The sequence below is a fragment of the Lepeophtheirus salmonis genome, chromosome 3, assembly GCF_016086655.4.
Source record: "Lepeophtheirus salmonis chromosome 3, UVic_Lsal_1.4, whole genome shotgun sequence".
Classification (NCBI taxonomy): Eukaryota; Metazoa; Arthropoda; class Copepoda; order Siphonostomatoida; family Caligidae; genus Lepeophtheirus; species Lepeophtheirus salmonis.
This window is the reverse complement of record NC_052133.2, coordinates 6001881-6146059: the sequence shown is the minus strand read 5'-3', so window position 1 is coordinate 6146059 and position 144179 is coordinate 6001881. Positions and strand designations below refer to the sequence as shown.

Sequence of the window (144179 nt, the reverse complement as noted above, 5' to 3'; positions counted from 1 at the left end):
TGCCTTTCACTACTACCTATTTTATGTTATTCTGGGTTTTACATTGTGAATGTAAGGAATCAACTGAACGCAACTTTTAATAATACTCAACGTGTCAGCCTCTCACACCTCCCACAAAAACTCGATCTTATTATTTCCTAAGAGGGAAGGCCAATTGTATCAAAGGTGGTAAACAAAATATGTATTTCGATCATTACAAGTGACACTGGTGCAACATATATCTACAGCCAGTTTCTGGTCGCATCCAATACATTTTTTTCAGCCTAAGATGTCACTTATTATGATTCAACTTTATAACTTCCCCGAATGAACTATTTTCTCCTTCAACATCTTAGGTTTTCGCTGATTGTTTCACCTGTTGAGAACTCTTTCTATAGTGATTTTACTTGCCAATACGTTAAAATTAGTAAAATAGAAAGAAATTATTAAGAAGAGCACACCTATTTTGCTCTTACCAACATATACTTTTTTTTCATTTAAGGTCACCACAATTTAACTAATATTAGCATCCCTACTTATGAATTACTCAATAATTAACTATGTAAATAACATCCATTAATTCATTAGGTGAATTCTGCAAAAAATTTGCAGACATAACATGAGGAAGTAACGTCATTTGGAGTACTTCAAAATTTCCATTATTTTGTACCAACTTTATTTGGACAAAAAATTACCACGTGGCCCATTTTTTTTTTTTTTTTTTTTTTTTTTTTTATGAACAGGAATAAATCAGTAACTGGACATAAATGTTTCAGAAACGAACGGATGAATTAGGTAACTGTAAAATTGTAAACGAGTTTAAGCCTGTAATTTTATTATAAGGAGTATGGTTGTGTCATTACTTATTTATTCGGTACAGTCCTGTCTTAAGACCGGTCCCATCAGTCAGTGTATTTTTTCTACATATTTCTACGGTTTAGTAGTTTTATTTAGTTATATAATTTATTCCATTATATAACAGAATATTTTTTTAAAAACGCTGAATGGGATCACTGGGGATCGGTTTTACCTTCTTTAAGGACCAAAAATTGGTACTGGAAGGGACCGGACTGATCCACAGTTATCAGTCTTAACTAAAGACTGACACTACTCTAAAAGGATTTAAGGGGAAAAAATCATACCTCTTCACACAAATCAATTTTTTTTTCTAAATCTTCTTGCTCCGTGGATTCTCCATAAATGGTAATGATGTGTCTTTTAAGCAAAATCATTAGATAATGTGTAGCATGCAAATTGGCAGAATATTTATTCAACAACTTATAGAAGCTTTCTAAATCATTTTTTGTAATATTTTCTTTCATCTCCAAAGTGACCCTAAATATCATAACAACATTTTTTTAAATTAAAAGAATATAAAAACTATGTTTTTACTTGTGTTCGAAAGATAAAATCTCTTCACTGGATTTACTATGGCCAGAAGGACAGACGTAGTTTGAATCCATAATCAATGGATCACTAGGTAAAAGGATTTCTCCACAAAATTCACATAAATGACTCGAGAGATGAGATCCAAGCTCTGTTGCGTCCAAACATCGATCACAGATACAGTCGAAAAACCATTTACAGCGTAGCTTTGAACGTCTTTTCAGTCGCCCCTGGATTGTGAATATTAAAGTAATAAATTATTTTTATAAGTAGGGTATTTGTAGAAAAAAAACTGAAGACTTGAATGCGACTCAATTATGAGTTCTGAGTACAAGTCCCTAGCTCTGATCCAGTCATAGTTACAATTTTAAAACCAAAAATAGTCATGGTAAGCTTGAATAATGTTTCATAGGAGAGCAGTTTAGCTCTAATGACATTGCAATAGATCAAATAAAAGAGCTATGAATAGCCCCTCCCCCCCTATTCATAGCTCCTTGGACATAGGTTGGAATTACACCAATCATGATCCTCAATTTTACGCGGAGTCTATATGTAAGTTACTACATCTATCATGTGTGTAAACGTTAATTTATTAGTAAAAACTTTTGCAAGCTATAATTTTCAAACATCAACAACCATCCCTGCCAAAAAGAGGTTCCAGGATTTCAAACGTTTCTTGGTTAAGGTAGATAAAATTCCACGTTTTTAGTTATCTTGCTTCCAAAATCTAATTAATTTATGATAGGATTTTCACAAATACAAACAAGACACCTTTTAGATCACTGAGCCTCCTCACTTTGTTACCAAGAGTTGTTGAGTTTTGAAGATAATAATATGTAAAGTTCCTATAAATATATTGTCTGTACACCTACAATAAATGATGTAATCCAAATTAACAAGGACTTAAGGACCCCAGACGAGTCCTTAGTGTTATTTTCCATCATACATAAGACTATGCACTTAAGGTTAATTCATATGGTATACTTAGATTTTTTCTAACCAATAATTAAAAATAAAATCTTAGGAAAATAAAAAACACTTTTTAGGCTGCCATTTGCAAAAATACAACCCACAGGCTAAAAAATGCTTAGGATTTACAATTCTAGTCATCAATGAGTGAGGAATAATAAGCAATTATTTCACCCAACTATAAGACGATAAATATAATGAGATAGTTATTCGTTAATGTCATGGATTATCTTGTTTGTTTCTGGAAAGATTCAAGAGATTATTAGTGTTTCATCAGCTGGTAAATATGTCGTATGCCCATTAGTCTAGGATTATGATAAAGATCAAGTTATGAGGTATTAAATTCTACTCCGAGTCGCTGTTGGACTCGGAGTAGAATTGAAGATTAATATGTCTCCGAGTCCAACAGGGGCTTACACTTATAACCCCCCCAACAAATCTTCAGTGGCTTTTACACATTATTGATTACTTTATACACAGAGATTTTCTTTACACGACTGAAATTATAATGAGCAAAGCTTTGAAAATAAAAATAAAACTGCTCAAATGGTTAGTACAAAAAGTATCATACTAATCTAATTTCCTATATTTACAAGTCTATCAATTCATATAAAAATATATATTCTATTCAATTTTGCCAATAAAAATTTTATTTTTAATACAATGGGGTTTTTATTGTATTTCTGTACCTTTCCTCTAATAAGAAACAGAAGGGAAGGGTCTTAAATCCCAGTTTAAGGGCTAGATTGAAATAAAATCAGTGCATTTGACTTTTCCTTTTATAACTCTTCACATTCAAACATTATCAAATTTGCGCTTTAACAATTAAATGTAGACTATGCACCTATGTGCTATCAAACTTTATTATTTCATTAAATGGATTTACATGATTCTATGTCTGTGATGCAAAATATGCATTAAAAAGTATTGAGATATAAAATGAGCCAAATTACATTGACTGAAGCTCAAAGACAAAATCAAACATGCTTACATACTTTTCCGGAGGGGGGATTGATGATATTTATTATTCTCATTCATGTAATTCCAATTAAAAAAGATAAAATATTTAATTATTTGACACAAATTGCATTAAGTAAGTATTGATTGATTAATGATTGATTCATTTAATTATGAAAATACTTTAAAAGTTGGTTTAACCTGCAATTAAAACCATTGTAACTAAAATCATGACAACCACTTAATAAATACATTATAAAGAGAAAAATGTTTAAAAGAAGAGAAGGAATCAATTAGTCAATGATTTAGACTAAATTGATAATTCGAATTAATCAAATACTCGTGTCAAATGGGTTGGAGATTATGTGTACATGCTCAAGTTCTGATGGACACTTCTCTATCCCAAGATCCTTCTCTGATTCTTTAATTATAAAGATGTGTTTTTATATTGTAGCATGAATCATCACCAAAAAAATTTTTTTATTTTTTTTCGGGAGTGTCCTAGGACCAAATATTTCGTTTTTTTTTTTTTTTATTCAGACTCATTCAATGTAATAAACAAAATAGTTTCAGGGGATATAAGGATTTTTCCCTATTCAAAAAAATATTTTTTCCTAATCTGGGACTAAGTGGGTTTAATACAAATTAAATAAAATACATATTTATTCATATTAAAAATGTATTTTTTAGAATGAATACGTATCTAAAGTATGTAAATTTAAAGCCATTTTCTTAGTTTCCTTTTTTTACGCTATCTCTGAAGATATAAAAGAGATGGTTTTTTAATTTGTATATTTCCAAATGTTAGGGAAACTTTAAGGAAGCAGGTGACAAACATATCATTCAATAATAATTATCACCTGGTGCAAGAATAGATTTAAAATTGTATAAGTGCGCTTTCTACATCTACTGACTCCGTTCATTTTTAGAATGGAATTTTTGTAGATAAAAATTATATTATTATGATGTACGCGTTTTACAAAAGTCCCATACCCAATCATTTTTTGTTCAAGGGTGTGTGAATGAGTGAATATAATTTTAGATATATTTTATTTGTTTCACCCCATCTACGCTTTCCTTAATTTAGTCCCTTTAAGGAAGATTAGGTCCAAAAAATGCATATTGAGATTTAATAAAATGTTTTGATCTTATGTTCTACGAGGGTCGTTTGAACAGTACATGTACGGGAGATAGCACTACTGGCGCGCATCAAGGTTATGTTTAGTTAGTAGCATCTTTTGGAAGAACACATACCAACTTTCAGCCAGATCTGTCTATTTCTTTCTGTTTGGCGTTTGTTGGAATCGAGGAATCAGTTGGAAAGATTATGCCAACTGTCCTTAGGATTCACAAGTAATAATCCTGATCGACTATCTGGAAAAGGGTAAAACTATTACAAGTTTTATTTATCGTTATTGGACCGTTTGAAAACCGAGATGTAAGAAAAACGCCCACGATTGGCCCACAAAAAAGTTATTTTCCATCATGACAATGCACCAGCTCACGCCTCAGTGGTTGTAGTCTCTAAATTAATGAAAATAGGGTTCCAACTGGAGATGTCCATAGCACTAGCAATGTTACTTTTCAGTCATTTATTACCACGTCATGTATTTTATTAATGGTTTCTTGAGTAGTAACCTCAACAGGGCGTCCAGAACGTTCAACGTCACTTTGCAATATGACCGATCCAAAAAAATTGAAAATACTTATTAACTATTCTAATCGAAGGTGCAGAGTCCCCATAATGCTCCTCAAGCTTCTTTATAGTCTATTGAGGTGTTTTACTTTCATAAAGTAATGTTTAATCAACACACAAAATTCTTTTTTGTCCATTTTTAGAAAATCACTACACTTGTTCGATTCCAACGAATGCCAAACAGAAAGAAATAGACCGATCTGGCTGAAAGTTAGTGTTTATTCTTCCAAAAGATAGCTATTAAATAAACATAACCTCGATAGGCGCCAGTAGTACCATCTCTCGGACTTTCCGCTAACTTTTCAAACGACCCTTGTACATAGAGTGGACATTTTTGTAAGAAACATTTGTTGCATGCGGTCTATTTTATTTTTTGTTCATTCCTTAATAGATCATCGTAGTGTTTACATCTTCGTCTGAGAAAAGAATTCTCGCCTATCTTTGATGTCAATTGTTACAAAATACATATTAAAATAAATATATATCAATTTATGTATAGTGAAATTTTATTATCTAAATGTATAATTTTTTCTTCTGTATAGGAACTTAATTTATTTTCTCCTCACAAAATCATCTAATAGGCAGCTGTAATTAACAAGGGTCTTAATTTTGTAGTACTGTCTTCTCCTCTTTCCTGACATTAACGTAAGCTCAAGGTATACATGAAAAATAATAAAAAAATTCATTTTTTTTTCTCTCTTAAATATGTTAATTAAGGGAAAACTTTATTATGCTTTCTGAAATATTGTTTAGTATTTTAAAATAATATTTTTTTATGTTTGCTCTATTTTGGATTATATTGACTATTTCATTTCTTCATAAAATGGTGAAATTCAGAACTTTAAGGTCCTTATCCAAGCTCTAAACATTGTTAAATAACGTTCAAACTTTATATTTCTTCATTTTTTTATCATGCAGAATATTTTTGGAATATGTCTACCCAACATTTCGAAATATACCAATTTAAGCGCCAGTCTAAAGGGACATCTATATATCACGTGGTTCTTTTTCACATAACTATACCCTCCCCCCCTCAATATAGACGCACGTGGTTGTTTTCATCAACCCCTCCCAAGAATTTTAATTCATTTTTTGCTACTCACCTAAAAATATTTTCAAGTGGCCATATTTACAAATTTTATAGAATAATAATGATGTTTTTTATAGAAAACATTTTTTTCTACCATGTGCCTATGACGTCATTAATGCAATCTGGCAGGTTATTTAAGACTTTTTTGCTTTTAGTTAACTAGAATAGATGTAGTTTTAGGCTTTACCCTCCAACCTAAGTGACCACGTGGTTTGCGAATGTACCCCTAGTGTGCAATTACCTATTTGTCAAATAATAAATATCATTTCATCTCCAAAGATGTTATTTAATTTTATTACAAAACTTATAATTACTTTTACATAAAGCATGATGTGATAACCTAAAACTAAAATAAGACGTAGTACTTCATTTTTTGGTACTAGGTATTGACAGAATTATTGAATGTGCTTCAGTAAAAGTATAATTTGTCTATGTTGTATTTATGAATGGGTCATGAAATACGAGTATATTCAATATTTTGAGACAAACTACGTAGTTCATCAATCCAATCACCATTTCTAAGAATTTCGACCGAGTAATTTTAAAATATTTTTATATTAGATATAGAGGCTGTCAGGTCATTAACAATTAGAATGATTATTATAGATGGAAAAAGATATGATAATAGAAGAGGAATTGACGTTTTGTAGTTCCAACCTGAAAAGGTGTTGTTATTTTGTTCCATATCTGTTATCATTAGTATTTTACTCTTGAAAATAGAAAATAGAAATATAAAGTAATCCCTAGGTCGTAAAAGACGAAGAGTAACACTAAGGATTTGTTCCTCAGTTATAAGTGTAAGTCTTTGTTGGACTAGGAATAGAATTGAGGATCTACCTCTGAATAACTCCTGTTATATCACTACTAGATAGATACGGAGTAGGGTCTTCATTTATTTCCTTCATCTCATAGCTACTTACATCTAATTTAGTGCAACGTCATGACAGCTAAGCTGTTTTTCTCTCCAACATTCTTCAAATTGTCATAGTGACCACGTTATTTTTTAGTTTCTTTTTCTTAAATACACAGGTGGATAACAAAAAAATATAACAAAAAAAATGCACGCTTGAAATATTTAGAATTTACAATTATATTCATTATATGTCTAAAATGTTAATTTTCAGTTGGTTCATCCAAAGAGTTGTAGATAATATGACATAGAAACGTGTAAATTCTTTGCTTTTTTCTATATCTCATAACTACATGCAGCTAATTTAATGAAGCGTCACTACAGATAACTTGTTCTCCTTCCAAACATCCATCAAATTATTAGAGTGACCACGTTAATATCTGGTTCCTTTTTTAGCATATTTTCAACTATAGCGATTGCCCCCCAAAACCACTGTCTAAAGCTTTTTTAGCATACCGGTAGATGATATTTTTTTAAACTTTGAATTAATGACAATATTCGAAAAATCCTTGGAGAGGCATATTTTTTATATAGGTCTTTTTTTTCTTTTTATTGAATATTTTTCTATAATATAAAGCTATGATATTCCTCATCAATACGTATTATGAATAAGTTATAAGTGTCTAAAGATGAATGTCGTTTTTAAACATTTGTCAGCCTAAAAATGGAAATATATCGAGTTCCGAACAAGATACATAATCAATAAAAAGACAATACAATCATTAAATAGACTTTTTACATAAGTTTTCTTAACCTTAATTATAATTTTGGGATTGTTTTAAGAGAAAAAATGACTTGAAACGATAATAATCCCAAATTACTATAATTCCAGATATTTCAGAATTTAGATGACGGAGAGAAACATTGAGATTAGTTTTGGATTTAGCACTCAAGGATAAATACCTTATAGTATTAATATCCCTTAAAAATAAGTTGAAAAGCTGCATAACAACATGTAGTGTTAAAAAGTATAAGAACTTTTGACTTTTAGTTCTATATAATGCAAAAGAGTTCAGAATTAACTTTAATTTCATAATGTCTTAGCAACTCCAGACAAACCTACTCAATTATTGATTAAAAAAAGAGTTTTCATTGTTATATAACTTGCCTGCTTAGGCCACCAAAATAGAAGACATCAACATTGTGACGTCACGAGTAAAATATCTATAGAGCTTTCATGACTGGTATCATAAATTGCATCATAGTTGAAGGAGACTTTATCTTTGGGAGTTCATAAAATGAATAAATCTTGTTATAACTCCATCAAATGGCCTTAAGATTTTTAAAAAACTTCCCACCTGCATTGAATACTTCTTTATATCAATGATAAACAGTGATATTTAAATATAAACAAAGTTATATCTTCTGAAAATCCCTTAAAAATGAATAGATTTTTACAATTAGTTATATTTATAGATCGATTAGTGTCGAGAAAAGTAGGATAATATGAGAAAAGTATCTTGTTATTTTCATTGGTATAGTTAATTTTCATCTACACTATATGAGATTGTATTAACGATGTAATAACATATTTTAACAGATATTAGGAACCGATAATATAAAAAATAATACAACTGGATATATTTTTGATAGACAGCAAGGTATAAATATATTTATTTGTTGGTCACCTTTTGCCATCCAATAGTTCCCTAATTACTTTTATATTAATTAGGGTAAAACTTGGTTTTTTATGCTCCCAAAATGGCCGACATCAGCAATGCTGACGTCAAATGAAAATACAATATAAATCGATAAATAATATTTGATCTAAAATTTCCATACAAAAAGTTACATACCTGAATGGGTGATATATAATTGATGTTAAGCTCAGTTCCAGCAGCAATATGAACCTTTGATTGTAGAACAAGATGGCGCTGAGGGAAAACCGTATGATCGCAGTTACTTGTGCAGGAATGAGAAACAAAACTGAAGGTCGGAAAAACGGCTTGCCCTCCTCCATTGGAACAAGAAAAAGCGTTCGTCCAAAAGATCCCAGATGCTCGTTCAATCTCTTCCTCTTTGAAATCATCTCTTAGATTACAATCAAGTCTAGATTGAGGGAAAAGGAACCCAAAGTATAAGTAATTCAAAATAACAATAATAGGATTAATTATCCGTCAATACAAAATCAATTTACAAGCATTTTTCTTAAAATTAAGTGTAGGTCACATTTGTATTATTCTACAAATTATGTTTATTAACCCTTCAGAGTGCCTGCAAATTACACTTCAAATAGCCTAAATTTATGGTCACAATTAAATCACGAATAGATAGATTTTTATATCAGGCCCCGAGTATCTTAAATGTGTGTTGCAAAGTGTATTTAAAATAACTAAAATTGATTGTCACAATACAAAAATGAAAAATGGATATATATATATATCTTTTTTTTTTTTTCTTTTTTGAAAGGTCATATCAGCACCCAAAAAAACAGTTTTTAAGTCAAATAAGGCTTTAATCTTTAGTTAAAAGTCTTGTATATCTGAATTTGTTCTACAAATTTGAATATCTGGTTGCCAACTTTTTCCTTCTTAGACAAATTTTCTAGTTTTCAAATCCCCCCGTATAGATCTTGCTCTATTCAAAGGTTTCTCAAAATAATCTTTGAAGTCATGCTAAAAAGTAAATCGATATTTAAAACGAATGACGAAATTTTTGATAATCCGAAAATTGCATGTGATGAAATTGAAAGTTTTTATTCGAAACTGTATGATTGTTTTGATTGTGGAAAATTGTGTAAATGCTCTAGATGTGAAATTCACAATATAGAATTAGGTCATGACTATATAAGGAAATTCATAGCTCTCTCAATGTGTCTGTAGAAGACAACAATGTCATTGAATGTCAAATGGGTGTTGAACAAATAAAAACAGCTATTACCAATAACGCTAAGTTTTATAAGGTACCTGGCTCCTCTGGATTTACTTTTGAATTCTATAAAAAATATTCAAACCAATTTTCACCAATTCCTCTTTCTATAAATGAAGAAGTTACGTCAACTAGATATTTTCCTAGTTATGCATCTGAAATATATATTGTTTTAACTCCCAACCCCGAGAAAGATCCTAGATATTTAGATAACCTCTGTCCTTTAAAAATGTAAAATACAATATATAAAATCTTCTCCTACGTTCTTGCTAATAGGTTAAATATAGTTTTAAAAATGCTTGTTTTACAACGAAAGAGGTGTGAACTAGGGAGACCTTTCTTACTTCTTCAACTTTTATATAAAATACTTATGTTATACATATGACTTGACTTTAATTTTTACTGGTACTCCACTTCAAACTTTAAATTTTTTTCTAAAAGAGACGAAAATGTTGAAAACATACTCTCTATGCTCTAGCCTTGAAATTAATGCAAAAAAAAAAACCAGAAGTTCTATGTACATACAAAGGACTTTTTCATTAAGAATGGCCCCTTTGTAAGACCACTTAAAAAAAATACTGCTATGTCCATGGATAGGTGAAAACGACATTGAAATTAATCATTTCTAACATCATTTCTAGACTGATGAATGCTGTAAAGTTTTTTAATTCATTTACTTTAAATATGCGGGATATGGCAATAGCATGGAATACCTATACTGTACCAAAAGTTGTACATATTTTGCGTGTTAATCTTTTTCAAGCTGATATTTTAATAAAAAATTGTGATGTTGAAAGCAATTTTTTTCATAAAAGTAAAAAAATCAATTTCTCTACAAAAAGACTACACAACTCCAAAAAATTTTGTGGCCTATCAGTTGAGTGTCCAAAATTATAAAAACACTCTCCACTTACTTTTCAAGACTAGAGTGTTTTTTGAAAAGGCTTAAAAGAAATCGTCGAGTGTTATGAACTATCTTCGGAATGGGAGATGCTGATGAAGGAATTATTTATATCTAATAGAAGCAAGAACCCATGATATTTGTATTATTGTTGATGCTGCATCTTTTATAAACAAATAACTTTATGACACTATTATTCTATATTTCCCAAGAAAATTTCAGTCCAACGACCAATTGTGCCATTCAAATTAAGGTTAGCAAAGATTTCAGTATCATTGTTAAGAAAGCAAACTCAATCCATACAATGAACCCTTCCATTGAATATATAGAACGAAGAAAAATCAAAATAAACAATAATGTTTAAATATTTTAGTACTAAACTTCTAACTTAGACAGAAAAATGACTGATTAATCGTAATTTATCCAGTACCCTGGAAGTTGGAAGTAATTTTATCAAGACAAACGTGGAGAATGCTCTTTTTGCTGTATAATGGAGACTACCAATAATTTTTTGTGGGAATGCCTTCTTTTATATGTTATATAGAGAGAGGTTCTTTCGGTTTTAGATAACTCTTTCGGGTGCAACCTCGAAAGTGATAACTTTTTGACCTATTTTAGCAGGATAGACCGTCAAAAAATAAATGTTATCATTACAAAAGCACAGCTTTCCCACATAGTTGTTATTAATACAAGTAGATAATGTATCTGTTTATTATTCTATTTGCATGTTTCAATTTGTATGTTTCTTTAATATTGTTTTTTGTTTTGTTTTGTTTAAAATCTGAAAATATATGAATGCCAAGTAATGTCCAAGACAAAAAATATTCATTGATGTCTATATTTAACAACTTTGAGAAAGTCAAAAAAAATTATCAGGCTGTTTTTGAGGAAATTGATATTTCTTGTCCAATTTTACATAATTTGAGGAATGTTTACATATTTTAAAAGTATGGAGCTGCATTATCAATAAATATTCTTTAAAGTTGAATAATACATATTTAGAAATACAAATTTTATTAAGGCTTTTTGTTTTGTATTTTCAACGTGAAATTAACTATTTATTTATAAAGTGATTTTGTAATAAAATACAATGAAGTCAAATGAACTTTTTCAAAAATAAGTTTTGTTGAACAGCGAATAATCTGTTTATCTAACCAATATTAGTAATGTTCTCCCACGAAAATTGTTCCAGTGTATTCAAAAAAGGATAATAAGTATATAGACTCTGTTACGCTTATAGCGCGATGTGATTTGAAAACTCCCTTTTTATAAAAGCACAATTCTCGAAAAATTTGTCTAATATAGAATTAAAACTTATTTATGTATAAAATAATGTCACTTTTATTTACTTTTTGTTCGGAATTGGATATTTAGGTAATATTTTTTTTTATCTTTCGATATATCGTTTTGATCTTAACATATTGTGTGGTTTTTATTCTTAATGTTCTGTTAGTTGTTGAATTTGCATTTATATATAGGGTTGATCTTATCCAGTGATACAAAATATATCATTTTCAATTTTTCAAGAGTAAAATTTAAAGAAGAGCTTTTGTGAGAATATTTATTTTACAAAATCATCTGAAAATACTGCTCGACACAACTTTTATTCTCTATGTGAGCTCTCAGATCTAATTATTGCCTCAATAAAAGGCCTAAACCCATGCAGACCTAAACTATGTAGTAAGAATTGAGCTTGGCTTGATGGAAGCCTCTAAAAACTGGACACTCCTGTGAGAAGTAAACACACCTTGAGGTCTCAAAAGTTAGTAAAATTGTCATTCAGGAAGGGCTGGTTCTTAGCAATGCGATGACATGGAGCTCCGTTTTGAGTGAAATCAAAGTTGTCGCCAAAATTTTCACTAGCCCAAGGTAGAACTTTCTTATCCAAAAGTTCAATTTAAGCATCTGGATTGAGCCGCTCCTTCCTCTACACAAAAATGGGAGGGAAGACTTTGCCTGTGCTAGCCACTGGATTTTTTGTTCTGAAGACATGTATCACTGAAGCTGAGACATTGTCTGGATTTTCAGTTGTGATCTAGCGGCTGTTCTGCTTATTCACAGTGACATCCAAGGTGATTTTTTTTACATCAGAACAAAAAACCCAAACTATACCCGAATTGTTTGGTGGTCTAAAGAAAATATAGAATCTTCTTTGCTCTTTCCAATCATTTCAGCTTGTTCTGTTGAGAGGTTGGATTTCTTGTTGTCCTCCTTCGTGATATTGCAACAATACCTTTCAGAATTGAAAATAATAAAATTTGTACCACTGAATATATAGTTTTTTTCTTCCTTTGGAACTGGAGTTGTATTGTTTAAAAAATGTAAAAAAAAGTACAAAAATATCTCAGGATAGGTTGTTTTAGAAGTACCTGTTGTAATGTGTATTACTATAAAACGCATGAAAAGGTTTCTTCTCTTTGATGAAAGATTGAATTAAGCCCCTAAATTTCAATAAATACCCCCAAAAATATATTACTACGTAATGAATTCAAACCAGAGAAAAAGTAGGTATTAAAATCAGAAAAAATAGTAAAAACGAAAATAAATAAACAGGGCAACGAATCGAATAGAAGAATTTCTAATCGCTTCTATGTTAGTAATTACCATTAGACATGATGGATTATGAATGCTAGAAAATACTCATGGATTGAAGAATAATCATAATATGAGGGAAGAACATCATTATTTCATTATTCCAACAGAAAACAAACAATAAACATTTATACTAATAAATATTATATATTTTGATTAACAAAATTCAAAAGGAACATCCATTATAACCAAAAATAAACACTAACGACGTATAAATCTTATTTGTTTATATACAATTCCTTGACCCAAAATGTTCTGAGGCAAAATTACTTAGTGCTGTTGTTTTACACTCACCGGGATCCCAGCTATTTTTGATATCTCTAACAATACCCTCCCATTTAAGAATTGTTTCCAACACCCTTAGTCATATGCAAGGAAGACACTCTCAAAAATTGTTCATATGTACCTTAAAAAATCTGTGATGTATTTTTTGTATCCATTCCAAATATCATCATCTTTTCTTCGCTCTTCATTATGGTCCATTAAATATTGAAACCTTTCAAATTCGTCAGGATTTGTGTCTCTAAGTAAAAGAAGTCTCAAAGGAGCAATGGCGCAAACATAGTCCACCAGTTTGGATGGATTTTCTAATACCTCCTTCATAAATTGAGAAATTTTAAAGTAAAATATCACTGAAATTTTTTAGTTCTTACCTTATTTTTGGAGGTTTGAAGGATTTCACATTCTCTCAATGAGTGTAGTAGATGTTTGCCTTGACATTTTGAGTTTTCATCACATATAGGCCATTTACAAGACTTACAATTACCCTTTGGATCAATTTTGAGACACTCAATACAAACTATGGATGAATTCTTCGGTCCGAAAGCTTGAGTTGTATCGTATAAAATGAGTTCTGTTTTGATAGATGTTTTTTTTATTGTAAAATGTAAACTTTATCATGATAAATAAATGGGTTTTGCATTATTCTATCGACTTCAGAATAGTTAACAAAGATACAAGGTAGGGTAGCAAAACGTGGACTCGACAGACGTACTTACAAATACATTAATAATTTTATATTTTCAATAATTGGCAACGAAATAATGTTAATAAATCATGTAGAGAAGGTTTTTGTATAACTTTTTTCACTCAATATGGCCACCTCCATTATCAATCATAGGCTTTGCACGTCGCCTGAAGGGCATAAAGGAGTTGAAGACAAACTCCTCTGACAAGTTGTCCCATGCAACCACTATAGATGACTCCAGACAGTCCACATTTGGGTGTGAGGTGCTGTTGGTTTCCCTCATCAAAGTGTCCCATACGAAAAAGTCCAGTGGGTTCAAATCTGGTGAGAAAGGGGGCATATCTCTTTGGACCAGAATCAACCCAAAGTAATCTGCATTGAGCTTTTGGCGCTTAGCGGGGTGAGAGGAGGCACCATCCTGAGTCCACGCATAGTTACCCTCCGGGTAGTTGGTCTTCAGCTATGGCAGGATGGTGTACAAAAGCAATTAATAGTAGGCCTACTTTTAGATTTTCATTCCAGTCTTGAAAAAGAACGGAGGTATATTCTTTCCATCAGAGGCCACAACGCTGAAGAATATTGTTTGGGCCGGATATTTAGTGTGGTAAACCCCTTGTACCTCTTCTTTTGTTTACGAATGTCAGCAGTCGTTCCGGCTGTCGAGGAATTGATCAACTGTAAAAATGTTCCAATCCTTGATCCAAGTGAGTATTTTCTTACACCTCTTGAGTCTCCTGGCTTTCATTCCCTCTATCAGAAGATGGTGTGGGATCCTTGTGTAAGAAACTAATACCAAGTTGTGCTTTATATCCCTCCTGTTGGTTCTAGGAGCTACAGAGAAGGTGTTGGCGAGGCGAGTCATCCACTTAGTTGGATCCTCTTGGTATTGTTCTCCAAACTTAACAAGAACTTTATATCCCTCTTCAAATTATCATCCACTTCCTGACATCCTGGATAACATTGTCCGTAATTTTCATCCCATAAACTCAAGCATGTAGGAGATCTAAGATGTGCTGCCTTTTTGCTTATTGATCGCTTATAATGATGAAATGACTAAATGATTAGTATAGTTTGTGTATGTAAAAAGAACGGCTGGAACAGAATAAACCTTTTCATATTAATGAGAAAATAAACATTACTTAACAGTCCGCACTTTTGCTGCCCTACCCTGTACATTGAAGGAAAAGTTCAAAAATAGATTTAGATTCATGAAGTATTACTTTTAATCAAACTTGGACGCCATATCATTAATACGCTAAATCGTAGAATTGGGGGAAAATCCTAATATTGCAAATCCGATTCGAGTATCAAGTATTTGTTTAGAAGTCAGTTTCCTTGAATATTTTTGAATTTGTAAGTACCTACAACGAGTCCATAAATCTGACTCGTATAGAGTTGTTTTTTGAATCATATATGAAAAATACTTTAGGGCAGTGATTCCCAACCGAAGCTTTGCGATATTACCAACTAATATGTTTTATAATAAAAAAAGATGATCAAGTATTTTTTTTCCTAAGAAAAAAGTCATCAAAAATTATAGTGTAATTGATTTTTTTTATCAATCAATATATTCTACCAAACTAGATGTTCCCTAGAAAGTTTAAATACAACGAGGGACTCCACAGTAATGAAAAGGTTGGTAATCACTACTTCAGAAAGTTAGGGTGGCATGGGCCCTGTGTAATATGAAACCTACCTATACACTTTACTATTCATTCTATAGATACTTTGTTTTGACATTTGAGAGTAAATGACATTATTTTTCAGCCATACAAAGATAAAATTATAAACATACTCGTAGCAGGTAGTCAATTAAAATCTGAACAATTACTAATTCAATAATTAATTAAGGATTGAAATTAATTCAGATTTGATATAATAAAGCATAATCAATTAGTTACAAATCAAAATAAATCTGAGCTCTCCAGCTTACTTACAAGTCGAGAAAATGCCACTGAAAGTGATTAACAAATTTCTTTTGACGCACTGTATGCAGTTAAGCGTGCCCAGGACCACTGTCTACGCCGTCAACAAGTCCGAAATGTTGGAAAGGAAGAATGTCGCTATCAAAAAGGCGAAACTAGACCAAGAGGAATTAAATAAAACAGCCAGGGGCAATCCTCTCAAGTCCAAGAGGGTCAATTTAAGAGATATAAGGGTTTCACAGCATATTGTCACGAGAGCTATCAAAATGCGGGAAGAAAAAGTCTTGCGAGGGTGGAGATGTCACTTTTGACATCAGCAATAAAAGAACTCCATCTCCACTACAACAAGACTCCTTTGAATGAGTCTTTTGATCTCTTTTTTGACATTTTTGGCCACCATACAGCCCTGATGACAACTCTCTCAACTACACCTTTTGGGTGCATATTGAGGGGAGGAGCTCAAATGGCCGTCCCCCGAACACTGAGGCCCTCAAAGTTACATTCAGCCAACAGGGGACGCTAAGAGAAATACATCTGGAGCATTTTTCAGGCCTTCCGCCACCACCTGGAAGCTATCATTGCCTCTAATTACGGCTACATTTATAATTCAGAGAGCTCAGACACACATATATATATGCATAATTCTATAAGTATTAAGTTTGTTGAAATTATATGGTTAATTAATAAATGATATCTTTTTGAAGTTTAATTTTCAAAGTGTTCAGATTTTAAGTAACCACTCGGTAGAATATAATGTAGAGAATTATGTGGTAATAAGCAATAGTTTCTAGAAGAATAGTTTTTTTTAGTATTATAAAAAATTTATCAAATGGCTCTATAGGGTAATATGGGACACACTATTTCGAGTAATTTTGGCCGTGGCTTTTTTGTTATTTTCATGAGGCTTCAATTTGTAGGGGTGCATCCAGAGCAGGTAAAGCTTTCAATTTTTGCATGGATTTGTTAAACTTTCCAAAGGAAGAGATGTTGTCAATATTAAGCCTAACAAACACTTGCTCTCCACATTATAACTGCTGTCTAAGTAATTTTATAAATACAAAGTGATGCTTTATGAATAATCTTATTTCTTTGCTTTCGGCAAATTGTCGTAAGTAAACCCCATTTATCAAGATAAAGTCAATACGTTCCTAAGGGCTCAATGTCCCTTGTAGCAACCATCACTCGGCCAACATTTTTTCGTTGAGATATTTTAAATGGAAAGCATAGCTATGAAAAAATTGTCTATTATTGATGTATTTTTGTAAAAATAATATTTTAAATTTGGTAACGGAACGTAACAACAATTTTGAACAAAAATCAAGAGAAAAAAATTGTACATAAACAAATTTTCATCATATTCTGCTCAATTTAGGTTGGATATTCAAATTAGTTGAATGAATTAAGTTACCCAAGAATATTAATTATAGTTAAACACTTTTTTTGATTAATGAGACTTCATTTCTACTTCATCATATAATCTTTAAAATGAAGTATATCTATTTATCATTATTTCATCGTAATGATAATTAGTTGCTGTTTTAAGTGAAATTTGCATCAACACCAAAATGAGTTAATTTGAAATCCGTAAACCCTCTGTTAATGAACATCCTTTTTTTGACGTAGTTAATGAACTTTGGTTAAACGTTTACTCGAATATTTAGGGAATTAAGTTTATTGATACACAGTTGACATATATTCAAAATGACGCTTATTAATCTTAGCAAAATTTAATTTGGGCATCAACAGGTTTTTTTTTTTTTTTTTTTAGACTATTACAATTGAAATATTATAAGTTCCTTTTCGATTAAAACTCAAATAAAATATTAATTACTTTTGACGAAATTTTGTTAATAAAAATGTAGTCATGAACTTTGATGAGATTGGGTGTGGTATATGGGATAACAGATGATATTACGCTATTAGAAACTTGAATACCTTAGATTGAAAAAGGGAAATTGAAAAATCAAAAGAACGGCTAAAAAGTGAACAAATTACTTAAATTCTACAAACCTTGATTAACAATTAAAAATAGTCTCAAGAAAATAAATTTTTACAACAACAAAAGCTGATTTCATTCTGAAAGATATTTCAGGAGCATATTAATGCTGTTTCTAGCATTAAAATCTATGTTAAACACATTTAAAACAGTTTCATCGAGTTTGGGCTGCAAAAAAATCTCAGTTCACTAACAAAGGCTTAACCGCAATACTAGCCTACAAAATTTCTACCATTTTATCCTTTTGATTCAAATGGTGTATTTCTGATTATTTATACACGGAAACATAAGAAAATGAACTTTAAACCCCAAAATTTATATTTTAGAGTGTTTTTTTAGATATCCTTTTCTTTTTTTTCAACATCTAAATAACTTATTTTTTGTCTCCAAAGATCTAAATAAAAGAAAAATGCATAAAATATAGTTAGTAGGTACATGTTTCCAGATTCAAAAATGTAATTATTATTTCTGTATTGGAGAAAATGCCTTGTAGGTAGTTTTGTGTCGGTCCGTACTTAGGACTGAAGACTGTCATTTCAGTCTCTTTTCGGTGCAGTTTAGTCCTGTATATCAGTCCTAAAACTTTTAAAATTCGGCTCTTGATGATATGACTCAAATTTATTCACAATTTTTTTTAATCCGTTCCAGTTCCGAAGGACTGGACCTAAGACCGGACACGACCGAATAAATAAGGTCGGACATAACTGAGAAAATCTAGTCAATTTCTCATTTTTAGTCAAAATAACTAGTTATATCCAAATAAATAAGAATGTAGCTAAATATCCAAATAAATATCGAGTAAAGCCAAGTGTTTTCCAGTAGATAATATATTTTGGTAATGAAAAGAAAAGTGGATGCACTTAATATTTATAGAAGAACTTAACAGACGTAGTTCTCTTTTTTTAAGGGGGGAACTTAGAGAGTGTGTAATCAGGGATATTACAATGGAACGATTGCACTAATACATATTTTCTGTCTAAAATTGCAAATAAAGGTCGAAAATGTAAAAAAAAATGCAATTAAATCTTATTTACATAATTTGGACATCACTTAATTAATAATGACAATTATAATTTGTCGAAAAGTGAAGAAATACGACTTTATAATAAATAATAATGTTTTGTATATTTATTAATGTATTAGCATAATATAAAAATTTTATCTCTGTAGACCACAAAACATAAGGTAAGTGGTTTAAACACACACTTTAATGTCTATGGAGGTAAAGGAAATCAGAAACACATCATCTCAATCCAAGAGAAAAAAAATTTTGACTCTAGTTATTCGTTGAAGAATACAAATATAATCCCAAATCAATTTTGATAATCATTATTCTTGCTTTTTTTTTTTGTGTTGAGGGGGGGTTAAAAATAGAGTCTTAAATTACCTCCTCCGGTCTATGAAGTTTGAAATGAGGATCCCCACAATAATAAACGAGATCACAATAAGAACATTTATTTTTTGATGGAGTTCCGCACAAAAAACAAAGCTGATCCTCATTGGCATCCGGTTTTTCCAGGATTTCTAGACGCATAGTGCTGCCTAATTAGTAATCTACTCCCCATAGATAAACTAAACGTGTTTATAACATGAGGTACTTGCACTGAGTAGTGTGTGGAGGGTGAAGGAAAGCTTGGGCTGCAAACTATGTTTTTAAACATACACACACGAGGATTTAAGTAAGCAGAGTATGAGTGAAATGGGTAAAAAGGGATGGAGCAAATGTACTAGGTGCGTACATAAAAATTTTCAATTTAATAACCTATCTTTTTTTTTATTACTGACCTTATTCATTTAGCGAAATTACCTACAAAATATATCTATATAAATAAGAAATTCTAGTTTAAAATGAAGTCTCTAAACAAAAGTCAAACATTTTGAAATAGCCTACTGTTATTTATCAATTAATTCTCAGCAAAATGTTCCATCTACAAAAAATGTACAGTAAATGAATAAACAAACAAAGGCAAAAAATAGCTAAAAAATTTATAGAAAAGAATAAGCAGTAGTTTCATAGCATTTAAAATTACAGGATAAATGTACGACAATAATTATTTTGTAGATCCGGAATAGCTTTTAAATTTCTTATAACTGTGTATTAGTTAGGTGCAAGAATTTTAAGATTTTATTCGAAAAGGAGGGTAGGATTGTAACGTAGAATGCAGAATGTTGGAGAGCCGCTTTGATCAGAATAGCTCTGATTTGTTCGACTCTGATAGTCTCCACTACACCCAACTTCTCTGCAATCATGGTTTTGCAGGTTGTTAAGGCAAACTCAATAGTTTTTACTTTATTAAGAGGACTTTGAATTTATATTATTTTAATTCAACTCGTGTTTTGTCAACTCGAACAATTATCGACTTTGTTTGACTCCACCCGACTCAAATGGTGAGTGAATTTTCAAATTAAAAAACAAACGTATTTTAAGAAAATTTAATTAGAGTCAATAATCCTAGTTTTGCTGCGCTCTCCTTAGGTGACTTTCTAATCAATCCAAATTTAACCAATTTAATTCAAATTATATTGTATTGATATTTCTCAAGGTGTAATAAGACATTTTTAACTACTTAAAAAGAAAAATAGATCGTCTTCAAAATAAAAGAAAGGCAGCCTAATATCTCCCCCTCGTCCCTTGGCATTTAAAATTTAATTTCGTGCCACTTAGAATCTTTTGATGCTAGAACGATTTACGACTATTATATTTCAAAAATAGGAGTATCACAAAAATGGAAAATAAGGATATTATTACGTGGTATCTAGGATGGAAGGAAGTGTACCTCACAATTCCATATTTCAACTAGAACAATCAAATTTTTTCATCCCTGTAAAGATTGAGGCAAATTATTTAACGGCAAGGTACATGCTTTTGTAGAGTATTTTGGAAATTTTGAAGATTGATCATTTGTAGCGTTGGATTCAGGAAGATTTTTTTATATGCTGCATCGAGATACACTGCATTCTCGTTGAAGAGACCACGACTGCAGGTCTCGGGAGAGGAATATGCCGAGGATCTAATCAAATATTTTCCTTCTGCCTCAAAAAGACACTATAAAACCGTTGCATTCATTATCAGGCAATACAAAAAACATCATAGTAAGGTTATGAAGTAATCACTTTTCTTTGTGTTACTTTTTAGAATGACTGCAATAAGACTTGTAAATGAAAATTTTGTCTCTAAAGCAACATCTTTTTCTTTCATGTCATTTCTATATGTTTACTTTTAAATCATTTTTTTACAATACGTTCGTTTAGTGCAGTGCTCCTATTTTGTTTTCGTTTCTACATAATTAAATGTACTGTATGTCTTCGAGATTTTGATTTCATATCATTGATGAGCTGTTTATATTAGAGGGTTTGAAAAACGAAATTAACTGTAAGCTATAATGCTTGCTTATGTTGTATATAAATGCAAATTTATTTTTTGTTATATTTATTTATGTGCATATCTATTTATGTGTATATTTACATATTTTTGTATGTATGTATATGTTTAATGTGGATGAATAAAGACCTTAAAAATATTTATTTAAATCAAATTTTCACAAAGGAAAGAAGAAAAAAGAACCACTTACAATAGACTCCCGGACCTGTTCATGCTAAAACCAGACCTTTCTTCAGTTATTTTTTATACCTGGTCACGTCAGGAGTTGAGCCCTACGCAATCTATTTTGTATAGAACATCGTAATGGCTAAAGCTGGATCTGTTTTCCTTGGTTCCTGTCAGTTCCTCATCTAGCATTTTTGGTATGTTGTAATCTCCAAATCCCCAAACAGAGTGGATATCAACTCCAATAACAGTACTGGCAATATCCTTTAAACCCGTTTGCGTGTCAAGAAGATCAAAGGTGTGTTTTTCTACACTATTCTCCTTTTCAATTAACAAATTTTGCTCAAATTTTCGCAAAGGAACCTTTACTGTTTGTAAATTAGTATTTTATATACAGATTTACGATACATAATTTATTATTATTGTTACCAAATATCCAACAATTTAATGGACACTTTTCAGTACGCACTCTGTATGAGTTAAATTTAGTCAATACTCATACAGTAACATACTATTAAGTCTGAACTTGTCTTTACGAGTAGTTTTCATATACCTTAATAACTCAAGGAAAATGCGAAAAAAACTATTAATTTGAAAGACTTTAATATTTATTATCTATATCATATTAATTTAATATTTTGTGACAATGTAATGAATATTGGAATGGGTCCAAAATACAAACGCATTATCTACTTATTACTTAAAATGTACATCATTTGTAGAGTCAGTAAATTCCATTTGCTTGCTCAAATTTCATATAATTGCAGTTTTAATTTCGTCATCTATGACTAAAGGAAATGTTTTTGTCAAGAAATATATTTTGCTTGATAATTCTGAGACAAAAACGAAACGACACGCCTTTTTTTAATGTTACGTCTTACTAAAATAAATATTTCATTTTGTTGACTAAATAAGAACGAAACTAGACCCCGCCACCTGGACAAGTTTTCTGAGGTCAATACTAAATATTCATTTCTTATCGGAGGTGGGTTGTATAAAATATGACCTAGAAAGTGGGAGACACTTTTTGTAGTTGCAAAAGTGTATAAAACATGTCCTAGAAAGTGGACGCGGCTGTTTCTAATTAGCAATCGGAACAGGCTTTTTTGTTTTCCAAATTGGCCTATCAATATAATTTAATTTTTGAACTCAGAACATACGAGTATAAACTAATAACTTGTGCATGGCTCCTGAAAGACGAACAATCAGGGTTTTCTCCAGAGTTTTTGGACTTTGAGTAGAAATAATGATCGATATCGGAGTAATTTCTACATAATCGTTGCCAAAAACAGATTATGATAAGTGTGAGCCCTTGTTAGACTCAAATAAGAATTGAGGACCAGCATCAGGTTAATTTCAGCCTATATTTCCTTGCTATGTAACAAGTGGGGTTTGTGTTTATTTTCTTCCTCTCACAGATGCTTGCAGTTGAACTAATAAAACGTAATGACAGCTAAGCTGTTATTCTCCCAAACATTATTAAATTTGTCAGAACTATCACGTTTATTTACAGGATTTTTTGACATACCAGTAAGACATATTTTATACAACTCTGGTTATGAACTTGTAGAGTACAAGAATCTAAGAATGTCGTTACCTTTTAAAATAATTTGTGCAACCTGTTAATAACTTATATAAGCAAATTGTAGAAATTAAGACGATTATTTAATTTATGCACTCATTTCTCATTAGCTAATAATAAAATACTATTGAGTCGTTTGAGTATAGAGACTATAAATATAAACTTAATTTATTGCTGAAGGTAGTAATTACTTCTAAATATATATAGTAAATAATTGTGCCAGGTATAAATAAAATATTTGACATAATGAACAACAAATTTAATGTATTAAATTAATTTGACATTATAGGTATATATTGCTAGTTCATTTACAAGTTTCTAAGTATAATTTATGCATTCGTAACCGAGCAATGACAATACACACAACCTCTCATTGCAACGTTACATTTTACATTGACTATTCACAAGACTAACTAATGGATTACCATAGCTAGAGGGCCACAGTAGAGTGGTTACAGCCCATCACTTCAGAAATCTCTGATTGTGATTTTCCACGCGTGGATAGCTCCAGATTGCAGCTCTGCGTTGCTTATGATACTCTTATTTCTCGATTGGATTTCCCTTGTTTTTTTATTTACGGTTTCCTTTGACAATTTTAACGGTTAATTTGACACATAGAAATTCACAAATATTCTTAATTAAGGAATATATATTGGTTCCTCTCTTTTTCGGGACTTCGTAAAACATTACTTAAGGACAACATAAAGTTCATAAATATATCCATAAAATGATTCAAACATACTCTTTAAAAAAATAGATATTTCAAATAAATTTTTAAAATTCAAATGATTAAAAGCTGTTGTTGCCGAAAATATTTTAAAAACCTGATAACCCAACTATTAGCTGTTTAATAATAGACTTTAATACGATTCTGTACATTGTAGTTGGCTTGTGAAAACCATGCATCTTACTTATCGTCCGTAGTTGAACTCCGACTTAAAATGTGTCTAAATCCCTCATCCATTGATCAGCCGCATCTCTGAACCAGAAATACTAGTAACCTGTAAGGAAGGCTCAAATGCACCAGCTACAAATGGTGTAGAAGAACTAAGAAATTACCTCAATGAAATAAAATAAGTTTATAAGTTCATTAGTCATACTTGTCCTCTTTCTCTCTGGTCTAAGAGAAAGTATTTTTCTTCTTACAATGCAGAAGTAGAAATCATAATGAATACCTCGTCAAGGAAGGAAAAACAAAAATGTATGCGAGTGATATATATATATTTTTTGTAGATATCAACTTTGGCTAAGATGACTTGGATTTTTAATACTGATTTTTTTTTTTTTAAATTGAATTAAAAAGGTCACTTTCTGTGAAAGTGTTATAAACATTAACGTGGTCAAAATTACAACTTGAAAACAATGTGAGAGGAGAGTAGCTTAGCTGTCATGACGTTTCATGAAATAGCTGCTAGTAGGTTTAAGATGAAGGAAATAAACACTAACGCTAAGTTTCTATCTAACAATGATACGGGGAGATTAATTCCTGTTGGGATTAGTAATGGAAGGTACCATTAGTCTAACAGCTCCCAAAAAAAATCTTCAGTGTTACTCACTGTTTTTCAGGCACTAAGCACTAATGATTACTTTATATTTGTATATTCTCTCTTGAAGAATAAAAAAATAATGATAACAGGTTAAGACAATATATATCCTCTTCAGATAAATATTTCATCCACGTATTCACGGTTTTTTTTTTGGTTTTTTTTTTCAGACTGCCTACAGCATCAAGAAGTCCATTAAGGATGTGAATATTGCTGAAATATGTATTCTGAATCTAATTATCTAAATAAAATTTCTGTAAGTAACAATATGGGTAACTTTTGTACGACATCTATGTGGCCCTCCTCTAATTCCTAGATGAAGGGCTCCGCATGGAGAGCTAGAGGGGCTGTAGACCCCCCCCCCCTCGCAAGTAGAGAAATTTTAAAAATTCACTTATATCCCCAAAAAATTAGACCCCCCTCAAAAAAAATACATACATATACTCATATTTAATGATTTGTTTTCTTAAAAAAGGTTATTAAGAAAAAAAAATCAATTTTCCTTTATAAAAAGGTAATTTGTTGTGGAAAAAACCCAAGCCACCCCCCACCCAAAAAAAAAAAAAAAAAATCCTGCGGACGTCCTTGTTGAGGTATATGGGAGAATGTCTGCAGCCTAGGACATATTAAGATCTCTACTTGGAGAATTAATAATTATACTAGCATCGTCCATGAAAGTTCACATGCATTTCTAACTATGATTCAATATTAAATATTTCATTAACTTATGACAATCATAGAGTGTGCTGTACTCACTTCGACCCTTCACTTGTGCTTCTCTCACTGTGCCTCGGGAAACAACCCGGTTCTTTGTAGCAATAAACCATCTTCATTTTAGTGAGAGGATTTGGAATCCTAACGAATGGATGTAAAAACATGGTTTCTAGACCCTTCCGAAATAATTCAGTCTTCAAAAACTGCTTCTGTCACCTATCTAGCCTTTTGAATATGAAATTAGTCAAATTGAGTTTACTATTAGTTAAGGAAGTTGTACAACAGAACATAATCCTCAATTTCCAATTTGAAGGAAATACAAATTGTTGCACAAAGAACTATTTCGGATACATAAACGATCACAAGCACTGTACTGGCTACAAATCGAATCAAATAAGTATTTGTGTAAGTGTATTATATACATGGATAGGCTGTCAGAAACTCCCTTGTATTTTAGAATATAGTAAATTGTGATATATTTAACCTTTACTTCTATTCAAAGAAGCTGTATTAAATCATTGGAAGTAAATCGTTCAATATAAATAATCTTATAAAATATATTACTTGGGGTATGATTCAGAATCATTTATTGGTTCTTCTTGATTTTTTATTCAACCTTCAAAAAAAGAATGATTCAAACTGATATTTAAAAAGCCTGTATTGAATTTATTAAAGATTAAATTGTAAAATATTGGATATAAATTTATTTAATAGATATAAAATATACGTTTAAAAAAGATGGTGCATCATTGATTACTACATTACGGTATTCATTAAGATCAAACTGCATTTAATCCAAATTCGTATTAACAAATACAAGCTGACTTTAGTTGGGCTCAGTTCAACATTTCTTATACCATAAAACTTCCAAAACGGATAAATTATGATATAACATCTTTAACTTTTCCTCGAGTTAATCCAATATTAATGTAAGCGTTCATTTTATTTAATAAATGATTTTTAGTTAAGAAAACTTGCACAACCGGTCGGTCGAGATGTGTTTTTGGATAATATATGGGATATATGATGCTCAGGGAAGTGGCTGTGGAAGAATATTTTTATTCAATAGTTAGAGTAGACTCAAGTGCACTGCTACCTGAATGTACGAAATACGAAAAATCTGTAAAGGATTCAGTTCTTTTAAAGATTCAGTTGTTGTAGTGAATCAATTATTCTGTCAAAACAGTTCAGTTGGTGGGTTGGTTACTTTGCAGTTGTTCGTGTGTGCAAAATTAGAGTGCACTCACAGTAGCAAGCTAAAGAACTGCCGTGTGATACACAAACATATGTTTCTCCACTTCAAGATATTAATATTTCATAATAACTTAACAAAAAAGTCAAAGTGTATAGAAATATTTAATTGAGGTTGAGTGATGTATTCTATACATGGGAAATTTAAGGTATAAATGAAAGAATCATTCATGCAACTGAGTCGGTTCAGTACGCTCACTAAAAAGAGTCGTTCGAAAGTACAAATTGTTCCTGAACGACACAGCACTGGTCAAGGACTGCTAAAAGAGATGTACTAGTACACAAACTCAAAGAAATTAAATCATTAACTATTACTAGCACGAACACGCTATCTTAAAGATGAAAAATAATTGAGATTTAATTTATATTTAGCTTATTTCTGTTAAAATTCTAGACCTAAACGATTTTCTATTTTTAAAATTATATAATAGGAAAATAAGAAGGTATGACAAGGCGTCATATTTTCGAAAACACGCAACCTCTTAAAATATTCAATGCTCCTATCTCCCTCAGTAAAATTATAATTTGCCCTATGAGAGAATAGGATTGTAATCTCTACTACGAGAATCAACGATTGTACTGGATTTCAATCTCTACTGTGACATATATATATACTCCTATGGACAACCCCTGAATTGATAGGGTTATCAAGTTGATTTTTGGTTTCTTTTATTTTCACAAGCACAAAATACTACTAATTAGCATCAATCTCTAGTACCTTGCAGGAACGTATCCTTAACTTGACTCCATTATCACGATCAAGAAATAATAATAGAGAAATAATTAAATTAATTAAATTTATTTATATGAAATGTGAGTATTCCTTGATTTGACATATCAAAATGCATTAATCTCGAAAATTATACATACTTTTTAACATAATATTTTAATTTATTCATTAATAAAAATATCTAGATAATAAATATATTTAATTCAAAGATATCTAAGTATTGTCCTGAGCAAAAGCTTAAGTACACATTATTAACAACTATAGACTTCATCATCTTCTTTAACTGTTTCTAATTCGTTGAGCAAGGCATTTTCCTCTCCCTTTTTGCTGTTAGAACTAACAGCGACTTCACTCATGTCGCAAACGCTGGTATCCAGCTCAACAGCATCCGTTGATTTTAATATTAATGAAGTATGAGTGAGTCTTTTCTCTGGGTTATCATAACCTCCCCATGAATCACTCATTCCACCATTATTTGAGAGGTGTCTCTCTAAATTTCCTTTTTTGCCACTCTTTTTGCAGCGGCAAAATTCAAAATACTTACGTAATTGTTTAAATGTAGATGGCTGTGTAAAAAAAATAATTTATAGTTCATTAATATTAGATATGAAATTGTTCCTTCATGAACTTTATTCGTAGATATTTATAGAGATGTGAAAATTGCGATGGGTGTAAAAACCACGCCTGAGAGAATGTTATAAAAAATGGTTAATATAAAATATATCTTAGAAGAAATCACAATAAACTATATTGCCCTATTCTAATAAAAAATAATAACCCTGCAAAAAAAAGGAGGTAGGTGGTAAGGCCTAAAGAAAGTATATCCTCGTTAAGGAGGGGGAGGGAATGTCAACTTAAAACCTTGTAGACCTCAATAATACGCCAAGATTGTAGAAAATTACTTCATACAGGATAGGGGTCGACCTTTTTCCCTTTTTTTTTAAATTGACATTTTAGAAACAGAATGAAATATTCGTTTTCTAAAAAAACTATATGAATTTTTTTTTTAAAAGCCAAGAATCCCTTTTTAAAGATTCAGTTTAAAAATAAAATAAACCATTTTTTTCTAAATAAATAACGTCATTTGATAAATATTGTAAAAAGTTTTTGTTTGTTTTTTGTCTTCTAAAACAAGGTCAAACATGATATTGCTACTTATTAAACATTTTCTTAGTTTTTGGAGAAATGATATGTTTTATCAGAAAGGCAAGTATAGTTTTCCTTGCTTGCTGGTGCAGGTTACAAACATATAATTTACGCCTACAGGGATTTCAACCATTTCCACATCCCTAGATATTACTTACCTTGAATACAAAGACAAAGAACATGACAAGGCCTTGTAGCATGTTGAGAAAGTTAAGTAAATACTGAATCCAGCCCAAAGAATCCTCTGAGGATGTGAAAAACCAGGCCATGACTTCCAATGTCCAATTTTGACCCATGGCACAAAACAATTTCAAATATGTAAGAAATCTAAGGAATGATAGTGTAATAAGTAATAATAAAAATTGCAACCTGAATTTCCACCTCTCACATACTTGATGTGCACCTTTTCTCGAAGTTAATCTCTCTTAGTCAGGGGTCCCCCAAATAATACTCTACAATACATTCAATTATTTGACGTGAAAAAATATTATATTTCGAATTTCTGGACAAGGAAATTATGTCTTATTTCACTTTTTAGAATTTAAAAGGAAAACAATGACATCACCTAGGTGAGTGGTCTCCAACCTTTTTCTAACTGGGCACCGGTCAAAGTTTGACAAATGTACTATGGACTGGGGAAAGGGGTTGATGTGACGTGAATCGATTGTGTACTCATATTGAAATTTATTAGCAGATTACTCAAACATTACAACACTATTTTGACATGAAGAAATAAAAACTTTATTAGAACATTGCTCGAACAATGTAACGCTACTATAACATCCAAGACTGTCTGTAACGCTAAATCAATAGGAGCCCTGTGTATGTTTCTTTGCAACTAGATGGTACCATCTGGGGCCTGTTTCTTACTAATTTCACAAGTTGGGTTAAATTTTGTCGGGCAAGTGAGGAGAATACTGTCATTTCCAAATAAAAGACCCTTCGACTTAGACTGGGACTTTAATAGAGGGAATACAAATAACAAAAGAGCGCGGTGAGCAAATGTAGCTGATTGCCCGTGAAATCCGATGATTCAATTAAAAATTATAAACACAAAAATAATCAATTAAATTAATTATATTTTGTAATTTGCATTTATACTTTATATTTTATTTTTCCGCTACCAGCTGGAGTTGAAGCAGTAAATCCCCCTTATTATCGTCCGAGATATAACAAATTAATTTATTCCCGGTACTGATTGATCCACGGACCAGGGGATGGGGACCACTGACCTAGATGATGCAAATGCCACTCTTCAAACATTGTTACCCAGAAATATCCACATCTAGTTAGTAGTATTAAGCAATCAATTATATGTAAAGAAAGATATTTTAGGGTATTTTAAAAAAGTGTAAGGATACCTCAAATCCCATGGTATAGTTTGTTGGAGAGGCAGGGGGCCAGCTCCTTAATGCAATCGTAAAAATTTCAAACTCTTGTCACATTTTAAAATAAATTTTTATTGTTGACTGTAAAACCAGCTCAGACACGAAATTTTCGATCTGTAGCTCAATTCAACTCTGAAATCACATATCTTAAAAATAAAGAAATTAGCATTTTGATGAATGCTTTATATTCAATGCAATATTTCATAAAACAAAGCAATGACAGGCAATTATAATCCATCATTCAAAAAGTATCAAATAACTTAAGTAAACTCTTTGCAATTTTATTTTTTTTTAATATAAAAAAAAGAAAACTACGATCTTAGTTTCTTTTTATATCTGGGTATTGTTATATGACACCCACATTCATAGCTTTAAGTCGACAGCAAATAAGCTATGTTACTATATCGTTTTTGATTTCTTCATGAGAAGGGGATTTTTTAAATTTCAAATGCCAAGAGTTAAATTACTAATAAATACATAATAATGATGCAATTTTAATATATCAAAAATAAATGAATGCATCAATGAATAGTTGGTAATTGGAGTGAACAATATTGTAATTAAATAATACATTTTAAGATGAACAAACAGCAACTAGTACACAACATATATATATATATATCTAAGTTTGAACATGTGGGATAAAATCAGGCCATAGAATATATATATATAATACCAACTGCAGTGCATCTACTTCGCGTAAGTCCATTTTTAATGTTAACATTCTTGAAAATGTTAAATACATATTTTTTGAATTTTATAAAAAACAAAATATCTCCAAAAATAGAATCTATAATCGTTTATGGAGGCTTAGGCATTCTCAATTTGTTAAATTTTTGGGAGTCTCTCAATAGCATCTGGATTTCTAAACCTTAGTACAGGGAACATTTCTGGGAGGAATATCTTAATCATATTTTGATACGGGAAAGTAGTGGTTTTTTAGATAACCCACAGTAAGATCTCTCAAAAATATTGTCAAGATTTTTAGCTCGAACAAAAAGTTTTTGTTATCGATCGATATGCATTCTAGAGAAATATGAACTTTCATTCAAATGGGAGATGCCGATGAGGGAAATTTTAAATAAAAAGAACATAACAACCATATGAACCGATATTGCAAGGGATGTCATATCGTCTAAGTCCTTGCTCAATGAAATTGCCTCTAAACGCCTATCTTCAGCTCTTATGTGAATCTCCAAAGATACATTGTGCCTTTCAGGTTGACAATTTTATCAATTTCAAAGGCCTTCCTAAGGAACTGTTCCAAAACTCCTTCTCTTCTGCCCTTCCAAAATTATTTAAAAATACGAAATATATCCCAACGAAGCCCAGCAGATTGTATAAATATTACATCATACAAGAATTAAATTCCTAACTGTTCCTGAAAAATGATCTAAATATCATTTACTAACAGGCACACTTGAAGTCTCTGACAAGTTTTTCAAAGACGAAAGGAATGTATGCTTTTTCTGCAAGGAAATGCCTGAAACGACAGATTACATCATGTGGGAATGCGTTCAGCTATACCTACATGGGTATTATAGAGCTCATTGAAGATCGACACGGTAATAAACTTGGAAGGATTAACTTACTGGCAACCAGTAAAAACGCTAAAATTGACGCCATGATCAGTAAGGCACCGTATATTTTCTATAAGCTAAGAACTTCATTAACTGTCCATATTAAGTTAAAGAGAATAATTTCTCCAGAGCGAGTTGTGCATTGAGCTACATCACTGTATTCTGAGACTTTAAGTGGTGCCAAATAGCAAACCTCAGAGTATCTGGTCTAAATAAAGAACACACACACGAGAGAGAGAGAGTTAAAACGTTATTTTACACTCATGTGAGGTGGAAATTCTAACCCCTCCTCCCTTGCCACACTTTAATCTTACATTTCTTTATTCGCCATATATGTTTTTCTCTGTTTACAAGAGGATGTTCTTGAGAATTGACGATTCAATGCTGCACGAACAGAGGCTCTCATATTTGATATCCTTCCACCTGAGGCAGAACTCTCTTCCGGCTCTTCCACAGGTTGCTTGGCTGTACCTTGAATTTTCTTACTCAATTGCTGGAGCTTTACGGCAGAAAATGTAAACATGATCATGTTGAAGACAAGAAATATGGCAATAGGTCTGAAAAAAACACAGAATATGATTTATATTAGTTGGTATGGGAGTATTTGTGTTATTATTTATGTATTCATTGTACTAACTAGTGTGTATTACAAACAAGTAAGTTAAAACAAACTTATTGGCCTACCTATTTACTCTTAAAGTAACAAGACGTACTTTTATTTTATGATCTCTAAGGACTTGTAATTATAAGCATCAACCATTAGTATTTTAGATTATGTCAGTGTAGTTCAGTAAACTGATAAAGTAGCAGTGCACTGAGGGTTCGTTGGAGAGTTATGAGTATACATTCAAAAAATATGACCAGCCGTATGTTTAAAAAAACGAAAATGAACGTGCAGAATGTTTGGGAGGAGATCAGTCAAGACTTTCCATTAGATTAGTTGCGAGTAGATATGAGATGAAGTAAATAAAAACAAATCATAATCTGTTTCTAGCAACGATATATATCGAAATTACTTCGACATGGATCCTTAATTCTACTTCAAGTACAACAACTCCCGAGCAAACCCTCATTGTTAATTTTCTTCATTCATGAGCACATACACTAATTATTACTTCATACTTAAAAGTTCCATTCTCAAGAATTAAATAATACTGATAACTGCATTAGAAAATAAAACAATCGTGTTCAAGTTGCGACTAAAAAGAAGTCGCTCAACTTTATCAAGGTTCTCAAAAAGTACAAATAGCAACACTTTATATATTGATTTGATCTTATATAAACAATTAAATCCCAAAGTAGCCTCCCTTGGCCTCCACCATGGTCTCTATCCTAGGCTTTGTACTTCTTCTGCATGTACTCCTCTGACACGTTAGCCCACACCTTCTCCGCGGTAGCCTTTAGGTCATCCAAATCGGAGGCTGCACAAGACTGCGTCCCGATGGCGCCCCAGATCCCTTAGACGGAGGGTTACAGTCTGGTGAGGACGGATGTCATATTGCCCAGGCCCAGAAATTCGCCAAGTTTATCGTTACACCACATTTGGTTTTTTGGCTATGCGGCTTCCAGGCTTTCTCTGAAAGCTGTTGATATCGTCCTTCAGCTCTTTCATCTTAGTAAGGAGACACTTGGAGTAGGGAACGATACGGGTTACATGATAACCCATCCCCACGTCTAGAAACCCTGACTTACGGTGTCTTTTTTCGTTTATCTCCAATGTCCGATAAAGAAATTGGAATTTCGAGGTTTTTTTTGTTTTTATATCTCCACCAGTTGAAATTACTAAAAAAATTGGTAGATTATTTAGTAGTTCAATTCAAACTTTCCAAATTTTCATTCGCAATTCCCTGGGACACGCTTTATGCAACAAATTCAATTTCATAGGATTTTAATGCGCTAATACTCACAATTTTGAAACACATTTCGACGTCATCAATATTTAATCTACAGTAGCACAATCCCAGTTTAGTTATTGGGGAGGGGCCTGGAACCTCATAACAGCTAAGCTGCTCTCCTCCCAAAGATTTTTTTCAAATTTATCTGGGTTACTTATTTAATTTTTGGTTTCTTGTATTAAATACCGAATATGCTTAAGATTTACAACCCTAGTCAAAGTCGTACTATTTATGTGACTATTTACATTAATTTCATATGCATAACTATTAGTGTTGAGGGGTTTTGATTCGAGCTTAAGGGATTTGTCTAGACTGATTTGGGTCGATATTTTGGTCGAGACAGGTATCTCAGACCGTAGACTGAAATTTAATCATTTTCAAATCCTGGGTCGACTTCCTCCCCACTCCTGATTTATGTGCAGTACGAATATGATTTATAAAACACATTTAACTTCATATAACATTAATAGGACAATCCTTACAACTTTGAAACACAACTAAAACCATCAAAAATACATCTACAGAATTGGTCTAGACCAAATATCAAATGAAATAGATCAAGACCACCCTATATTTTTCACATTGAAACCGGTCCAGACTGAACTAATGTAAAGAACCAAAATAGTTTAATATACTTCTTTTTTTTTTTAAGTAAAGATTTCAAGTTTGAATTACTTTATGCCATAGATTGCTACGTAAATTCGATCTCACACTTTAGGGTATATTGTATAAACCTCTATTATATCTTCTCTTTATGCCCTTGTCCCCTGAAACGCCTCGTTTTCATGTATCACATTATACCTAAAATCTATGCTGAATGTATATTGCTAAACTGCGACTATGCTTTTATTTTATAGACTAACTGTTGGGAAGAATGAGGTAATTGGCTCTTCTTTTTTTTCCTTTTTTAGGGAAAGGTTGAGAGATGTATGTGTTATATATGTTACATACCCAAAAAATTTAATTTAGGAATCATTATAATATTTCAAATGAATCTCTTACATATAAAGGAATATTGTAAGTCCTGACGAGCAACTTGTGAACCAACATGACTCCTCCCCTATTCCAGGTCGATACCATGATGAACCACTCTTGCTTTGGAAAATTAAAACAAACCCTAGTAGAATCAAAGAAACACCGAAGCTATATGCTGCATAAGAGAAGAAACGAATCCCCTCTTCTCCACGTGGCAGAATTGTTCTTACTCTATAAATGATTGGAGGGATTCAGAATTTATGTTTAGATCAGGGTTTATGTGGGCAGTTCTTACACTTACCGAAATTTGGTCATAATGTTGTAACTCATTGCACTCATCCATCCAAACGTAGACATTGTAAAAAAATATGTAATGCAACCTGTAAGACACAAAATAAGAATCTATAAATAATTAGCTAAGTGACTAAATGTCATTTCAAATTAAGGTCTATATCATGTTTTTACCATTATTATATCACACAACTTCTCATACGAAAAGAAACAGAGAAAAAGACACAAAAATGAATGGAGCATGAGCGTTTTTTACGTCAGAGAGCGGTGTCGTCTTGCAACAAAATAAAATATAGCACACTGAATGATAATTAATATTATTCACTATAAGTTTATGTAACTCAAAGAGGGCGCTGGAAGCAACATTTATTTTAAATAACTAGTTTAAAGAGCAAGCTACAGACTATCACACCATCTCACAGATACATATATTTTAAGTTTGTTCATGTCCTAGTGGTAGTTAGCCAAATCTATGACAATTCTTACCAACTATAGAAACATTATGAAATAATTTTGAGAAGTGATCACAACTTAACAAGAGCTCATTCCAAATCAACCAATCAACTTTCAGAACACTGATTAGGGGAAAAGAAGCAAAAAATACACTTTATATTCTTGTGTTCCCTTTTCAAGGATTAAAAAGGCTCAATATCAGTTGGGAGTTGGCCAATTCTTCAAAACTATTGAATTGTTACTCAAATAATTGTATCAAATTGTTTTCAACTGAGCCAGAGCTTATTCAAATTCAACCAATTAACGATTAGAACAATGGCTAGGGGGAAATAAGCAAAACCATAGGCAGCTGACAACATAATACAATGTAAATTTTTGTGTTAGTGATTTTCCACGACGTTATCCTACTAACTAGAGGTCCAAGATCGAATTATTTTCGGCTCAGACATGAGTTATTTTTTTAGGCCATTCTGGACCGATATTTCTTTGTCCAAAATTTTTTTAAAAATGAGATAAGACCTGATCAAGACCAACTATTTATGTATATATATAGGTGGAATTTTACCACGAGACCAATCCCAACCATAGTTGCCCCGAATTAGTTCAAGAAATTCCCGAACGAAACATAACGCAACTACTAAATGTATTTTTAGGTAAGCTGTCGATATTTTTCTTATCTTCTTCAAATGAGTGTTTTGAACGTTCATAAGTTGAAATCAAATTAGCCCTTGTTCAGAAGCGAACGGTGGTGGAGCGGCAGAGGGGCATAGGGTGCATTATATGACTATCTATTATAGCGTCAAAGTTAGAGGGCGCCAAATCAGAAAAAATAAATAAAAAGCTAATATTAAAAAAGAGTATATATTCATTTTCGGTCCGCGTAAGGGCGCATAAAATATTTTGAAGAGGTACGATAATCGAGAGGGAGCTAAATCAAAGCAAAATTTCAAAATACAGGATCCGAAATTCCTTTCATAATGAGTTAATTTTTATTTTTTAAATAAGGATTTGTAAATCTGAACATGACTATTAGTCAATCTTTAATCCGAAAAGAAACCAAAAATTGTACAATAAATTATGTTAATATTGGCCAAATTACAGTAAGCGTAAAAATCAAGATAATTATATCATTGAGGGACGACATATCTGCTAACAAAGTCACCATAAGCTATAAAGTTCCTTGCTCCCTAATACGTTAGAATGTTCCTAATGGGAATGAATAAGAGCATTTTGCTCAGACCAACAAAGACTTATTTTAAATTTATAATCACTGTATTTTTGACAATATTCACAAAGACCTTTTTTAAATTTATTTTGAATCATGTTTCTGTTTTTTTCCTAATCAGTGTTCTGAACGTTGATTGATTGAATTACCACTTTTAAATCTGCGAAGAATTTCTTACAATTATTGAAGGATAAGTCTATAGTTGGAAAGAATTGGCTAACTATCAATTGAATTTGGCCCACCTTTTGGTTTATTTTCTTCAAAAAAGGTTGGGCGATACAATTAAAGTGAAACCGATCCTAGTCGGCCAAATTTATCAAATTTTAAATTATGTTTTCCATAAAAACGAGTCTTAAGAAGAAAAAATAAGAAATCAGCATCTAAATATACTTATTTTCTTAGTTGTAATACTCGGTCCATTATTTTATGAGCTCAAAATCATCATTATGTGGACTCGGAACCAAATAAACTCACAATTCAAGCTCTTTGGCCTCAAAGATGTAATTGGACAGCTTTAATTTGAACACCGATATTAGTTAGGCATTTATGTTACCTTGGAGTTCAGTATTTTTACATTAATATGCACAAGGTCTAACCTGTAGAGATGTGCACAAACTAATTTCTTGTTGGTCCACTAAGCGTTAATCTACTAAAATTAATCTACTCGCATAACATTATTTTAATGCAAAGGTTTATGATTAAAATACCCCGGATTACCGAAGAATCCTTCTAGGTCAGAGGTTTTGAACAATGGAGAAATTCTGAATATTCAGAGATGAACATAGATGTGTTTTATTTTTGGGCTAAAACTTTGTTAAGACCAATAAATAAAAATACAATAATACCCAAAAATGAAACCTCTTAAACGGTTAGCCCACCCCACTTACACTGATTAGCTTTTTTTAGTCTTCATAATAATTTGTATAATATACGAGGGTGGTCTGAAAAGTTTGCAACCTGAACGTGAAAATGACAGCACTTGTAAATAAAAACAAGTCACATTTACCTAGCATCTATTGACAGTTTCTCAACAAAGTTTCAGCCAGTTTGTACGCGCAGTTTTTATGTAACAGAAGTTTGAGTGAGTTGATGTAAGTGTTTGACAATCAAAAGTTCAGTTGCAAAAGGTTGAGAACCCCTCGCCTGGAGGGTGTTTGTCTGTGAATATATGACGTAGGTAGACGTCATAACTTCAGTAAAAATCTCCTTAAAGATGTAGTAATTGAGTTTGGAATCGCAAATGTGGTACTCAAATATGTTTATTCCTTTAAAATTTAATGCTAATTTACGTATTTTTCTTATGAAATTAATAAAATCCAGAGAAAAAGTAGTGTAAAGGTAAAAGAAATCATCTACATAATTAAAGGATTTTTATAACATCTTATTTTTTAATTTATTTTTTAGGAAAATAAACTTTTTCAATGCATGAGTACTGAGTATAGTTTATATTTCATTTTTGAAGGAGTATATGTCTTAAGGGAGGTATATTTAATAACTATCATATATTCAATTTCTATTTTTGGAGGTAAAATCATTAAAATGAGAAATTGTTTTTGGAGGTAAAATGATAGCAAAAAGTATATCCCCTTTTCCATGTCATATTTTAGGCAACACTACCCCTTATGGATAAATATTTTTTGTGGAGCCTTTGTCGCGTTATTATATTGTCAAGAAAAAAAGAAAAAAACACTGTTTAACGAATAGATTTCCTTTAGTCATGGCTGATAAAAGTAAAACTACAATTAGACTGCATTAAGCAAGCAAATGGAATTTACATAATTAATATATGATGTACATTTTTGACATGATATACTACTAAGTATATGATATATATTTTTAGTGATTAGTAGATAATGCGTTTGTGTTTTGGATATATTGCACGCGTTAAAGTCATGGCTTATACAAATATATAGTATGGCTTACATTTCAAAAATTTGATATGATTTAACGTCTGAAAAACGTCTCAAATACGTACCTTGAGCAATGCACCATCCATTAGTCTTTGAAATGAATTTTAAGCTATTATCTTGAAATGTTGAGAGTAGGAGTCCTAAATAAACAATTAATAAACTGCTCACAATACACAATACCATTTTTCCATGAAGGTCCTATAGCAAATACATAGATGAAAAGCTTATTAAGAATATAATTTAAAAGAGAATTGAGTGGTACCTCGGGGCTCAACCATAATTTATTTCAGAATGGCGGTAGAAAACTTAAAAGGCTAGGTAGGAATTTCCTCGTTTTTACATCTATCGAGTAAATGTCTTTAGAAACTGTTTCTAGAATTTTTACCCAATAAATATAATTAAATTTGGGGGCATACACAAGCCACGTGGCCACTTAAGGGGATAGGATAAGGCCTATAAGAGGGATTGCAGTTCCCTTAATGTTTTAGTGCCACATAAAAGTCACTACTTATTCTCACTGCAAGTAGTATTTTTGTAGAAAAATTGTCATACTATCATAAAAACGCGTAGAACGCGCATAATACGTACAAACATTAAAAATTATTTCCCAAACATATGGATTTGACAGGAAATTTTTTAATGAGAAAACAGGGAAAAGATTTATTTTCTTATAAAAAAGGTCATTCCATCAAGTTCTGCAATGGAGTAAAATTCGAAATTATTGTGGATGGCCCTCAACAGGGAGATCAGATTGATCCGTTTTTTGAAGCGATCAATCCTGGAAAAATTAGGTTTGGCCTTTTATATATTTGGCCTAAATTTGAAATAAATATGTGTTTAATAGTTTTAAATGTATTATTCACCCATTTTTCATAAAATTTAATTTAATAAGTTCTATTGCCCATTAAAATATTTCAAGTGCCAATGCACCTCATTATACTAAAGGTTGGACATAAAATCACGTCTATCCTCGTTAGGGTGGAGGAGGTCCAACTTAAAGATACATACATCTCAATCATATGCCACTATGGCATAAATGACGTCATATGGAACAGGAGGGGGGGAATATTAAAAATAGAAAAAAGATCCACCTTTTTTCTTTTTAAATTTAAATTAAAGAAAAAAATTTACGTATAAAAACACGTCATTTGATTTGATATACATAGTAAAAAATATTTTATATTTTCGCTAAAATTATGTTCTAAAAACTTTTTTTTTTTTAGGGAGAGGGGGTACAAAAAGAACCACGTGGTTTATAACCCTTTTGTATTCTTTATATTATCAAAATATTATAAATAATCATTTGGAAGCGCCACAAATTGAATTTATATTAGTTAACACTTATAACCACAATTAAGAGCTATAAATCGATTATATCTTTGCAAAATACAATTTTGGGCCTATATTAAGTCTCATGAATCAAACTATAGGTACTACTCTTGAGCATTTTACTCATCCCGTAATTTTAAATAAAAAGTGTAGAATTGACCAAAATATGCCTATGAATTATTGGGGGCTAGGTCATTTCATTGACAGTAAATACATTCCCTTTCTTTTTATTCCTTGTAATTTCATTCCCAATAAATTCATTCGCTATCAAATTCATCCCCAGACATATCATTCCCACTTTAAAGATGAATAATTAGAGACTTCATACGGTTTCAATCAAGAGATGAGCTTATAGCAGGTGAGAGTATGGTGATCTTGGACAAGGGCGTGAGGGGCCCGAGTAAATTTGCTTATTATGTACGTAGATTTAAAGTGTGAGAAGAGAAATAGAGGGAGTAGTTGCAATGATAGACGATGGCAGGGAAGAGTAGCCACAGGGTTTACTTGTACATCCCTAGGTCTAATAAATATCTACGGATCGAGATTCCATCCATTCCTACTCACTATTAAAGACTTATGATGACATCATTTCCATAAATCCTTCATATTCGTATCTCATCCATCACAAGTTATCATTCATCTCCAGTGCCGACTGCCATGGCCTCTCTACATACTTAAAAACAACTAACTAGTTTTGACCGTATCCTGTCATTAAATATCATAGTAGGATGAATTTTACAACGAATGAATTTAGTGGGAAGGAAATTACCGGGCACGCAATTATTGGGCTGTAAATATATGAAGTAAAAAAATATATATTAGGAGTTATTCTTTCCCTTATTTTTTTGATTGATTTTTGTACTAAAGTTTAAGTGAAAAATCAGAGATCATTTGAACTCGATTTTTTTTTTTTTTTTGTCGAATACCAAATACCGAGGAACCACTGTATTTAAGTCCATACTTGTCTCAATTCCTTCACAATCACAAAGATAAAAATGACTAATATTAGTGAGATTGCACTGATGGTGAAGCCCACTCTCTTAAAATTCTGGGACCATATAGAATCCAGTCTATTGCTTCCAAAAATGGTTCCAACCTTGTTGTGAATAAGTGATTTATCAGCTATTATAGCCTTCAAAGACATGGAGGGAACATCTCCGCAATAATCAATTACGTAGTCCAAACAAAATTCGTTTTCTTTGTAACGAACACCTAGAAACAAAAATAAAGTATTGTTTTTATAAAGTCTGAATGAGTTCTTGTCACAAGTCAAGCGGGATGAATCCATATAGTTAACATTTAAAGGAGACCGTGGTTAGTTGCAAGACTTTATTTGCGGCTCAATTACTCAAATTTAGTTCGATTTGGAGTCGCCAAGATTTAACAGAACATATCTTAATACAAGGGCGGTCTGAAAAATTTCCGACCTACAATGATGGAAGACATTTTCCAAATTTTTATTTTTATTCGTCAACATACGTTAGCCTCTTTGTAATTCTACACGCTTCTCCCAGCGATTCTCCCTCTCCGTAATTTGTCCTAACAGTACTCTTAGTTTTTCTATCCTAAATAATTGATCACGAGACACTTTTTGTTTTTGGCTCAACTACTCCGAGTTAGATGGACTTAGACGCACCAAATTTTAACACAAAAAGCCTCTCTATGTCTGCTATTATATTAATCTATTTAAAGGTTACAAATATTTAATGACAGTTAGATACTCAATTTTGAGTATTTTCACATCAACTCACTTAAACAACTTCATGTTGATTTTTTGAATTGATTTTCATCATTTGACAATTTGCTAAATTCTTTGAACACGATTAACTCCACAGATAATGTTGATAGAGATCTAACATTGGTGCCATTAGATATAGTGTTATGTTGAAATTCTAAATTGGTGCATCTTATTCCATTCGGGCTATGGGAAATTGATTTCCTTATGGAAAAATCAACCTTTTTACGACTTTTGCAATTATCAATAACTATTTATTTTTTTAAATAATCACTCAAAATTGTAAAATACGATATGTTGGCAATGAAGACTTTTTGTACTCAATCACTACTCCTTTAAAAACTCTCAATTGAAAGTTATTTAAAAAGAAACAAAATATTCAAAAAAATATTAGGTATTAAAATACCGAAGTTCGGTTTATTCAATGTATGGACAATGATTATATTGATTAGGATTTTCAAAAATTCTCTAAAACAAAAACTTTAAATATGGATTATCATTTAAAAACAATATATATATATATATCTGTTTTGATTAATAAAACTTGTTTCGATGTATTTTGGAAAATTAACTTTATGCATCCTGTATAATAAGATTTATATTATAATTCACAGATCAGTAAAATAAATGTGAGATATGTTAGACTATCACAAACCTCTTTTTGGCTCTGCTCTCCCTAAGAAACATGCTTTTTTAAGTTACGTACGTAAGGCTCAGTTTCATTCTGATATTACCAGGCTTCTTGGCTCTGGAGGGCAAGTTTTTTTGTTTTTTTGCAAATAAGTTGATTTTTTTCAAAAAAGAAGTGCGATTCTCCGTGTTTCAATGTTTTTTCTAAGGGTGCGGTCGTCAATTTGAAAACGCACCAAATAAAGTTAAAAATCCAAAAAAGGAATTACTGTACAAACAGAAAAAGGGAGAACGTATATTAATACGAATTAAAAAAGGGAATTAGGTAAATGAAGGAAGAAGCAGACAATAGAGTTAGTCTTAGTATGAATCTTTATGGTCGAACAAGGAACATGGCAAGTTAGCAATGACAATGATAATAAATCAATCACTAGCTCAAACATTTGAAATAATTGCTTTATATTTACCAAAATCAGTATTTTCACGTAGATGTTGCAATTTCTAGAGTGTTAAAAGTGGTGCATATTTGATTAATTTTATATCAAATGGACAGAAAACAACAGAACATGTCCTTTACATGGAGGTTTTACAATAGAAATCTATCTATTATATATTTATAGCTTATAGTAGATATTTTTAGTTTAGAATTTTAATATAAATAAATTAAATATAAATAATTTTTAATTGGCTATCTTTAAGATAACGTGTTCGCACTATTAATTATATAAAATAATATAGAGTAATCTGAAAATTGGGGCACTTTTCGAGTGTCCTTTTGTACTGAGCGTACAATATTCCAAATTTCTCCGCACTCTGAGTTTTGAATTTTGATCAAAATCAACTGATATGAAAATAGTTAATAATTCAAATGATATTTTATTAAAGTAAAAAAAATGTAAAAAAAAAATTATAACTAAAATGATGTCTCTTAAGAATCTGCTTCCTCCCCTGGAAATCAGAATATCCCTATACAGGGAAGGGCAGCAAAACGTGGACTGTTAATTAATTATTATAATATCGTTACTGTGTGAAGGTTTAGTGATTATTATTTTTTTAAACTCAGTTTCGGATTTCCTTTTTTCATTAATAAACTATAATAATCATTTAACCATCATGAGCGAGCAACAAGCAAAAAGGCAGCGCATCTCAGATTTCCTAACATCAAGGATCAAGGCAAATGTGTCAATTCTGAAAAAATTTAAAGGAAAAGATTATTTTCACATTTGATCAATTCCACAACCGTCGGAACAACCGCTGGCTTGAGTAAATGTACAAGGGATTTACCCTACCAAATATCATACCCAATTAATGGTCTTAGGTATTGTAGCCTCTGATGGAAAGAAAATCCTGTTCTTTTTCAAGGTTGAACAGAAAATTGGCCAGGAGGCATACTATAAGGTATTTAGGTACAGTATCTTGTCATGGCTGAAGACCAACTACCCGAAGGGTAACTACGTGTTGACTCAGGACCGTGACCCCTATCACAAGTCCTCCAAGTGCCAAAAGTTATACGCAGATAACATGGCACGATTCTAGTTCAAAGATACCCCACTTCCTTATCAGATTTGAACCCACTGGACCTTTCTATGTGTGGTACTTTGGAGAAACCAACAGGACCTTACACCCAAATGTAGACTCCATTGTGGCTGCATGGGACAACTTGTCAGAGGCGTTCGCCATCAACTCCTGTTGTGACAAAAAAGTTATACAAAACCTTTGTCTACATGTTTTGTTTACATTATTTTTTGCCTATTATTGATGTATTTTTAAATCCATCTCTCAAGTCTACGTTTTGCTCCCCTACCCTGCATAATATCTTAAAGAATAGTTTACCAAAATTTGTATTATATTATATAGTGTGAGGCAAAATAACTGCCATTTCCAATAGGTAATAAAATAGGTTTTATCAGTAAAGTTTCATTATTGTTTCATAATGATAATACACATTTTATTTTGCAAAGTGTTGAAAAACATATCAGATAGGTAACGTACCTCAAATGTGATTAAACCGAACTGTGGGAGTTTAATAACCAGTGATTTATTTTCTTTTTTTCTCTCTCTCTCTTTAAATAGCTTATTATTGAGAAATTTTGGAGGGTTAGTTATTCAATACAAAAATTCGCAGCTTTTTTGTATAGATTTATGAATGATTAGCTCATTAAATAGTTAGGTTTTGGCGATTTGACAAAGGTCCTAAAAATGTTGTTTTTCCTAAATAAATCCTGTTTGAATTCCCAATTTCGACCAACCGCGCCAATTGAGAATCCTAGCAGGACTCCGAATTCGATGCCATCATTTTTATCTCTCTGGTATAATTATTCATAGATTTCTTTATAATAGAATAATTTTGCAAATTTCAAAGTACAAAAATGAATCCTTTTTTTCTTTTTTTTAATGAAGCAATCATTAATCTCAATAATAAAAACATATGAGGAAAATTTCAGCTACTTTAGTTTTATAAAATATTATGTCAAACCATTTATTGGCAATATAAATTTTTGACGGTAAATGCACTTTTCTCACTACTCCAACACATAATAGCGTCTGACTGTATTTCTAAAGAAGTAGTTAAGAACCTCACTTCTAGAATTTTACTACTTCTACAGCCTGATTGCCACACATTACAATAATATTACGGCACAATGTACAATTGTGCTATTGTTGTAGGTTATTCTTATACTTGAGAAAGGATTATTTCAAATGATCCTGGTCTCCCCTACTAAGTTACATTGTACGATTTGAAATTGACATACCATTATATAGAAGAGTTCTATCTTCACGAAAATAAAAAGGATCTGTGGAAACTGCCAATTCCTCAGCACGCAAGTTTCTCAAATTCATTTCGTTGACATTAAGAATCCTATCCTTTGAGATTGGGTCTCTATTATTCATACTATACACTGTTGGAGGCGACATTGTCTGAGAAGACATGTCACTTGTACATGTTTGTGCCCTAAAAGTAATAAAATAGAAACATAGTTAGTGTTTAATGATATATGGTCATAGGGCCGGGCAAAACGTATTAATTATTCATATTGATGACGCATTCAATGCAAGCATAATGAACATACAATTTTAAAGTATATTATATATATTGTGTAGTTTCCCATGACGTCAAAATTTTTGATGTTGGTGGGGGGTGATAAGTAATAAACAAAAATCAATATGGTAACCCAGATAATTTGAAGAATGTTATAGAGGAAATCAGTAAATCTGCAATGAAGTTTAGTTAATTAGCTGCGAGCAACTATGAGATAAAGAAAATTAACAGGAGTCCCACTCCGTATAAAGCAAGGACATAGGCAGGAATTACTTCAGTATCGATCCTCAATTCTACTCTGAATCCAATAGAGACTTACTCTTACATATAACTTCCAAACAAATCCTCGATGTTTCTCTCCGTCTTTCAACAGCAGACACACTCGTTGTTATACTTTACACTTAAATATAATCTCCTCAGTAATTAAAGAATAATAATCTTTTGAAAATAAAAGACACAGCTCAGATTGTCAACTACTAAAAATTTTACTCGAGTGTAAATGCTTAGAATTTACAAAAATGCATATGTGGCTAATTATGCTGCTTTGCTATAGGCATTAGGAAAATTATGCATTAGCTATAGAAGCTAAGGTTAAAATGGTTGTTTTACAGGGCTTCAAGAGGAAATTGATTGAATAATTTGGTGTTTTTTCTACCCCAAAAATTGTTGTCGACCTCAAAATATCAAATTAAGTCAGGATCTAATACATTTATAATACATATTCATTAATATAATTAATAATTATAATCCTTACCTCACATTTAAATTTTCCCCCTCGGAACAACATTTCCTGATTTGAATAACAGGTTTTTGACAATAAAAAATGATCATTTGATGTGGCTTGGGATGCTTATGATGACAAGTTTCGATGAAGGTGGGTAGTTCTGGATCGTCATAATCATACTCATCTTCCTCAGAATATTCATAGTCTTCAGGATTGATACCATGGATATAAATTTGTTCAACACAAAATGGAGCTGCAAGATTGACTTTATCTTCGTAGGTATCCGTGTAATGCAAGCGTCCATCTTCACCAATCATAAAAATATCAGACTCACTTTGAACTTCAGAACTTTTTCCACAAAGCTTATTAAGTCCTTGAAAGTTCTAAAACACAAAAAATAATGACCTCGTGTATGGAAAATAATAGGGACATCATCACATATCAAATCCCCCCACCTCAGAGTTTGTTGAAATTTAGCATACAGCATTGCTGTTACTCGGTACATCGATACTATAGTCATACCTGGATACTGCCACATTTAAAACGGTACTATACAAAATTGGTATTGGAATTAATCATTGCAGCGTCATTATGGCATTAAGATAAAGTAAGCTTTTTAATGCAGGGCTGGCAATGAACTTTTCAGCTCAACCCCAGATTTTAAAAAAACAAGCTGTAAGAATATTAATAAAATTATTTAGTATTTTATCTTTATTAAAGAAATTTCTTTAGATATTTGTGAATGGTCACCTCCAAATAAATGGTAAAGCCTCAATAGATTATCAAGATAGTTCTTTGTATGTTTCGGTGAAAGTAAAGGACACTAAACAGCCAATTTAATAAAATGTGGGTTTTTTAACACTCCTTCAGTGAACTGGGGTACAGCGTACTATTAAACGAACTTTATTACATGATACAAAGTCAATATATATTCAAAATCACGCTTATAAAAATTTGTTATATTTTTCAAACTACTTAACTAATTTAGCATTCGTAAATTTAATTCAAATGGTAAAACACATTATTTTTTTTAATTAATCTTAATAATAAGATTAAATTTTTGACTATTACAGTTAAAGCAATATAATTTTACTTTGAGGAAAACTTCTATGAAATATCAATTATTCTAAACAAATTTTAAATACCAACATTGTACTCATATTTTGAGTACAACAGATGTCGAATAACAGCTAATATTAGATTGGTAGCAACGGGTATACTTAAAATTGAAAAAAGGAAAAGAAGAACTGAATTACTTAAGAGCAAACAATTTAATCCAATTCACCAAACCTTTATTAAAAAATAGCAAAATTTAAGAACTATTTAATATCTAAATTGTTTCAACCACAAAAAGTTGTACTTTTCTAACGGATGTTTTGGGAGCATACTAAAAATATCCGTTATTATAATCTATTTTGAACAGATTTGAAGCAACTTAATAGAATCCCAGTTCACAAACAAAGTGTTAATGACATCACTTTATTTGAAACTATATGCGAGGATCTTTCTATTTTTGAAAAAAATGTTTTTTTCCTAGAATAAATTTTTTTTAGAAAGGCAAAGCCTTTTTTAATAAGTTTTGTCCATATTCCCTTTTTGTTTTGACAGTTTTTTACGGAAAAAAAATTCAAGTATTGAAACCTAAAGTTATTTTTATAGTAGTTTTATTAAGTATTTTATATATAATCCTGAACTTAATCTTAATATTTTTCTCAAATTTATGTCATAAGATATGTTCAGAACATATGTTTACCATCTATGCCATTTTTGTATTGTTAGTTTGTTTTTGAATGTTAAAAGTTTAAAAAAATGGAAAAACAATCAATTTAGGGGATTTTTTTTTTTAAATTGAGTATATTTTTACGGAATTCTAAGATTGAAAGAATAAATAATCTTTTAAAAGTTTTTAAACAGAATTTTTCTATAGTTGATTTGTTTCCACAAATTTTTTTATAGTAGAAAAACAGGGAGGCCCCCTTTTTATCTGTCAAAAACAAACTAACAATACAAAATGGTTTATATGGTCAACATACGTTGTGAACATGTGCACCAACATAATCAGAAGATAAATTTGGGAATGGAATGAGAATTAAATTCCAAATTAGAGAATAAAGTTTTCTTTATGATCATATTGGAATATATTGTCAATAATTGGAAAAGCATCGATCAAACTGAAAACTTTTTGTTAGTCAGTTTTTTTTTAAATTTGGAATGAGAAAGTACAGGTCATTTTTTATTGGACATAGCCAGCACGGGCCAATCAAGAGCGGGGTCTGAAGTAAGTGCCCTTAATAAAAACGACCCTGGTAAAAACTTATGAGCGATTTGATGATGAAATACTCAATAAAAGCTTACGTGATCTTCCGTATAGATTAAATTTCCAGACGCATACATATCCTCTTCGTGTTGTAAGTATCCATTGATGGGTAGTCTCCAGTGAGCAGTTTCATTGACAACTTTTGTACAATGACTGAGATGCGAATGCTGAAATATCATTCCCGGTGGACAACATTTCTTGATGGGATTGGCTAATGTTGCATATGTTTCATTTTGATTTGATTTGGTCTCCAATCTTGGGCAAGTTAGAGCAGCTGTGGAGAATGAGCTATTTTTGTATAAATAATCGACACAGAAAGACGTTAGAGGATCGTAGCTTGGAAAGCCCATGATTGATGAAGAGTTGGATTTATTTTTATTTCTGCTTCCAACGATGGCTGCAATCTATCAAATTCAGAGATTGGATTAGATACGTTTATTCAGATAAATGGTCAATTTATAGCTTAATGTATTTAATCAAAGACGTGTATTTTAATCTAAAAAATAGACTGGTAAGTCATTTTGTTTTTTAAAGTGATATCTCTTTTATCATAGATAGAACAGGACTGCAGGTGCTTGGAGTTTCCCCCCAGATCTAATTTTTTACATATCATCTGGAGTTATTGGGTTTTAATTTAGAAAATGTATATACTCTTGGGTTTTGCGTATATCATTTTATATACTTATTTGATTCAAGGGTATATACTAGTTGATAGAGTTTTGTGCTTTATATTATATACACGTATGAAGCCATTTTAAAGTGGTGATGTTTTAACCCATTACGGTGCAAGCGGAATTTTTAAATTTTTACATGTTTTGTATATGATGATATCAAAGGAGTACATAAATGCTGAGTTTCTTTATTTAAGATAAAAGTACTGCGGTCAGCTGAATTGTCAGAGCAAGCAAGAAAATATTTGTGAAGTTTATCTTAAAGAAAAGGTGTTGTATTTAATTAGTATAGAAATATATACACGCTCTTACTATTCAACTTCCTTTTATTAATGTCATATGGTACTGTTATCCTCTTACCTAAACATCAAACAAATTACAAAACCCCGCACCCTCTCAGTGGGAAGACAAATCACGTCATAAAATTACCACTTGAAGTTTCTTGTAGAACTATGTAAGCAAATATGAAAAATATTTAATTTTGATAAAAATTGGATAATTGCAAAGCTAAGGATACTAGACACTAAAGTCTCACGAAAACGTGGCATTTCAGCGCCATCTATTATTTAATTAGCTACTCATTTCCTTTTATTTTTACTGATTTTTTTTTTTTTTTTTTGAATATAGATAAGAAAATAAAGCATTGTATTAATAGTCTTGCAGCTTTGGCTCTTAAATAGCTACGTCAGGGATTTTGTTGGAAAGTTTACTGGCAGCCCTGTGTTAGAACTGTAAATAAATATTGAATAATGGTGCATAATACACTTCATTACTTGGGATTATGAAATTGTCGAAATTGTTGTAAACGTATATATTTCAAACGAAATTATATTTAGTATAGAGCAACAACATATTATTCATTAATGAACATTTTAACCAATCAACAAGCAATGAGCGCTATTCTTTATACTGACATCTGTCATCAGATATATTGTTCCTTAAAGTTACCCATTTTTTGATGACATTCTCTCAGGCTTGTTTTTTTTTACTATCATCGCAACTTCAAGAACTTTACTACCTCTAGTCATAACAATGCAACATAATATTCGCTTCACTTTTTGGTTTTACATACCTAAAAGCTCTTATTTTTAACTACACAAATAGATAACATTTTGTTATAGAAAACTTCCTGCTTTGGTTATAAATGTACTAACAAAGGTTTACACGGCGTTGCTCTGGACAAAAAGGGAGCGGAAAATCACATTGACAATTGTCGCTGCAATTTTCTTAATGTTTAGACCCCTTCAGTACGGCCGAGCGTTAGGGTATTCTATAATCCATTATAAATTGTAATTTATAATAAAGTGTCTGTATAATATATATTATATCAAATGTATTATTATGAATTTAAAAAAAAAACAATGTTACAAATTATGCAAAAAAAAAAATAATAGTAAATAGAATTTATTGGCATGACACAAACATACCAAGATTTTATTCTTACTTGCGAAACCAAAAAGTTATGGAGAATAATATCTTCGATAACTTGTTCATTTTGCATATATTGCAAAATCATGTAATCAAATGTTCCAAAAAAATTGAAATAAATAATTAACTTTATAGTTAAGTTATAAAATTTACCTCCAAATTGCATCGTTTTGTGGAATTTTTTTTTTTTTTTTTTTATACATTGAAAATTGAAAGAAAACTGAAAAATTATTCGGAAAATGACAGATATTTCAGTTAAACATCAATTTTTATTTCTCAAATTTATATGCAAATAAATTATCAGACAAATTTGTATAAACTTTATTTTATCTACAGATCCAATATTACTGTGGGAATTTATTTTTATTTTTTCACTTGAAAAAAAAAAAACGAAACTGCAATTTTCAACGATTTTTTTTTTTTTTTTTTTTTTTTGCCATGACTTTTTTCATTTTGAACAAATTTAGATCACGTCTCATTCGTATAGTGGTTTTTTAAGACGCCAGTCACTTTTTTCATTTATAACTCAACCCCTATCTATTGTCCTTGAGCTCCAAAAATAATTCATTGTTTTGGGTACGGAATAAAGGACTCATAAAGGACACACACAGAAATTATATTATATATGTACATTACGATTTTATTTTTCTTATAGGGTTATATTTGTATTATCCACCTACAAATATATAATTTCTACGTTTTAGACAAAAATTGGCGTCTCTTCTTATAACTAGAAGTAAAAATCCTCACCTCTCCATTATCTGGACCATTGCTATGCAATATATATTCCGACTCAAAATTTGCATTTATATAAAAACTATCGTGTAATTCATAGATCCATCTGGAAGAATTTCGTTCCGGTGTTTCTTCAATCCCAGCACAAGTTGGAAATGAAAACTCGTAGAATTTTAAATTTTTCCCCTGTCGAGATTCCTTGAGTTTGCCCTCCAAATCAATCGGAGGGGGGATGGGAGGTAGTCCATTGTCTTCTGAAGAGCATGCGTAGCCTCTTTTTTCGGGGTTTGATTCTGAGATAAGATATTGACTTTTTGGACAGCATTTGGGAATACATGGACAATTGCAAACTCCACCATTGCCATCAGATTCCTAAAGAATAGTATGAAGGGAATTAATGGATAATCTATATTAATAAAGCAAAGTCTATCAGTATGTATGTTTTCATCTTTGAAAAATACTTTTAATATCTAATAAATAACAACAAAGTAATATAAATGAAGTTTAGCAGATGTTAAAGCTGTAGCATCAAGCGTTTATACAGGGTGCACTCCCCCATAGTGTTCCCTCATGTATACGATATTCATAAATTTGATCTAAGTAATAACAATGTAGTAATATTAATGAAGTCTTGCAGGTGTGTACATTGAGCGTGTATATAGGGTGCACTATATATAGTACTACTACCTGATGTATAGGGTTGATTTTATATAGTGCTACCTGTTGCACATCATATTTATACTTTTGTTCTAAGAAATAAGAATATAGTCAAATGAATGAAGTCGTTTTGTAGGAAGCATCGAGGGCTTATACAGAGGGGAATATATATAGTACTATCTAATTAGTGTTATGTTGGTCCTTATTTAGGACCGAGGACCGCAGTTTCAATTGTTGGTCCTAAGACTGGACTGTACCGAATAAATAAGGATCGACACAATACTACATGATGAATATCATATTCCTATTTTGGATCTTAGAATTAGCAAAGTAGTCTTATCAATAAAGTATCTCAGGTGTTTTGCACGTAGCATCTGGTGTTTATACAGGGTGCACTGTGTAGAGTATATATCCTATACACTATAAAGAAGAAGAAAAAATGAAATATGATATACAGGGAGCACGGTATATCCATAAAGAGTGACAAAGTTTTAGTTGATGGCACTGCAGTACTGGATTATGAGTCAACTATTTTCGGGAGGCATAGTTATGCTATGAATTGAATCTTGTTAGCTATTAATACTTAACGCTTATTATCTTTATACAATTTCGTCAAATGATGAATGAAATACTTTGGTTTAGAAATTTATGTTTCAACAAAATATTTTTTTTTTTAAATGAATTTTATATTTATTAGTTATTTTAACCTTGAAAAATATTATACTTGTTTTTGGAAAAAAAAGGTAGAGCCCTTAATGTCTATATTTATAGATAAATTATAGAAAAATAAACATTAATTAATTTAATAGCTCAGCATTTTTTCATATAATTAAATAGTCATAACTACAGGTAGTAATAACAAGGTTTATTAATGGCAATATCACATCGCCTGAAGATCCAGAATGATATTAATGAACGGTGAACAATTCGAAGAAGATTATATTACGTCATAACTCATATGTACGTCATACATAAAGTTATTGTATTATTATAAAAGTATAAAGTATTGTATTCTTTCCTTCATGTTTCCTTTGCTTTTAATAATAATTTTGATTGATTTACTGCACCCGACAAAAACAGCTGACATAAAAAGATACAACGACAGCACCCTTAAGCAAACTATATTTATCTATGGGTAAATCATAATTCATATACATTTACAGTTAGTGTTAAGAATTGTATATAATATCAAACTCTGGTATGTAAAAATGAATGAAATTTCACAAGCGTTTAGTTCAACTCTTGTTAAAAAGAAAAAAAGGGAAGTACTTCATATAAAGTTTTAAAAAAATTAATGTGACTTTAGATGAGAAGAGAACTTCCAAGTATTGAGTAGTAGTAACTCATGAAAAACAGAGAGTACACCAAGGATTTCTAGGGAAGTAATCATTTATGTTATTAAATTATTTAAGCAAAGTTTGACTATTCATCGACGCTTAATACTCTTAGTAATATCGTGTACTACCACTAAGTAGATATAAGCAGATGTGAGTTACCACATAAAAGTAATCTAGAATAAAAGAAAATGTCCAATTAGTTTAATTATTATAAATTTGCGACATTGCGGTTTCTTAGCAATTTTTTCCTTTTTTTTAGTTATACTTTTAAGGGCTTCTTTAAATGGAAGTAGAACAAGGACCTTTTAACACAACCTCACATCCAACATAGCCTTAAAAAGGCTATACGAAGACCAAAACAAGGCAAAGTATAAATTAGGAATGTATCGGATCAAAATTTTAACGTCCAGTCAGGTCCTAAATCTTATGCACACGTCCGAATCGGACACAAAAGCCGTCTTATAGAACAAGTTTTTATATAAATGATGTCATCATAGTTATCAACCATGTGACATTATCATTAATCATACTTTTATTAGACTAATAAATACTTTAATTAAGCCTAAATTAAGAATGATGGCAAACTATTTTCGTGATTAAAAAAATGCTTAAAGTGTTACTAAATTCATTTAACGGATAAACTTACATACTTTTTTTTAATACAAATGGAATATATATATATTAGAAGATCTTTTAAAATTTGGTAAATTTTAAAGTACCTATACCCGGGAGATAAGTCTCATATTAAGGACCGATACAATTATTATGGATAAGAAAAGCGTTCAAAACCTTTGTGCTATAGTTAAGGATGTTTAGTTTTGTTGTTAAAAAACTAAGTTTAAGTTTAGAAATTAGAAAAAGGAGAAACAGTTGTTGTGTGTACTGTTTTTTTTTTTTTTTTTTTTTTTTTTTTTTTTTTTTTTTGTTGACTGTTTTATAGGCAAAATGAGATCTTTGTAAAGAAAAAACAAGACTCAGTGATTAGAAAAGGAAGAACGGCTGTTGCGTTGCTTTTTCTTCTGATTTGTTTATCATTTAATAAGTAGTGGTATGCTAACGTCTCCCTATGATGTATGCATGTCTTTTGTGTAAATTGTTTGAAAAATGCATAATAAAATTAATATAATATTCAATTAAATATAATTATAAAATTCTCCCTGCACTTTTGCTGTTTCAAATGTAGAAAATTCTTCTCTTTTTGGGAGTAATTCATTTTCTCCAACCAAAATCATAAAACAGGGAGCTCATATTAACAAGGGCCCTAATTCAGTAACACCATATGTCTCGCTCCCGCTTTCTCCTCGCACTCTTACACAAATCACATCTCTAATTATTAGGAAGAACCACCTTTATGACGTTACCAGTTTATTGAGTTTTCCTTCTTTTTTTTCTTTTTTTTAAAGCACTTAAAAGTATGACGGGACTAGACCGAAATGTACTGTACTAGATCGCAGTTGTTGGTCCTCTACTATACTTTATATAGATATCGTACGTTATATTTGAGATTTTTTTAAATAAACACATTGATAAATATGTTAGTAAGAAGTTTTCTATGAAAATATTTTTATTAATTAGTTTGAATATATTGCCTTGATTGGGCAATAAACCATTAGGAAAGGTGAATCATAATATTGGCTAAAGATTCTTCTGTCGTCTTCTCATTTTTTTCCCTGAATAAAAGGTGTTCATCCAAATAACTTTAAGATTCCATTAGAATATACTTCAAGATGAATAGTCGCGTTAATCCAATGAAACTTTATATTGGTATGAGCACCTGTTAGGGGATCCATAACAATTATTTATGCTTGAAAACGAAATGTTGATAATTTCCCAAGGTCATGAGTAGAAGTGAAGCGACTGGAACTCTAAGACTCCATTTGATACTTGAGACAGTTCTAATTCGGAGAGAGATTTAACCGTCAATCAAATATGTTTTGGAGGTATCCATGGGACAATTGACATTATCTTGCCAAAGTGGATCCACTATATTCCTTCCCGATACGGAGTTGAATGCACGGATATAAACATGATCTCTTTTATTAATTATTAGTATAAGTAATGTGAGGCGTGAGGCAGTTTAATTAAACGTACGTCTCTTCCTCCTTTTTTTATTACTGATCAACAGCTATTTCAATGATTTTCTATTAGGTATCTAGATATTTATTTGGCTATTTAGTGAGCTATTTGTTATTTTATTCAATTAAAAACACTGTTCGATAATATGAATTTGTCAATTATTTGTTTCTAATTATCAGAGAACATTTATTTCGCAAATAATATGACAAAAATCTAGCAAATAAATAAAATACTAATGTCTAAACTCCTATTGAACTCGAACATGGGAATTTTGTTCTAATATAACCAAGTGTAGAGGAAATATCTTCATATTATCACACAGCATAAAATATAAAAGCGTTGAATTTTAACTACAAATAATTAGAACCTTGAACTTTAAGCTTTTTGTTTCACAAAAACTATAATATCAATCGATTCGAAATTTTACAAGATTATTTAAAAATGTGTGATGATTACATAACAATCTCTTAGGATATTCTTGGTTGAAGTAATAAAGAATTGCTGTGACATAACCGTTGATACATGTCATGGGCCAAGTTGATACATGTAATTGAATGACTGATTAAGATAAGAAAAATTGACATATTGACAATTTGCCCTTTGTAATGAACTAGAAGAATTTTCTGAAGAGATGAATGGCAAAAATGTTTTACTCTTGGTTGCCATTTCACATTCAGTAATTTCAGAAGCTACATAATCCGATTCTTTGAAAATGTCATAGTTTAAGAGGAATATACCAGTGTTTCTAAAGCATGATATATAATATCAAGGGACAGGTTCCTACATGTATCAACTACCCCCAACCCTATGCCATTCAATTCAAAAATTATCAAGAAGTAAACGGGGAAAAAATGCTCGAAGTTAATTATTCCAATTATTCATGAATGTCTAATGAACAATTCCATCTGGTAAGAATTATTAAGATAACCATTTAAGACATAGATATGACCCCAAAAACTGACTGTAGTGACATGAAATATGCAAATTTGACAAATATTTACATTTTGATCCTTAAATCTTATCCATTTTTCTTACTCTTCTTAGACAACTTTATGAGAAATTAAAATAGTGTCCCCGTCAATATGTTAAAAGTAAAAAACTCTGAATTTTCTATATTTCTCTCGTATTCAGTGGTGTATCAACTTACCCAGGGGGTAGTGACTTACCCCACCTTCCCCTATATATGTTGTGAGTATTAGAAGGCATTATTATCTCTTTTTGTTCAAGTTTCTCATCAGACAAAGTGTTTTTTTATCAATCTGAGACAATATTTATATACAAAATACAAAAATATACTAGTGTATTAATAATACAAAATAATAATATATCAATACGTTTGTTTTCTTGCTAAAGAAACAATCCTAGTCATCAATAAAAATGGGGAAAGAAAATTATAATTGAAGTGATATAAGTAATACTCGTCCTTTATGAGTTTAATATCTTTCCAAGTAATTGACTGTTATTATAAAGGAGTAAGCCCTTCAAAAAATATAAGGATGTTTTAAAGCAAGGTAAACATGTTCTTAAAAGACAAACAACGTTATTTACGGGGGTGGTATGAAAAGTTTCCGACCTCAACATGAAGATGCCATCACTCGTAAAGAAAAGCTAGTAATATCCATCAAGCATCTGTTGAATGTTACTCAATTATTTCGCAGAGAATAACGACAAGGGTTTTAGAAATGATCGAAAGTAAGATTAATTAATATATTATCTTGTCAAACTTATGGTTTCAATTATTCAGTAATGACATTGAATATCTTATAACTATGTGCATAGTGACTAAATTGTTTGAAAACATGCATTAATTGAATGACATTCATTACTAATACCATTATAATTATTCTTAGTCTGTTCTTATCATTGTTTGAAAGGAAATAAGTACTAGATTGTAAGTTTGAATGAATGAAATATATATATATATAAAAGAGGGTGGTCTGAAAAGTTTCCTACATCAACGGGAAAATGGCAGTACTAGCACAAATAAGCTAGCCACATCTATCTAGCAACTGTTGACAGTTACTGACTAAAGTTTCAGACATTTGGAACTCGCAGTTGTTATATAACAGTGGGTTGAGTGAGTTGATGTGAGTGTTTTTGTTGAAATGGACAAAATCGATTATCGAGCTGTCCTTAAATATTTGCTGTCCAAAATGGCCGAAACTAAATGCTGCTAATTTAATAAAACGCCATGACAGCTACGCTGTTCTCATCCCAAACATTCTTCAAATTGTTAGGGTTACCAGGTTAGTTTTTGTTTTCTTTATTTTTACATACGGAAAATGCTTACGATTTAAAATCCTAGTCTCTGTGATTATTTTATACTTAGCACAGCGTTACCCCTCTAAGACAAAAATATAAAGTGTATTTTTATTGCAAGCATTTGATGTTTCTACATATTTTCTCATAATTTGACTGGTTCGAGTATAACTAATTCTTTTTAAGCTGTAAACAATCCTCAATAATTATAAAATAACAATTACATCATTGTAAATCATTAGCCTCACTACTTTTTGTTCATTATTTACTCGGTCCGCGTTTTATTAACTTCTCCCTTTGATGTATGCATTACTGTCTATCATTAGTGTCAATTGTTTTAAAAATGCCTAATAAAATAAAAATCATTTACATCAGGTGAAGTTTAGTGAAAATTAGGATTGTCCGATTTATTTGGTTCTAAACGGTTTTCTGGCTAATTTTCAGGTCCTGGGCAATAGAAAAAGTGATCACATGCCGGTCCAGCCCGACGATTTCCATTATTTTATAAACATTTTCGACGTCCATATTATCGGAATTGAATTGTTGGAACCACCGCTTTGCTATTAGATTTGATTACAATTTTTTCTGCCACCTACTCTGTTCGTAGTAATACAGAAGAATGTATCGAACTTTCTCTTATTTTACTTCCATTTTGGATCGCTGTAACACACAAATGGTTTTACTAAATACAAAACTATTAATGAACTTTTTTTAAGTGTACGCTTAACCTTGAAATATATTCGAAGATTTTTTTATGCAATGTATTATTTGTAAGATATGGCTCACTACAGACATCTAGCGAAGAACGCTCAGAACTTTTTACTTAGGCTAATATATTCACTTAAATTTAGTTATCCTCCTCTTTAGAACAGTAATTCATTTCCCCCCCCCCCAAAAAAAATATCATAAAACATACAGGTGCTGTTAACAAGGGTTTTAAAACAGGTATACCATATGTCTCGCTTTCGCCTTCTCCCTGCCCTCCTTTTTTTTTATTACAAACTACTCAACCCTAGTCATCAAATTTCTTTAAGGCTGATTTCAAGTATATAATTAGAATATAGGGTCTATATTGTTAAAGTGTTTCTTCAGTTTTGTATAAAATAGTTTTCGTATAAAAGTCAAGTCACAATTCTTAGATATGGAGTCCAAGTCAAGTCTCGAGCCTTTGACTGTGAAATCAAGTCAGATGCAAGTTTTAAGCTTTCAAATACAAGTCAGATCTCGAGTCTATGATTGTGAGATCAAGTCACAAGGTATCAAAATATGGACTCAAGGTCATGCAAGTTGAACTGCAAGTTTTGAGTCCAGACCTCTGATGACTTGTATTCAAGTTGGGGTTTTTTTCTACATATTCTTACTTGTACGTGCAAGTAGTTTAAGTTGCAATCTCAAAATGAGATGAAGTATATTAGATAAAGAACTTGTAATAAGTCGAACTAATAGTATAATTAAATTATTACACATGATATGATATTTAATTTTTCTATTGAATACAAAAAATACAGATCATTTATCGATATTTTTCAATATTGTGCATTATTTATCTTTGTATATTAAACAATTTAAATTCTTTATTGGAAAATGACAATATTTAAAAATCCCCTTGTCAATATATATTCAGGTAGTACAAATATAATTTAATTAAAGAACAAAGTAATATTCATGAATATTTAAAAAGTTCAAAGGTACGGTGTTATCCCATTAACATGAAATGTACACTATATTTTTGTCAGCTGTCAGTGTTCTAATTTATGAACGTTTATTGGATGAGATCAAATGATCTCTTAATAAGCTGTGAAGAATAGTCATATTATAAAATGATCACTGTTTTATCCATGGATTACGCAAGAGTAGAATAGGAACCAAACAACCAAAACGATTTTTTTTAAATTAATTTTCTCCTAAACGAATCATTCAATTTTAATAAAAATCAATACCAATCGAAAGCTGAATCAACAAAAAGTTATTATTGTTCAATATAATCGTCTTTGGTGTCAATAAAGACCTCAACTCGACCTCCAAGATGGGAGCAGTTCTTGATGCCAGTCTCTTTTAGCAAATTCCGGAATTATTTACAAATCCTGGACATCTGCTTGAATTTTGTGTTGCAGGAGGATATATTGGTATGTCACTCAATAGTGCCCAACACAAAGAAGTCCATGGTGTTGAAGTTCGGTGAGCATGAAGACCAAACATTGGGGTCAATAATTTCTTTAAAAAATGATGACAACCAAGTCAACCTTTTTCTTGTAGTGTGGCATGGAGCAGAATCTTGCTGTCACCTCCAGACTCTTTCAGTCCCTTCCAGACTCTCCAAACAAAGGACATGTCCAAATTAAAAAGTTGTCTTGTCCAGCGTGAATTGCAACAAGGACTCTCTGATTTTCCACTATTGTGGAATAAATACTTCTTCTACCGGTGGGTTTTTTAACTGACGCCAAAGACTTGTTTATGGCCACCAAAATAACCAACAGCGTCCTACCTGTACACACACAGCTGTCACAGGTGCATAAAGTCCGTTGTCAAGCAACGGCCGTACGCTGTATAACTTAATGTACTTACACCTTTGAAGGTACAATGAGTGGATATATTATATTTAAGAGCGTTTACACTCTTAAAATTTATGTAACTTTAAATTATAATTTTTGTGAGAAAGCCAGATCGTTGTATTACATCGGGAGGATGTAAAATAGGTCATCCGTGTTATAAAAAAAGAAAGAGTATGTTATGTTCACATAAGTTCCCACTGAAGAGAAATTGATAAAGGTCATTAAAAAAAAGTTATAGTCAATTACACTTATCCTTTATATCAGGGATGCAGATTCGGTAAATAAAATTACCCGACTCAGACTCCAGTATTTTGAATGTCACCAACTCCGACTCCATGACTCATACTTCAACACACAATTTATATATATATATTTATTTATACCTATATAACATAAGTACAATTCAGTCATTTGAGTATAGAGACTATAAATATAGTTCTAATTTATAGCTATAGGTAGTTATTAATTAAATAGGTATCCAATAATTGTGCAAGATATACTAAAGTATTTGGAATATAACATATTGAGCAAGATGAACAACAAATGAAATGGATCAAAATCTACCTATTGTTAATACATTCATAAGTTTCTGAGTATATTGTTGTTTCTCGGTTACAAGTACATACATTTAGTTGATATGCTCTACCCAACTCAATAATTTAGACTTTAGAGATGTCTGGGAATTGTGATTGTATAGACTGGAGATAAGCAACCTTCAGCCCGTGGGTCATATCAGGCCGCGAGTGAATTTTGACTGGCCTGCCATCTTATCATAGAAAATCATCTAAATATAGGCATACTAATACGAAATGAAAGTTTCTAACATTTAACAGCATTATGAAACTCGACCTAACAATTATTGAAATTTTGCTCCTTCATCGACATATATTTCCTCTGATATAGAAAAAATAGCAGGAACAAGTGTCTCATTAAATAATTAGTATTTTTCCCACTTTCCTTTCTTTTTTTTTTAAAGTAAAATATAAACTTTTCTTTGAAATTGTGTTTCTATTTCATTACTTTATTACAATTCCTGTAGTAAAAAATAAGGGTTTTATTTAAATAAAATTATATTAAATCCTTGCTTCCTCTAAACACCCACAAAATCAATTATACAAGATTTGGAAGCAAAACGTGACTGTTAATAAACGCTAATTATGTAATTAAAATACATAAGTTTTATGATTATTATTCTTTTTTTTAATGTTCCTTTAGTTGGTTAGATGGAGTTGCAATGATTAAGTATAAGTAAACATTATAGTATTACAATTACTCCATCTAACCTAGGAATCTTTTAGTGACATCCATATACATATAATATATTTCTTTCTTTAGGAATCATGGGGGCACGAACGTACACATATCAAGTATAAGAGAATAACTCCCAAGCGTGCTGTTAATGGGCTATGGCGATTCCATATTTTTTCCTGCATATTCCAAATCTCCTGTCCTTTTTGCATAATTAAACAATAGTAAACCTTTCTCAAATCTTTCATCATGAGTGAGCAAAAAGCAAAAAGGCAGAGGAGTTCATACCTTCTGGATGCCAAAATTGAGGTGGCAGAGATTATGGACATTGTGAAGTGCTCCAGGAGCCTCATTTTCTAGGTGGCAAAGATGAAAAAGGATGGAAAAGACCTTTAAAGGAAAGAAAGAAGTGGGGAAACAACTTGATTCTGAGTGTCTGGGGGACCTGAAGAAGAAGATCAAGGAAAACCCCACAAAATCCATGAATCACAGGTTTGACGTGGACGAGGGGACAATCAGAAGGGATGCAAAGGAGAACTTGGGGTTGTCCTCTTACATAAGGACACCACGCCACCTGTTGAAGGACACTCTGAAGGAAAGGAGCTGTAGAGGTGCAAGAAAGTTCGTACGTTGATAAAGGCAAATAGATCCACGCTAAAAAATTTCTCCGACGAAATGATTTTCACTGTAGACCAGATCTTCCACCGTCGGAACGGCCGTTGGCTTGGGAGATCACCAGACGGGGTCAAGGGGGTGCTCCATTCAAAACATCCGGCCCAAACAATAGTCCTGGGGGTCGTGGCGTCCGAAGGCAAGAAGATACCTTCCCTTCTTTTTTAAGGCTGGGTCAAGAGGCCTACTACAAGGTGCTGAGGTTCATCATACTGCCATGGCTCAAGGCCACCTACCCAAAGGACAACTATCCGTGGACCCAAGAGGATACACCCTCACACACATCGGCCAAATGCTAGAAGTTCTGCGTCTACAACATGGCTGATTTTTGGCCCGAGGACATGTGGCCATCATCTTTGCCAGATTTGAACCCGTTGGACTTGGCTGTGTTGGGAACTTTGGAGAAAGAGACTAACTGGACATCTCACCCGAACATAGACTCCCTGAAGACCGTCATTGTGAAGGAGTGGAACAACTTGTCCGATAAGTTCATCATCAACTTCTGGAAGGCTTTCTGCCGCCGTGTGGAGACTGTGATTGCTACTGAGGGGGTCATATTGAGTGAACATGTTCACAAAGGTCGTGTCTCAAAGTTTTGCCAAAAAATTTCAAAATTATTTATCAAAAAATAAAGTTATTGACAGTTTTCTAAAATCAGTCATTCATTTCACGTTTTGCTTCAGAACCCTGTATATTCCATAACATGCTTTTCCACCATCACTCTTCAGCGACAGTTGTTAGACCTACTGCCATGGCACTACATAGCTGTATTCCCACTACTCTCCAAAAGGTTAACTTTCAAATTTCATACATTAATAGTACTGAATACCTATAATTTATAACCATTTAGGAAAAAAACTTTACGAACACTCAATGTGATTCTTAGATTATAAATAAGTTTTATTAATATAAAATATAATATTTTTTCTAGCCAATGACGGAATCGGTGACACAGACTCCGACTCCACCAAAAAAGGTACCGACTCCACAGCCCTGCTTTAAATACCAGGAAAACTCTCATGCTAGATTCCTTAAACGTAGACGTAGGTAGCCTCTATGCACCTTCACAAATATTATATACAAGTTAAAGATTACCCAGCGTTGCTAAGAGTAAGGAGGGAGCAGGAAATCACATTGAAAATGGTCAATGTTATTTATTCGCATTGTAATGTAGCGCCTGTATAAAATATATATTTATTATTATGAGTATAAAAAATTGTTATAAGCTTCAAATAACTTGACAAAATTTATCTAGATGAGAAATCCATCTATTATTTTTGTCAAAAAATTGCCAAATCGAAATTCCCGAATAAAATTGTAAAAAAATGTACTAATTATGCAAAAGAAAAAAAAGTAGTTGAAACATTTATTGACATTGTAAATAGGAACCCATCAATTTTTTTTTTCGTAATTTGAAAAACAAAAAAGTTATTGTTGAAAAAAATAACCCTCGATAACTGGTGCATTCTTGCAAATACTGGAAAAATTATGAAATAAAATGTTCCAGAAGTTGAAAACTATCTGTTATTATGTACGGGTTTTATATTTTTGGTTATAGAATATAACAAAGACAGATATGGTCAATTTTATTTTAGTAGTTACCAGCCTTCATTCTACCTTCTTCTATAGGAACTTTGTGACGTAAAAGAATAGCACCTAGGGCGGCCTCTTTCCAATCAAAACCTGACGTGATCTCAAATTAAAAACACTACGAGGAAGTCAAATTTCTGTAGAAAAATTCAAATTACTTTGTGCTGTCATCTTCTCGCGATATAAACTTTGCTTTGAGCTAGGAGTTTTCACATTTCATAATTTTTTCAGTCTTAATTATCGTTTAAACTCCTTTAGAGTTTGTGCACGACACTAGTCGTGCCAGACGTTAAAAATTCCCTATTATCTATGTTGTCTCTTTGTTAGACTCTATCTAGGGTAAATATAAGTATAGATTGATTGAAAGCGCTGGTGTCACTTAAGATCACGTCAGCCATTGTTTTCCCGCGCTGTATGATATACTTATACTTTTATATTTTATTTGAAAATCAAGATAAAAACGTAAAACAAAAATATAGACATGTCTTACTTAAAACAAAAAATCCAGTGGCCAGCACAGGCGAAGTCTGCCTCCCATTTTTGTGGAGAGCAAGGAGCGGCTGAATAAAAAAGTTCTACCTTGGGCCGTAGAAAACTTAGGGGACAATTTTATTATCACTCAAGACGGAGCTGCGTGTCACTGCGTTGCCAAGAGCCAGACTTTTCAGAGAAATAACTTTCTGGACTTTTGGAACCTCAAAATGTGGCCGCCATCCTCTCCACACAAGAACCCTTTTGACTACTCCATTTAGGCGCGTCTGGAAGAGAGGGTGTGTACTACTTATCACAGGAGGATTCCATCAAGAAGGAGTGGACCAAGCTCGAGTTAGACTACATTGTCAAGTTATACAAGGGATTGAGACCTTCTATCGAGGCAAATATTAGAGCTGATGGATCACATATTGAATAAAGGTTGTGTCAATTACTATTTTCAGATAATTTTGTTAATTAAATGTTCTCACAAAATCTCTTGTTTAAATTTTATTCTTTAAAAATCAAAGCATTAAAATGTGTATAACTATATAGATATGATCTAACCTGTAAATATAGCATAACCCCTTGACAACAGTAGACTTCAACTTAAGGCGATAACAACCTCCTCAATAAAAACTTCGTTCCTCTATATATTCTATATGATGCAAGGACCAAAGTGAGTCGGAACAATAACAGTTCATTTGACAAATTTTGTATAGTAAATTTTTTTTTAAACATAATTACGCCATAATTATCACTTAATAACTTTTCCTATTTTTTCTTCACCATTTTTTCATATAATATCCATGACTAAAGAATGGATCTGGGTAAAGAAAAAACTAAGTTTAGCGATAAGAAAAAGAAAAACGGTTGTTGCGTATGATTTTTCTTCTTTTTTGTTCATTATTTTTAGTGTGGAATAGTTATTAAATATAAAAGAGGAAATATGATTAAAATTGTAATTGTTTAATGAATGTCTTAATATATATATATTTTTTTTTTTTTGTTGATATATTAATATTATATTATCAAAATTAGACCCAGATTTGAATTTATTTTAACTTTTATGATCGAAATTATTTTTCGATAACTTTTGCAATCATTTATTTTATATTCAATAAAATAATCTTTATATTTTTGGTAAATCAAAATTGTCCCTTGAAACTTAAAAGAATGATTGATCAGGCAGCTCCAAAAAAATTAAACTCCTCAAACCATAAGCCATTAAATATATTTAGCAGATTTTATAGCCATTTTTTTAGCCAATTTTGCTTTAATCCACCTGGCAACACTGAAAGGATGAAGTATCACCTAAGTAAAAAACATATTTAACATCCATTTTACATATTATCAAAAGCATTTTTTGAACCTGCATTGAAGGGTATTGGATAATGATGGAAGTTATTCAATATTTTACGCAATCCTGTGACAAACTACATCTAGGGTATATACTCAATTAATGTAGTACTATCATAATACCGTCAGCTAAAAGATAAAACTTCTATAATTCTTCTACATTTAGTCCAAACAAATATGTCCTCATAATAAGAATCCGTGATTATTGCTAAACACTGTAGTGTGTTTTTCTTCCGCATAAGCTTATTTTATAAATACACATTAAATACTATATTTTTAGTTGACGGTATTATGATAATTAACGATAATTGTGTAGTTAAACTAGCTTTATAAAATTTAAAATATGCACAAAGTAAGTATAACTTTTTGGGTGGATCGCCTTCCTACTTTCAAAAATCTTATTAAATCTGATACTAATTTATCACCTTTATAGTATCTCAAACATTTTATCCCATAAGATAGAGAAGAAAAAGCAAAAGATCAGTAGGTAGTAAGACAATTCTTCCCATCTATGAAACTATTATGCAATCACTATCGAGAATTGTATATAGTTTAACAAGTACGAATTCGAATCTACCCAATCAACGTTCAAGAACAATGATAGAAGGAAAAAGAAGAAGAAATATCGACAGCAGACAACAAAATACAACGTACATTTTTGTGTTAGTGAAGTAACGCCGTGAATTATCTCATTAATTTTTCAGAGTAGGATCGTACTGAGCAAATCAAAGCATTGATTTTAAAAATCCGACAACCTTGCATATATAGGGATCGAAGATGAAATCTGCGAACTCTTTGAGTCACCCTGGAACCAAATGTCCTCGTCATATCATTTTTATTTATTTTTTTTAAATCCCACGTAGATAGACAGATAACATTCATTCAGCATAATTTCGTCATAGAATGGAAGAACTATACTCGGAGCTGCCGGAGATTCAGTTCACATAGAAGAAGGGAAGATGTATCGTAGTTATGTATCTAATTAAATTTGTGCCAAAACCAGATGCACAACCACCAGAACAATCGATGGATCACTGCCTGCCCTAAAGATGTGTCAAGAGTCATGAAGAAAAAGTTCCCAGCAACTGTGACGGTCTTTGGGGTTGTGTCCAGCGAGGGCAACATCATACTGCCACACATCTTCGGGCTGAGGGTGAACACAAACATCTGCCTGCAAGACTGCCATCACATGGATCTCAGAGGTACCCAGGGTCTGTCCCTGGTTGAAGAAGCAGGACTATGCATCCTGGCATGTGTCTCTCGCTTGAGGAGAACTGCTACGACCTCATGACAAAGGACCAGTAGCCCCATATCAGATCTGATCTTAATCTGATTGATTATTTTGTCTGGGGCAACATAGAGGCACACACTAATGGATGCCCCCACACAACTAAGGCAAACCTGATGGCCGCCATCAAGAAGCACTTCGCATCCATGCCTAGAAACCATGGCATCAATACCTGCTCCCTTTTCAGAGGCCTTATCGATGGGGTAGGCTGAGGGTAATTACATCAAGTAAGCCTCAAGACCCATGACCTACAATGATTTTGTTTTTTTAATTGAAATATTAAAAATTACGGATTTTATATTGTTTTTTTTTTTTGGTAATACGAGAGAGGGCTTGGATTTCATCTTTAATTCCTGACTCCTGTGTATATATTAAAAAGTTAGAAATAATGATCTTACCCTACACATATCAATATCAGGATAAACGCAGTCCAATGCTGTGCATGTTGAGATCACAAAACAAAAGAACAATAATTTGAGAACCTTGTAAGTGATTCCTATTTGTTCGTATTTTATCATTCCCATCACGGTTTAATTAAACACTATGTAGTAGTCTAAGTCGAAGGGAATATGATGTATTCAACTGTTAGAGTATTGTTTCAACAGAGGAATATATTCGATGTGTCTATGTATGTAAATAATATGTAAAAGGAAATGAAATATAATATAAAAAACACACAAAATATTCACACATTCAGAAAAATGAACAACTAAGGGAGAAAATAAACGGATGTTCTTCAACAATTTAGTCCATATCTTATACTTTTAAATAAAATAAGAATTCTGAAGAAAAAAAAAAAGAGTTTTGAAATAAACTCTATCTATCAATATATATACGAAATAATATGTACATTAGGGTGGCTTGTGTTCCAACTTTTTTTCAAATTTCGATTACATCTAATTTTCGGTGTCCCGTACTTTCACCTTCAACTATTTTGTAATAGGATATTTTGTCTCAAGGATATTTCGTCTTAATAAGACACTTGAGATTTATAAGTGGTAATTGTTTATTTTTGATTAAATTGGTGTTTCTTTTGAATTTTCAAATAATACTATCGAAATCTCAATATGTCATGAGTTCGAACCAGTAACAAAATAGGTTATATAATAAGCAAAATAAACAAAACCGTCAGCAATTCGAATGAAAGAAGTCGTTATCACTTCTTGCGTCTTCCTTACCAATTATTATTCGACATTATAGATTACTATTACGAACAAACATAATAAGAGACCAGAGTGGTGATTTCCACTTTGTTATGATCCAGAATGTGTCAGAAGAAGAGGTGGCTGGCTATTAAATATTATTTGACCTTTGAGTGCCTCAACAAAATTCTCAGAGTGGTTTCCCCACTACAGTCAACTGCCTCTTCTGACAAATTCTGAAGCATAACAAAGAGGAAAATCACTTATATTAGCTCATAACAAACATATAAGGTTATTTATGGTAATAAACATTAAATCTTTTGATTTCAAATTTCAAAGGGAGCATCAAATTCAACCATAAATAAAATATATCGACATATAAATCTCATTTATTTATATATTAAGGTGAAATATTCCCTAGGCAAAATGTATTTTTATGTGAAATGGCTTAAGGTAAAATGTCCTGAGGCAAAATAGTTTAGGCAAAAAGTACCTAGGACCCTAATTATCATGAACATTGGGTACACACTGTATAACTAATTTTCCTGCACGTCATACTTTCCGCTGTTCGCCGTCTCCAATTTCGAGGTATAAAGAATGACGTGTGGACAAATATATAAAGTGTACCCGTTACTTTTCTTGTAGCACACAAACTTTTATACGAAAAAAAACAAGGGGGAAAGGCCCAAAATCAGTTGGTAGTTAGGCAATTCTTCCCAGATCATAGATTGTTTGGAATTGTTATAAATATTATTATTTTTCCTTTAGTGCATCGTTATCTTAATGATATCTCGTAAATTTGTTCCAATAAGAAACCGAAAAAAGACACATAATCGGTTTTTATTTAGATATTTTTTCCCTGTTGTATAATTATTCCTCATTTAATAGTATGAAATTGATCAGAGAAGAAAAGGAACCAAAAATCAACATGGTAACCCTGACAATTTGAAGAATGTTTTGGAGGAGAGCAGCTTAGCTGTTATGACGTTTCATTAGAGAATCTACAAGCACCTGTGACGAGGGGAAGGAGGGGGGAGGGATTAAAAAAAAAAAAGACATAGGGCATCATTACTCCGAAGTTTATCCTCAATTCTACTCTGATCCCAACAACGACTTACAAGTACAACTCTGCAGTAAATCCTTAAGGTTACACTCCATCTTTTATGAGCACACACGAATGTACAATCATGTTTAGAATATAATTGAATATAGTAGAAAAGGAAGTTCACTCCTCAGGAGCTAAATAATAATGATAACAGCTTAGGAAAAGACAATTCACTCTTCAGTTTGCACCTACAAAAAAAAACATGTGAGCTACAGAATATGGCCATCCGTTTTGATCACTATTTATATCATTGATTAAGAGAGAAGCAGCAGAAACATCGACAGCTGTCAACAAAATAAGCTGTATTTTTTTGTGTTATCGAGGTACACCAGGATTCATATGATAATAACTTATACAAAATGGTATAGTTCTACGTTGTCGTCCTTTGCGGAGCCGTTATTAGTTGGGCTTTATGACAAATCATTGACAGAATGTTTTTACGAACATTTTTTAGAAGATACAATTTTCAAAGAAATAAATTTAAAATCAGTGAATACTGTTAATTTCAAATTATGACAAACAACACATTTTGACTCAAAACATGCATTTTTTGACAAAAAATGTATTTAATGGGCTAGTCGTTAGGTCATACATCTTGTTCAACGTTTGAATAAGGGGAAACAATTCTTTATTTAGTCAATAAAGTATTATTATAACATACAAGTTTTTTAAACTATAAAATTATTAATAATTTTTTTTTTTCCTAAATTCATCCTATGGAGCAAAAAGAGAAAATAGCGTAAGGAAATTTTGAACAGAGATTCAAATAATATGAAACACCGGTATGTTTAAAAAAGAAACTGAAAATTAAAATGGTCACTCCGAAAATTTGAAGAATATTTGGGACGAGAGCAGCTTAGCTGTCATGCTGCTTCATTAAATTTGCTGCAAGCAGCTGTTACATTAAGGAAATAAATCTGACTCGGTATCTAGCAAGGACATAGGCTCGGATTACACCAATGTCGATCCTCAATTCTACTCAATAGTACTTACTCTCCGTTTTTCATGAGTAGGCGTACTCCTGGTTACTTAACAGTTAGATATTATTTCTTTAAGTTTTAAAGAATAATGTTAACAACTTTTGAAAATAAAACACACTGCTCAGATTACCAACTAATAAAAAATTTACAGATTTAAAGGAAATCCCTTTGCAAAACGAAGAATATATGATTGGAGTAGGAATATTTTTGATATATTCGGACAATTAGGACTTTCGAGGATCGTATCACGCACCATTATATATATTAGGTTGTGACTTTATATGTAATTGAGTATTGTAGGGAAAGGGAAGGGGGAGAGAGACCCGAAGTCGATCCGTGGACTGAGGGATTCGGCCAGACGACTTTTTCTTGTATTTACCTTGAATCATAAGGTTTAAAAAAAAAAAAAAAAAAATGAAGATGGTCACCCTGACAATCTGATAAATTGTTATTGGGGAGAGCAGCTTAGCTGTCATGACGTTTCACTAAATTAGCAGCGAGCAGCCATGAAATAAAGGAGATAAACACAAATAACACTCTGTATCTAGCAATGATATGGCATTACATTACAACGATGTCAATCCTCAATTCTACTCCAGGCAGTGTCGCTGGTCTCCCATTTTTACAGAATTCTTTATGTACATCACAATTTAAAATAATCAAATAATGGTTATTCCAAGGTTAACAGAAATGCAAGGTTATACCATAATACTTTTCCGACTGATGTTTGACTTCCGCTAAGCTTTCTAATAGTTATGTCAAAGAGTATACACTGTTACCAAGAGTAACTATATACCACCATCCTTGACTATTACTGTTAGAGTACCGCTGTGATACTCTCTGACGACAAAATCTGTCTGTCTTGCCCAGCAGTCGGTACGACATCAAATTGAAAATTATTTCATGCCCCATTACATGATGGCATAACCTTGTATTTATATTAACCTTGGAGTATTCCTTCAAATTTTGTCTCTGCCCAAATATTTAAGCACTACAATTTAAAAAAAAAATGTTTTTGTCTCAACTAAAAAAAGTTTTTTGACAAATTTGGCATGTCTGTAAATTTAAAAAAATCGTCAAAATTATCAAAAAAGCTCAATGGTCCTACCTCCCCCCTACTGACGTTATATTGTTTGCCCCCACCCCCACATGCAAATACATTCCGGGGCCAGTTACTCTTCGTCTTTTACATACTAGTGATTAATTAATACTTATTGTTTTCTCTTTGAGAACACTTTTTTTTTATAAAATTTACTTCATAATAATGACAGCTTTGGAAAACAAAAAATCCTTTTCCTGTTGCAATTACAAAATGAGTACCATCTTTCATTTTCATATTTTTGAACCATTGCACATGACAACTTTTCCATAATACCCGTAATCGAAATTCAAAAACAGTAAAATCATCAACCGTCCTAATGTACATGAGTTGGAAATTATTAAATGCTATAGAAATTATCTGTCTTCTTTTTAAGCCTTGTAGATTCTTTCTCGACCCACTCTCTAAAAAAGGATTTTGAAGCTGTCAAGATGAATGGATCGAAAAAGAAAAATATATTATAGGCAGGCCCATTGATCAGATATTATTTCTGTCGTATTCATTAAATAACTTTAATTTTTTTCTTCATTAAAATGCCTTTTAATTTGAGAGTATTTTAAGAAAAATTATTACATGGGATGTGTGCAAATATTTTTAAATAATATCATATGATCTAATAAATTATTTTTAATTCGATTTTATTGCAAACACCTGCTTCTACGAAGCTGCAAGGAATAAAAAAAGTGTTATAGAAGTGAGTAAAAGACGTAATGGGTTTTTTAAGTATTATCATAACATTAATTGCGCAGGTTCATCAAATAGTGTTTAATGTCTTTTGATACTCAAAAATGTTGCAAATAACCACTTGAATCAATCTAAGGCCGATTGGTTCATCGTATATTATTTGAATTATATGACTTTCTAAAAGGAATCATGGGAGGACATCGCACGATAACAAATAATTTTAACAACCTACAAAAATACAACGAACGCAGTGCTGTTCGATCTCAGAATATTCAAATTGAGAAAGATCTTTTTTTTCTTTCAATTTGCAATGTTAATATACTAAATCTCAGGTGGGAGGCTCTTATTTCTATATTTAAGGACGGGGCTTGTCTACCATAGGGCCTTACCCTAAAATCCCCAATAGTAATTGGTTTTTCGGATAATAATATGTCCAACTCTTTCAGACTATCAGTGCTACGAACACATGGGCCCCGCTAGGAGGGATATGTACTCTCCCTATATTTTATTTCATTTATGTAGGTTACCAAAGGTGAGCATTCCACTAATATGCTAATTAGTGGACTAAAAATAATTTAGCGGAATAGTGAAGAAGTTTCAAGGACTATAGATTCAAATGATAATGAAGACTAAAAAAATCCACATGATAAGGCTCTGCTTGTTTAAGATATTTATTTCATTTTCGAATAATATTACCTTTTTTTCACGGCAGAGAAATAACTAGCCGTCTTAAGAGAGCTTTAGGTCGAGAACAAGACACATCTTTGATCTTCCTGCCCCCTTGAATATTTATAATTAATAATTACTCTCTTGGTGGGAACTTCTGACCTAGACGGAGTCCTTGGTAATCCGCGGTCCATTTGACAGACCTTTGCATTAAAATAATAAAATAATTTAATTAGTAGATTAGCGTTAGCGGACTCATAATTCTACGATAGCGGAACGGCCAAGAATATTAGCCGACTAAAAAAAATTATCCAGTGCCAGCCTCTGGTAGTTACCCACTACAATAATCTTCTCCACTTTAAAAATCCTACCGGCTCCCCTGTACCAACCAATGTTAATTTTATATTCTTTTTTTTTTTAAATTTGTCTCGTCTTCATGATATATCGTATCTTGAACATGAATCGCTGTAACAATTTATTCCTGAGATACTAGTACTAGGATATAATAATAACTAGAATGGGCATCCAGTAGAGTACAAAACCTCACCCTAAAATCAAATTGAGTTATGAAATTCGTTCCAAATTTATGGTCGATTATGCATTTTTTACGTTTTGTGTAACCTTGACCTCAACCTCTCAAAAATTAATTGCCTCTTAATGTGGCCATATATAACCTTCATACCAAGTTAGATCAAGATGAATTTGTAACTTCTGGCGTAGTTCTGTTGACTAACAAACAAACAGAGGCAAAAAAATAGCTTCCGTTCAACTTCGTTGCGGAGGTCAATAAAACTATTGATCCTGTGAGTCAACTGACTGAGTATACCTAATTGTGAAAATGTTATATGTATTCTACTAATTGAGTTTGCACAAATTTTGAACAGAAGAGTAAAAAGTACAGCCACCATGGAATAACAATGTAAGTAAAAATGGAAAGTTTCAAAGAGTAATTTTATTATTTTTTTAAATCGTAGAAGCTGTGATAATAATAATTCATTTTAATAACATACAGATGGACAAAATATTCAACCCGAGATTAACAGATATAATCTAACCGAACACAATAAAATACGAATCTTCTATATTTTAATGGAAGAGCCTTATAATGATAAACTAAGTCAATAAGAAAATGAAAATGTATCATTTTATTAAATAGCCAGTAACATAACATATATATAACATCTTGAAGACAATTTAAATTTGAGTAATTGTAAGACAGTTTTCTTTCTTCATGTAGCAAATTTAGATGTGGAAGTTTCGATGAAATTATCCAATTATTGTTGAGAAAAATGTTGAATGAATTTCCTTAGAGGGAGTTGATGCTATACGAGCACGAAAATCTAATATGGATCTGCAGTGATATGGAGATGCTTTAATAAATAGACAAGCTGTTAAAGGATACATTCCTTTGAATTTTAGAACTATGATACTCTTTCATCAATTTAATTTAGTATATTAAATGATTCGTTCAAATATTCTAATAAATCTGTTTCACTATTATTTGTGAAAGAGCAGTATTTTAAAATTTGACTATACAAAGATCCAATGGTCACATTGAGACGAATAAGATTTTGATATGTATTATAAATGGAGTCTCTAAGACTTTCATCCCCAAAAGTAAAGTATGCAAGATCTCTTTGTCCTGCTTCCCCAGCTGCCATAAGCTGAATTAATGCCTTTAAGTGAGGATCTCCTCCAAATGCTCCACATCCCCAATTTCCAGTAGCTATTCCAGGGGATTTTGAGCTTGCTTTCCTAATGGTAAATAACGAAATGATAAATGAAATCATTTTTCGTACTCGAAACATACTCATCGTAATAGAATCCAACATATGCTTTGTTAATCTCCCTTAAAATATTTTTTTCGGTGAATTGTTTATGGGAGTCTTTGAATTTGAGGGCATCTATAGCAACCAAAACGGATTTCCTGTGATTATTTGTGATATCAAATAACGTTTGATCTTCATAATTTCCCAGAAACTCAAAAGTTGAAGCATATCCACGATAATCGCTATAACGTTCAAATCCTGATATCACCAGACATTCGTTATCTTCTAATCTTTCGACAAAGAGTCGTGATATGATCAACTCTGGACAAATTAAAAAGCGGATTTCTTCTTGAACACAGCCAAAACCAAGAACACCTCCCCCAATCATTGCATTGGCAAAATCAACCTAATTCATGAAATTATATATTTGCATATATCTATCCCATTGTGTACGAACCTGAAAAAGGCCATGTCCATCATTTTCAATATTCCCATCCGAACTAATATGAAGACGAGGTAATGGTTTAGTAGAAGTCCTCCAATTCGGGAAAAGATCATGACTGAGAGCACGTCGAGAAAAAGTGATTAAACCATCTGAAGCATTCGTGGATATTCTTCTTCGGAAATAATTAAAAATACACTTTAACTTATGTGGGTGTTGTGGACCAGAAAAAGGCTCATAGAGTCGACTGAAATTTATATCCGGAAAATTATGGTATTCAGATTTTTTACTCGTCGCATTTCGGCGAGGAAACGTACAAAAGAAGGCATTGGCAAGTAAGGATGACACTTGTGTCTGAGAAAGTGTAACAGATGCATTATCTTGCCTTCTCAAGAGAACCAATGGGAAATTTAGAACTTTCGGTAGCTGTAAACATAGTTTTTTTATTCCAACAAGGACATTGTCGAGGAAATACTGCGTTTCTATTTCAGATAAGTGATCATTGTCTTCAAGAAACGCTATTAAGCCATCAAAATTCCATCGACCAGAAAGATTATAATGAAATATAACTTCCTCTAATTCAGAGCCACAAGTTATAGGTTTCGCTAAGGCTTCTTCTATCAGTACCCATCTGTAAAAAACAAAACAAAGTACTCAACATCATTTTGATTCCATTTTCTATATATAAATAGTAACTGTTTAAAGGATATTTTCTGAAGTTAAAAATAATATTCATTGCATATGAGCCGAGTCAACACAAAACAATCTTTAACAATAATCAAGACGAGGAGAAATGTCCAATTTATTTTTACTTCACATATATACAATATGCAGTCCAATATTTCAGAGTGATATTTAAGTAAATTACATACTTTGTATTCAAACTTCTGGCCAAAGTTGAGTAAGCCAAGAAGATTGACTATAGTTTAGAACCTTCATTTGATTTAAGAGACTTAATTTAGCCGGAGATGGCCTTTCAACTAGTAAATTAATATTTAGTTCTTTCAATCTAACGATGAATTCTTGAAACTTTAAGTGGAATTTGCGACGCTCTTCAAAAGATTAATCAGAACAATTTGTTGATAGAGTTGACAATAATTTGTTGAAGAATCATTCTAGCTGGTTTTTGTATTAGCTGGCCGCATAAGTGTGCATACATATTCATGAATTATTTTAATGGCATCAACAATTAAAATTCTAGTAACTTTAAATTATTTAAAAAGTTGTTTTTCTAAGTATAATTTACTTGGACGCACTTGGATTTGAGCTCTTTAAGCCCGTCTATAGAATTTGTATTAACGGGTTGAAGACATTCTTTTGAAAAAGGCATTCGAACATGATATTCGTCCCATCGATCCGATTTCGGAGATGAAGTACTTTGGTTTCCAGGGACTTTTTCCATTCTATGTATACTTTTTAGAGATAAACCTCTCCATGTTTCGGAGAAGAGATCCTGGCTCGCGTCGTACTCTTCTAAATCCTCCATTACATTCCAATGTCTCCACTACAAATACTAATAGTTTTGGAAGGATCCGCCTGGCTTATCATTTGAAAAAAAGAACGAAGGCACCGGATGACGTCATTCAATAACAAACAGTATAAAAGTAGGAGGGGACGAGCTTGTACTAATTCAAAAAATGTACGCAAATACGTAAAAATAGAGCTTCAGTAGTCTGTATTTTTAAGGGAATTCAATTGTATTTAGTAGGAGAGGTCAGAGCAAGGTGTCATTTTTTATATTATGTATAATTTACCAGTACCAAAGCAGTTTAATGGTTTAAAGAATACTACTTACAATAAGAACAGCTGGGTTTTTTTTTAATATTTCTCCCAAAAAAAAAAAAAATTTTGAAAAAAATTTCAATTATTAAATTTCTAATATTCCAATTTTTTGAAAAATAAATTTAAATATTAATTTTTTTGGAGAAAAATTTTAAAAATACATAGATATTCACAGAAAGTTTATTTTTTTCAAATAAAATATTGAAAAATTTAATTGAATTTCAAGTATTAAATTTTTTGAAAAAAAAATTTCAAATATTAAATTTTTCAGTTAAAAGCAAAAATTATTTTTTTCATAACTATAAAAAGTAATACATAGTTAAATACCAGTAATAAATAATAATAAATAAGAATCGAACCGCAAAATTAAGCATTATTTCCCCGTTACCGATCGTGATTCCAGAAAAAAAACCCCGATTCTCCGATTCCGATAAATCGTCCGATCACTAGTTGCAATAATCTCTATTTTTTCGACATGAAAAAAACTACATCCATAAAAATTACTTCGTAATTGTATAATACAATGCAGATTATTGGTGTAATTTTTTTTTTTTTTTCAATATTTTTGATGCATTTTTCTTCTAGATATTGGATAAAAACTGTTCTTTTGGAGGGTCAATATTTTTATAATAACGTATTTTTGTTGTAACTTATACTACTTCAATTATTGTTTATTTTCTTATCAGTTAATATAATTTTGTCATAACTCCAAACTCAATCAGTCAGGATAAATTTAAGATACTATTGCAACACATTGTTATCTTAACTATTTTATACAATTACACTTCTCATTAAGCATGTTTATTATCCACTTGAATAATTTTTCGATAATGAATTTATCCAATATTACTGATCAGTAATCTATAATATATATCTTATTATACCTTAATCTACTATAATACATTTCACATTAATTATAATTCAATATCATGAAAAGTCTAGCTATTTATTAGTCCAAAAATATTATTTAGTCTCAATTTCTACAGTCCCTTGCTACGGGGACAGTTGCAACATTTGACTAGTTGCATTCAACTTCAACTTGTGGAAAAATTATTGACTTTAATGGATTCAAGTAATGACAGATATATGTGGGTATGTTGTGTTAAAAAATTACGTATTTAAGTCAAACCAGCTCAGAGTTATTGAGCCAATAACAAAAAGTGTTGCAACTTCACCAAGTCTCCCTACATTTTTAGCTATATTTCTTGTTCGAAGGATTTATTGGATTTCATACCATTTTTTAACAAATGGCAATAGAATATATTTTTTCGATATTTAAGGACTTTGACTTGACTTGTAATCAAAGACTTGAGACTGAACTTGCAGTATAAGAACTTCCCCCCCCCCCTCTAGTAATAATGAATAACTCCCTGGTATAATAAGGTTTGATCAATACTTATTTAGGATACGTGTGTTAAAATAAAATAACACTATTAAAAAAAGTATCATTAATCATTGACCTGCAACTCTTTTAAGACTTAAACATTTCAACCATCTACAAACAAACTTAGAAAAACATATTCTAATTCATTCTAAGAGGTCATATTGTCTGCATTTATAGTTGGATATTACTGTATTTTACATTAGACAAAGATCTCTACAATGAATAATATTGTTTCTGTTAATATTCATCCATGAATCAAGCATTATTTTTTTGCAGCATCAGTCATCTATCCCAAATTGAACTTGTGATCGGAACTACGTTTATCAAATTAATAAGATAATATTAGTATGCCTTATATGAAAAAATTGATCTAATAATATAAGGAAATTGTTAATTACTATTCAAATAAGTAAGAAATACTATTAACTTTTTCATAAGTACACAATATCCTAAGATTGTTCATAATATAACTAATTTAACTGCTCTCGAAGGAACTGAAACATATTTTATTAAAAAGAAAAACGTATTTTATGAGATTACATGTATCAAATTACAACTTGCTAACCAGGAGACTTATAAATAAAATATGGAACATGTCTTTGCGTGAAGGATTCAGACAGCACATAGTTCATTTAACCAAGTGAGAGTAAAATGTATACATTATTATGATATATAGATTTGGTATAATATAGAAGGTCCTCCTTTTAGACTGGAGGAAGGACAGCAATGAGTTCTTCCAAAATAATAACATTTCCATCATCTAAAACAGGCATATTATTATAATATTAAGTTAAAGAGAGTTTCATCGTTAAATAACTTGGTAGAATTGGTAGGACGTACGACCATAACTTTAATAATAGATATATACTGTTACAATAATAATTAATAAGTAAGCTGATTTTTTCAAGGATGGAAGGGTTATTATTTTATTTATGATTTGAATTTATGTTTTACTAGTAGGGGGGTCAGCTGACAATCTGGCAGGGCCTTCAAAAATTACGGAGAGTGTGTGTAAGTGTGATCAAGAGAGGACGATAGAAAGAGAGAGAGGGGGAATAAAGGGAGAGAGATGTAGAGAAGAGAAGAAAGAGAGAAGAATGTTATTAGAACGAGGCTAGCTTACAAGAAAATTACAGCACAAACAGCGCAGATTTATAAAGTAACTCTCTCTCTCTATCTCTTTATAGTGACGTCATTGGACGCATTTGTTTGGGTAAATGTAATTCATGAAAAGTAAAAAATGCAGTCATTTAAATTTGTTTTTTTCCATTGATTCCTTATTTGTTCACGCTATAATAAGGTTTTTCAATTATTCTCTATCGATATACTCCTATATTTGGGGTCCCAATGACGTCATTTGTTATGCTAGTAAATTTTCAGTGACAACGGAAAATCGTTGATGACCAACTTTGTTATAACAACATTGGAGAGAACCCCTTACTACTACCACTAATGAATTGCTCCTCCTCCTTCTTCTTCTTCTCTTTCTCCTCCTTTTTTTCCTCTCTCCCTCTTTTTTTCCCTTTTCTTTCTCTTCCTTTTCTTCCTTCCCAATAATATCTGTTTTAACAATAAATAATATATTATAATAAATAAAATCCAGATATTCAAGTTGTTTGATTCCGTTGGATTGGTGGACTTTTCCTCATTTTCAGCCTTCGATTTCTCCTCTACAATCATCCCCCCCTCCTCTTCCTCCGAAATGATCCTCGCTTAAAGAAGTTTGCTTCATGAGTTAGTAGTACTTAAAATAAAATATAATTTTGAAGTAAGTCAAATATTAATATTATCGATCATTTATTTGGATGATTTTTTTATGGATCCCTTTCTACAATTTCATTTCAGGTTGTTGAAGAACATGATTCGTCGTCGTCATGAATCCCAAGGCTGTTTATTCTTGTAATGATTCGAAAAAAGCGCAAAAATCATTGGCATGCAAATTCCTTTTAGAAAATGAGTTCTTGGGGTGAAAAAATGACTTCCGTCGTTACAGCCTGTGGAACTACACACGGAATTCCCTATGCTAGGAGATTAGAAAAGTAATCATTACGCACACTATTTTTATAACCAGGGATAGGGGCTCGAATCACGACAGGATTAAGTCAATACTCATCGATTAGTCCTTTAACTTGCAACGTTTCAGTCAAACAACGACTAAACATAATGCAAATATTCTCGAAACTACTAGTAAACACTCAGGAGTGCATATTTTTATGTATATAGCTTGATATATGTCGCTTCAGTGTTAACTTCGTTAGTTATGATAGACAAAATGTATTCGTCAGGGATTATTTTTTGCATGACGAGATAAAGACGGAAAGAAATTTTTTTTCGAATGTTTCGTCTGACTAACAAAGTTCTTTTCTTGACAAGATGAAGACGAAGCGAAGCATTTTTTTAATGTTTCCTATGTTTAATATAATCTTTTCTAGAACAGATTTAAACGAAACGAAGCAATTCTTTAATGTTTCGTCCTGACTAAAGCAAATATTTCTTGACGAAATGAAGGTGAAACAAAACATTTTTTTGGAATGTTTCGTTTAAAAAAGCGTATTGACGAAGTAAAGACGGGATTAAATTTGACGAAATTAACACTAAAGTGCCGTAATGAATTAATTTATCTGATGCAGGTCTTGTGAGATTCGAACCCACACACTTGTTATAGCTAATATGACTTGTATTGTAGTGTAGTAGTAATAGCAAATAGGTGGAATCATTTTGTTTCTTCATCAACATTCTTAGATTAATTATGATGATGAAATTTGACCTATTATACTGCTGGTAAAGCAGTTTGATCAAAACGCTTCCTTTATACTCTTCTTCTTCATTGTTATCATCAAATTATCATAGATACACATACATACAATTCAATTATTATTATTTTTTTTTTTTATTAAATAATTGTACTTTTTTTATTATTCAAATGCAGGGCGTGTTATAAAACTTATAACTATATATGTACAAAAAAGAGAAAAATCAAGCTGAACAACGACAAAATATAAAACTAGTAATAGGAAAAAAAAAATCATTATTAATAAGAGAGAATAAATCTGGTCATAATATATCGTTTTTTGATTTGGATATTCATAGTACAAAAAGAAGAGAAGAAGCATTTAAGTTTTGTGTTTTTTTCTTGTTCTGAAGTTGTGTTTAACATACATTCAATCACTCATTGAAGGAGCCACGTTTTTGGAATGGAGATAAGAATTTCTTCTAATTTTTTTATTGCGTACATTTATTTATATATGATAAGAGAAAAAACATAAAAAATCATATTCCTTATGGTGTCGGTGTGTCAGCAGGGTTTAGGTTGTACATATACTATTATTGTCGTGTATGTAATTGAAGGAAATTAATCACCATTTATCTGTGGCTATTAGTTAATGTGCAAGAGTGCTTTATTTATAATTGTATATCATTCTCCATGACACTCTCAACAGACATGGCTTGCTGTGTCTTTCCTGACTATACTCTACGTCGACGCTATTCATGTTGCAGGGTTAAGTTTGGAGTTCCTCTGGATCAAGTGTGCAAAAAGGATATCCCTGGACCTTTACTTGTAAGTTATTTATTTCCTTACTGTTTTTGAGATTCTTTTTATACATATTGTTGCTATTTCTTTCAGGTTATGCTATTAAAGCTTAACAAGGAAGGTCCATTTAAAAGGGATGTGTTTCGAGCACCTGGACATCAAGGAAACATGCGTAAACTAGTTCATTTTCTACAGCAAGGAAGACTTGTGAATATTCATACTTTTTCTGTCAATACAATCGCATCAGTTCTTAAAAAGTTTCTACGTAAAATTCCTGGAGGGATTTTTGGACCAGAGAATGAAAAAGAACTATTTACCATAATTAGAATGGAGAATACTGAAGCTAAATTGGAACGTGTTCACCAGTAAGCTCTTCAATATTATTATACAAATCTTCAATATATGTTATTAGTAGTGACTGATTGCCCTTCAAAGTGTTCACATATATATTCACCTTATGCTTTTTAGTCATTTCTTTTCAATTTGTATTTAAGCGGAAAAGTGTTTGAATTTACCGTTTAGAAAATGTATAAGGAAAATTGTAAATGCAACTTATTTAAAAAAATAAGAACTATATTCTTGTTATTATTGATTCATCTCATCAGTTATTAAACTCATATGTGATGATTCCTTGAATTTCTTAATTTACATACCTTTTTTTTTTTTCTCTCTTTGATTAGTGTTACATCTTTTAAAAACTCATTCAAAAAATATCATGATAAAAGCTTTCCATTATATACAATAATTTGATATTTCTCTTACTCTTTATGTCTTCATAAAATTTTAATTTAAGAGAATAATGTAAGTGCATAAGAAATTTAACTATTTAAATGTTAATGTATGTAGAAAAGTATAAATTATTATATAAGTCATAACAATAGATGTGATAAGCCTTTAACTATACCATGTTTTGTACCTTAGTAGAAAACAAATATGAACAATAATATTTATTGATGATATTATCAAATTGGTTGATGCCATAACAGAGACAATTACACTTTTTCTATCGTTATTTGTAAAATAATGGTATACCTAGTCCTGGAACTATATCACTTTAAATTGAAGTTGATAGGGATGGATCTCAAGTATATAAAAAAATGGATAACTCAGTCCAGTTCTATATAATTGAGAATAACTGAAAAATAAAATACCCGATTTATTCGGTCCTAGTCGATTTGTTCATCTTAAACACGTGTCAATTTGTAAAATGAACCTTGTAGAAACAAAAATAACTAGAATGTGTTTTCTGTAGAGAGTAAGCCTCCGCCCATGGTAATTTTTCCTGAATTTGATTTTTTGTTTTTATGAAACATCATTATTGAACCTACATAAGAACATCAATTCGAGCTTAGTACCTCAATATGTTCCTAAGTTAGGGTCAACTATGTAATTTTAACGTTTTGTGCTACATTGACCTCTCAAAATAATGGTATCTTACTGTGACCATATATAATCTGTATACGAAGTTAGATCAAAATCGATTTGTCACTTTTGCCATAATCCTGGTGGGTGACAAACAAAATTTCACGTTTCTAGCATCGATAACCGAAAAATCTAGGTTGTTCTGTTTTAGTACTGAGAAAATTATTCAACTTACCCGTATATATATAAAATTAAGATTCTAAATCCATCACTAGAAATGGATAAATATAGTCATTTTACTCTTCGCTTTAATTTATTTATTGTCAATTCCTTTGTCTCATTGCAGATTACTCTTGGATCTACCAATATACTCTCAACACTTGTTGGTTCTTTTGTTTGGAACATTTCGAGTCATTCATTCTAATAGCGTGAAAGCACAAACGGGTATGAGTGCCGAAGCATTGGGAGTTTCGGTAGCTCCATCTTTTTTCCATACATGCGTTGCTGCTGGTAAGACAGCCAAAATGGAAGATGTTGAACGATTTAAGGTAAGAGTAATTGTCATATTATTGGATGTAGTAGTAGTAATTGAATCTTCCTCATATTGAAAGATATAATTAATACGTACGACTAAATTTATTTTTCTATATTTCTTCATCCATGCATTTAACAAATTATCTTTTTTTTTGTTTTGTTATATCAATTATATGACGCATCCGAAACATTCTATCTAACTGTGAACCAATGGCGTGATATCATGAGCAAATCGTTATTTGAATATTGTTATTTTTCTCCCCTTAATATTTCCTGTCTCATGTTATTATGTATTTAGTAGAAACTTATTCGAATTAAATTGGAGAGGAGGGGAGGGGGGAAGACATTAAAATTAAAGTTCTCATTTTATCCTCTTTTATTGAAGTTCATCCTTAGTATTGGAAGCTGAGATATTATTACTCTGTATGTTAAACGGATATGACTGTTAATATTGATATACTTGCATGTCTCTGGAAGTGTGTCTTATAAAATAGGATAATTTTGTCTTCTTCCTCACTCCCAGATAAATAAATAAAAAACACTTATGTACATATATGTATACAAATATTTTGTTACGATTCAAACTCTTGCAACCTTCAGTTTTGATGTTACATACATAGGTAAATAGTATATTAGTGTTGAGAATCGATCCGAGACCGTATTGTTTCATGGTTGGGGATTTTTTCATTACAAATTTGGACCCCAGTTTAAAACTATGAATCAAAATTCAAATCAAAGATCTTAGTTCTAAAAAAAATGATTGGATTTTTTTGTAGGTCAAATTTAACTATAATATTAGTTAACAGGCTCTGTGCACCTATTTTATGAGTGGAGGGTCCAATAACTAAAAGAAAAACGATTTTTCTTTGCTGATGTTGGATAATTGTAAATTCTTAAAAAGTGGTGTAGCCACAGCCCGCTGTTGAGCTGCCCCTGGTTTAGTCATAACAGTTTCAGACTGGTCTAGGATCTCCAGACCGAAATCCAACACTAATACGTATATTTCGTCAACATCTTTTTGATGTGTTTTTTTTTAAAAGATGATAATTATATATTTGATTGTATGAACATAATTACATAGATATAATAACTGTACTATGTTACAGCTCTCTGGATATATTTCATTAATAATAGTGATTATTTGATTGAATTAACGGGAAAATCTAGAGTTACGGGGTGATAACATTATTACGTAAATTTTGCCAATATATTACAATTACTGATTACAGCTTCCTAATTTACCGGGTTTTTTTTGTTTTTTTTTACTTGTTTCATGTGGATATATATAAATATGTACATGCCTAATAAAATAGTTAGAACTGATTTCTTTGGTGTGTATAATTAGTGTTGGATTTAAGTCAAAAATTTCGAATTCGAAAAAAATTAAAAAAGTTTTGGGAATAAGTAATTTCCCGCCTTTTTTTTAAATAAGTATATCTTGTTCATTATTGGCCACATCGGATTATACGATAATGTGTTGTAAAGGTGTGAGTGTTAACTACAAACTCTTTTGAAACAGTGGTGCGGTTGGGCGGTCCAGTCGTGAATTATCGTACGTCGAGTATGGAAGTAACAAAGGAAGAAATTTGCCATATTTTACATCTTTACTCTCTGAAAGGGGAAAAAGCGTCGAAAGTGACCAAGAAAATTTGCAATTTATACGGGGCCAGTGTTTTTACGGCTTGTCTTGCACAGCAGTGGTTTTCGTTTTTTCGTTTTTGGAGGGGAATGATGTGCCACGCACTGATAAGCCAGTCGTTGAAAATGTCGATAAAATCATGGAGAATATCGAGATAGACCGCCATGTTAGCAGTCGTATCATCGATTATAAAACCGTTTGAACCATTTGCAGAAGGCTGGATACAAAAAGAAACTCAAACAGGAGATACATCGTGTTTCACCAAGATATCGCCAGGCTGCACCCATCTTTAATGATGCACCAGAAGCTCCGGGAGCTTGGATAGGAAGTTATTATGCATCCACCCTACAGTCTGGATCTGGGAACGAGTGACTACCACCTGTTCTTGGCTATGGCCTGCGCCCTTGGGTGTACAAATTTTGCCTCAATTGAGGTCTGAGAATTGGTTGTCGGGAGTTTTTTTTTGCCAATAGGGACAGGGGCTTTAACGAAAAGGCATTATGAAGTTGGATTCTTGTTGACAACAAGTTATCATGTAGAACGGGGCATGTTTGGCTTAAATCGGATGACTGTAACACTTCTTATAAAGCATTGAAATAAAGCGAAAAATAAGATATTACTTTTCCCCAACCTATTAACGTACTAACGTACGTTGGTTAGTAACCGAAATATTGGTTGAAATCCCTCTAGAAAAAATCACTTAAGACCAAACCAAAAAAAAAAAATGATTCGGTTTTTTATCGAGTCTCAACACTAATCCTTACTACTTACATAAAGCATTGATTTGATGCTAGAAATCTTTTGATTGATATTATAATTTTGTAAACATAAAAAAAAAAGTATATATTTTAATCGATGGATAATAATCATTCTCATACGTTTCATGTAGTTTGAAAGATTTCTATTAAAAATACGTATATGTACATTGTGTGATTGTTTTGAAATTCCCTTATATTTTTAGAAAATAATAATTAAAAATAAATATAATTGATTGCTTTGTAATTCGACTTTGCAATGAATTGATTACACTACTCTTCAACAGCAAAAATGTCCTGAAATCAAAATAGGTTGAACTTAATATAATGTGATCCCTTGATTCCAAATATGAAATAGCTTTTCTCTATCATCCTTCCATTCTTTTAAGATTCAAAGCTTTTTTTAAGAACTTGTTGTTAAAGATAAAGATAAATGATATACATATAGAGTAAAATCCCGATAAAGGAAACCGCTATTTTTCAGATGAAATTTGGTTAAATCCGGATTTTTCTTATATCCAAAATATATAAAAACCACAATTTTTGGATACTAATGTAAATAAGTAGTTTTGAAACTTCATATCTTGAGGCAAAAACCCGTGTTTGATTAGATCCTGTTTTTGACAGATCATCTAGGATTTTTAGCTTATCTCTCAGCAAGAATTTTTTTTCGGGTGGAGCTTATGATATGTATCTGGATTGATTGAAAAGCAATATGAAAGGAATTTGAAAAGAAACATACTGGAAACTAGAATGGGCACTCGGTAGAATGAAAAACTTCCGTCTAAAATCAAATTGAGTTACTTATGTATATCAATTTTTTACAAAGTAATGGTCAATTATGCATTTTTATATTTTGTGCTACCTTGACTTCTCAAAATGTAATGGCCTCTTACTGTGAGCATAGATAATCTTCGTACCAAGTTAGATTAAAATTGATATTTATCTTTTGCCGTAACCCTAGTGACTAAGGAATAAACAAATGCAAAAAAACATAACCTTTCTTCAACTTCGTTGCAGATGTATCAACAAACCAACAGAAGCAAAAATCCTCATGGGAATTCTTCATACTCATGAGTTCCTATGAAGTTGATACTAAAACAAAAGGAACAAAAAGTTGACTCTATGCGGATTTTTACTTTATGTTTCTTCTGTGCAAAGTAGTTTATGCAGTAAAAAATATGTATCAGAGAGAGAACGCTGACTATAAGGGTACTTCTATTAATTCTGAATTTCTCTGTATGTCAAAAACCTAATGTTGAAAGATAAAAAAATATATTTTTATAACTCGAGTCATTTTTTTTAAAGACTGGAATGACCGAGATGTCATATTTGATACCCTTGCATTTTTAAGTCATTTTTTCCTTAGTGCTAATTGAAAAGAAACTTTCTTATATTTCATGACATTTATTTCATTTTAATCTTAAAAAACAAGAATAACAAAAAATGATTTGAAAAAACAACATTTATATAAATAGCTATTATTAAGTTCATAATTTGTGTTTAAAAAAATTAATATCTTATATAATAAATCACATTTCATTAAAAAAATCTCAAGTTTTAATAATATTTTGAAGCTTGATGTCATTTTTGACATCTTGGCCATTTAAAGGAATGCAAAAATAACGAACATTAAGATAAAAAAGGTGTTTCTTTTTCTTCAGAGGCACATAACTCCAAAAATAATTAATAATATAAAGGGTGTGAATTTTAAATCCGGAAAATTTAAGGATTATGCATTTTTCAATTATTTTACCTAAATTAATTTAGGAATTCACAAATCTTTTGATCTTACATAAAGTCAATCACTCAAACTAGCCCCTTCCAGCTTCAACCACTACCTCCAACCTAGCATATGCCTTGATGAAGATCTCCTTGTTCATGTTGGACACAACTTTGAAAACAGAAAAAGGAGTAGTCGAAGGGGTTCAGATCTGGAGACCTAGGAGGCACCATTTCCTTTGTCCAAACCATGTCTTTAAATGTGTGTTTGTCCGGAATAAATCCGCGTCTAATTAGCAAATTTGGATAAACTGCACCAATTTAAGACTTCTAGCATTCGCGTATTTGGGCATGACACACAATAACGGATGCTCGCCGTTCTTATTCGGAGGATCGATCTATAATGATGTATTATTTCTTCTACAGTTTTGTCAGCTGAATCTGATGAGTACACTTTTAAAAACAAATATATCAGGATTGCGAAGATATTGAGGTCTAAACTTGTTCCAGATTTTAAATCTCCACCTCGAATATTTAGTGTGTATGTCTCTTCATTTATTCGGTCCTGCCCGTTCTTAGGACCAGTCGTTAAGACCGTAGACTAATAGTACTAGATCTGATTTAATAAAGAAGAAATAAAGGTGAATAACGTCATCAGGGAACAATTTTTTTGGACTGATATACAGGACTGAACTGAAAAGACTGGAGTCTTCAGTCCTAAAAAAGGACATTGTGTGTATCATTGCATAGCTGAAAGTCTGAGCTTGAATTTTAAAACTCCCTTCAAAAAAGATTTATATCGTTGTCAAGTTCATATTTGAAATCAAAAAATATAACTCGTATTAAGTTCAACCTATTTCGATCTCAGGGGAAACACACAAGAGAAAGAGTGTTTTTGTTGGATAGTGTTATTATTATTTATAAAAGAATATTTGAAACACTCACAAATTATGTCGAAACATTTTATAGAGATATATCTTGGTATTTTTTTTTTTTAAGGATTGTATTGATGAGTGTTTAGAAAAACTATTGGTAAGTTTTGATTCCCACAAATTGTATTGTAATTTTTATAATGATATCACATATGTAGTGTTGATTGTTTTCTAATCTGTCTTCCAGGATTTTCAGTGTCATTTAATTTAATTTATTAATATCCTACACATCAACGTTAATAGAAATACAAGGTTATACCATAATGTGTGTGTACGACTGATGTTTGACTTCCACCACGCTTTTTAATATTGACGTCATAGTGTATGAGTGGTTACGTGTTTTATCTAAATCTGTTTTTCTTACCCAGCAGTCGGTAACATTAAATCCAAAATTATAGCAACAGTGGCGTCATAAACTATGATTGGTTGCTTCTTTTGTCAAAATCTTGCCCAGATGTCGCTACGATATATCAAATTAAAAATTCTAGAAGCCCGATTACATGATGGTCTAACCTAGTATTTCTATTAACCTTGCCTACACATTATATTATAGAATGAAACACCATTTTGAAAAACGAATTGTAATTAAAATTTAAAAAATACATTAATGTGATCAAAATATCATTTAGTCTATTAACATAATTGGTGATGAGACTAGGTTTTATAATAAAAAAAAACAAAAACAAAAAACCTTTTATAATACGTCTTATACATATTGTGTGAGTTAACGCAAAAACAATCTTGAACAGAAATCAAAAAGAGGGAAAATGTCTAATTTATTTTAAATCACATGTACAGGGTGGTCTAGATAAATTTTGAAAATCTTTAAAGGCTTGTAATGAATTAACTAAATGATGCAGAACCATAATTTTGTTATTATTTGAAAGCTTGATATACTTGGTCACACAGTACCAGAAGCTTTGGCAGGCCCTGAAGACCTCGTGCGGATCCAGCTTTTCTATTGTAAGGGTTTTGCACTTTTAATTTACATTTCTTGGATAGATGTAGTCACTGAAGGAATAAATTGCATCTTGCAAAAAGACAATGCACTGGTCAAGTGCAAAATGTCTTGGCCACAAAATGTCCCCACTTTTGGAGCTGGATTTTTGGCCTGCTAACATCCCGGACATGAACCCATCCGATTTATATCTTTAGGGGAGGGTCGAGCATGAGGACGGTGCCAAGTATCATTCGTCTGTGGTGGCCTTGAAGAAGTCCATTACCCGTACAATAGCAAAGTAGGATCTGGACGAGGTCACCCGGGCCTGCCAAAGCTTCCGGTGCCGTGTGGCCGAGTTTATCAAGAGAGGTAAATTTCATTATAAATAACTGAATGTTATTAAGTAGAGCTTTCAAATAATAAAAATATATATTTCCACCCCATCTAGTTCGTTAGTTATAAGCCTGTAAGTTTTTTCCAAATTTCTCTTAACTACCCTGTACATAGAGCTAGTGTTGTGTCGGCCCTTATTTATTCAGTCCAGTCTTAGGAACCGTTCTATTGGTCCTTGGAACTTTTCCTAAAAATATCCATGGTTTATTTATTAACCCAAATAGGATATATGAGATTTGTATATTTGAGCGGTTTGATTTTCAACTCTTTTCGAACTTTGATTACGGGTAGAGCAGAAAAGTTGTCATATGGTATAAAAATTACCTATTTAAAATTGCATTGTCCTCCGAGGTCATCTTTAGATCGCACATCTCGATCGAACAATAAAAAAGGGAAAAACTCTTTACTTAATGAATATAGATATTAAGAAGACATTTCTAGTTATTTTGCATAAACTGGTTTTGATATACATTTTTCTAACTTATAAAAAGTATTTAGTAAGACTTTTTTTTTTTTCTATGCAGAAAAAATAAGAGATCAAAGTTAGGAAAATTTGATGATCCACGTATAGCACGCAATATTTATTTATATATTCCGAAATTAAAGATAGAAAATTTCTTGTCTTATTTTCTCTTTTTCCTACATATGGTAGCTTTAGAAAAAAACTTCATTAATACTTCTTATAGGTTTGAATAAGGTCCTAACTAAAGATGACATCGTAGTGCAATGAAATTTTGTATAGGTTATTTCCATACCAAATCCTAACTTTCCGAACTAGTGTTAATTGAAATTCGAAAAAAGTTTAAAAACATATCTTGCAAAAAATATTCATGTTTCCATTATATTGCAATATAACATAAACATAATATATTTTACTTAATTATACATTTTATTATATTTATATAATATAATAGTTTTAAAAAAGAAGAAAAAACAACCCCAATGGCGTAACGAAGGATTGATTTTACCTTGTTTAAGGACCGACGAGTGGAACTGGACTGCGGTCCTTAGTTCTAAATAAGGACCGACTCAACACTACATAAAACCCGACAGTTCATAGCTATTTTTTGTCGATTGTAGGCTTTGTATTCCTAATCTATGGGATAAGTTGAAATACTCCAGTATATTATCTACCGGGTGGGGACGTGTAGCTGGTTCACGTAAATGAATTTGTATAACAAAAAGCTTTTTGATGGTTATTAAGGATACCTTAAGGAATATTTATTTCAAAAAAACTGAGCCTTCTTCTGAAAGCAGCACAGGCCTTCTTGACAGAGCTGGTAGACATATTGGCCCAGACTGAAATTACCGCGGCCTTTAGAGACTCCAAATTTGGATCAGATTTAGCAAGGGGCAAACCTCTCAATTTCACCCCAAATGCTTAAATCAAGGGGGTTCATGTTTGGGGAAGACGGAGGCCAGAACTCTTTCGAAAAAACCCCTTCCGTGCCCAGCATTGACACTTCAGTTTAAACTTATAAGAGAAAAAGCTTTCCCATCACTCTCCCTTTCGTCGAGCCTCTTCTTGATCCTCCAAACAGTGTTTCACGTTGACTTCAAATGTCCTTGTGATGCTCTTATTTTCCTCTCCAGCCAAGATACACTCCGTGATTTTTTCGTGCAACTGCTCTTTGGTCAAATATTTCAAAAATGAGGCGGAATCAAAACAAACTTATTTTCTAAGCAACATTAATTAAGGTTTCATGCAACCTCTCGCAAAATTTGAACTTTCTGCAACAATTAATAACATAGTTATAATTAGCCAAAGTCTTGCACCAGCTACTCGTCCCCATTCGTTATAATTTAAAACTTTATAACACTGAATTTACCTCTGATATCATCTTTTAAAAAATAAACTATCAATTTCAAATTATTTCATTATGACAATGAATTTTTGCGACTTTATGTGCAATTTTCGGGTCCTTCAAAACATTAATTCGAATAATTCGTTGATAGAAATTGACGGATGTCCGTCAAAGAATATAACTGTAATCAAGACTCAATTTTGATAAAAATCCTTCTTGCTTGTTTTTGTGTTGACGGCGACAAATTTGGTTTATATTTCACTACATATGTACGTTTAATAAGCAAAAAAAAAAAAAAATATATAAAAATATATATATTATTGTCTATTCGAACAATGACATTGAAATCTCTGAAGATACATAATTGCTTTCGCATGGTTATAATTTGAGACTAAAAACTATTAAAAGATATTACACGATATTGTAGTTCATGACGCATATTTTGTATCTAGAATATTATATAAATTTAGAATAATGTACATTAGAGTGGTCCTTCAGATTTTTTATAATCTAAAAATGTTCCTTTTGATAAAAAATGAAGAAGTAAATATCTCATATTTTACCAATATTAATGAACTAGCAGTCAATTTACTCAAATAAATGTCCCCAATGACGTCTCTAAAAAGGAAGAAAGAATGACTTAAATAACATTGTTTAGGTTGTCAACAACAACTAAACTTCCACGCTAAAAAATACTTAGCATTTTCAGTCTTTGGACCAGACCTTGAAACTGTCTGTCCTTCGGACTGTTAGTACTAGAACTAATTAAAACAAGAAGAAATAAAGTTGAGTGACGTTGTCTTGGACTAAACTTTGTATGTTATTTAAACTGAATTACATCGGATTGCAGTCTTCAGTACTAAATAAAGACTGACAACACCAGGTATTATTCCCTTTTTTTTCTTTTTTAATATGATTTGATGAACGAGGTCTCTAGAGAGCACACTGGTTGAGCTTAACCAGACATTCTCGTTGCTGAAATTCATATAAGGTCACATTCATTATTTTTTATATGTGTTTCTTTTTTAATATAACGTGATCAGTCAGGGAGTAATTTTGTCTCCAGAACGCTACTCGTTACTAAACCTTAGTGTTGTGTCGGTTCATATTTATTTGGTCCATTCCAGTCTTTAAGACCGGTCTTTAATTGTCGGTCCTTGGAATTTTTCATAAAAATATCGATGGAGTATTAAGCCAAATAAGATATATGAAATATGTATTAAGATTATTGCAAATATCTTGCTAAAAATCTGACTTTTTTCATTATAATACGAACATGTTATGTTTCTACTTAGTTATATGATTTATTCTATTATATAACGGAATAATTAAAAAAGGAAAAACACCCTCATTGACGTCAGGAAGGATCGATTTTACCTTTTTTAAGGACCAACAATTGGGAATAGACTGTACTACGGTCTTCGGTCCTAAATAAGGACCGACACATCACTGTTAAAGCTCATCTTAAGTCACATCCATTATTTTTTATATGCACTCCACTTTTTTTTGTCTTTTTTTTTTTAAATATGACACGCTCGTTGTTAAAAATGAATTATCACCAAGACAATCAAACGAATAAACAGACACAAAGCCTTTACATTATTAATATAGATTGGGTGCATCGCCCTTGAAGTGAATGGCCACGCGGTATACTTCTTTTTTATTATTAATATGATGCGCTTAGCTTTGGGTATTTCTTAGGTCAAGTAGTCACCCACACAGTTTAATATTTTAAGTGCACACTCATAAATGAGGCCTTGACAAGCATAAAAACATTTAGGACTAGAATGGGCACTCGGTAGAGTGCAAAACTCAGCCTGAAATTAAATTGAGTGATGTGTCTCAATGTGTACTAAAGTTATAGTCGATTATGCATTTTGTATGCAACCTTGACCTCTCCAAATTTAATGGCCTTTTACTGTGACCATATATTATCTTCGTACCCAGTTTGAACAAAATCAATTTGTGACTTTTGACGTAATTCTGGTGACTTTAAACAAACATAGGCAAACACATACATAACCTCCTTTCAACTTCATTGGCGGAGGTAAAAATCTTTACTTTATTAATATTTTTTTTCGTGATATTTTATCAAAAGGAACATTTTTGAACTATGTTCCCTTCAACAATTTAATATAAACCTAAAAGCATTTAAGGACCACTCCATTAATGAGGCACACTTCATTTTTGGTTTTTTTTCCCTTGCATGCAATGAATTATTATGATACTAAATATTAGACTTGCGTATAATACCTATGTAATAATTTCTCTTCCCCCTGTTCAATCGATTGATAAACGTTGTATTTTTTTTCCTTCTATACTAATACTAATAATAATTGGTAGAGAGTTGTATCATGTATGTATTTATATGAATGATTATATATAATTATTATAATAGCTATAAAATGTACACATTATATCTATATAAGTGCTCCACATTTGAATCAATTCATGCGTGTGGCGTTCATATGTACAGGGTGTAGAATCAACACTTTTTAATTTAATTTTTAGCCCCTAATATTCGTCTTAGGAGATTGCTTTAAAAAACTTTTAAAAGTTTGGATAACCAGTTTTTTGTCTATGGCCATGAAGCGTATTTCAACTGGAAAATGTTTGAACAAGAACTAAATAAAATAAACGTGTGTCTGATTTGCTTCTGTGCAGACGTGGCCCCAAAAACGGCTGCAGACATTGTCCGTTTGTCCTTCGCCTCAGTTTATAACATCAAAAAGGTCTTTGATGAAGGTGGAAGACGTGCTAGAAGATATTCAGGAAGCTGTGTATAAAATAAAAGTCCATGAGTTTTGTGCCCAGAATATGCCCGATTTATGGCACTCTAACTTTTGACCCAGTAATAACTCTGATCTTAATCCATGGGATTATGATGTGTTGGGCGGGTTTTTTAGTTGAAGACAATTCGGACCTCTCAAGGCAGTGTATCCACCATCACCTAGGAGCGGGGTCGTTTGCGGACACTGTGCCCAAAAAAAATTATAAATATATTTGATTATTATTCATACTGCAATACAATGTAATTATGATTCCCAATCCTGTTACACCAATTTTAAAAGATACAATATTTATTTATTTGCCACGAATTGCAAGAATTAGGTGTTGATTCATTCTGTTATAAGGATGCTTCAACAGTTAGCTCAAATCGCTATTAGAAGTCCAATAATTAATTTAATAAATAAATTAGAAAGAGAAAAAGTCAATGGACATACCGAATGAATCAATCGTATATATCGAATCTGTTGGAGCTCCTATGTATCTGGTCAAGTCCTGGTGGACACTCCTCTATCCTGAGGTTGTATTTAACCTTATAGTTATCAAGATGTATTTGTAGTCTAATAGATAATTGTATAGTATTGCAACATGAATCATCATTAAATATATTTATTTTGTTCGGCTTAGTGTCCGTTCCACAAAATCACATTTGGCAATGTGGTTTTCAGTAAAGTGTCCTAGAACAGAGGGGGATAATCTTTCTGACCAGTTCATCATTAACAGCTGTTTGAACTTCAGACCTCGTGTGGAGGTTTTCATTGAATCAAAAAGGGGGCATCTTGAATAAAAGTTCTCTCTTAAGCATTCCTCGATATGTTTTATGAAAGTCTTGTGTCTCTAAGATCCTTTCTAGGTACACACCACATTTCTCCGAAAAATTAAAGTTATATGCTTTGCTTTCTCACCCTATGTGTGTAAATTGTAAACGCATATGTATATTGAATTTTGTATTGGTACTCGGTCTGAACCCTTTAACAATATAGGTGGAAATGATACAGATATCAATATGATTTATGATTTTTTGCCTAGGAATTTTTTGATTCTGGGACACTTTGTTCGAAAAAATAATAAATATTTGGGAGAACTCGGTAAGTAAATTTTAACGGACGCCACCATAGTAATCATCTCAAACAATCTATGATAAATGTCGTCATCCTAAAAAAATTATTTTATAAAAAAAAAAAAAAAAAACTTTTAATTGGTCAATCAAAATTTATAATATATATATTTTTTATGATTTACATTCACGAGGATTTAGACTTGTGTTGGGACGATTCAAAAATAAAAATTATAATGCCCATTCTGATAGGGTTCTTGTAAAAATTCCCCGTGCCAATTCCGGCTGCTTAATATTTTGAATAATAGTTAAAAAATATCATTTTGCTATCCACAAGATTATATATATTACTTTATTTTTTTATTTTTTTTGGGGGGAGGGGATATTACATTAATTGAAGAGAGATTTCAAATATACAATTTAATGTTTAAATATTTTTCAAACCCCACAACTATTCACAAAAAATAAACATTTTTGGAGAAAAAAATTCAAAAAAATTTTTGTGAAAAAAAAAATTTTAATATCCTGTGCAATTCACAAAAAATGACCAAAATCTACAACTATTTACAAAAAAATAAAAATAAAGATTTCTAGTAAACAAATTATTGAAAAATTAAGTCCAATATTAAATTTTTAGGAAAAAACTTTAAAAATACAGTTATTCACAGAAAATCAAATTTTTAGGGCAAAAATTTGGAAAAATAAATTAAATTTCAAATGTTAAATTTTTTGAAATTTTTCTTAAATATTCAATTTTCTAGTAAAAAGCAAAAACTCCTTAATTTGGGGGGGTGCTATATACATATTTTATAGTTAAATAATACCAGTAATAAATAAGAATCAGAATCGCACATTAAACATTATTTTCCCAATGCTGATTCTAGAAAAACACCTGATTCTCCGATTGAATCACACCGATGTCAATTACCATTTTTTTTTTTTTAATGTTCCTTTAATTGTTCAGGTAGAGTTGCACTGATTAAGTATAAGTAAACATAAGTATTACATTTACTCCATCTGATCTAGTAATGTTTTTTTAAGTTCATGGACGTTCAATTAACTAGGGAAGGGGGGTACAAATTTAAATATTTTTTTGACAAGGAGGAGCGATGGGCTACGCCCCCTCGGAGGGGTATCAAGTTTTGTACAAACACAGACAGGGGGAGGAGTGGGTCAAAAAATGTATAAACACCCTCCCCCACTAAAAGTAGACCGAATAGCACAAGGCTTAGACCAAAGTTCAACCGAATAGATTAAAATTTAAATGGTTTCTGACTGGTCTAGGATTTTCAGACCAAAGTCCAACACTAGTATGAACTATGTAACATGCGAGTAGATATGCTGAAAATATTCTTCTTCCATATTTACTATGTACTTATGTCATTCTTTATAAATACATACATGTTATTTAGTTTATTATATTCTTAGAAGTGAGTTTCCACGATTCATTGAATTGAATTGCATGAGAGTTGTTAAATATTTATGACTACATTTACTTACTCATAAATTGAATCCCCTTTATTGTGCTTATATTGTATGTACCGTAATAGACTCCCCCGTTTTTGGATTGATACTTTTCAACCTCTACGTTAACATTATTTTCTGCTACTGGAAAAAACAAAAAACTTGGCCATTTTAAGTTTGAAAAATATTGTAGTGATGTAAGTCGTGTATGTTTTTTAGATAGTCCATTTTTTTGAAATTGGTAATCTGAGGAAGGAATTTTCTCTTCTTAAGCTGTTGTCATTATTATTTAACTCCTGAGTAGTGAAATTCCTATTCTACTAGATTCAAAAATATTCAAAACGGTATAGAACATTAATGTGTGCTCATAAAAGACAGAATTTGTTGTGGAGTTATAATTGTAAGACCTTATTAGACCCAAGTAAAATAGGGGATAGACATGAGTGTAATTCTAACCAATGCCCATGTTTTCCATCTTCCCTTCCTCTCATGTCAGAGGGGATAGTAGCTGATCTAATGAAACGTGATGAGAGCTAAGCTGCTCTCCTCCAAAACATCTTCAAATTCTCAGGGTTACTATGTTGATTTTAGGTTTGTAATTTTTTTAAATGCTTAAAATACACACGATTTTCATCCCTACTTATGAATCACTTAATTCTTCATAAAACTTCATTGTACTGTTGTTCAAAATTTAGAGACATACATGACCTCATCATCAATTCATCTTTGAAATCTAAATACATCTTCTTTTTTTTTTTTGTGTGGTACCGTACTAGATCAAATTTTTCCATATGACTTATGTAGACCAAAGTAGTTTAGTCCAACAAAAATTATAAAGGTCTAGTATTAAAACCCAACACTAATATTTAACAGATTACTTAAAGAATTCAATTCGTATAATCCAGACTCATTTTGATTAGTAAAACAATCCTTGCTTGCTTTTGTTGCGACAGGCCACATATACATATTATTTAACAAATGAATGCCATATTTAATTTTGAAGGGAAGTAAATAAAAGAAAAAATTTCTTTTGAAGTTCCGAATATGATTTTTTACAGAAGATGATAACATGTATATAATTTTAACTTGGTGCGTTCTTTTATGTTTTGTTACTACAATCAATGATAAGCTCTGTGCTTTAAATCTATGTACATATATCAGTAATATGAGTAGTTAAGTATTATTTAGTTTTTTGTTCTTTATACGTATTTGGCCTCGAATTATTACATATTGTAATTATCTCATAAAAATCAGATTTTATATCAATTATATTTACACTATTATTGCTCTTGTTTTGTCTCTACAAGTTGAAAATTTAAATCATATTTTGATCTTCACTTTTATATTAGTCACAGTAGATAGTTGTTGTTACTTGTTAATTATTAGTACAATGGTCAACAAATGTTTACCCTTGGATTGAAAGGGGTTGACGTTCCTGATTGTTTTTACCTCGATAAACATGAAAAAGACCGTTGTAACTAGTCTTACGTTGGTCTTTATTTATTCGATCTAGTCCAGTGTTAAGAACGATCCAATCGGTTCTTAGAACTGTAGATCATTGGGACTGGTCCTCAAGTCGTCTCTTCATGGGACCGATCCTTAACTGTCGGGCATTTGAATTTTTCGTATAAATGTCATTCATTAAGATATATATGAGTTACGTATTAAGATTATTGGACATATCTTGCGAAAATACAATATAATACGAACATACTATTCTTATTCCGAGTGGTCCATTAAAATCTGAACACTGAAGTTTTAACTCCAACAAAATATAATCTATTAATTACTTATATAATTTCAACAAAATTAATACTATAAATAGGTTTGTGCCTGAGCTCTCTTAATCATTAATGTCCTCAGCGGTAATAATGGCTTCCAGGCGGCGGCAGAAGGCCTGGCACTCGCTCCAGATTTAGTCCTCTGGTATAGCGTCCTCAAATGGCACCCAAAAGGTGTAGTTGAGGGGTTTGGCTTCTGGGCTGTAAGGGGGCCAAAAGTGTCAAAAAAGAGTTTTGCAATGGAGGAGATGGATTTCTTTTATTGTTGGTGTCTAAAGTGGCTACTTTTTTGATAGCTTTCTTGACAGTAGAGTGAAACCCAGAGATCTCTTGCATGGGCCCTCATGGACTGTTTTTTTTAACTCCTCTCCTCAGGAGACGCTCAATTGCTTGAAGTGTGCGAAATGGAAATTGGTCGATCACGTTCAAGTGTCATTTTCTTAAGCTAGGGGGCTCAGCTTTTTTTTTTTAATGCTTTAATTCATCGAAAGATTAATTTATTTTAATAACTCACCCTTTAATTAATTATTGAATTAGTTAGGGTTCAAATTTCAATGGACTACCCGGTATAATTTAAAAAAAGAAGAAGGAAACACAACCTCTAATTTTTTTATTATGTTGGTACAAATGTCCTCAGTGTTTGCACGGATAGTTTGTTTTGACAGATAAAAAGATTTAGTCTTTTATGATGGACATTTTGTAATTAATTAAATCGGTTAAATTTTATCGGTCCCTTGAGATCTGGCATAAGCGGGGGTCTTCTGTATCTTGGTAACTTAATAAATATACCAAAATATTACTACGATTTTTATCAGTGGGATCAAAAATGAGGAATTTATCGGACTTTCATGGCATTTTCTCCGTTCAGAAAAAGGTATAAAAATAGTTGAAATATTTTTGAATCTGGAAATATGAAATAGGAAATTTTGTTTTTTTAGTTATTTAGATTCCTCAAGGGAAAAAATAAGTCATGTTAATTTTGTTTGGAAATATTTTTGAAAAAAGCTCTTTGTAAGCCACAAAAGTAGAAATTATGGATTATAATAGTAAATTTTCATGTTTCTCGAGCTAAAAGCAATCAGGGGTACAGTATCTTAATTTAACGGCCAAAAAAAAGTTGAATTTTGTTGACTATCGCAAATTTGAACTTTACGCACATTTTCATTTAATTGTTTTAATTAATTTATAATCATCTATTTTTTCCTTCAGTTGGCTACAAAAGTAACGACGTTTTTCATTGAGCATTTTGGAATAAGAAATTTGTTTGGACGTGATAATTATGAATACTATGCAAAATTGACTGGAAGGATTTTAAAAGTAGAAGATGAGTGGATTTTCTTCACCTACCCACCAGTCATTTTAGGTGGGTCTCGAGACGACATGGACCCTTCATTAAATCGCATTCCGTCCGACGATGAAGGGTGTGGAGGTGGTACGAGATCACTTGAGAAGACTGGATCATTAGAAATAATTCCAGAAAATTGTCCTCTGGATCCGCAAGGCCGTCTTTCAATATCTTTGGATGATCACCAGCAAAATGTTTCATCTCCTTCCTCTTGTGGGTCGCCCCTAGAGCCACTACATAATTTAAATACGATTGCATCACCTATTTCCGGAAGGAACACTATTCCTGGAAGATCTGAGTTCAAGTCATACACTTGTCTGCCTCAGGTACTTGATGATAAAAGATCTCACCCATCATATGTGATGAGTAATTGTAGTAGTAGTACACATAAAATGTATTTGCAATTTCCCTCTTTTGACTTTGATTAACTAAGAATAATACTCCATCATCATCAGGACTCCTGATTGTAATGCTGGATGTAATTTGAATTCTGACACACTTTTAACTATTAAATGAAACATTTTATTATAAATATCTTAAATAAATCATTACTAGGTACTTAAATATTGTGGCATATTGTATATCGATCACAAAAACTTATATTGTATTCAATAGAAAACCACCCTTTGGCCCTCATAACGCACCACTTCAATCCGCATATGTTTACGCCACGAGCATATCTTAATAATATAGTCTGTATGATCAAATTTCGTACATTCGTCAGTTATTTTATCATATTGTAATCAATATGAAGCCACTGATTGACCTCAGTAACACACCGATTCCACCGGCCTATAATTAACGAGTAGACCTTAATAAGTTATAGCCCGGCAGCTCCAATTTTGTCCATTCCTTAGTTAATTTATCTTATTATATTCAATATGAACCCACCATTTGGCCCACATAACGTCCTTTAACTGACCAATTATTCACTAGCAGACCTTAATACCGTTCTAGCTTTCTCCATTTTTAAATAATGTGTTCCTTAAGGAACCTCAAATTAGTTGCACCTTTAGTAATTGTGCGCATTTGTATGTGTAATTGTAATACACAAAATTTGGGGTCCCAATGACACCATCCATTATGTTTGTAAATTTTTAGTGAGAACTGAAAATTATAATAATGTTGCTGTAATCAAGGAGAACAAAAGTCCTTTTGTCAATAAACTACATTTTCATTCAAATATTTATGGGCCTGTTTTATGGTGGTATTGTGGAATTCCCGTAAAGGTCCTGTTCTCCTATAAGACGTCGTATAATTCAATATATAGTATGCACATATATACAATGATATTAGCTTATAGATTGCGGATTTCGTTTGACATGTCGTAAATACGTTAGGACTGCGATTCACATTCACGCCCTTTAAAAATAAAATCTTATAAAAAAGTGTGTCATACTTAAATATACATCCGGTACATGATAAATTGTTCAATTAAATTAAACTGCATGATTATAATTTGAATTTTAACTTTTTTTCTGCTTGTAGGTATGTATCAAGGAAAATTGTTCTTTGTCCTACGTTTTTGCTTTTTTTTTTGCTAAAAAAATATGTTCATAATAAAATGCCTATGACATGAATTAATTCAGTTATATCCTTCTTTTTTCAATTTTTCAAAATTGATTAGCTCATTTTCTATGATACATACTTTGATATTTTCCTAATTATTATTTTAGAAAGGATAATTATATCTATTAAAATCTATGAACTTTGCTTTAATTCGGTGTATTATTGGTTTAAGCATTAATTTTTTCCTTGTGTTTTTCGAGTATGTAGTTTTTTTTTAAATTATTTTATTTTAGTATAAGGGTAATTCCATAAAAAATAAATTAACTCTCACTGTCAGAGATTTGGATGAAATTAGAACTCAGGTGTTAGATATATAGGCTAAATACTTAATTACTGTTACTTATGAAAAGCCATAATACTACCTTCTACTAAAAATATAATACTTAATGTTTATAGATAAAATAAGCTTGCAAGTGTGAGTAATGCTGTGTCAATCCAAATTTAGGAGTGAAGACTTCATTTCTATTCAGTTCGGTTCAGTCCTAAAACTGATTAAGTTCGGTCCTTAATGACGTCACCCAACTTTATTTCTTCTTCATTTAATCAGTTATAGTACTGACATACCAAAAGACCGTCGGTCTTTAGCATTCGTACAGCACGGTGTGACATATTATCTAGTCTAGCAATTATCAGGGTTTCCTATTACGACAACAAGTCTGTTAGGCAAAATGTATAAATATTCTAAAATCAATTAATTTTTTTGTTGACGGCATTATGATCGTTTTTAATTGATAACGAGGATTAAGTAATTTACCATATATATGTACAAAAATGACTTCACCGAATTCTTCAATTATATGATCCTTTCTGTTAGTACTATAATCAAATTTTTACACCAAAGGACAGTTGTTATAAACGTGTAAGTAAAGGGATCGAGGATGACAATGAGATTCAGGTTTGAACTCAATACTTGATTATTCCCTGAAAATATGTTCTAATGTATACATAGATACTACAGTCATGTGATTATAGAGACCTGGAATAATCATGCACATTTTTATAAGTGCATGAGTGGAATTTTAAAGGAGTATTTGGTTGATAAAAAGAGTCAACGTCATTATTTTACTTCATTCCTTCAAAAGGGGAAAAACAAGCTAATCTGCATGGCGATTATCCCATGTGTCTAGAAATTACATTTTTTTGATGAACTTGGTTTTTAAAAAAAAATCCTTTTCAATTTGATGAATTAAAATTTTGCTTCCACCACAGAATTTGTTGAAATTACCTTCTTTAGAGTTTCAATTTAAGAATTAATAATTGTTGTTTTCCCATTGTAATGTTTGATTTTTGCTTCGTCCAATGATTTCATCAAATGTCCTTTTTTAGAACAGAAATAAAAAAAATTAAGAATTTTCTTCTGTGTCTTTTTAAAAAAGAAATCTTCCCTATTTTCAATTTTTGTTTCTCCGTTAGAAATGTTGCTTTCCTATAGATAATTTTTTATTAATTAAAAATTTAATCAATATTATTTTTGTGTGTGGGTACATCCCACACCCTATGGATGCCCCTATGATATTGAATTGTATTCAACAACCTCAGAGCAAAGTCTTTGTAAAATTCGAACATACTTTGAGGTGAACCCGAGTTGAATTTAATATTTCTTGCTTTGGATCAAATTAAGCCATCAAATTTTAAACTTGAGCTAATTAGATATGCATTGGGTTTAGTAATTTCATCCGAATCTATGACATTGGGTGTCCACGGTGGTTTAAATCTTTATGGGATTATCCATAAACAGTTGTAGAGTATTTTAAAAAAACGTTTGCTCTTATTTTTATATATTTAAAAAAAAAAATAGACTATTAAACTTAGGCGGTGTTGATCTCTCTCCATCATTCTTCATGTGTTCATTTGATAAAAAATCATTTTTTCCTCTGTTCACCCCTTGGCTCGGATTAATTAAAAAGTGGGATTTACATCGTCGTCATAGCATCTCCTTTTATTCCTTGATGATGTTCGTGGTTCAAGACGACTCTCCCTCACCAACAATCTCAGATCATGATGAGCACGAAGGAAATAGATGTATGGAGCAACAGGTTTTGGCAAGTGTCATCGATATCACGTTCTATGTGTTTCTTCGGACTTTTTTAAATAGCTGCTTTGCTTTTATTAATATACTTTATTTTCTGATTAAAAAATAAATAAATCTTTTACTAATAATTCTATCAATTAATAAATAATATTCTAACGTATTTCTGTTTTGTTTTTTAAGTATCTTCATACATAATTATTATAACTTTTCTCCTATTCATATCGATAGATTTACTGTTATTGTGAGTCTGTTTGGATTGTGTGTCTTAAATTAATTTACTCAATATTTGTGTGATTACTTATATTTAGGTAATAGTCATTTATTTAAAATTATTTTTCCAGGTTCATGAACGACAGACTGAAAGAATGAAGCATAGATCCGAATGGTTTTTGTCTGATCCCTCAGGACTGGTTACTGTGAAATGTCGCCCTGGACCACTAGCATTACCTCTTCAAACTGTGTCTGCTACAACTGGTTGGCGAATCTGCAACGAAAGACCGTCTTCTTTACCGGGGCAAGTCAAAGTTGGAAAAATGTTTTCATACCAGTTTAATAACACTCCTTCTTCAGTACAATCAGCGCCTTGGACAATTAAAGGTACTTAGTTGAAATTTACTTAATTTTAATTTAGTACCAACCTTCAAAGGACAGCTGTCAAAATTTCAATTATTTCAACTTAGTGTTCAGTAAAGTATGCCGCTACTTTTGTTACTTTCAAAACAATAGACCAAAAAAAAATTCCCTGTTTTAACTTAATACTGCTCCTTGATGGGAAACAATACCATTCAAACCAAGAAATGGCTTGAAAAGCATCATGGGGACTCTGCTCCATAAAGCGAATAAAAAGAATAATAATAATAACTCAAAATTTAAAAAAACTTATTTTGAACGGAGAAAAAACGTGTTGTCTTTGATGCCCATGTATTATATCTTGTAAAGCAAGGTTTTATCTGATTCAGATTGATTTCACGGGTCTGGGTCTTGGTTGAGCAATCTATTCAAATTTTTATTTGGCCCGACTTTTTAATTTTTTGTAGGGAACAACAAATTTTGCCTCAATATTTGAGATTATTTTTATATAACCTTTTTTTATCTGGTAATCGAGAACCGAGACCGATAAGCAAGCAATATTGTATTGTTGTTTGTCGTTTTTAGTTTTGAACTGGAACCACCAGACCGATATAGGCACAACATTGTATCTAAATAATGTATGAAATATCTTTAAAAAAATGCCTTAGTTGCTATACCTCATCTAAAGTCAGATTCTTTATTTTTTATAGTGTACTTCCTTTCTCTTTTTTAAAATAGTTAAAAACACATGGTCGTTGTTAAAAATGAGTTCTCAATTCATATTTTGTACAATTCGATACAGTTGTATAAAATATGAGTTAATCTAACGGCAAGATTTAATTAATATTTTAGTCCTGTTTTTTTTTTTTTTTTTTAATTGGTAATCTGAAGAATGAATTTTCTTTTCCTGAGCGAGCGGTTGTCATTATTATTCAACTCCTGAGTAATTAACTTTCTTTCCTAAATCATTCAATTATATTCAAAATCTGATATGTGCTTGTAAGAGACGGAGAGTAAAATTGGGAGAGGAAATGTTGCAGAGTTATAATTGTAAGTCCTTGTTGGAGTGAACTGAAAATTGGCATCGGAGTAATTCTTCCCAATGTCTTTATTTCTTTTCTTTCCCCCTCTTCTCTCTTGTCACAGCTAACTGTAGCTGATCTTATGGAACGTCATGACAGCGAAGCTACTCTCCTCCAAAACATTCTACAAATTGTCAGAGTTATCATCAGGGATTAAAATCAAGTGTAGAATGGGCAAATCAGCATGGTGAGCCTGACAATATGATTAATGTTTTGGAGGAGATCAGCTACAATCAGCTGTGACGAGGGAGAAGAAAATAAACAAGGACATTGGCAAAAATTACTTAGATATCGATCTTTAATTCTACTGTGAGTCCAACAAGGACTTCCTATTATAACATTTAATCTTTTATGAGTACACACGAATGTTTTATCAGGGTTTAAATAGAATTGAATTTATTTAGGAAAGGATATTCACAACTCAGGAATTAAATAATTATGACAACTGCTAAGGAAAAGAAAATTCATTCTTGAGATTACCAATTCCAAAAAACCATCCAGCTAAAACATTCACTAGATTTACATCACTGGTTATCATGTTGATTTTCGGTGTTTTTTTAACATGCCCGAAGTACACATGATTTTCATCACTACAGATATACTCCCTTTTATTTTTTTAATATAACGTTCACACTCGATTGCATTGTTATTACTTAGAACAAGTATCTACTCAGTCTAAGATACACTCAAAAGGGATGGCAGAAAACATACATACAAAGAAAGTTTGCTTTATTAACTTAGAAATACTTTTTTATTTTTAAGGAACCAGTTTACAACAATTAAGTGGCGAGATCGGTGGTGTACCTGCATCCTCCTCCCCTCCCTCGTCGGCCCCGCCAACAACGACTTCATCCATCCAGAATCCTCAAGTGACCAACGTTAGTACTGGAAGTAGTAGCTGTAACTTACGCCGTCGTCTTTCTGACAAAGAACGGAGACTCGTTCGTCGTTCCTCTTCTAAAAGAAAAGACAAAGAAAATGGAGGAGGTCCTTCACTTAAGCGAGCTGGCTCTGCCGACTCTGGTAGCGGAGGTGGAGTAGGCTCTACGAGTAACACAACAAATAATAGTTCATCTACTCGCAACAATCATGGAAGTCTACGACGAACAGGATCTCAAGAAACTTCTGGTGCATTAACAACAACCCCTCCTCCATCATCTCATACAAATTCAAATGAATCATTAGCAAGAACACTTCCTAGAATATGATATGATCCATTTTGAACTTATTATTATAATACCTAGATAGACATTCCTTCGTTTCCTCACATTATCATCATCATTGTCGTATTGCATTCCTTGGTCACATCTCCTCATCATAAATATACTATTCGAATAATGATAACACCGCATCTCTACTGCCAATTCATTATTATAATAAATAAATATGTCTCTTTGAGGGATGAGAGATTCTGTTAGTTACATTTACATTTTTGAATTCATTGTTAAACGATTGTATGTTATATCCTTTGAAAATCCGTTATGACGTATATTTTCTCCCTCGATTTTTAATTATATATATATATGAATGATGATTGAGGAATGATCTTTTTTTTACTCTAATACATACACAACTCATCATAAAAAAGGACTGATCATTAATTATTATTATTTAGTGAATTAAATAAAACATTCAATATATATATATAATCGTAAAAATATCTTTTACGTTTCTGTAAAAGCATTTTTTTTTTTCTGAAAAAAAAACAAAAAAACTACGACAGAATGAAACCAAAAACGCTTTCTGAAAATAATTGGAATTGGTGAGGAATTCAAATGATAAAATATTAAAAACTACATTCATTGTACACCATTGTTACTTCATAAACATTACTATAACACGTGTTGCCTTCAGGCTTAACCCGCCCAATATTTTTTAGTTATCGTCTTAGTCAAATTGTATAATTAATTAATTATTATGATCGTCACACTACACTACACCACAACACGAATAAATTATGTATAGCAAAATGATTATATTCCCCCTTCAATTTTATACTGTTTTTCTTTTTAATCAAGGGGAATATGAGAGATCATCACTGCCGCCTTTGCAATGTCAATCGGAATATTTTTTTTGTATTGTGTTAATAATGATATTTGTTTTTGTTTCCTTTTAAAATGATAATTAATTATTATTATTAATACCAATCATTCCAATTGTTCACCACAACAAAAGAACTAGCATATTATATTACTTTTACATAAAAGATGCATAATTTTTTCTTGCTCTTTATATTTAAAAAATTGCATTTTTTTTACCAAATTATTATTTTGAAAATTATATCATCATTTTTGTACATTATATCCTTCCATTCTTCTTGTATGTTATTCAGCTTTATACTATTTTTTCTAAGTAAGTAATTTTTTTTTTTTCAAGAAGAAAAAAAAAGACATCCCGGTATCACACACGAAACAAAACCACTTTAATGATGATGAAAGATTTGTTCCTTTATTTTATATTACACGTCTAATTATAATGATTATTTTTCCTCTTTTTTAATGACACTCCTTACTACAACTTTTTATTTATTTATATACATATGCATTTTTAATTATTCTATTATCTTATTATCATTCAGTTTGTATCCATGATTTGTAAAAAAGCGCGAATATGCAGCAATGACTATTATTTTGAATTATATTGTTTATTTATATATATTCAAAGAAGAATACTGTGTTATTTCGCGTTGATACGAGGTTTTGTTGAGTTTTTAATTTTCGGGCTGGGTTCTATTGGCAGAAATCCAGGGGGAGCGGGTTCACACAAATTTTTCATTCAGTGGGAGGGCGCTCAGGATTTCTTGAGTCGACTTACACTGATATTATTTATTTATATCAGCGTGGTGGAAGTGGTCGTTAAAAAATATATTGGGTTTATATTGAAAACATATAAATCCGTATTATTCATTCTTAGCTACTTCATTGATTCATACTCATTCAAATTCAAATTAGAAAAATAAAAATTTGTTGTATCTAATTCATTCATTTCCTATGTCTATACTTTTCTATGTTACAACATATTTTATATCTAGTTGAGTCTAGGGAAAAAAGTTCTTAGTATGGAAAGAGAGAGAGAGAAAAAAAAGGAAGAATAATTAGAAAGAGAAAGTGGATTTAAGTTAACGTGACCAAAAATTCTCCAAAGGTTGGGGGGGAGCGAAATTGGCACTGTGGCCCTTTTCATTACGATGTCACTGTAAAGGATTAATCAGAATAATTTATTGATAGAAATGAACGATAGTTAATTCGCCAAAGAATACAAATGCACTCCAGACTCTATTTTGAGAAAAATTATGCTAGCTTATTTTTGTGTTTATGGGCCACATAGCTTACTTTTTTTTTTTTTTTGTAAATACTTATTACAAAAAATTGAGTATTCATTCAATTTATTATACTTTATTACTCTCATAAATCAAATAATATGAAGGATTTTACCTAATAGTAAATAATTTTATATTTATGTGAGCTAAAAACGTAATTTTTTGATAACAAGTGACCCGTTGCCCAAAATATGGTTACCCTGTCCACATTAAAGATGGAAATTTGAAAACATATAATAGTTAAAGTTTTATTCATTCTGATTTTCCTCATTTTTTATGTCTATATAAAAACCTTTTTAAAGTTAATAAAAAGGTTAGGTATATTAATTAGAGGAAATGTTCTAGTCATTACTCATTAGTGTAAAAAAAATGTGTGTTCTTATGCCCAAATTATGGCATATTTAAAGAATAAAACAACAAATGAATGAATGGCACGGCCACCATAGCCTATTAGACTAGGAAAAGGAAAAAAGAATAGAAAAGAAGAAGAAAGAGAAAAGGAGTTCTGAATAAATAATAAGAAGAAATGTTTTATGTCGTAATGCGTTGAGCAGAAAAGGAGGAAAGGTAAAGAAAAAGACTATAAAGGTACGTATTATTACTACAACTACAAACAAGCCCTTGGGTGACAGCTTTCATTAACAGTATTACTTAGATAGATCGATAAATTATTCTATTATATCCCTCATATTTCTTGGATATGGAGTCTGTAAGTGCAAAAACTAAAATCCCCATTTAATTTGACATTATTTATATTTATTTACTTATTGACAAATTTTATTTTTCTTTATATTTCCCAGATGTCATCTGTGGTCCATCAACAACGGATGGAAGTGGAACAACTTAGACGAGAGGCAGCTTTGAAGCGAATTCTTGTATCTCAAGCCATTGAAGATATTAAGGTAACATGATATGCTATATTTGGGGCTCTAGCTTGTGGCAAATCAACGGCTGGGATTGTTTTGAAAACTCCTTTCTTCACTTTAACTCTAGTCTTTCAATTATATTAATAATTATATTTCGCTTTCAACGGTTTATTTATGTATTATTATGCATTACTATTGTTATACATGATGACCAAATTGAAAGTCTAATGCCCTTTAGTAAGGTTCAAACATATTTTATGATTCACTTCTTTTGAATAGTAATATGATCTAAAAAAATTCGGAGGAAATTGACATAATAATAATCCTTTTCTTTTGATAGCCAACCCCTGAATGAATTAACTAATTCTGTTGTACACAATCCATTAGACACTAAATAGCCTAGATGCAAGAGATTAAGTGTCTATACTCCTTTAGTTTACAAGACAGTATTATTATATCGTATCAAGGGTCGAAGGACATATAATCGTCGCTCAAAAATTACAAATATCAGTGTTATGCTTTAATGTCATCCTAAAAGTATTACAATCTTTTTTAATATAAAAAAAAATATAAATTATGTCTAATGAAATGAATTTCCTCGATCCATTTTATTTTAAAAATTTGAAAACACCATTATTCATAATGAATGAATGGTGTTTTCTTGCTTAATTCTGTAAAGTAAATACTTAAGTTACGTCAATTTGTCTCTCACCCGACGATATGATTTTGGTTTCATTTTATAATCAACTATGATTATTGTTTGGATACATTTAGTTAAGAAGTAATTCACTTAAACCGCAATAATTTAATTCTATATATATATATATACTTTTCGGTAATATTTTTTATCATAAGAAATTCGAAATAAGAATTCTAAAATACTTTAAAAAACAGTTTACTTCTTCAGAGACTACGAGACAAAGGAATGGAAATACAATATAAGTTGGAACCAAAATAAAGGCTACATTTTCTATTTGGCATACTCCATAGATCGATGTTTATTTTTTTTTCTCTCTACAATATCTTCTAGATATCAACTCCATCTCACCATTTTCACTCACTTCTTCAAGTGCTTTTTTCGTTTAATTTCTCGTATATACATTACCACCATCTCCAGAAGTTTTATTCTGCTTGCTTTTTGGTAGTTGAGGATTTGGAGCTTAATGTTTAAGAGTGACTGATGTTTCTCTAACATCTTTAAGACAAACATGTGCATTTAATGGATTTACTTCAAATAATTTGACTTCTTGAAGACAATGAAAACGATCATAATTCTAGTGATCATCATGAATCTGTAGAAACATCCTTCTTTGAAGTGTGTCCCTGCCAAATAGAAAATGTCGCCCATCATTTCTGTTCACTCTATTTTTATTTGTTCAATCCCTATTTTACTTCCAAAACTTATCTTACCGTTACTTATCGTAGTTATCAATTCCTTTTTCTTAATAACTAATAACATCATTGATAAATATGTTTTAAGAAAAATATAATTAAAACGTAAATTTTTAATTTAAGATTTAAACATGCATAGCTATGTTTTTAATAAAATATGACATTAATACAATAGGCTTTGTTATTGTTGTATACTATTTTAAAACCTAAGTACATTGAGTTTTTACGGTAGTTTTGAGTTCCTTTTTAACTAATTGTAATTATATCTAAGTTATATTTATATAATAGGTTAATTTACCTATTTTAAGTAGTTAAGTAATATTTCATGAGTAAATGTAGGTATTTAACTATATTCCCTCCTTTCGAGGGGGTTTGTCCTTGAACCAGTTCTTATTTATTGAGTGATTACTATAATTTAAGTATGTAAATGAAAGTTGTCTACCTATGTATTTTAATAGTGTGAATTAAAACTACCCAATTCCTTATAAACGCACCATCCATCTACTACTTCTCAATATGTTTAAAAAATATTTTTGCCACAAGCTATGAATAGCCAAAATCTGGTGTGTGCAAGACCTTTTAATTCTTTTAATTCCCTTGGCTTCTGATTATAGCGTTTTGCCATGGATCATATGACCCACGATCATTTAATTATTGGATTTGCTTCGGAGAAAGCCAATCCCTTCCGAGAAAAAACTTGGTCTTGCGACCTTCTTTAATCTAGACACCTTCAATTTTCCATGTTAAATATTTATTACTACCATTAACCTTTTACCCTATTTTCATCAATTATTACCGGGTGATTAGTTTTTTGTTCTTCTTCATGACTTTTTTAACCTTCCAGTGTCATTATTCATATTATTATAATATCGCTTTAAGATTTTTTTAAAGATGATTTTTACAATAGACAATATTTGTATTTAATTATTACTGCATGATCTAAGTGTTAGTTATTTTGAACTCTTTACAATAATATAATGAGACTGTATATTATATTTTCATGACAGTTTCTTCTCCTTTAAGCTCTTTTACAGTAATTTTCGAGTAAAAAATTAAATATGGTTCTTAATCTCTGTTAAAGAGTACCCTAAAGGATCCCACATAACTGAAGCGATACAATGATTAAGTTAGTATTATTTAAAAAATGGCATGGATTTTACTCTGATTATTGTATGTTATTGCACGCATTAATATTATGCATGATAATAATAAATTAATTGTCAATTTCCTTCTTCTCTTACTATTTCAAAATTATAGACATCCATAAATGGGCCATATTTTAAGCTTTGCAAAAAGTGTTTCACTTCTTTCGTGAATGTTATTTATAATTGGGGAACTAAAGATTTATATCAGGATGGGGTAGCAAAACATAAACTCTCTCGAGCCCCCTGGCCTTCATGACCTTTGTGAGAAGGTGGCGCGGGGTCCTTGTGTATGAAGACAATCCTAAGTTTACCTTTACATCCCTCATGATGGTCCAAGCAGCCCGGAGAAGACGAATGCGAGGCGGTTCATCGATTTGGTAGGGTCCTCTTTGATTTTCCTCTCTAAGCTGGACAGGAACTCCGGCCCCCTCTTTAAATTGTACCGTCTACTTCCTATTTTTCTGGAGAGGCCTTCTCCATCATTCTTCATCTCGGCCACCTTGAAACCCAGGCTTCTGGAGCACTTCACATTATCCATAATCCTCACCACCTCAACTTTGGCATCTAGATGTGAGATGCGTTGGCTCTTTGCTCACTCATGATGACGAAATGACTAAATATTTATTATTGTTTGTTGATGCACAAAGAATGACAGAACCAAAATGTCAAAAAATAATCACTATAACTTCCTATATTCATTAAAAAATGAACATTCACAGTCGACGTTTTGCTGCTCTGTAGTTCAATTAAATTTAGTTTTAGGAGTTTACTACATGCAAGGCCACAATCACCAAGAAGGGGGATCCCCCAACATTTTTTAGTAGTCGTATTCATGCTGTGTCACCTTAAGTAGTTCCAACCAGTCCCCCAATAAAAAAACCTAGATTGTGGTACGGGTATAAGGTATGTTATGTACATACATGATCGCTCTTAAGTGTTTTTCAATTTGCTGCATTATATTTGACATAAATGTGCCATTATTTAGTGTAATATTACTTATTTAAAGCCTTTCGACATATATTACCAGGGATATCCGGAGGGAGTGTGAAGGAGGGCCAAAACCTCCTCCCAAAAGAATTTTTGCTGTTTACTAGAAAATTTAATATTTAAATTATTATTTTTTTTTGCGGAAAAATTAATTATTGAAATTTAATTTAATTTTTTGTTAATAACTATGGAATTTTGAAATTTTTTGTGTATAGCTGTGTATTTTTGATATTTTTAGCCAAAAAATTAAATATTTGAGACTTTTTTCCATAAAATTTACTTTTTAATTTTTTTTTTCCAAAAAATAAAATCCTGCGGACACCCCTGATTACTTATGTGTAAATTTAATTATTACGCATTTTAGACGGATGAAGCAATTTTTGTACTTATTATCTCGTAAAACGTTCGCCACGGAATAAACTTATACTCTCATTACCCCTGTACGGAAGGAACTTTCCGCCATGAACATAATAGCATTTTTTAATCTATAAACCGGGTTTTGATTACTTTTGATTTGTGTTTTATGTTGACGAATATATATTCGTCTTGTATAATTATTTGGTATTTTTCAATACTGAATTCCAATATTATTTGTCTTCTAAATAACTTTAATCAATATAATTTGTGACGAACATCTGTATCGAATTTGTTAAACATTTCTTAACTGGAAGGCTCTCCGTAGAGCGCATACCCTCGCTTATGGTCATTTTCCTCAGAATTTGGTTGTTTTGCTAAATGAAGTATCTTAATTAAACTTAAATATGGACACTAAATTGAGCTCTGTACCTCTATATGTTGTATAGTTATGGCCAATTATTTTATATTTTTAACGTTTTTTGCTACCTTTACCTCTCAAAATTTTATGGCCTCTCACTGTGACCATATATAATTTTCATAACATGTTAAATCTAATAGATTTGTAACTTTTGCCGTTATCCTGGTGACAAACAGACACATAAACAGAGACAAAAACATAACCTCGGTTCAACTTCGTTAGGGGTGTAATAAGCACTTGATATTTTGACATATTTTGTAAAAATATCATCTTATCATATTTATGTATCATATCAAGAATAATATTTATTCAATATGAAAACCTTAGGCATCATTAACAACGTCCTTCAACTAGCCTCGAAGTGACGAGCAGGCCTCAATGATATAGCTTGGATACTCAATTTTTGTTCATTCTTGAACTATTAGTTCCTTACAGAACCTCAAATTTGGTGCACGTTCAGCATAGGCCTCAATATTCGTACATATGTTGTAATAAAGAGGGTTGAGATTAGAAATGTTTCAGCTAATAAAATGCATTTGCATCCCAGAAATTATGAGGGTTTTTTAGCATTATGATCAGAGTTGAGCAAGGTCCTCTCCTTCTATATGACGTCGTATTATACACACTGGGATACATATAATTGCTATCAAATTCTGCACACTTTAGCATCTCAAGTATGCAGACTACTTAAGATATTATTGCAGTTTTGTTTGGCATCTCAAAAATCATATCTATTCACTGATACTGGCTATGGGGCAATCAATTAAATAGACCCAAGCTGGATTCTAGTAGTCTTTTCGAATTATTTTTTTTCATAATTCGTTTATTAAATTAAATCTTTGAATGGTTTCTAACTGTCCCAAATAATTATCGTCTGTAATGGATTAAAGATAAAAAATTCATCTGCTAAGTTTTAGGATGATTCTAGCTATGCAAAGTGATGTAACTGCCAAGGTCACAAAAATCTAAATTGCAAAATTGGCCCAAGTGAGAGATACTCAATTTTACACCTGCTGGTTGGTGCCAGCCAGAAAATATAAAAATTGTTACAAAATCGACATAACTATAAGTACCGACTATAGACCAGGGTGAGGATACAATTTACAACACAAAGACGTCATCAGTGACTTATCTGCAAAAAAGTCAAAGCATTTTGACTTTATATTTCAGGGGCATTATTCATTGACCATTGTTGCATACCATGACATACTACATTAATTTTGTCTCTTGTTGCCCGGAACATTAAGAAATTCAAATTAATTAAGAATTATTCTGCTTAAAATAAAACAAAAAATAACGCCCGTAAAATTTTAATAATTATTCGCTCTGCATGTTGGTGTTAGTATGTATCTTTCCACCCTTTAGTAGGTTTACCCGGCGTTAAGATATTAAAATTTATTCTAAACTATTCTGCTTTTTTTTTTATCAAGGTAATTAATTATAAGGTCTAGAGATGAAAAAATATTCAAGTTGATCCATCATTCGTTCATCTTTCATATTATTGTCAAAAATCATTTGTCTAATTCTCTCTTCTTCTTTTTTTTCTTCTCTAAATTTACAATTTCATTTTTAAAAAAGTGTACAAAGATATATAAAAACATACAGCGAGAATCATTCTTCGAATTTAACAGTCTTTATTTTTAGTTTTATATGAAATAGTCGTTTGTTAGTTTAAAAAATCGTTTTCAGAAAAATGCTATTTTAAAGACGACATACCCTTGAAGGCCATAAAATAGTTGCAAGTACCTTTACTTGAGCCTTTAAGACCTACATGCAAAGTTTTAGGAAAATCCATCCTTTGGTTTGGGGGTAATTAACACACACACAGACATATGCATTTAATATATAGATGAAGAGAAAAAACCCGTCAAAACGGATTCAAAATACATTAAGACAAGCTTATTATGAACAGATATCAAATTGAGAGAATTGTACTAACTTGAAAACTTTTCTTCTAAGTAAGCGCAGGACAATAACTGCTGAATAATTATTATTATTTATGTAATTTTCGGATTGTGATTGATCATTCCTCTTTTCTAATTATTTAAAAAGTGTGCTATAATTCAACTTCCACCCGTTCTATTGTTTCATTCATATCTGTTCATCAATTCTATGTATTTTTCTGGAAAACTAATTTGGTAATTTATTGCATCTTTTTTAGGTTATGATATTTTGATTGGTCACTTATTATTAGTCTTGTTGTTCCAAAAGTGAAGAAATTACCCTTTGCCTGTTTTATTTATTCGTAACACAATATTTTTATAGATAGTGGGGAAATAAGTATTTGATCCCTTGCTGATGTTGTAAGTTTGGCCACTGATAAAGAATAGAGCAGTCTGTAATGGTAGCTTTATTTTAACAGTGACAGACTGAATATAAAGAAAAATATCGAGAAAATCACGTCACGTGAAAGTTATAAATAACACACACATAGATGGTGTTATTTTTTTAGATTCACCTCATATTCAGTGAGTAACCAACCTTCAAAAGACAGCTGTCAAATTTTCATGACAATTTGTTGTCTAGTTTGTGAGTTATTCTGCTAAGTGATTCGCTGCTTTTGTTATTTCCAAAACAATGGATCAAAAACAATTTTGTGTCTTGATTTTCCACTTCTATTTTATGGGAAAAATATCATTCAAGCTGGGCAATGGCTTGAAAAGCCCGCTTCATAAAGTAAATAAAAAATAAAACAAATAATTTAAAAATAGCCTATTTTCCAGGAAAAAAGTGTTTGTTTTTAAGCCAGTGACTTTTCAGCTCATGTGTTATATATAACCCCTTTTGATGGTTGCCAATGAACCCCTGAATGATTAAGGAGTCTTAGGAGAAGGTGATTGTGGTTTGATGAGACCAAGATGGGACTTTTTGTCATCAACTCGACTCACCGTGTATGGAGGAAGGAAACGCTGAGTAAGACTCCAAGAACATCAACCCTAACCTGAAGCATGGGGTTGGACACATTATGTTTTAAGAGTGTTTCTCTGCTAAGAGGAAATTTCGACTTACAGCATTTTTTTTCTCATATAATGTCTCACTGTTAAAATAATTCTATCATTATAATTATAGACCGTTATTTTCATTGTCAGTGAGAGAACTTACAAAATCAGGAAGGGATCCTCCAAATTTATTTCCTCCACTATATGTTAAGTACAAGTTGGGATTTTGTACTATAAGTAGATGGGCTACGTCTCCAAACGCCTAATTTAATTATAATACCAGACATGTTAAATTATTAGCAACTATTAATGGAAGTTTGAGAATAACTAATCTAATGGAAATTTAATTATTGTATAATAGCATTTTTACTAAGGTCACAAATTGCATCGTAATTGAAGGCGACGCCATCTTGGATGCTCATAGTTGATATTTACTCCATTTATATAAACTCCAACAAATGTCTTTAAAAATAAAAGATGACTTAGCACCTGTATGGAATATTACTTGATGCAAATCATAAACATTGGTATTTGAGTTATTTGTCTACTGAAAGTCCTTAAAAATCTCTTGATCTATACACTGTTTTTCCTGATCGATTAGGGATGATAAGAGAATTTTTTTTATTCTCTCCATTGTAAAAGTTAATTCTTATCACAACACAGAAATAAGATTTTATAACGATGAAATAACATATACTTAATACAATTAAGGGTCTTATATATAAATAAAACTAGGTAATAGAGAGATAACATTTTTATTAATAGTAAAGTTTAAGTCCTTCTATTAGTTGCCCTCATTTTGGCATCCAATAGTCCACTGTGTATAAAACTTGTGTGTTTAGGCCCTCAAAATGGACGACATCAAAAGTGTGATGTCACTTGAAAACGCTCTATTAAATAATATTATCATATAAGGAGTAGTGTTGTTTTGCCTAAAGATGACCTTACTCTCTGTTGCTTTGTTTACAAACCAAATAAGTAAGCACGCTCATTCCCTATTATTTTTCAAATATAGTTGAGAACTGTTTCATAGAGCTTCATAAGAACTCATTCTAATTCAACCAATCAACGTTCTGAACACTGGTAAGGAAGGAAAATCAGAAACATCAACAACTAACAACACAATACAGTGTTAATTTTTTTGTTAGTGACTGAGTGCCATGTTACTTACAACACTCATCCCAACTTGTACACAACATATAGTTATTAATATAATATACAAAATATACCTTATTATTATTATTTTCTTTTTTTTTGTATTTCCTTTTCATAATTATGTTTTTCTTTTTACTACTAATTTTCAGATGTTTATCGCAGAAAAAAACCCTTGTGACTGTCTCCTAACTGGATTCCATGGAAAAAATTCAAACCCTTTCAGAGAAAAGTCCTCCTGCACGGTTTTATAATCATAGACATGTCCTGACAGATTTTCTTCATTGGAAGTCACACAAAAACACAACTCAACACAAAATATCTATCTACATTGATAACAACTAAACATTATTATTTAACCGTTTTACATGTTGTATTCATTTTAAGAAGTTATACATAATCTCTCTCTTGTCTTAAGAGCTGAATGTCCTACATTCATTTTTTTTAAAAGAAAAAAATATTTATATGTCCCATATTAATATAAGAATAATAATAATAATTAATTTTGAATTGCAAAAAAAACATTAAGAATTCACTAATGGAAGACTGAAAGAGTTTGATAAAAATGTATATTACATCCATAAACCATCCATTTTCCAAATCATGGGCTCTGTTAGGAAAAGTTTTTTTTTCTTTTTAGTTATTATTCATTTTTTTTATAAGCAGAGTTTTCTTATAAATATAATATGTTTTTAATATAATTGATATACATAATCATGAAGATATCTTTAAATTAAAGGATTATATTATGATATAGGTATAATAAACATTTTTTTTTTTTGAATTAGTGTACTTTTCTTAAAATGTCATAGATAGAGTTGAAATTCTTGTAAGGAAGAAAAGAGTACGATGAATGAATGCGGGAGCAAGACGTGGTACACCAGAAGTAAAGCCCTTGTTCATATCCGCTACCTGTTATATCATATTGGGGGCGAAGATGAATAAATGCTATAAAGAGGAGAACCTTCTACATTTAAAAATAGAAATAGTGTAGGAAAAATATCATAATTACCTCCACCAACGAAGTTGAACGGAGCTTATGTTTTTGATCCGGTTTGTTTGTTTGTCACCAGGATTACAACAAAAGTTCCGGATCACGAAGATTATATATATGGTGACAGTAAGATGACATTAACTTTTGAGAGGTCAAGGTAAAACAAAAGTAAAAAAGTACATTATTAAGCATAACGTTGGAACAAATGTATACAAGTGAAAGCTGTTTAGAATGGATCCATAATTCCTTCTTAGACCTAGATAGTCTGTCAAAAAAAAAAAAAAAAAAAAGTTGCAAGTCACTGCATCAATTTATCCCATAAGATGTCACTAAATTAAGAGCTTGAATCGGCTCTTGCATCTAGTTACCATATCTCGAACAGCTTATATCTCATTAAAAACTCTCTAGTTGTGACACTTGTATCTAAAGATATTAGAATGTATCTGTTTATGCCCTTTGCGGCCCATAGCTAATGTTCATTGCTGCAAACTGAAGATTTAATCTACTACAGCTTTACTATGCCGAAGGATAATTTTTTTTTTGGAAGGAATAAAATTTGAATAAAATAACCTTTTTTTTAAGACTAATTGAATAAAATTAATGGAAAATTTAATTTTTATTTTTTTTTTGTAAGACGAAAATATTTTTTACTAAAACCAAAAATAGGGTCAAAAGTGAGGAGGACGGAATGGTCCCTTTGCTAAGTTCTGGCGCAATTAGTCCTGGGATAAAAATTTATTTTGGAAAACAATTAAAAATAACAAAGTATTAAAGAAACGCCGATCAAAGATTTTTCAATTAATCCTATTTTTTTTTTTTTTTTCGAGTTTACGTACTCAAAAATTAACTAAAGCACGATTGGTGCTAATTTTTTGCTCATTCCCTAAGTTTTGTTTTAGGATGAGGTAGAAATCCAAATTTCCCAATCTAAGGATCCTGATTTCTGACACAATTTGAGCCTTGTTAAAATTTATTACCGATATTAATTATTATTGGACCTTAATAATAATTTTTTCTAGTTGACTCACTATATATGTTGAATTAAAAAAATAAAAACAACAACGACCCTAACACATGTTGGTAAAATATAGAGCAAAAAAACTTAAACTGTAATTTGATATTGATTCTTTTATAGGGTATATAACATATTGATTAATTATTGAGTGCGCTTGAAAATGATACTCCGGTTAACATAATATATTATTAGATATTTAGTTTTGTCTGAATAGTTCAAAATTGATTCCAAATTCATGAAAGTGTTATCCAACAGTAAGTATCAGGAATTTCGTATTAATTATATTAGATGGTGAAAACAGTCATAGTTGAATTGCGCCGTTTTTCTTGAAAAACAGGTTAGTTATAATCATGTCTAATTTTGTCTAGAAACACCCAAAAAATTCATTATTTTTTATGAGATATTGTGGAAAAGATGTTTTTGAGGTATTAATATACATATTTTTTTTTTGTATGTGCATTGTTTGTCAAATTAAATATAAAATTTGTAGAAACTTATTTGAATGGAGATTGCATTTTCTTTCAAGTTATGTAATCATTAGTGCTCATCACAAATATCTCCTTCAGGGAATATAAAATATTTTATAGGGGTCGAGAGGAAAAAGAAAGACGGTGAGCCCAATTCATATACTTTTATAAACAAAATACATTATGTACTTTTGGCATATGCCTCTAGTTGACACTGTCGCTTTACGGTCAGTTATACCAAAACAAAAAAGAAAGAAGTTTAGTAACGGTTTTAGGGGCTTAAGAAGAAGGGGGTTGGGTGTTAATGATTTTACATTATTAAAATTTCAAAATATGGGAAATATTAGTAAATTTTAATTCTCGTTAGTAATTAATTGTAAGAAGTAATTAATATTTTAGAGGCAGAAAAAGTCCAATAATAAAATATATAAAGTCAATTAGATTACTTACATACTCATCAACTACATTGGATATGAAAAATATTTACTTTTAAAATGTTCCTGTCTCTAAAACATTAGTTACTTATTACAATTAGTCAAATAATCAATTTAATTTCGACATATTTTCACTCAATCTTACATTACCCTATCTATTTAATATTCCATAAGAAAATTAAAACTTAAACTGAAAAAATACCTAAAAATCGAACTCTTTTTTTACTGCTAATCTTTTGAAGTTGTAATATCAGGTGTACTCATTAGGTTTAGCTATAATATTAAGCAATTGAAAAAGTATTAGCTTCCATATATGATCCTTCATTTTATTGAATTTTTGTATGATTACAACCATTTTGTAGGAACTGTATTCAAGATAACTTAATAAATATTTTATTTCTTTAAAGCTGGAAAGTTTTTTATCAATTGTTCATCCTTAAAATTTGATCTATATATTTATTTTATTTCTAAAATTGGCTCTGAATCGCAATTATACTTAAAAACGTGATTTTAAAAATGAACAATTTAGGTCAAACTTACAGCAATTGAAAATTGTAATTATCATTTCCGTGTTCTATGGCTTAAATAACAATAACATGATATGGGTTTTAGCCGGGGAAGAAAATAGTATTGTATAGTGTTATTGAATGATTATTACATAGTTCTGACTAATTAGCTAATAATCGCTGATTTGAGGGGCATGAAAACTTCACTAAATATAATATTATTTGCTAATTTGAGCTCATTTTTATACTAATCCTAAAATATTGATAAAATTGGTTGTTCGAACCGACAATTTTTCTAAAAAGGAAAAATTTGGCTAATTTGAAGGAAGAAAGAAAGAGAAAAGAAGCAGAAAGGAAGAAGACTGCTCTGTAGGCCTGGAAGAAAGAGAAAAAAATCAAAGTTATAAGCTTATAGGGCTCTGCTTCATGCTAGTATTACTAAGAGTTCGAACTAGTTGAGGTATTTCAATAATCTCCTGTTTCAATATAGCCCATTTTTGGACTATATGAGTATGCGTTTGGCAATATGGTCATTAGGCAAAGTGACATAAAGTGGAATCCCGGGACTTCATGATCACAAGAAATAAACTTCACTAACTACCAACTGATTATGAATCTTCTCTGTAATTTCTTTTAGGAGGAAAATTTGCAATACACAAGCAATAAAGTTAACAGCGTGTTAGAGATCCTTTAAAAAACCAACAAAATGATTGTGATACGTGATGCCGTCAAAGAGGATTGTAAGGCCCTTCTCCAACTCATTATAGAGTTAGTTGATTATCATGACATGCTCAAAAACTTTAAAATTACTCTAAAAAGTAAGGATGTCTGAATGTTGAAAATACAATGGGTTTTACATTCTTTTTACTATTGTTTTTAGTGTTGGAGGAGAATGGATTTGGAAGTGATGCAACCTTTCAATGTAAAATAGCATTTGACGATGACAAACCTATTGGCCATTGTCTCTATTACTATGGATATTCTTCTTTCAAGGGAAAAACTGTTTACATGGAAAATCTCTATGTGTCAAAGTCCTATCGCAATAGAGGCATAGGAAAATTACTGTGGAAAAGTGTATGTAAAGTAAGTAGTATGAGTGAGTGGCTGAGGGGGTTATTCCTCAGTGAAAAAACTCGATTTATAAGTCACGGAGTTATTTCATTAGCAGTGGCGTTGCTAATTTTCATCATTTGGGGAGCTTAGTCCCAAAAATTATCAATACCGTTACATAATTACTTATAAAAATAGTTTTATTTTGTACATATACTAGCAGAGGGTTTCCGCTTTGGATGTATGAATAGAAAGGAATAGTAACAAAGAATGAATGTAGAAGAAAAGAGACAGAGAGAAGGATGTAGAAAGATAGAGAGGGAGAAGGGAAGAGGGAAGACACAGACAGAATGAGAAAGAAAGAATGAAAAGGAGGTTCTATTTAGATCAAAAGCAGGTTCTTAATGACCTCGGAGGCCCAGAAAAATATCAAAGAACATGTTTGGTTACTTTATACCTTCACTTGCTAAATTTCACACTAATTTGTTCGACAATTTTTGATGTCATATGCAATAACACCTAAAACATACTTTTAAAAATAAAAAAGATATGATAAAATTTTTGGGAGGCCTCAGAAACTCACAAGCACAAAATTTAACACGTATTTTGTTGTCAGTTGTATAATTTTCTACTTCTTTCCCGCTAATCAGCTCTTGCTAAGCTATAAATAATATCCAACAATTGTTGAATAATTACATAGTTGGGACAAATTAGGCAACTACCAACAGATTTTGGGCCTTTTCCCCTGATTTATTTTAAATATGAATGTTTGCATGCTATAATAAGGTAACAACGCGTAGTAAATTGAAAGATTTCAATGATGACATCCTAATTAAATATTTGACCCACAAAATTCCCACTGATTTTATGAGACTTGGAATAGTTTATGAATAATAATAATATGTTCTCTTATTAATGTCACAAGTTAATTTTTATATTGATGCCTTCTTTATATGTATACGTAGGGCTGTGAATTCTAAGCATTTTTTTATCGTGCAAGTATAGTTGTTGTGGGTAACCTGAACTGTATTTTATTTTCCAAAGCTGATATCCATATTCTTTCATTATTGAAGAGGGAATATGGACGCATAAAGTGTACTCATGAATGACTGAGAGTAACACTGATGATTTGTTAGAAAGTCATTTTATTTAAGTTCTTGCTGGGTATTGAGATAAATTGAGGATCAAAAACGGAGTAAATCCTATATATGTCCTTCCTTGATACGAGTGAGATTTTTGTTTATTTTCTTCATCTCACAGCTGCTCGCAGATAATCTAGTGAAACACTATGACAGCTAAGCTGCACTCTCCTCAAACATTCTTCAAATTGTCAACGATACCTTGCTTATTTTGAAGTTACTGATTATTTGTAGGTGTCAAACATACAAATATTTCATTTTTGTTGGAATTTTTATAATTGATTTCCTACCGACATGTGTTAAACACCTAAAATGTATAATCAACCAAACTCATTTATCAGAAGTTGAAAAAAATAGGTATATAAAGTCATTAATACATTTAAATTAAGTTTATCAAAATGTAAATCTTCAAAATTAATGCCTTTTTATTAATTAAAAAAAAAAAATTGAAAAATTGAATTTTTGGAATAAAAATTTCAAATATTGCATTTTCCGGATTTTTTCCAAAAATCCTCAGCTACTCAAAAAAAATTGAATTTTTTAAGAAAAAAAATTCAAAAATCGACAACTGTTCAGAAAAAAAATCGAAAATTGAATAATAAATATTAAATTTAAAAAAAAAAACCGAAATCAATAGCTATTCAGAAAAAATTAAATTTTTGTAAAAAAATATGAAAAATTAAATTTTATGGAAAAAAATTTGAAAAATTAAATTTGTTGGAAAAAAAAAAATGAAGAATTAAATTTGTTGGAAAATAAAAAATGAAGAATTAAATTTGTTGGATATTTGGAGGGGACTATATCCCCTCCAGCCCGCCCGCAGACACCCTTCCTTAAATAAATTTAGTTCTCATGAGTTTACATTGCAATACCCTTATTGTATAGATTCTTATATTTTGGCCAGACACCTGGTAGCCCGACTTAGCCTGAAGCCCGATCCACCTTTAATGATAAGGCTTTTAAAATGCTGTCGAAGGAGGGGTGAGATGGGAGGGTGAGTCAAAAATATAAGCATTCTCATTATTTCTCATAAATTTCACACGGTCTATATGTCTATAATAATATGAAATTAACTTTCACTAACAATAATTCTAAATTACTTTCAGACTGCATTAGAGAAAGGATGTTCTTCCTGTAATTTCATGGTAGATAAGAATAACGATGCAGCGGTTCGGTTTTACAAATTTAGTGGAGCCATAGACAAATCGGATGTGGAAGGTTGGAACATTTTTCAGTTATCTGAAAAGGGCATGAAAGAGTTTGTGAATAATTAATTAAGTTTGAATTTAATAATGAATTTATTGATTTGAACCATTGTCCATACTTTGTGAGATAATTATCCCCGTCTATTAAGTAGTTTTATGTTTTTTATATTATTGTCTTGATGTCGATCAAAAAGGGGCTCTAAACCTGATTTCTTGAAATAAAACATCATTAAGTAATTTTGTTTATAAGCCTAGAAGTATAAAATATGTCCTAGAAAGCAAGAGTGCTTTGGATAGTTTCCAATCTAAATAGAGTCTTTCATTTTCCAAAACTGTTATCATTATTATTTAATTCTTCAAGAGATAACATCTATGTATAAAGTGTGCTCATCAAAGAGAAAGAGTAACAATGAGGGTCTGCTCAGGAGTTACAGGTTAAGGTCCTTGTTAAACTCAGAGTAGAATTGAGGATTGACATCGGAGTAATTTCACCCTATATGTCCTGACTATATTCAGAGTGGGGTTAAGGGTTATTTCCTTTCTCTCACGACTGCTTACAGCTGGTCTAATACAACATCATGACGGCTTCCTCCCAAATATTCTTCAAATTATCAGGATTACTAGGTTAATCTTTGGTTTCTTTTATTTTTACATACTGACGGGGCATGTAAATAGCGGAATACAAGCCTAACAAGATATTTTCCTACTGTCAAAACCAAAAAAGTTATGGAGAATATTGTCACCAAAAAATAAACCTCGATAACTGATTAATTTTTACAAATATTGTAAAAAATATTCCAAAAATTGAAAATACAGTAGTAAAATATATTCTTTTGTGGCATTTCTTCATAAAAGTTGAAATTTGTCGTTTGATGAAACAAAGAGAAAACAGAAATGAAAAAAATTGAAAAATTATTCCAAATATGATAGATATTTCAGTTAAACATCCATTTTTATGAGTCAAATTTATATGCAAACGAATTTCAGACAAATTTCTATATACTTTATTCCATTTATGAATCCAATATTTTATTACAAGTTCATTTTTTTGTAGCTGAAAAAAAGTGAAATCTGTTACGTTATTAACTATTGACTTTTCTGAAGCTAAATAAATTCCTTACTCGTCAATTCAAATAGGAAATACACATTTCATTTCTCTATATAAAGTTAACCTTTTTGCTATTCAGAATGAAGGGAAATAAACATCCAATATATATATTTTTGATGAGGCTGAGCACATTTTTATCTAATGTTTTCAGTCTATATAATCTTGTTCTATAATCATTCTAGGAAATGATTCAGAAAGGCTCAAATTGTGTGGCATCTCTCTTATATCATGAATTACAGTGTACAAGTGGTGTTCTGCGTCTTGAAATTCAATGTCGTAACTGTGGGTAAGAATAGGATGGAAAGTTCTATTCCTCTTAACAATTAATTTCGTTTGCAGAGGCCAAAATAAAAATTACATCATTATGAATTTTATAGCATACATGGTCATTTGTGGTGCATTTGATGAAGTTTCTATTCATTTTCTAGTTGAAAATCATACAATGTTTTCGTCAGACCGCAGCTATGGCGTAATTTCCAAATCTTCTTATGATCAACAAAAAATTGAATGTGTGGAAGATTTAGTTAAAGAACTATCACATGTTCACTTTCAAATCTACGTAAAAGAATGATCGGATAGTTTACAAACTCTTTTTGTGAACTTATTAAAACATGGAATTTTGAATTTTCTCCTATGAATTGCTTCTCTTGATTCCTGAAGAGTATATTACAAAGAAAAAAAAACTTATCGGATGAAATGTATAAAAAAAATGAAACGAATTTCCCTAACAAAGAATTAATAAATATTATTTTTACTGAACATAACGATTTCTTGCCTACGTTGACTTCTTCTCCTACATCCGTCGCTTTATCCGAAGATTCTTCATCACATTCATATGCTATTAATTCAAAGCAAAATGACTTAGCACAAATTTAATCGACGAATTTGAACAATTTTGGTGAAATTTCAGATTTTTGCAAAACTAAAACTATCCACAATAAATATATAATAGGTAAATTTCTATAGTAAACCTCCTTGTATACAACATTTTTTGTTGTTTTATGTCAATTTGTTGTAAATATAATCAAATCTGCATCCCCTTTTGACATTCTTCAAAATATAAAAAATAATTGACCATGTGAAAATACGGATTTTGATGAATGTAAATTAATTTTTTTCATTTTTTTGACCTTGTGATTCTTACAAGTAAAAATGGAAACTCATTCCCATCAGAATACAATTATTACATATGATGCTCCATTTTGAACCATAATGAATGAAAATATATACTAAAACTAACCAACTAATCCTCTAGCCATGTAGTAGTATTGTATGGTGCTTAAATATTCTATAAACATTTTCATGTTGATATGTACACAACTATGCAACAAACATTTGATAAATTAATTATCAAATTACTATAAAATACAGCACATAAACATATAAATCTCAATTATCGTATAAGAAAACAATATATTTATAATTCTGCAGTAAAAAATATTAAATTTAAAGCATATATATCCATCTACAAATACCATGTAGTGAATAAGTCTTGCACCAATTCTTTAACTGTATTTTTGAAAGGTTTAAAGAGTTTAAATCTTAAAGTTGTACAAATGAATGAAAAGCACTTGTTATTATCTTTCAAACAAGATATTGAAAACAAATATGTTTTACTTCTGGACAAAGATGGAAGGAATAAGGTAAGAGATTGTAACAATGATCCGCGCTGACAATGTTGGACATAATTATGTAGCTTGGGGTCAACTACCACACCATCTGCAACGTTTGTAAGCGACATTAAACAACATTAGGTTCAAATTGAATTGAATTAAATTTAAAAAAATTATAAAAATCATCTACTATAAAGATGGAGGGAAAAGTGTGTGGTCATAAAATTTAAGAACGTAGCTGAGAGCAATGATGCCCCTCAACTCCTTTAGTGGTGTTTGTCTTGGCCATTGGAGAATTAGCTTTAACCTTGATGTATATTTTGGATTTAGGATTAATTGTAATGTATCTCAATCGATCGATAATTACACTGTATATAGAGGTTAATTCGGAATTGCAGTTTGTCCAAAGATTGCAAATGGTGCTGTCTTATTTCAAGAAGTTTGAAATGAAATCTAGGCTCAGCTTAAATGTTAAGAAGATTATTGTCCTCCCTATTGGGTCTGGTTTTCTGCAATGGTATGCCCATTGCCAGTTGTCCTTTAAATGTAATTTTCTTTAAATAGCTTTTGAAATTTGTAATTTTTCAAAAAAAAAATTATTTGAAATTATTTTCTATAAAATTAAATTTTATTTGAACAGCTGTGGATTTTTCAAATTTTTTCCAAAAAATCTAATATTGAGAAATTAATGCCAAAGAATATTTGAATTGAAGAACAATAACAGCCTCGACTCGACCTTGGAAACGGGAGAAGGTCTTGATGACAGTCTTCTTTGGCAGAATTCCGGGATCTCGTACATCAGCTTGGATTGCAGGATGATCTTTTCGGGTGTCGCTCAACTGCACCCCACACAAATAAGTCCAAGGTGTTGAGGTCCAGTAAAGCTTGGAAGCCAAACAATGGGCCCTAAAAAAGTAAAAAAATAATAAATATAGCAACCAAGTCAACTTTTTCTTTGCAGTGAGACATGGAACAAAATACACTTTCCTATATCCACGATTGTGGAATAAATACTTGACTGATCGACGCCATTTATTTTTAACTGACCTTAAATACTTCTGGCTAGCCACCAACAACTACCATACGCTGTATAATGTCAGTCCTTTTGTTTCTAACTCAATCATAGCTGTACTATACCTAAAGCTGGGCTGTTTGGTCAAATAAATTACTGTTTTGAGATTAGAAAAGGAAAACAGTTGGTAGAATTTCCCATTTTTCTTATTTATTCATTCCTTCTCGAATTATTGTTGTGCTAACATCTCCTCAAAGAATCTATTGTTCACCGAGTTTGAGTTTGTACAATAAAATTAGTGAAGTTCCGAAAAAAATTTATCCCTACGTCTAGATTGAAATGAATGGAGACCATGAAATTTGGAGCTACCCACCCGACGACAACAAAATATTTTGTAAAAAATGCTGATACAAGTACTCTTACAGACTCTATCCAGGGTCAAACGACATTTAATGTCCTGGTCCCACATCAAGAAGATTAATGCATACAAACAACATTTGACTCATGATGATTCTGATAACTTTAACCTCTTAAAGATGCTAGTTTACTGTAATATACCTTTTTCCACGGTGGAGAATCCCATTTTCTTAAAGTCTATGAAGAAATATGCCAATAGAACCGTTCCTAGTAGAAGGACTCTACATAGATTAATGGAGGTTGTCAGCAAGGATATAATCTCCAAAATTAAAGGGAAAATTGGAGATAAGGATATTTACCTAGCTGTTGATGAGACTATGTAAAGACAACTGGGAACGATCAATGACAGCTATATTGATGGGTACTTTGGATGACCATTTCTTGTGTCGTCCTTTTCTAATCAACATGATAGACATAAAAGTTTCTAATGCCGTTAATGTTGCAAATTTTGTCGTTCAGAGTATTCAACTAACTCTTGGTTTGGACTTTGATGCAAATAAGTTAAAAGTTTTCATCACGGATGGAGCGTACTACTGTAAAAAAGCGGATGAAGACCTCAAATAGCTCATGGACTCCATAACGTGGCTGAACTTGCACGTAAAGAATTTCCAAAGAGTGCTGGGCTAAGAAAACGGAACTTTACTGCTTCTAACCAAATTCCCTTACCTCCAGCACCTAACATCACACGCTAGGGAACTTGTTGAAAGCAGTTAATTACTATTTCAATAATTTCGAAGTAATCAGGGAATATTTAAACAACTTTAACGAAATAACACCAACGGTTGTTAAAGCTAAAGGGATTATAAAGGATGAGTTTATTCATGAAGAATTGTCAATAAGAAATTATAATCTCAACCCAATTACTGAGACCATTAACGCGTTAAAGGAAAGACTCCCTTTACTTGTTAGCTTGACTATTGTCCAACATTTAAGTATCGATATCAAGCTAGAGCCATTCAAAACAAAATTAAGTACATTTTTAGATGAAAATCCAGCCGACAACGATTTGCGAGACGTATCAAATTCTGAGGAGACAATTTACAGAAACACACCTATTGTAAATTGTGACTTAGAGTGGGTTTTCAGTATATTGAGAGCCACTCATTCAAAAATAAGATCCTGTTTATTTGTAAAAAGTGTCCGGAGCAAGCTAATTATAAAATGGAATATTGAAATATTAGAGCCGTTACAGTAAGTATTTACCAAATAACCTTTTTAAGAATAAAGTACATTTATTCCTTAATACAGTAATATTGTCAAGAACAACGGCATGAATGTTGTCAAAGGGGGTCTTAGTTTCAAATGGCGTGCAAATAGTTGTTTAACATCAGTTTCTTCATATAAAGACTTGGATAAGTTATTATTGATGTATTTAAATGTTCAAAAATTAATTAAACAAGTACTTCTTCAAATTTAGGATTAGCATATAGCTAAATGTTCATAATCTCCGATATAAGGTGCTCTAGAACTACAGTAATATGGTCAAGAACAACAACTTGAATGTTGTAAAAGGGGTTCTTAGCTTCAAATGACTTGCAAGTAGTTTGTCTAACATCAGTATAAGTCATTTAAATACTGAACATATTAATTTACTTTGTTTTTTCTAGATTTACAAATTACTTAGATGACTAAAAAAGAGGATTCTACATGGAATTTGAAGTATGATAGGAAAAAAAACGGATTATAAAAATGTCTCATTATTTTTATATATTTATAATTAAAAGTTGTCCCTAATAATTTGTTGGATCCATTCGTAAAATTTAATCTTAATAACTTCCATTTCGTTTCATTAGTCTCTAATAATTTTTTTAATCCATTTGTAATATTTAATGTTGTTTGTTATTATTAATTTGTTTCGCTTTCTGTATATAGCTACTATTAAAATTTCTAATTAATAATTTTCGTGATAATTAATCGTTTTTTATTTAACCTATAATTCTTTAACTTAATATCATAAATATACTTTATGATACTTTAATTTATAAATTTACTAGTAATTAATTAAAATAAATATTTATTGCTACACTTAATATAGAATATACAATCTGTACGGGCACATGTAAATATGACTTGCACTTTTGGTGCCCTTGCAATAGTTTGCCAGATTAGATATCCTACTGCAGTCCCTCCTAAAGGTGTTCTAGGGTTTGTGCATCGGTTAGCCAGTCCCCGATATCAGAATTCATTGAAAAACTCGAGAGACTGTAGACGGCCTCTCTAAAATACGGGTTATGTGATAATCATAAGTTTTTGACTACACAGAGTGTGAGATATCGTATTAGCGATTTTTATTAATATTTGTTAATAAATGAAATTTGAAATAGAAATTTGGAAGTTTTTTCAGGATTTTCACGAAGTAAATCAGGTATTCCTGAATTTTAAAATTTCAATCACTTTTTATATTAACTCTTCTAGTGTAATATAAAATATAGAAGATTCTCATTTTTATACCAGCATTACGTGATATTCTATCCTCCAAAACCGTGACTTTTAGTCAATAGTAACATACTTCTAACTCCCTCTTTTTACACACGCTGGGTCGATGCCCAGATCTAACTGTCTATACCTAGGGCTGACCATCGACTCAGTGCAAGGACAACGCGGGAACGAGAAATATGTTATGATTCATTAAAATAAGGTTTTGGAGGATATAAGATCACGTGATGCTGCTTTAGAAATGTGAATCTTCTATATTTCTAGAAACACTAGAACAGTTAATTTAATATAAAAAATAGTCGACATTTTTAAATTCAGGTTTACTTGATTTACTTCGTGAAACTATTAAAAAAAAACTTTCATATTTCTATATTATAGATCTGTCATAGTTTATAAATTAATAAGGAAGAGTGATAAATATGTATGATTCAGCTCTTGTGAATTAGAATCCTTTTTAACAAAAATACAATCTTGCTTTTTTTCATTTATGTACAAGGTATATTATCATAAAAATAATTTTTGCCGAATTATATAAAGTTTTTTTGTGAAAACATCTATCGTCTAAGTGCAGGGAGAAAATTTGTATTTGATTTTCTAAATTTTTGCCCACAATTATTTTATATGGGATGAAGGGTCTGGAGACTGACTAGGCCACTCCATGACCTTATCATGCTTCTTCTTGAGTCATTTCTTTGTTTATTTGGTATTAAGTTTCGGGACATTATTGTCCTGAAAGAACCATCCATGACCCATTTTCAGTGAGAAGGAAGTTGTACCCCAGATTTCTATCCTCCTTTCTATGCGGTGAAGTCTTCCTTTCCCCTCAGTAGAAAAAAACCCTCACAAAATATAATGTTACCGCCCCATCGTTGACTATTTTTTTAACGGCATTTAATCATTTTTCCTTTTTTTTTTTTTGGTAAGAAACATTTCCACAAAAGTCCCTATGGTTCTTTCGCATCTGGTAAAGTGCTAAATCTTTGCTTACAAGTACAAGACTTGAATATTTTTACCGAGACCTCTGATTTCTTGTAAGTTCTTTTCAAGTCCATAATTACAATGTTGGACCATGGCAGAGATGACACTCCTTGGGAGTTATCCCAAAATCTTGGGACAATGATGTTGATTTTTATCCAAACGTCATAATCTTGGGATGTTATACATGTCACAATAATTGGTTACTTTAGTTTGATTATACTAACTATATTTTCAAATTTTATAGCTAAAGTGTTAAGAGTTTACTACTCTTTTATTCGTTTTCTACTCGTTCAGAACTTATTCTCGTTTTTTCTAATCTTAATTGTGGCTGAATAATATATTAGAAATAATGGTGGAGCAGGCTCGAAATGCTAGTCTCTTATAGCCTTAACAACGAAACTTGCATAGGGGAATGCTCATCAAGCCTAGAAAGATAGGCTTGAAACGCACACAGAAATTGATTCTATGCGTCATATGATTCAATTCTGTAAACTATTATTATTTTCTTGGAATTTATGTGATGATTATAGGGGTTGTTAGGGAAGATATTATAGACAAGTAGAGTTGCAAGTCTTAGCTATCGAGTTCAAGTCAATTTAAGATTCTTTGATTGGGAATGAAAGTCAAATTATGAGTCTCTCAAACATGGACTCAAGTCCAAGTCGAGTCGTAAGTCCTCACCTCTGCTAATGGGTAAGTTCATATTCTGGTAATAGATAGTATAAAAAATATGCAATAGTCATTGAATTACTCCATCTTTCTACGAGAAATAAAAAAATGACATGCGCAAAAATCCCTAGTGGCATTAATATAATAATTTGAGGCGCAATTTAAAATAAACACTATCAAACATTTTTCATTGTCTCCCAAAACTACGAAATTCAGGACTTTCAACCAATTATGCCATATTTCCATCAACTATATAATTCAAAAGTTAAGAGTGACTGTTATGTATTCGTGACTCCTTTCCTACCTTATCATCTTATTGTTCCTGTTATTATTATTATTTAATCTATCCTTTGTATATGTGTAAGTACTGTGTGTGTCTTAGTTATGGTATAAATACCCTGATATTATTGTAAATATCACAGAGATGTAATAATTATGTATTAATAAGAATATATACGAGTTCCTATTAAATTACATCGTTGCCTTATTCCTCCTCGTCTCTTTCTCTACTTATTTCTCTCGGTCGTCCTTGATTCCTTTATTTAATAGTTTGGGTTTCTTCAAACTCGTCAAGACCCAACAGTGGCCACGTTCCAAACTCTTGTGCTTAAAAATCCTTTATTTTTAAATGTGCAACAGACCTGTGACTACTCAGGAATGTAGCGCTATCAAAATTATTAAATTAAAAATATGTTATTTCAAGTAAGTCAATTTAAAAAAATAGTCATAGGGACGTTCCTGGCTCCTTCTAGAATTCAGAGGGCCTTTCCTTATAATTATAGTTGTTTCCCTTATCCGAACTTTGTTTTATGTATTACTTGAAATAAATAAAAGTTACAAAAAGTTGCCGTGACCAGGATTCGAACCTGGGTTACTGCGGCCACAACGCAGGGTACTAACCACTATACGATCACGGCTATCTGATATATATATATAAATTATTTAAATGTGTAAAATTAGTAGAACACAAAACGTTCTAGCACACATGACACGCACTCAGAAGATTATAATTATAATGTGTCATATAGGGAGTGAGACTTCCCATTTTGTGAAATCTTTTTTATTGTAAACGGATAAGCGTCTAATTTTATCGACGTTACCAAAAAACTCCAATACATTGCATATAAATTATTATTCTGCCAATTTTGGCATACTTGGATGCGTGATATCCTGCTCTTGATTTCCATGATCCATGAAGATTATAGTAATAGTGACGTCATAGACTATTAGTGTTTGCATGTTTTCAAAATCTGCCAATCTTCCCAGCTGTCGGTACAATACATCAATGGACCACCCAGTAACTCTATGCTATAAATAAAGAAGTAATCTGTTTTAAAAAAAAAACCCCATGTTACGGATTAGAAAAGAAAGAAAAAACAGTTGATGCATGTGCTCTTTCTTCTTTTTTGTCTGTTAACTTCTCCTTTTGAAAGAATAATTCTCGCTTATTTTGGGTGTAAAATTATTAATAAAGGCCTAATAAAATAAATATTTAAGAATTTAAATATAATTATAATATTTTCCCTGCATTACCGCTATCTTAGATATTGAAGGTACTCCTCTACACTAGTAATTCATTTTCTGACCCCAAAAACCATATAAAATGCAGCTGATATTAACAAGGGTCTTATTACAGCTTCTCATCACAATTTTCACAAATCCCATATCTAGCTTTAAATTACGAGTGGATGACTAATTTTTAACAACGAACGTTTCCATCTAAAGCTCATATTAAAAAATAATATATAAAATAAAAAAATAATAACTAAAGCACTCCTTGGCTCATCATCTCATATATACATTTTTTTAAAGCTGACATTATGATTCTATCATTCTTGAAGAGAGCACATCTAAGTATTGAGCAACTACGTGTGAGTGTAAAAATGAAAAATAGAGAGTAACACTGAGGATTTAGAGGAGAGTTATCTTCTATATTATTAAACAAAGTTTGTCTGTTCGTCAACGCCAAATAACTTTGGGAAATGTGGTGTACTACCGGCTTATAAAAATGGAGAAAATATATTTAAAAAAACAAAAACTATTTTGATGATTTTTATTGTTGAATTTTAACTTTAGTGTTCACAAACTCCATCATTTTCTCTTGTGAAAGCTGAAAAATATTCCAATCCTCTGTGTCGGATTTATCGAAGGCTCCTTTGGACTTGTAAAAATCTATAGCTGGCGTATTATTATTCTCCACCATGAAGTCACAGGCACAGCATCCCATATCCAAGGCAGTCTTAAATAATAATAAAAAAAAATGTATTGTATAATATGTCGTAAACTACAAGCTGAGATTTTGTACAAGTTGCAACTCTAAACTCCATAGCTTTTCTCAAAAACTTTAATTTTGGAAAAAAAAAAATCAAAAATCTAAAGCAGTTTAGAAAAAATTATATTTTTTGAAAAAAAAAAATCTTAAATAAAATTTCAAGTAAAAAAAATTCAAAAATCCAGAGCTGTTCAGAAAAAACTGAAATATTTTGGGAAAAAATTTCTAAAATTAAATTTAAAATATTAAATTTTCCATAGACAAATCTTCATAGTTCATAGCTATTTAGAGACAATTAATTATTTCGGAATTTTTTTTTGAAAACTGTATTAAATTTCAAATATATAAATTTCAAGTAGGAATCAACTATTTCTTAGTTGTTTTTTTTTTTGGGGGGGATACATCCACTCCAGCCCTCCGCCTGTGGCTTAAATAATATTAAATGAGATTTTTAGCCGTTGCATGACCTGAATTTTGTTGTATATCATTCAAATGATATACGTTACTTCAAAAACATTGAAAATCAAAAAATATTATTCCTTCAAAAATTAATTGTACCCTACAAAATCAGCTTTCACCCAATATTTTAAAATCAAGTAAAAAAAAAAAGGGTTGTTGCAACATTCCTCCATCTCCCCTACCGATAAATTGCCTCGCATTACCCAGCGTTAATCAAATACTTACTTTGCAAACACTTTTCCAGAGCAATTTCCCAACTCCTTTACTTCGATAAGCCTTTGTGACATAAAGATCTTCCATATAAACAGTTCTTCCTTTGAAAGAAGAATATCCATAGTAATAGATACAATGGCCAACGGGTTTTTCATCATCAAAGGCTATTTTACACTTAAAAGTAGCTTCACTTCCAAATCCATTCTCCTCCAACACTAAAATTGAGTTTATAAAGAATAGTGTATAAAACTATTTTGATTAGACCTTACTTTTTAAAGTAACTTTGAAACTCTTCAACATGTCGTGGTAATCAACTAACTCAACAATAAGTTTAAGAAGAGATTGACAGTCCTCCTTAACGGCATCACGTACCACAATCATTTTGAGGGATTATGTATGTTGTATAATGTAGGAACTCCAAAGTTGATACTAAACTGTAAAAGAATAAATCGTAATGAACAAACTTCAGACTATACTGCCAACAATTTATAAATGGGGAATGGCAGGAAATGATTAAGTCGAAGGAAGTAATAAATGAGATGGGAGAAGACGAAATTAGACACTTTATGCATTAGAGTGACTCCTATTTTTTAAATGGAATAGTATGAATGTGGCATGTCCCAAAATAACACAAATAGGTTTTGGCTTAACTCTAAGTCAGGGTTGTCAAATTCAATTTGGGCTGGAGGCCGAATGCAGATTAATCTGATCTCCAGGGGCCTGACTAGTAAAATTATTGTAAAATTACATAAAACTTAACTATAAGTCTAGTGACTAATAACTATTGCAAATAAGAATAAATCATTTATAAATAAATGTAAAAAAAAAATGATATTAAAAACATTATGAGCATTTTAAGAATTTAAAAAAAGTATGCGCAATTTTAAGAAAATTTTTACTCAATCGCAACAGAAAATGTCAATAATGACGTCACACTGTTTTTAAGTTGATGGTCCAACTCTGCGCCGATAGTTCCAAAATCCTGCCTGCAACGGTATTTCTTGGTAACAACATCTTGTTTCCTCAGACAAATAATCTTTTCGTTTACATTTTGTTTTCTCACTTATCCTGGCAACCTGTTATATTTTCCAATTACTGAGTTTCATAATTGAAGGGCGTCTACAGGGTGGATTTTTTTTTTTTTTTTTGGGGGGGGGGGTATGGGTTTGGTTTTTGGGGAAAAAAAATCCAAAATCCAAAGCCATTCAGACAAAGTTAAATTTATTGGAAAAAAAAAATTTCTAAAATCTACAGCTGTTCACAAAAAATTAATTTTTTTGGAAAAAAAAATTCAAAAACCCATAGTTATTCAGGCTAACTTCATTTTTTTGGAAAAAAATTCAAAAATCGAAAGCTATTCACATCAAATTTTTTTTTTTTTTAAAAAATCCTACACTCGTTGTACACTTATTTCTTTTTTGACAAATACATTTTGTTGATGAGGATGTGAGGCTAAAGAAATAATTAAGAATGCAACTGCCGTCAATAGATGCTAAACTGACTCAAATGCAACTACCAAGTTGTTAGTTCCACCAGGGAAGTTGATTTTTTGTTGTCTTCGAGTATTTGTATCCCTAGCGGACAATATAGAAATAACAGATTTTAAAGATAATTACAGTGAATTCATTCTTTTATTTTAATAATGTGGATTTATCTCCCGAGCCGTATGTTGGACATTCCTACTCTAAGTCTTACTAAACCACACGAGGTCCATTGTAAAGATCAATAATTGTATCTTAAATAGGTATGTTAATGGATTCAATTTTTTATATTTGTATTTCAGTACGAGGCTGGGAGAGTATATTGATTTTAGATCTGCTCCGAGCGCAGGATACACTAACGAAGATACTTAAAGACTCTATATATCTCTAAGTATCTTGACACTAAGAAGAGATGCAACTCCCGAAATAAGCAACTGCATTACCCGTCGTTACAAACATATCAAACATAATCTTCTTTTTTAACTTGCATATTTTGAAGGTTCTTCGAGCATTTAGATCAGTATTAATGTGGATAAATTATAAGATATTGAAATAGATAATCGAGTATAAATGACTGAAAAAAAACTGGGAAAATAACATTAATAGAAAGGATTTTATTAAATAATACAAGACTTATCGTTCATATATGTAATATACTAATAAATATGTTCAATGCACAATTCAACTTTGATATTTTTCTTTGATCAGTAGTACAATCTTTCTAATAAAAGTTTTTTTTGGTTATAACTTTGATCCCATTTTTCTGTAACAAAATTTCTTGTGAATACAAAGAACCTTTCTCCAGCAATGATTCTTTCTTTGTTACGGAAACTATTACCAAATGTGTATTCTTCTTTGATAATTATACACATCAAGTCTTATACATACAGACACTGAGAAATATTATTTCCTTTCCGAATTTACAAATTACATATAATAATTAGTTGTATATATATGTATATGTAGATATCGTCTTTCCAAATTTCCACATGGAATTTGCTGTCAAATAAAACTGCTATATATATATATATAACATTCCTAATGTTTATGAACAGAGCTACGGAGTCGGAACATAAAATGCCCTGCTCCCACTCCAATACTCTGACTGCAACGCACATTATTATTTTCAAATAATATGTTTCATAGTTTATATAAGTACCATTGAGTTATTTGAATCCACAGATTTAATTTAAAGCTATAGGTAGTTATTAGTTATATCATATATGTAGTAAATAACTGTGTATTATATAAAGTAAATATTTGGAATATAAGATTTTTAACAAGATGAACAAGAAATGAAACGGATCAAAATCTATCTATTGCTAATAATTTCATAAATTTCGGAAAATAATGTATGTACTCGTAACTGAGGAAGACAGACAATACACACAGCATCTCACTGCAATGTGATGCTTTTCTCTGATGACATTGAATATTGACAAGTCTAATTAATGAACTATCACGACTAGTGACCATGCTCTACCACCCATAATAATTTTTAGACAATGCTCTTTGCATGTTTGAAATTTGTGATGTAAACTTATAAATTAGTTAACTTTCAAGTTTCATACATTAATAGTACTTAAAACACTCAGTGTGGGTCTTAGATTATATATAAGTTTTATTTGTATAAAATATAATATTTCTTCTAGCCGAAGACGGAGTTGGTGCAAATTTTCTGACTCCAACTTTATAGCCTTGTTATGAGAGACCACCCATGTCTATAAGATATGTTAAGAAATCTTTATTAGAAGAATAAAAAGATGAGTGTAAGATTAGTCTAATTGTTCAAAACTTTTTTGTTGGGCATTATCTATTTCTCTCTCTCCTTGAGATTCGATAGGAACTTATGGGAACATAGTATATTCTTCGTTTTTTTCAGAATTTGGAGAGCCTTTTTTTTACATCCTAGGGTACTACACAGGTCTGGCATCTTCACAAAAGTTAAAGTCCAAATTTCAATGAGTGAAATAGCTATTAAATATAATATATTAACTTATTCATTCATAGTATATTCAAGGGAGTAAGTAGATATGTATATTAAATAGGTATGTTAAAGGATTCAATTTTTTTCTAGTTTTGTAGTGAGTAATTAACATTATTTTATTCAGTTTTTTTCTTCTTTGTCCGAGATCCCATTATTTTTCATATTTATTCGATAGCGACAGACACTTTGCCCTAAAAAATAATAAATACATTTGATGATTCATGTTCCAATACAACGTAATTATGATTCCCATCCATGTTACTCCAAAATTAAATATTTAATTATTTGTCACGAATTGCAATGATTAAGTGTTGATTAATTAATAATGGATTTATTTTTTTATTAGGATGCTTCAACAGTTGTCTCAAACTACCATTCGGATAAAAATTATGACAGCTGTCCAATAATTTTATTAGACAGATACATTAGAAAGAGGAAAAATTTCTAAAGAAGAGAAGACGTCAATAAATCAATCAATGATTGAGACTCAATGAACAATGCGAATGAATCAATCGTATAAATCGAATCTTTTAGAGCTCCTATATATCTCTTAAGTCCTGATTGGCACTCCTCTATCACGAGATTGTCTCTAACCTTAAAATTTTCAAGATGTCTTTGTAGTCTAATAGATAATTACATAGTATGCCAATGAATGATCATCAAACATATTTTTTGGGAAAGTTTTCAATTGACAAAATGTCATTAAGTAAAGTGGTTTTCGGCAATATATCCTAAAACCATTTATTTGATAGCGACGGAGTTATTTGCAGTTTTCGACAAAAATCCCCCCTCGCTGTTTATTAAGTTATAGAAAAGAAGGGAATGTTTTGACGACTAATGTATAGCACGCTGAAAAACATTTCCTCGTGTTCCTATCCTCATGACTAACATGAGTAATCCATGGATCCGTATAATATTATTGTTTTTTTTAAATACATTGCCAAATAACCAATGATATCAGTAGTGATGAAAATCAGATGTATTGTTTAGCTCGTCTGCTTATTTGGAGTTGGCAAATTTTCTTATCCTAAGATGTTGTCATGATTATCTAATTTGTGATCTTCCTTTTCTACTATATTCAAGTAATTAAAAACTTGATTAAACATTCATGTATGTCAATCAAATACCGATAGGTAACCTTGAAGATTCGTTGCGGAGTTATAATTGTAAGTCCTTACTTGGCCTCAGAGTAGAATTGAGGATCGACATAGGAGTAATTATTTACCAAAGTTTTTGTTTATTTACTTCTCCTCCATGTCTCAGCTGCATGTTGCTGTTCTAATGAAACGTCATGAGCATTATTCTTCCTCTCCTTCAAAAAAAAAAAAATCAATTGTCATGGTTACTATGGTGAATTTCGGTATTTTTTTAACATTCCCAAAATGCTCCAAATTAGCATCTCTGGATAAACTCATTTTTTGACAATAATGTGTGAATTATCAATTTGTTTAGTCGACTGTTTTTTAGTGTTCAAAACGATTATTTGTTCGGAGTCTAACTAAAATCAATATATTCTCGCAACCTCACTCAAAAATAAGCCTAAAATCTTTAAAATAGCCGTGGGTAGTTTTGGATAGACCTAGAGTGAAGACAAAACTATTTTTAAAATCCATAAACATGCCATATTCCTACTTTTTATAAGGCACTTTCCTACTTTTTCATTTCTAAAAAGGGGATCACTCTAATGTATGTACATATAAAATGTTGAATCCCATAAGCTAGATTAAAAACTATAATTCAATAGTTTTGTGACATTAATGGACTCTTTTGAAATAAAATAAAATTTATATTTCAATATATTTAAGTAGGAAAAATGTTGAATTGACATTTTAAACAAAGTGTTTGAGAAAGAATATATTAAAATATACAGAAAATGTACTTACCAATGAAGCACACTTTACTTAGAGAGAACGAAGATCTACTACACTTCTATGTCATCCAGTCATCAAGTTACAAAAAACAATCCTCCAGATGTTGTTAGGAGAGGGGTTATATGTTAAGTGCTTTTATTTATTCTATGTTTTCAAAATGTACATGAAAAAAGATAAATAATATTATTTATGTTTTTTATTTATCACAATTTCTTGAATTGCGTGCACTCATAGAGCTCACGACGTAAGCTCGCACACATAAGAATATAAAAAAGTCGTTACTTTTATTGTATCACGCAACCTTTCTTCCAGAAAATAAAAAAGACCCAAAATGATCTGGTAGTCTTCTATTTATTTCTGAAGACTCCCAGACTATAATTGTTATATTATTTCTTCGCCATTTTTATAATGAAATACAAATACAAATATATATATATATTCAATAATATTAAAATCTTACATAGTATTTTTTTCAATACTGCATTATAATACTGCTTAGTCAGATATATATACGATGAGAGATCAAGGAGAAATTATATTCCTGTCCTTTTGGAAACAGAACATAAGTAAAGAAGGGATCAGTGTAAAGAAAAAACTAAGTATAGCGTTCTTTTTTAATGCTTACTACTTGATAAGTTGTGGGTGAGTTAACAGCTCCCTCCAAAAAGAGGATTCTCGCCTATCTTTGATGTAAATTGATTTAAAAATGCATAATAAAATATATATATATGAATTTAATTATAATTATAATATTTTACCTGTACTAATGTTCTTTTAAATGTATAAGGGTCTCTTCTTTATAGTAGTAATTCATTTTCTCCCCCAAAATAATATAACAGGCAGTTGATTGACAAGGATCTTAATACAGTACTACTTAATATTAATTAAAGAAGGGTTCTTTTTGTTATAAAACTTGGTTGTTTATACACCTAAAATGGCCGAAGTCAACAATGCTGACGTCTCGTGGAAGCGCTATATTTTATCTCTGGATAAAAAGTACATCATAATCTCAACGTCAGCTAAAGGAAATAGGTTGAGTGGTTAAATTTTATAACACCATCAGAGTTGATTATCATTTCATCTAGTTCGAATTTCCCCATTATTATATCAATAAAATTCTTAACCTGTTAATGTAAGAAAGGCAAGAACAAATATGACGTAATATACCTTTCATATGAGCTGAAGTTTTTGTTCAATCATTCACACATGATGTCCCCTATATATAAGAAGAGAAATCATTTATTTTTGATCGATCCAGCGATCGAAAAAATGACTGTTAGCTGGCCAACAAGAAGGCAGACGTTCCAGCCACCTTCAAGACAAAAATCCAGACTCCATCATGGTCTTAGGCATCATCAGTAGCTAGGGCAATGCCCTGATCCACCTCTATGACCAGACGAGAGAGTGAACTTTGATATCTACCTGGAGGTACTGAGTTCGGTCGTGAAGCTCTGGATGGTCAGAAGACAAATAATAGGCCTACATGTTTTAAAAGATTCTGCATCTCCTCACATGGCCAAGAAGGTACAAACATGGCTGAAAGACAATGTGGCAGCCTTTTGGGGCACCAGATGCGGCTCTCCAACTCCTCTGACCTGAACTCCCGGAACTTTTATTCTTCAAATGGTGAAGTTATTATGTATGTTGATTTTCGGCTTCTTTTTTTTAACATGCCCAATATGCACTTGATTTTTATCACTAATGATTGAAAACTAATTCCTTTTCTACTACATTCCATTATATTTAAGACCTGAAAGAACCTTTGTGTGTGCTCATAAAACGGAGAGTGACTTAAAGGATTTGTTGCATTGTTATAATTATGACTCTTGTTGGACTCAGAGTAGAGTTGAGGATGGATGTTGGAATAATTCAGCCCTATTTCCTTCTCCACCTCTTACTTAGACACAGGGGATCTAATGAAATGTCATGACGGCAAAGCTGCTCTCCACCAAAACATTCCTAAAATTGTCAGGGTTACCATGTTGATTTTCCGTTTCATTTTTTAGAATACCCAATATACAACTGATTTTCATCACTAATTCCGTAGTCGGAGCTAATTTGCTAACTATCAAATGATTTTGGGTCTTTTTTTTTTTTAGAAAGAAAGGTTGCGAGATACACGAAATATAACTTTGTGTGGCATTGCATTGCCTTTGACGTATGAATTTACGTACTACTCTATTGTTCTTTGATTATAAAGTACACTCAATGTATGAACACGCTATAACATGTAGGAACTTGTTTGCAGATATGATTTTTTTTTTTCTTCAAAATTTAATCCTACTGCAGAATCATAAATAACATTTTCCTTCTCTTCTTACAAAGCAGTAAGCAGTACGGAAAATTATTTAGATTCCTAAATATTCTTTAGTAATAAATTTTTTGAAGAAAACACATTACACAAATGTATTTGAATCATGTTATGTACACTATTGAGCGTATGATTTATGGTGCATACTATATCCATTCATCAACAAGGCACGTTTAGTCAGTTTGAACAACCCAAAGCTATAGAACAAAATGACAAAACCCTCTTATAACCTTAAGTAGATTCTTCGTCAAATTAGTATCCTTTCCTCCGCGATAGACGTCGCTTTTTATGAAGTAAGCAGCTTACACTTCCCTTGAAAGAATTTGTCTTCTTAGTTCATGGAGTTTGCAAAGTTAATTATAGTTAAAGAAGGGATCTCCGTAAAAAAATAAAAACGATTAGAAAAGAAAAAAACGGTTGTTGCGGGTGTTCTTTCTTCATTTTTGTTCATTATTCAATAGTTCGTGGTGGTGTTTGTTCTCCTTCTTCTCTTCTCGTCTCCCTTTTTGACACAAGCATTCTCGTCCAACTTTGATGTAAATTATTTAAAAAATGTATAATAAATTATATGTATGTGCATATTTTAAATGTAGAGTAGAAGGTTCTCCTTTTTATACCAGAATTTCATTTTCTTCTTCCAAAATCATATAATAGGCAGCTGATATTAACAAAAGTATTAATTCAGTATTACTAAATGCCTTGCTCCCTCCTTCTCCTCACCCTTTTACAAAAATCTCAACATTAGTTATATGTATAGCTCTTCCCAAGAGAAGCATAAAAAAGACCCAAAATCAGTTTCACTCATAATATTAAAATCCTACGTAGTATTATATTTGATCCTATAATATACTATTGCTTAGTAGGAAGTCTAAAGTATATATACGATGAGTAACATTTTATTAAATGTGTAGCTGTACATTTGTATTTTTATATGATAGCCATAATTTCTTTATAGAAAAAATAAGATAGCTAATATTAATAGGTATAGTAAAAATATCCATTATTTTTAATGGAATTTTTCCATTAAT

General features: G+C 31.2%; 7 protein-coding genes and 2 long non-coding RNA genes across 30 annotated transcripts in view; 5 read left to right on the top strand and 4 right to left on the bottom strand.

Moving 5' to 3' along the window:
• The window catches only part of LOC121114287 (SET and MYND domain-containing protein DDB_G0273589), a 21266-nt gene extending 1413 nt beyond the window's left edge, over positions 1 to 19853 (bottom strand). Inside the window, exons 1-7 of the mRNA XM_071886948.1 lie at positions 19624 to 19853; positions 17391 to 17467; positions 14002 to 14203; positions 13755 to 13945; positions 8784 to 9036; positions 1372 to 1595; positions 1122 to 1314 (exon numbers count right to left, since the gene is read on the bottom strand). Of these exons, the coding sequence (XP_071743049.1) occupies positions 1122 to 1314; positions 1372 to 1595; positions 8784 to 9036; positions 13755 to 13945; positions 14002 to 14203; positions 17391 to 17467; positions 19624 to 19770 (1287 nt within the window). The 5' untranslated portion in view covers positions 19771 to 19853. The remainder of the gene's footprint in view (positions 1 to 1121; positions 1315 to 1371; positions 1596 to 8783; positions 9037 to 13754; positions 13946 to 14001; positions 14204 to 17390; positions 17468 to 19623) is intronic.
• A 7804-nt stretch (positions 19854 to 27657) lies between these two features.
• On the bottom strand, positions 27658 to 67295 carry LOC121114288 (uncharacterized). The gene is made up of 12 exons (XM_040708209.2): positions 66984 to 67295; positions 51092 to 51448; positions 48281 to 48646; positions 45956 to 46308; positions 44915 to 45114; positions 40758 to 41008; positions 38533 to 38665; positions 34890 to 34968; positions 34616 to 34819; positions 32033 to 32275; positions 28909 to 29077; positions 27658 to 28170 (listed from the first exon to the last, which is right to left on the bottom strand). The coding sequence occupies exons 1-12, from the start codon at positions 67107 to 67109 to the stop codon at positions 27856 to 27858; spliced, it is 2796 nt and encodes a 931-aa protein (XP_040564143.1). The 5' UTR covers positions 67110 to 67295; the 3' UTR covers positions 27658 to 27855.
• Positions 65315 to 67234, top strand: LOC139904902 (uncharacterized). The gene is made up of 2 exons (XR_011779170.1): positions 65315 to 65649; positions 65731 to 67234. It is a non-coding gene; the product is annotated as an uncharacterized lncRNA (long non-coding RNA).
• Positions 67296 to 73387: 6092 nt separating the features above from the next.
• Parg (Poly(ADP-ribose) glycohydrolase) lies at positions 73388 to 76094 on the bottom strand. Its single transcript, XM_040708210.2, has 4 exons — positions 75729 to 76094; positions 74488 to 75103; positions 74072 to 74436; positions 73388 to 74016 (listed from the first exon to the last, which is right to left on the bottom strand). The coding sequence occupies exons 1-4, from the start codon at positions 75956 to 75958 to the stop codon at positions 73704 to 73706; spliced, it is 1524 nt and encodes a 507-aa protein (XP_040564144.1). The 5' UTR covers positions 75959 to 76094; the 3' UTR covers positions 73388 to 73703.
• A 2729-nt stretch (positions 76095 to 78823) lies between these two features.
• On the top strand, positions 78824 to 107602 carry LOC121114290 (uncharacterized). Of its 19 annotated transcripts, XR_005863244.2 has the most exons (11): positions 78824 to 79406; positions 79484 to 79677; positions 81137 to 81197; positions 81264 to 81535; positions 82879 to 83080; positions 88182 to 88214; positions 99551 to 100012; positions 103163 to 103297; positions 103629 to 103884; positions 105702 to 106425; positions 106621 to 107602. XR_005863244.2 is itself a non-coding variant. In XM_040708212.2 (10 exons), exons 2-10 carry the CDS (start codon positions 79592 to 79594, stop codon positions 106145 to 106147), a joined length of 1953 nt encoding a protein of 650 aa, XP_040564146.1. In that variant the 5' UTR covers positions 78824 to 79406; positions 79484 to 79591; the 3' UTR covers positions 106148 to 107602. The 19 variants fall into 19 exon arrangements, 11 of the variants coding, with proteins under 11 accessions (XP_040564146.1, XP_040564149.1, XP_040564150.1 ...); XR_011779162.1 differs by lacking the exon at positions 88182 to 88214; XR_011779164.1 differs by lacking the exon at positions 103163 to 103297.
• Positions 107603 to 108826: 1224 nt separating this feature from the next.
• Positions 108827 to 117878, top strand: Ggamma1 (guanine nucleotide-binding protein subunit gamma-1). The gene is made up of 3 exons (XM_040708217.2): positions 108827 to 108967; positions 109059 to 109160; positions 117667 to 117878. The coding sequence occupies exons 1-3, from the start codon at positions 108959 to 108961 to the stop codon at positions 117766 to 117768; spliced, it is 213 nt and encodes a 70-aa protein (XP_040564151.1). The 5' UTR covers positions 108827 to 108958; the 3' UTR covers positions 117769 to 117878.
• LOC139904901 (uncharacterized) lies at positions 115786 to 116120 on the top strand. Its single transcript, XR_011779169.1, has 2 exons — positions 115786 to 115891; positions 115950 to 116120. It is a non-coding gene; the product is annotated as an uncharacterized lncRNA (long non-coding RNA).
• Positions 117879 to 119678: 1800 nt separating the features above from the next.
• On the top strand, positions 119679 to 124561 carry LOC121114293 (thialysine N-epsilon-acetyltransferase). Of its 3 annotated transcripts, none has more exons than XM_040708218.2 (4): positions 119679 to 119777; positions 121568 to 121748; positions 121811 to 122013; positions 124226 to 124561. In XM_040708218.2, the coding sequence occupies exons 2-4, from the start codon at positions 121637 to 121639 to the stop codon at positions 124391 to 124393; spliced, it is 483 nt and encodes a 160-aa protein (XP_040564152.1). In that variant the 5' UTR covers positions 119679 to 119777; positions 121568 to 121636; the 3' UTR covers positions 124394 to 124561. The 3 variants fall into 3 exon arrangements, with proteins under 3 accessions (XP_040564152.1, XP_071743048.1, XP_071743047.1); XM_071886947.1 differs by lacking the exon at positions 119679 to 119777 and adding an exon at positions 119792 to 119860; XM_071886946.1 differs by lacking the exon at positions 119679 to 119777 and adding an exon at positions 120021 to 120134.
• Positions 124562 to 134596: 10035 nt separating this feature from the next.
• LOC121114295 (thialysine N-epsilon-acetyltransferase) lies at positions 134597 to 143010 on the bottom strand. Of its 2 annotated transcripts, XM_071886938.1 has the most exons (7): positions 141599 to 143010; positions 141466 to 141523; positions 141301 to 141386; positions 140853 to 140984; positions 135771 to 135935; positions 135514 to 135716; positions 134597 to 134796 (listed from the first exon to the last, which is right to left on the bottom strand). In XM_071886938.1, the coding sequence occupies exons 5-7, from the start codon at positions 135880 to 135882 to the stop codon at positions 134611 to 134613; spliced, it is 501 nt and encodes a 166-aa protein (XP_071743039.1). In that variant the 5' UTR covers positions 135883 to 135935; positions 140853 to 140984; positions 141301 to 141386; positions 141466 to 141523; positions 141599 to 143010; the 3' UTR covers positions 134597 to 134610. The 2 variants fall into 2 exon arrangements, with proteins under 2 accessions (XP_071743039.1, XP_040564153.1); XM_040708219.2 differs by lacking the exons at positions 141301 to 141386; positions 141466 to 141523.
• Positions 143011 to 144179: the final 1169 nt, after the last annotated feature.

Coding starts and splice junctions, on each gene's coding strand:
- LOC121114295 (XM_071886938.1), bottom strand. CDS start 135,882: ATGATTGTGGTACGTGATGCCGTTAAGGAGGACTGTCAATCTCTTCTT. Junction 135,717..135,770: donor TTTCAAAGTTACTTTAAAAA/GTAAGGTCTAAT, acceptor ACTCAATTTTAG/TGTTGGAGGAGAATGGATTT. Junction 134,797..135,513: donor TCTGGAAAAGTGTTTGCAAA/GTAAGTATTTGA, acceptor TTATTATTTAAG/ACTGCCTTGGATATGGGATG.
- Ggamma1 (XM_040708217.2), top strand. Junction 109,161..117,666: donor AAGCCATTGAAGATATTAAG/GTAACATGATAT, acceptor ACTAATTTTCAG/ATGTTTATCGCAGAAAAAAA.
- LOC121114293 (XM_040708218.2), top strand. CDS start 121,637: ATGATTGTGATACGTGATGCCGTCAAAGAGGATTGTAAGGCCCTTCTC. Junction 121,749..121,810: donor CTTTAAAATTACTCTAAAAA/GTAAGGATGTCT, acceptor TATTGTTTTTAG/TGTTGGAGGAGAATGGATTT. Junction 122,014..124,225: donor TGTGGAAAAGTGTATGTAAA/GTAAGTAGTATG, acceptor AATTACTTTCAG/ACTGCATTAGAGAAAGGATG.
- Parg (XM_040708210.2), bottom strand. CDS start 75,958: ATGGAGGATTTAGAAGAGTACGACGCGAGCCAGGATCTCTTCTCCGAA. Junction 75,104..75,728: donor CTTAAAGAGCTCAAATCCAA/GTGCGTCCAAGT, acceptor TGTTTTTTACAG/ATGGGTACTGATAGAAGAAG. Junction 74,437..74,487: donor ATGGACATGGCCTTTTTCAG/GTTCGTACACAA, acceptor TTCATGAATTAG/GTTGATTTTGCCAATGCAAT.
- LOC121114288 (XM_040708209.2), bottom strand. CDS start 67,109: ATGGGAATGATAAAATACGAACAAATAGGAATCACTTACAAGGTTCTC. Junction 48,647..51,091: donor ATGGTCCAGATAATGGAGAG/GTGAGGATTTTT, acceptor TGAATTTGATAG/ATTGCAGCCATCGTTGGAAG. Junction 28,171..28,908: donor TCTTTGTCTTTGTATTCAAG/GTAAGTAATATC, acceptor TTTTTTACACAG/CCATCTACATTTAAACAATT.
- LOC121114290 (XM_040708212.2), top strand. CDS start 79,592: ATGAGTTCTTGGGGTGAAAAAATGACTTCCGTCGTTACAGCCTGTGGA. Junction 79,678..81,136: donor TATGCTAGGAGATTAGAAAA/GTAATCATTACG, acceptor TTCATGTTGCAG/GGTTAAGTTTGGAGTTCCTC. Junction 81,198..81,263: donor ATATCCCTGGACCTTTACTT/GTAAGTTATTTA, acceptor TATTTCTTTCAG/GTTATGCTATTAAAGCTTAA.